Source organism: Mirounga leonina, unplaced genomic scaffold (genome assembly GCF_011800145.1).
Source record: "Mirounga leonina isolate KUSES-001 unplaced genomic scaffold, KU_Mleo_1.0 Mir_200, whole genome shotgun sequence".
Taxonomy (NCBI): Eukaryota; Metazoa; Chordata; class Mammalia; order Carnivora; family Phocidae; genus Mirounga; species Mirounga leonina.
In genome coordinates this window covers 21,613,274-21,735,169 of record NW_023270503.1, presented here as the reverse complement: position 1 = coordinate 21,735,169, position 121,896 = coordinate 21,613,274, and the positions used below count along the sequence as shown (strand labels likewise).

Here is a 121,896-nt window from a genome sequence, read left to right as displayed (position 1 = left end):
TAAGTCACTTTCCACGTCTCTATGACTTATTGGCCCGGCCGAGTTATGCCCCTTGGACACAGACCCTGCTCCGGCCCCCCCAGCCTCAGTACCTGGAGGGGCATCTCTCCGGCGCCGCCCACTGGCCACTCGAAGGAGTTGTCACTGTATCAGTGCCCCCCCCCCCCAAAAGTCCCTCCCTGAGGGGAGGCTCTGTCGTAATTCCCCAGGACAAGAGATTCCACCCAAAGAGCCAAAGGCAGGGCCTGGCGGGGTGGGCGGGGCGGGGCGTGGGGGGCGGTGTTCGAGGGGGGCGGAGGCGGCTGGGGCGCAGCTGGGTCCCGCCTGGGCAGGCTGCCGCACTCTCCTTCTTGGCCGCAGCGCCTCGGCCCCATGGACGCCCTGTGCAGCTCCAAGTTCTGGGTAAGGAGGTGTCCCGGGACCGAGGGCGCGCACGGGCAAGCCCCTGCGAGGGCCCTGGGGGCTGGGGGGGGGGGGCGGCGGTGCGACGCTGGGAGGACGTCTGGCCATAGCCACCCTGAGCCGGGATCCTGGGGTCCTCCGGGACCTGTCTTGCCCTCCCCGACGCAGAAAGAGCCTGGGAAAACGAGGCATGAATCAGAAAATGCTCCCACATGGACTAGGGCTCGGTTGTCCACTTTTACACCTGTCCCCTCCCTCTCTTCCGCATCCAGAGTGCCTGCCTGTTCAAGCACGCAGGTAGTTGGGGAAGCTGGCTCTGCTCTTCTTGGAAAGCAATCCTGCCACCCTCTTTTCTCTGGTGTTAAGAGCTGCTAGGAAGCAGGGAGTCCCTCTCCAACCCTCTCCTTTTTTTTTTTTTTTTTTTAATGGTATTTATTTATTTGAGAGACAGAGAGGGAGAGCAAGAGAGTGAGGGGCAGGAGAAGCAGACTCCCTGCTGAGCGGGGAGGCCCATGCAGGGCTCTATCCCCGGACCCTGGGAGGATGACCTGAGCCGAAAGCAGATGCCTAACTGACTGAGCCACCTGGGTGTCCCAACCCTCTTCTTTTATGGATGGGGAAAGGGAGGCCCAGAGAGAGGAAGGGACTTGCTCGAAGTCACTCAGTTAGAAGAAAACAGAGCTCAGAAAACAGTCTCAGATTCAAGGGGCTTGTCCATGGTCATGCAAATCAAAGGCCCAGCATAGGCTGGCCTCAAATCCAGGGCCTCTGATTGTTTTTTTAAGACGTTGTTTATTTAGGGTGCCTGGGTGGCTCAGTCGTTAAGCGTCTGCCTTCAGCTCAGGTCATGATCCCCGAGTCCTGGGATCGAGCCCCGCATCAGGCTCCCTGCTCAGCGGGAAGCCTGCTTCTCCCTCTCCCGCTCCCCCTGCTTGTGTTCCCTCTCTCACTGTCTCTCTCTCCGTCAAGTAAATAAATAAAATCGTTTAAAGAAAAGGTTTTGTTTATTTATTTGAGAGACAGAGAGAGAAAGAACACAAGCGGGGGGGTGGGGTGGTGAAGAGGCAGAGGGAGAGAGAGAAGCAGGCTCCCTGCTGAGCAAGGAGCCCGATGCTGGGCTGGATCCCAGGACGGTGGAATCATGATCCGAGCTGAAGGCAGAGGCTTAACCGACTAAGCCACCCAGGCTCTCCGAGGGCCTATGATTTTTCAATATCTAAATCTTTTTCTCATTTTAAGTATCTGTACCTATATGCCCAATGTTTGTGTGCCCAGTGTGTGTGATCCGCGGGTGTGTTCTGTGTGGGTATGCATGCGTGTGTGTGTGTACATAGTGTTCTCAGGCTGTTTGAAACTGGGGACCTATAAAATGGAGTACCTATAAAACAGTATCTTTGAGGATCTCTTTTTCCCCCTGGGTCGCTAATCAAAGGTGGTGCAACCATCTTGCCCATCCGCACAGAAACCCACATCCGTCATCCAGCTTGGACTGATCACTGATCGCCAAGTCCAGAGGTTGTGTCTCTGGCTCATGAGTCTACTTGTATCACAGCTCACTGGAGCCTGGCTGGCATGGCCATAGCAAGGTCACGATGTCTCAGATAGCCAGGCAGGGGTCATGCAAATCAAAGGGGCCAATAGGCCCAAGCCGCGAGTGCCAAAGGCGCTCTGTGCCGGGGTGGACAGCTAATTCCAAGAGCCTAGGACGGCCCAGAGACAGGCTTGGAGGAAGTGGAGGTGAGGAACTCCCGACCCCCTTCTTGTTCCTCGCGTAGCGATCCTTCGGCTCTACCTTTCCATGACATCGCAGAATCTAAGAGATTCCACAGAACTTGTGGGCTTGAAGCAGGAGTCCAGCCCCTTCCTGCAGAGCTGGGGAAGCCGAGAGCCAGGCAGGGATTGGACTCGTCAAGGTCACATAACAGTAAGCGGCCGAGTGCTAGACTGGGAAGCAGGACCCCTGAGATATGGTTCCAACTGGGCCATTGTCTGACGGTGCGTCCTCGGCTTTCTAGGCCCCTTGTGCCGAGACTCCTTGCTGTTCATGAGCTGTATGTACTTCCTCTGGGGACCTCGGGGTCCATGGGAGTCCGTTTATCCATTTTAGGTCCGAGGGATGAACCCACTGTGGCGGTTTCTGCTTGGATACCTCAAAGGACAGGGAAATCACTCCTCTTCCTCCTCCCAGTCTAAACACCTTCCATCTTCCACATGACCTTCTGGCTCCTGAAAGTCGTGCCAGGCTGCACCCAATCCAACGTGGTTGGAGTCAGGAGGTGGGGTGGGGAGGAGGCAGGGAAGTCCTGAGGCCCCGGAGCTCTGAGTGCCTCCATTCATGGTGGGCTAGTTTGCATCTCATTTGGACTGTATCTTATTCAGGTAGACTTGTCCCCGAATCTTTTATGTCAGGGGCCTGCGGGTGACCCGCCTTGTGGGAAATGGTTCAGGGCAGCCGGGCAGTCCCTGAGCCGGGAGTGAAGAGGTGAGGGTGGAGGGACTTGGCATGGCTCAGGCCTGTCGGGCCGCTTGTTTTCCGAGCCTTTTTTAGCTTACCCGCACAGCCTCAGTTACTCTACCTGTGAAATGGGAGAATAACCCATGTCCTAAGCACCTCCCAAGATTGCCGAGGAGATCACACGAGTAGGGAAGCGAAAACAATTTTGAGAACTACAAAACTTTCCGGGGGTGACTGACAGGTCCTGATATTCCTGGAAATGAGGGGAGCAAAAGAGAAATGAGGTTTGAAGTGGGAGTTCGGTCTGGGAAGCCTAGAAGAGAGGGCCTGACGGGGCCAGGGGCTCCTGTTTTAGCTCTTTGCTGGGATTTTGTGGCTAAATCCATCGGCCTCAGCCCCAGCTAAGTCAGAAGGCAGGAGATTCCAGGAGGTCCATGAGCCCCTGGACTTATGCACACATGCCCGGGAGCTCGCACACAGAATTCACTGGGTGAAGGATCTCTCTCTATTACTCTCTCACGTCTGCCACGTTGGGGTAGATCTCCAGCATCTCTGAGTGTGCCTTGGGAGTTTTGGAGGAAATAAATTCCAAATGAATGAACTCTAACCAAAGGGCCCAGGACTAATGAGGCCAAAGCAAAGATGCCTCTAGAATAAAGAAGTGGTAGTGTCCCTTTCTTTGCTGGCCCATTGCCTCCTACCTGGAGAATTACCTTCTGTGATGAGCAGTGGAAACAAGAGCGCACTCAAGTGGTAAAGAGAGTACAAGTGCCTCAGGAGGTCTCGACCTGCTTGCAAAATTAGCTTTGATCTGATGTCCCAGGAAGCTCTGGGGAAGCTGATGTGGACTCAGAAATCTGAAGGTCCTGACCATGAGAACGGCCCAAAAATGGCACTGAGTGCCTGAGAAGTAGTGAGCTCCTTAACACTGAGGGTATGCAAGCATAAGGTGAGTGACCCCTTGGTAGGGATGCTGGAGAGAAGATTCAAGCCAAGGAAGGAGTTGGCGTCCCACTCTGAAATTCTGTGACCGACTAGGACGAGGGAAGATGTGGCCAGGGGAAGATTCACGGGCTCCTTCTCTGAGATTTCCTGGCTCTCTCTACTTCAGACATGGAGTTTGCCTAGCAGCAGCTCTTGGTAGAAACCTGTGAGTCTGCCACTGGTTGGGCACCTGCCCTGTTCCCTTGGCTGTCTCCCACCTGAGGGAGAGGCAAAGCCCTCATCCTGCAGAGACTCAGCTCCCTGTGTCTCCTGCTCTGGTCCAGCTAGTCCCATCCTGTCACTCACTAGCTCTGTGACTTTCAGCAAATCGCTCACCCTCTCTGGGCTCCAGCTGAGCTCACGCAGGCTCCGGGGCCCCCTTCACGTCCAGTTTCACAATGCTGGTTCTGGGAGGCTGATCCTTAGGCTCAGGGCCTTGGCCATGATTAGAGCCCTCCAAACATTAGGGTATTAGAGTCTCCGGCTTCTTCTTGGGTCTTTGCCCAACCGAGTAGGTGATTACCAGAGCACAGGAGTAATGGACTCTGATTTCAATGTATTTTGACTCTCAAATGACGGTAGTGACTTGCAAAGCTGTGAGGTAGGCAGGTGGGTGGGAGGTGGGCACCCCTCAGCCTACTGAGCACCAGCATTTCCCCTTAAGAACCCAGTCCTCCCTGCCAGGTGAGGGCCTCTAGAATCCCCTCCCTCCATCTCAGCTGCGGGACAGCAAAGCTGGGGCTGGGCCACTTGGAGTCCCTGAGCTCCTGGCTCCTGTGGGAGGATCTGTGGTCCTTTGTGACCGTAGGCTGGCTTCTCCCCAGCCCTGCTAGTCCCCGACAGCCCCTGGACCTGGGTCTTGAGGGCCAGAGATTTAGGGAAGAAAGTGAGTCAGAAGTAGCATTTGGGAGGGAACTTTGCCACACTGTCTGCTGGTCCCCAGACTGACTGTGAGATGAATTTTGCCTACAGCGGCTTGAATGGCCTTAGAGCCCAGGGCTGGCCTCCCTAGGGAGAGAGGGCCCCACAGGGCCGGCCAGTGGACCCATACAGGAAACAGGATCAGAGTGCCTGGGTCTGGTCTCCCTGGTGGGGCTGTCCCGGGGCAGCGGGTGGAGCAGGACCCCTGAGAGGGGGTGGCACTTAGGTATGCCCCTGCTGGCTGGCTCGGCCTCTCCCTTGCCCCACCTGGAGCTGTTCCTGTTTCCAGGGCCAGGGCCAGGAGGTAGCACCGGTGGGGTGCTAAGAAGGGCCTAACCCTTAGATTGGATCTCTCTCCTTCTCACTGGGCGTTCAGCTTGCCAGGCCAGTGGCTCCCAGAACCGCAGTCGGTCTGAGACCCTGTGATGGCAGCCCCGCCCCCTCAGCTCGGTGAGAAGAACTGCAGCCAGGGGGTGATTTGGGAGGCGGGATGCACTAGCGGAAAGGAGATTTTTTAACGTTTCAGCGGATCTGGGTGCCTTTGGGACGTCATGTCGGAGCCCTATAGGGCGTAGGGGAAGTGCCCTAGAGCTGGGACGGGGACTCGGGAGCCAGGCTGCCCGAGTCCAAGCCCCGCGGCCAGCCGATGGGAACCGGGGCGGTCACTCCCCAGCCAGCTGTGGGCCTCAGCTGTTGTGAGCATGAGGTGATAATCCCCGGGCACAGGGGGCCACGGCCTCCCCCCCGCTCCGCGGCGGGCTTCACTCCCACCCCGAGGCCCTTGCAAAGCCTGTCGTTGAAGTCACAGTAGGGCAGTGAGCGAGAACTGGGGTCGGAGCAGGCCCTTGCCCCTTCTGCACCTCCGTTTCCGCGGAGATAAATGAACTTGTCAGTTGATCCCTTCCTCCCCCCTTCTCCCTCCTGCACAGGATTAAGGAAGTAATTACTCTTCCCACCACAGAGGCTGTCAACAAGCCTGGGGCCCCGAGAGGGAGGGGTGGGAGGGAAGTGGGGTGGTGCTGGAAGGTCCCTGACAGAGCTGTGACCCAGCTGGGGCCATCCTCCCACCCACCTGTCCCCTGCTTGGGTGTCCAGGGATTTCAGCTGCCCTGCCCACAGAGGGGCCCTCCCCTGTGCGGTCCATTCTGGGTGTCAGACCTCATCAGCCCCGTCTAGCTGTTGAATCGAATTATCGAGGAAGCTGTTGTCACCGTGGAAACTGTGGTCACAGCGGGGGAGGGCCTGCGGGGCCGTGCTCCCAGCCCAGCCCAGCCCAGCCCAGCCCAGCCAGCGCTCATCTTCCAGATGGGACTGGCTGAGTGGTAGTGGTTCGAGAGGGGTCGTCTGTCCCGCCCAGCAGGACCGCAGGGAGCATCATGGACTCCCCGCACCCTGTCCTTCGCACTTGACTTTGGGTGCCAAGAGCTGTGGCCTTGGTGTCAGGGAGAGAGCATGCTGTACTCCCGGGCACCCAGCGGCTGAAACTGAGCTTCAGAGGGCGCCCTTCCTTCCTTTGTCCGCTCACTCATTCTTGTGTTCACCGAAGGCGTCGGACAGTCACCTTCTCTGTGCCAAGCGCTGTTCCGGGCTGCGGGGAATACCCTGGTCCTCACGGACTGCGTGTTCCAGGGGGAGCAGACAGGAAAGCAATAGACACAATACATCACTCGATTCTATAGGATGCTGCAAGGGGATCAGGGCTACGGGGGAAACGGGACAGGCTCAGGGGGATGGGGCGCAGGAACGGTGTCGGGGCAGGGATGAGTTACAACCTTCATCAGGAATGTCAGGGCGGACCTCCCCGAGAAGGAGCACTCACAGGGGTTGAGGGCATGAGGCATACCCCCACCGGCCTCAGAAAGTCATGCCACTCACTTGCACATTCAGACAGCGATTCCCTGTCGTGGCCTTGAACTCGGGCTCCGTCCTGGCTACATACACAGTCCCTTGTCAGTCCCCACCCAGCCCATATCCGGGCGGCTCCTGTGTACCCAGCCTTGTGCTGGGGGCCGGACTGGCTGGGACCAGCAAGGAAAAGAACAGAGGGTGGGATGTGTTCACAGGTGCAGGTGACGGAGGTAGGGAGAAACCTAGGCTGGATGTCACGAGGCCTGGGTGTCTGTCCCAGCTGTCCACGGCCAGGTCCTTGGACCTGTCGCCAGAGCAGGTGAAGCCTGCTTTCTCTTTTGTGAGCCAGGCCCGAGACTGTTCCTCCTCTCTGCTTCTGGAAGTTGTTCGGAAACAACGATCAGATAATGACCATGTAAGTGCGGTAATAAAAGGCTGCTGGGACATAAGGCACCTTTATCATTCTCGGGTAACAGTCACTTACCTGGCTGCCAACGTCATGCAGAATAAAGCAAGGGAAAGTCCTGTCAGAGGCAGGGGCGCCCCCAGAAAGGCTTCCTGTAGGAGCGGAAGCTCAGGCTGGACCCAGCGAGGTGGGAAATGCACTCCAGGTCCGGAGACCTGACTGCCTGAGTTAGGGGGAGCCTGGGGCAGGCTATCTGGATAGTGACTGAGTATATAGGTTTAATGGGCTTGTTAAGTTTAAAACAGGGTGGGGGCTGCCCATGGGCCGCAGAATGGATACATCCATTGTCTGAACGGGCCACCATGCAGAGATGAGGAGGGAGAATCCCCACTCACACTCCACCCCAAGGATGACACCCACAAAGAAGCCAGCCATGAAAGATCCAAACTGTATCATTTCCTTTATAGGAAGACCCCAAATGCGCAAAATAGTCCACGTTGTTAGAAGCCAGGACAGCGTTCCCCTGCGGGGAGCAGTGGCTGGGAGGGAGCCCGAGGAGGGGGCAGCTAGCTGCCAGCAATGTCTTGTTTCTTTTTTTTTTTTTTAAAGATTTTGTTTATTTGACAGAGAGAGACACAGCGAGAGAGGGAACACAAGCAGGGGGAGTGGGAGAGGGAGAAGCAGGCTTCCCGCGGAGCAGGGAGCCCGATGCGGGGCTCGATCCCAGGACCCCGGGATCAGGACCCGAGCTGAAGGCAGACGCTTAACGACTGAGCCACCCAGGCGCCCCAATGTCTTGTTTCTTGATTTGGGTGCTGCTCATACAGTTGTGTTCAGTGTGTGAAAATCCATCGAAGCATATACTTAAAATGTGTGCACTTTTCTGTAATTTTATAATGAGTGTTCTGTAAGTTGAATAAGTGTTCTAAAGATTTATTTATTTGAGAGAGAGAGAGTGCGCCCGTGAGCTTGGGGAGGGGCAGAGGGAGAGGGAGAGAAGGGGGGAGAGAAGCAGACTCCTTGCTGAGCACGGAGCCCGAACGCCGGGCTCGATCTCCCGACCCTGAGATCATGACCTGAGCCACAATCGAGAGTCGGACCCTTAACCGACTGAGCCACCCAGGCGCCCCAAGAAGTGCTTTTTTTTTTTTTAAAGATTTTATTTATTTATTTGAGAGAGAGAGAATGAGAGACAGAGAGCATGAGAGGGAGGAGGGTCAGAGGGAGAAGCAGACTCCCTGCCGAGCAGGGAGCCCGATGCGGGACTCGATCCCGGGACTCCAGGATCATGACCTGAGCCGAAGGCAGTCGCTTAACCAACTGAGCCACCCAGGCTCCCAAGAAGTGCTTTTTAAAAGGGAAAAGGGCTAGATTGGATGTGTCTGCCTCCCCTCCCCCTGGGGTGCCTGACCAGGCCAAGGGGGGGCCCAGCTCTGTGACCCAGTACCCAGCCCTGGGCCAGCACTCCCGCTGCTCAGCAAGAGTTCATGGGTCCTTAGCTCACATTGCTTGAGGGACTCTGGAATGCTGGGCTCTAGAGTACAAGATGTATGTGAGATGAACTTTGCCTACAGCGGCTTGAATAGAATACTCCCAGGCAGCGCGTCCCTGCACCTCATGCTCTCCAAAGGCAGGGACCGGTCTGCCATGGGTGCACCTAGCCCCATGTCTGACTCATAGCATACTCTCAACAAAGCCTCATCGAGTGGAAAACTGATGCTCCAGAAAGGTGGGTCCTGCATTAGGGGCTGACTTCAGCAGGCGGGCGTACCAGATGGGAGACATGGCTCCTAAGCCTGACCCCCCCAACCCCTTCCCTGTAGTTATTGGGATTTTGACAGGTGGCAGAGAGAGAAAGCAGGTTGAGCAAAGGTGTGGGAGTGGGGCCCTCGGAGCAGATTTAGAGTGAGGTGAGCTGGCAGCAGGGGAAAGCGGCAGTGGGAAGAAAAGCCCATGGGGTGCTTGGACTTGGCTCCATGAGGAGCACGAAGCACTGCAGGTTCGTGGGCATGAAGCAAGGGCACAAAGCTGCCTTTCAGGAAGAGTCCTCTCTCGGCTACAGCAGGGGCATTAAGGGCAGAGGGCTGACCCAGATGGAATTCAGGAGTAGAAGGGGAGGGGTGCCTGGGTGGCTCAGTTGTTAAGCGTCTGCCTTCAGCTCAGGTCATGATCCCAGGGTCCTGGGATCGAGCCCCGCATCGAGCCCCGCATCGAGCCCCGCATTAAACCCCGCATCAAGCCCCGCATCAGGCTCCCTGCTCAGCGGGAAGCCTGCTTCTCCCTCTCCCACTCCCCCTGCTTGTGTTCCCTCTCTCGCTGTCTCTCTCTCTGTCAAATAAATAAATAAAATCTAAAAAAAATAATAAAAAGAGTACAAGGGGAGTCTGCTTCTCCCTCTCCCTCTCCCTCTGTGCTCTCCACCTCTCTCTCTCTCTCTCTCTCTCTCTCAAATAAATGAATAAAATCTTTAAAAAAAAAAAAAAAAGTAGAAGGGGAGCTGAGGTAGGGGAGGCAGGGAGTACAGACCGCTCCATGAATATTTTCTGAAGGTGGGAGAACTGAAGCACCTAGATAGTTCAGTAGTTCACATGGACAGATGATTCAAGGCCAGCTGGGGGCAGTTTATTGTACCTAAATTACATGTGGTTGGACTTTGTCTTCTAGGCTTTAGGGCACCACTGAAGGTTTAAGGGGAAGATACAAGACAATCCTTTTGTTCGTTCATTTATTCAACAAATACTTCATTTAACCTATTTAACCACGTTCTGTTCTGAGCACCTGCAATGTGCTTGGCATTGTTCTAAGTACTTAGGACACATCAATAAATGAAGCAAAGATTACATGTCAGCAGGAAGAGATGAGAGAAAACATCATAGGCCAGTAACTCATATCACATGTTAGAGGTGACAGGTGCTATCGAGAAAACAAAAAGCAGAGAAGATAAGGAGAGTCACTGATGTGTAGAAGGGACTGGATGGGTGGCTGGGGTGGGGAGGCAGAGGAGGGGGGTGGCAGGGGGTAGTGCAGGTGCAGAAGAGAGAGGAACAGCCCTGGGGTACTCCCATGCCAAGAGGGGGAATCAGCCAGGAGGAAGGGAAAGACTCCTTGTGTGGGCAGGGATCTGGGCTCCTAGGATGCAGAAGGGAAGGGACCAGGACCCCATGGAAATTGCTCAGGAAGAGGTGAGGGCCTGGGCTAGTATATGACAGTTGAGGGGCCAGGACAGGAGGGACTGGGGGGCGATGGTATCATCCCAACATTGCCCTCAAAGAAACCAAGGCCCAGAGAGGCAAAGGTTAAGCATGTTGCCCAACATCACACAAAACATGGACAGAGTCAAAAAAGTGTCAACTCTGAATATTTGTTTAACAAAAGCCTGTGGTGTTTCTACACCGGGAAGATGAAGACACTCAAATGGGAAGGAAAGGACAGGTGCGGCCTCATTATCAAACAATTAGTAAATCAAACAAAAATAGTAAGAACGAATTGCTTTAAACTTTGGAAACAGACGCCAGGACAAAGTTAACAAATGTGGACGTATTTACCCTTGGAAATTGAACTTGGGGTGGGGAGTGATGAGGCAGGGTACCGTTTTCTTTTTTATGGTTTGACTTTTAAGTTATGAAGGTATAACGTGGACAAAAATAAAAAATGGCGGGGCGCCTGGGTGGCTCAGTCGTTAAGTGTCTGCCTTCGGCTCAGGTCATGATCCCAGGGTCCTGGGATCGAGCCCCGCATCGGGCTCCCCTGCTCTGCGGGAAGCCTGCTTCTCCCTCTCCCACTCCCCCTGCTTGTGTTCCCTCTCTCGCTGTGTCTCTCTCTGTCAAATAAATAAATAAAATCTTTAAAAATAAATAAATAAATAAAATAAATAAATAAAATAAAATAAAAAATGGCGATGATTTAAATGGGCAGTTAGGAAGTAGGGAGTTTTATACTCTCCTGAGTTAACCGTTGTCCCGTGTGGATGAGATTGTGGGTGGTTTTTTTTTGTTGTTGTTGTTGTTACTTGCTTATATTTTCTGAGCTTTCTGGAAAGGACAGCTAATGCTTCGCGAGAGGGGAATAAAAGATCAGTTTGGGACGCCTGGGTGGCTCAGTTGGTTAAGCGTCTGCCTTCGGCTCAGGTCATGATCCCAGGGTCCTGGGATCGAGCCCCGCATCGGGCTCCCTGCTCCGTGGGAGGCCTGCTTCTCCCTCTCCCACTCCCCCTGCTTGTGTTCCCTCTCTCGCTATGTCTCTGTCAAATAAATAAATAAAAATCTTAAAAGAAAAAAAAAGATCAGTTCGTTTGTTGAAGACACAATCTCACTAAAACTCGTGTTTGAATGTATTCCCCCATCTCCTTCTGAAAGGCTTGGTAGGTGGAGTTATGTTCAAAGATGGGAGGGGGTCTTGTCCAGACTCAGTGGTTCCCCAGGACAGGAGACGACATTCAGTGCTCAAACCATGACAATGCCAAACGGGGATGGTTGGTTGGTCACCTGAGGCTTTGTGATTTACAAAGCTCTCTCTTTATCCCTTTGTTCCTTTGAGCTCCTTTTGCTCGGTGAGGTAGGTGGGGTGATAGACGGCCTTCCTGAATTTAAAGGAGAAGCAAAGAAAGCTCAGAGAGGCTCCCTATCCCTTCCCTGGGAGAGGCTTAGAGAAGTGGGCTCTCCAACCATATGCATCAGTTGATTACGTGGATAAAATAAAACACCGATTAAAACAAAAAAAGAGTGGAAATCTGGAATGACAGAAAGCGGAGCAGTGGTTGCCTGGGAGGGACGGGCTACAAAGGGGCACAAGGGAGCTGGTGGGATGGGGAAATATTCTGTATCTGTCCTGTGGCAGTGCCTACAAGCACCAAACCCCTCGGGTCGTGCACTTTACACGGGCGCAGTTTATTGTGCCTAAATTACACGTCCATCAGAGAGGGAGGGAAATGTGGAAACAGGGACGACCAGGGCCCATAGGCGAGTGCACACTCCAGCAGCACCTGCTCGTTTGCTCGCTGACAGTTCATCATCCTCACATGCCTTCTGACCGCCCCCCGCCCCCCCACCCCCCGGGAGCTAGGGGAGCACCTCTCGGCCCCACCACCTTCCTCGAGGGAGGGGCTCCATTCTGCAGGCGACTGCCACAGCACTGACCTGTCCTCTCTGTCCCCAGGACTCCAATCTGTCTGTGCACACCGACAACCCGGACCTCACTCCCTGCTTCCAGAACTCCCTGCTGGCCTGGGCGCCTTGCATCTACCTGTGGGCCGCCCTGCCCTGCCACCTGCTCCGCCTTCAGCACCACAACCGAGGCTACATCGTCCTCTCCCAACTCTCCAGGCTCAAGACGGTCAGGGGCTCAGGGATCTCCTGCGGGCGGGACTGACCTGGAAGGTTCTCCTTTTCACGGCCCCCCTCACCCCCACCCCGCCACAAAAACCACCGTCAGTGGCCGGACAGGATTTCCTAGCTCACCTGCCCTGCAGCTCAGGGCCATGGCACCCTGCCAACTGGGTCTACAGTCAAATGAGACAGTCTCTGCTTGCGGAAGTTCAAGAAAGTTCTCCGGCAACATTCTCCCCACCCTTGGGAAGCTTCTGGCGGGTGCCCAGCCTAGCTTCCGGGGCCAAACCCAGGGCAGGCCTGGTGGTTTCAGAATAAAAGGCCCTTCTCCGGCGGGAACTGTCCCTACTTTTGGAGATGGAGTCTCCAATATGTGCCCTGTTTGTAGGCCTTGGGCGTCCTGCTGTGGTGCGTCTCCTGGGCTGACCTCTTCTACTCCTTCCATGGCCTGGTCCACGGCTGGGCCCCTGCCCCCATCTTCTTTGTCACCCCCTTGGTGGTGGGGATCACCATGGTCAGTGTGGGGCCCAGGAAGTGGATGCGGGAGGGTGTCCAGTGGGCTGTGGGACTGTGATGGGGAGGGCTGGACACCGTAGCAGTGGGAAGAGGATGGGGCAACCGCAAAAACATCTGGCCATGAGGGGTGGGGAGGACAGAGGCAGGTCCAGATGTGGGTGCTCTGGCCCAGCCTTCCTTGCCTTCCCTACACAGCTGCTGGCCACCCTGCTAATCCAGTATGACCGGCTACGGGGGGTACAGTCCTCGGGGGTCCTCATCATCTTCTGGTTTCTGTGTGTGGTCTGTGCCATTGTCCCCTTCCGCTCCAAGATCCTTTCGGCCATGGCAAAGGTAAGGGGAGGGAGGGGAACCTGCCGGGGGCAACCCTGTCTGGAGGACGGCCTCTGGGCTCAAGGTCACTGCTGGGTCCCGGGCTGCCCCTCCCCTGCTCCCAGGACCTCCCCTTCTGTTTGGTCCTTTTTGCGTTGTCCCCTACTTGCTGCATCTCTTCTGGGAAACAGGCTGGGAACCTGGCAGTGAGGGCCTGTGTAATAGGGGGGGATGGGGCCAGACACAGCCCTTGTGGGATGTTCACGGGCGTGCAAAGGGCCATTCTCAGCTCCGACTGCCACCACCAAGTGCGGTGTCTGATGGGGTGTCCGCCAGCATCTGGGTAAGGAACACATGGGTGCAGACACACATGAATAGTTGCGTCCTACCTAAAAGTCCCCTTATCCTGCTCTCCCCTTTCTTCCCTTCCCCCTCAATTGTCTGGGCTTCGTCTTGACCTTTGCTGCGGTGATGGGGTGGGGTGGGGTGGGGTATTTCTCCATGTCAAGGGGAGGCAGTCAAATGTGAAAGTCAAAAGGGCAGGCTCAGGACGCTCCGCATACTGTCTGTGTGATCCTGGGCAAGGTGCTTAGCCTTTAGGAGGCTCATTTCCTCTCTTGTAAATGGGGTATCCTAAGATTTCCTACCTCATAGGGAGGGTTGGACCAGGTGATGGAGGTGGGGTGCTTAGCAAGTCCTCACTGAACAGTGGCCCCCTTGTGACCTTTCCCCATCTCTCAGAACCCTCTGGGTGGGAGACCCAGCTGCCGCCTGGGTGTCGCCCCCTACCCCAGAGACTCCGATGCCCCAGAGGACCCCTCGGGGCAGAACTGCAGGCCCAGAGCTCCCCACGCCTCTGATGTCCCTCCTCACTCTCCCCCCAGGGCAAGATCTCAGACCCCTTCCGCTTCACCACCTTCTACATCTACTTCGCCCTAGTGCTCTTTGCTCTCATCCTGTCCTGCTTCAGGGAGAAGCCACCATTTTTCTCCCCAAAGAATGTCAACCCTGTGAGTTTTCCATGGAGGCTGGGTGGTAGTGGGGTTCCACAGCCCACGCTTCAGCCCAGCCCTTACCAGCAGCCCCCATCCCTTCTAGTTCCTTCCACCCCCATGTCATCTGCACAGCTGGGGCTTGGGGCAGGAGGGAACAAGGGTTCCTCTTCCCTCTGCTCTGCTTGGAGAGGATTTTTTCCGTCCTACCCTCTCATCTTCTAGAATCCCTGTCCAGAACTCAGTGCTGGCTTCCTCTCCCGCCTGTCTTTCTGGTGGTTCACAAAGTGAGTTGGCTCTTCCTCCAGCCTGGGCCTGAGGGAGGGGGACATGGGAGGTAGAGAGGAAGGGGAGCAGGGCAGAAGTTGAGCCTGGCTTTTTCCCCTCCCCCAAACCCTGACCCCAGAGGGCCCTGCGGGCAGGCGAGGATGGGCACACCTGTCTGTTTGGGCTGGGGGCTGAGTGCAGAGGCTGGGCTGGCCCAGCTCCCATCCCAGGCTGTAGGCCAGCCCTGCATCTGTCACGTCACAGGAACAGGTCCAGGGGGCTAGAGGGGAGCTGGAATTAGTACCCAACTCTTTGGTCTGGGATGAGCTAGCAGCTTGTCATTTCCTTGGCCGCCCCTCTGAGTGGCTTGAGCAGGATAATTGTATCTGTGACCTGGGTGACAGCTCATTAGCCACACCGCACTGAGGAGGCACCTGGGTCTGGGACTCCATCCACCCGGTCTTGTCCTCTCCCGGGGCCCCAATCAGTGTGAATTTCATCACCAGGCCCCGAGGGTCAACGGGCTATCTGGGGAGGAGGGGGAGAAGGGGCCTAGGTAAGAACTTGACATGGGAGGCAGTGACCTCCCGCCTATTCCGTGGGGGAATAAAGGACACACAGCCCTTGGCCAGAGCACCTTAGGGAGACCCTCCTCTGGAGACCTTGGGGCTCTGGAGACCCTGGTCCCCAGCTCGAGGCTGCTAAGCTCTGCTCCTGTGTGGGGCTGCTGCCCGCCCCAGGATGGCCATCCTTGGCTACCGGAGCCCCCTGGAGGAGCAGGACCTCTGGTCCCTGAAGGAGGAGGACTGTTCGCAGAAGGTGGTGCACAGGCTGCTGGAGGCCTGGAAGAAGCTTCAGAAGCAGGACGTGGGGTGAGGTCCTCCCGGGGGTCCCCACATCCCCTCCCCACCCCACTACGCACACCCCAAGTCTCCTGCAGGGGAGGCTGCTAGCCCTGAGGTGATCACAGGGGTGGGGGTGGGGAGAAGAGCAGGTGCAGGGGGTCCCGAGGTGGGACACTCAGGCCCGAATGGGGCCAGGTCTCCCAGCTCTACTGACTCCAGAGAGCGGCTGACACTTTTATGGCCCTTAGTCTGTCCCAGGCGTGGCCCTAAATGTGTAGATGGACTCAATCTCTAACAGCCCTGCAGGGAGGCTCAGTTGTCTCCAGGTTACAGATGGGGACACGGAGGGATGAAGGTTGGACAATGCACCCAACGTCCCCTAGTGGCTGGTGGCAGAGCTGCCATCACACCCAGGTACCTGGGCCCACGGCTCGGACCGCTGCACTACCCTGCCCAGCCTGAAAGGTGGCTTCCAGAGACTTCCCTCGGAAGGGGAAGGGGCCAGGGGAAGAAGGTTGAGGCCAGTGTCTCCTCTCAATCCTGCCTCCTCCTGTTTGGAGCAGGGGCTGAAGGAGATGACCCTCTGGCTGAAGGGTCACCCCCCTGGCAGCTTTGCACTGAGGACAAGGAACCTGTCTGGCCAACTGCCCAACCCGAGAGCTGGCGCTCAGGGTCCTCCTTCCCTCCCCATTTCTGACCCCAGGACAGAACCCCCTCCCCTCCTACCCATAACCGGGGGGCCCAGGACTTCAGTGCTTGCTCAGCGCAGAGCCCCTAGTTGGCGCCTGGCTGGTGGAGGAGCCGGGGTCTTGGGCTCGGTCCTCAGTGTCTCGGCTTCCCTGGCTTGGAGCCTCGGAGAAGACACACAGACCCCCAGTCTGTAGGCTGCACCCCTTTGCTTCCTCTCCACACCATGCTTCCCCCCTCCCTGCTCGGCTCCCCAGTGACTAGGTCACTTTCCGTCCCCGCCCCTGTCTCCCTTGCGGCAGTAGGGAGAGGGCTGGGAATTGCTGGAGTTAGAGCCCTTGGGCTAGCTGTTAGGGCAGCCCGGGACAGGTCCTCAAGCACCTGAAAATAGAGTCTCTCGGGGGATTCATCTCTCTCCCAGTCCTGAGAGCCCTCCCCCTGCTCCTCGCCAGCCCCAGCTGGGGCTCGGCTCCTGGGGCATATGTGCCCGTTTCTACCCACGGCTCCTTCCTCCCTGAACCAGACGCAAGGCTGCAGCGGCATCTGGGAAGAGAGTGTCCGGTGAGGATGAGGTGCTGCTGGGGGGCCAGCCCAGGCCCCAGCAGCCGTCCTTCCTGTGGGCCGTGCTGGCCACCTGCTGTTCCAGCATCCTCATCAGCATATGCCTCAAGGTGATCCAGGATCTGCTCTCCTTCGTCAATCCACAGCTGCTCAGGTCTGACCACATGTGCTCTGGCTGCCACGCTCCCCTGGGTAGTGGGGGGGAGGTGGCTGGATGTCCCTGAGGACTGAGCCCAGAGGGACAACACGCAGTGAAATCCATCCTAGACCAGGACCGAAGGGCCTGTCCCCGCTCGCCGTGTGACCTTTGGCAAGTGACAATGTCCCTGCACCTCAGTTTCCCGATTCACATTAAAAAAAAAAAAAAAACTGTCTTTAAATCCCCCCAACGATCCTACGGAGAGGTGACCCTCTTCCCATTTTACAAGAGAGGAAGCAGGAAGCAGGAAGACTCAAAGCAAAACAAACACACGAGGAAGCAGAAACTCAGAGAGGCGAGCTGGCCCCAAGGCACGCAGCTGGTCAGGATGGATTGGAGTCCAGGGCTCTGAACTCCAGCTGCGGTGCTCTTTCCCGTTGATAGGCTCTGTCATCTGTCGTGTGGGTGGCTTGGACTGGGAGGAGCTCTCAAGTGAGGGGGTAAGAAGGAGAGCTGCCTGGCAGCTGAGCCCCCCAACGCCTTGTCCCTCCATTCATGCATGTCTGCATTCTCATTCAAAAAACACTTACTGAGCCCCCAGTGAACCGAAACGGAGCCAGACACGAGGGATACAGAGATAAATAAGACAGGGTCTTACGGTCTTGCAGGAGAAACCGACGTGTAAATGCATTAGAGTGGAGTGCAGGCAGAGGTGTAGTCAGGTGCCTGGCAATCCCCAGGAGGGACAGGGAAGCCAGCCTGGGAAGGAGCAGGAGCAGGGTCGTCCCTGCTAGCCGGGGAGGTCGTCAAGTTTGGAAGGACAGGTAGGTGTTAGTTGACTAGGTGAGGAAGGAGGGGAGAGTTCAGCCCATGCAAAATCACCAAGGCTTCAGCCGGCATGACTCAAGAACTCCAGGTATTTCTGAATTCTGGAGCAAAGGGTGACCAGAGGGAGGGGGAGAGAGGGAGAGCTAAGGAAATCCTTGAAAGATTTGAAGCAGGCAGGGGCATCTGGTTTGAATTTCAGAAGGATCTCCCTGCCAGTCCTGCAGGGGTTGGGGAGGGCGTTAATGGATGGAAGGGGGCTGATCAGGTCAGAGGAGAGTCCAGGCCAGGAATGAGATAGGACTCAGGCGCTGCTGGGAAATCGGTGTGTGCCAGGGTGAGGGAGGGGTCAGGCGCCACCTGGGTTCTGACCTGCATAACTGGAGGGTGACGGATCTCTTTCACTGAGATGATGAATGCAGTGGAAGGAAGGGGCTGGGCACCGGGCAAGGTGGTGAGTTGAGACTTGGCTACTGTTGGGGCCGAGGTGCCGGAGGCCCCCAAGGGGACATTTCCAGCTAGCTGGACACCATGTTTTCAGAGCCATCAGGTAGAAGCGCAGGGTCCCATATCTGTGGCTGGGCTCTCCCAGAGGGCTCATGTAGGGGCCCCAGCCAGAGCCCTAGGAAATTGTGATAGGCAAGGGGTGAGCAGAAGGCTGGCTTGGAAGGGCCAGAGCTGGGGAAAGAATGGATCGTGGAGCAAGCACAGAGAATTCTTCTGGGATGAGGCAGTTCTCCAGTGCAGCAAGCTGACGGGTAAAACAGAGCCTGAGGAAGGCAACATGGAGTTTTGTTAGTGAGCGCCAAGACTGGAGGCTGAGACAGAGGGGAAGGGCCTAGAGCAGGGGGTCTGCCTTGGAGAGCAGGGGCCATGGAGATCTAGAAACTTCCTGTAAAGAAAATGTATTCATTTTCTGTGGCTGCCGTAACAAATCGCCACAAACTGGGGGGCTTAAAACCACAGAAATTTATTCTCTCATAATTCTGGAGGCAGGAAGTCTGAAATCAAGTTGTTGGCGGGTTGGCTCCTTCTAGAGGTTCTGAATGAGAATCTATACCAGGCCTCCTAGTTCCTGGTGGTTGCTGACAATCCTTGGCATTCCTAGGCTTGTAGACACATCGCTCCAATCTCTGCCTCCAACATTCTTCCCGGTGTGTGTGTGTGTGTGTGTGTGTGCGCGTGCATGTGCACACTTACATCTGTGTCTCTGTGTGCAAATCCCTTTCTTCTCTCATAAAGACACCAGTCACTGGATTAGAGCTCACCCTATTCCAGTATGACCTCATTTTAACTTGATTACATCTGCAAAGACCCTGTCTTCGAGTAAGGTCACATTCACACGTGCCGAAGGTTAGCACTTAGCACTTGAACATTTTTTGGGGAGACGCAGTCAACACACAGCAGGAGGAGAGGCCTGGCTGCAACTGTGGGGGTAGCTCCATGGGGTCGAGGGGAGGTTTGTCCCAGCACGGAAGAGACTTGGTCATGCCAATAGGTGAAGGTAGAGAGCCGCCAGCAGAGATGGCTAGATCAGTGATCAGAAGAAAGGGGAGCAATGATGGAGCGTGTTCCTGAGCAGGTGGATGGGGGTCAAGGCTCAGCAGGACAGGACCGGGCTTGGAAAGCCAGAGGGACACCTGTTCTCCTGAGGCAGAGGAGAAAGAGAGCAAGGGCTTGGAGGGAAGACTGTGGTTGGCAGGGAGTTCTCACTGGGTGGCTCAGTGGCAAGACGTAAGTGGGCAGCTACCGAGCAGGGTGGGGAGTGGGGGCAATGGGAAGGTAAGAGAACAGAGGTGAAGGGAGCTGGGGACAAGAGGTGGGTTAGGACCCTGGGGAAGGTCGCTGGGCGGCCCTGGGGGCCACTGATGTTGGACAGGGTGGATTTTGGATTTGAGGCGGGGAGAGTCTGTGGGGTCATGTGGTAGGCTCTAGGGCTCTCAGTGGCCAAGGAGAAGATGCAGGAAAGTCTAATCTGTGGACATGCGGCATTTCTTCCCACCGTGTGGTCCAAGAGGCAAGAAAGGCAGGCAGGTAGGCTGGCAGTGAGAGCGATGGAGGGGCGGGCAGTGGGGCCACGGCGGGTAGGGAGAGAGGGCAGGACAGAGGGAGGAAAGTTGGAGGGTCATGGTCTTGAGGCAGTACTGGGCTGAGTCTGGCTGTGGGGGGGGGGGGGGGGGTGGGGGGGGGGGGCAGCAGCCCCCGCCTGGAAGGTTTCGGAGGCAGGCCAGAGTGGAGGCTGAGGGAGGTCGTAGAGGGAGCAGCCTGGGGGGGCCTCCCCACCCTCATACCTCTCTCCCTTCCTTGCAGCATCCTGATCAGGTTTATCTCCAACCCCACGGCCCCCACCTGGTGGGGCTTCCTGGTGGCTGGGCTGATATTTGTGTGCTCCATGATGCAGACTGTGATCTTACAGCAGTATTTCCACCTCATCTTTGTGATGGCGTTGAAACTTCGGATGGCGATCATAGGTGTCATCTATAGGAAGGTCAGCTGGAACAGGGCAGAGGGGGGCTCTAGAGGCCAGCTCGGGGGGAGCGTTGGAGAGGCTCGCGGGTCCAGTGCATCACCCTGCTGTCCACCTGCAGGCTCTGGTTATCACCAATTCAGCCAAGCGGGAGTCGTCTGTGGGAGAAATTGTCAACCTCATGTCTGTGGACGCCCAGCGCTTCATGGACCTCGCTCCCTTCCTCCACCTGCTGTGGTCCGCACCCCTGCAGATCATCCTGGCCATCTACTTCCTCTGGCAGGTGACTCTAGAGCTCTGGCCTCTGCCCCCTTCCTCTGACTTTGACCCTGCTGAGAAAGGACAAGAGAGGGCAAATCTGGGGTCAACCGAGGGCTGCGTAATGGACACAAGAGCTTCCCTAGATATTTGGGTCAGGGACAGGACTGCGAGGATGCCAACGTCTGCAATGGAGTCTTTCCAGCCTCTGTGGTTAGCCTTCTCGGATGCCAGGGGAGGAAAGAGGGACTTGGAGGCAGGGTGGGTGCGAGTCTGGCTGTCATTGTCGGTAGGTCTGTATTGGCCTTCCTGTGTGTCTGGACACCCTTCTATGTTTGCCCATTTGTCCCTGTCTGTTGTCATTATCTGATGGCTGGCAGCTTCTGCCCGTGTTCTCAGCATTTGGGCTTTCTCTGTACGCCTGCTTTTCGCTATCCGTTTGGCTGACTACCATCTTTTGCTTCCTTCCCAACTCCGTGTTTCTGATCAATAGGCTTCTGTCTGTCTGTGGGATTCTGTGCACATACTTTAGCTACCTGTCTTATCAACCCACCCATGCCTCCTCAGAACCTGGGTCCCTCCATCTTGGCTGGGGTGGCTCTCATGGTCTTGCTGATCCCACTCAATGGAGCTGTGGCCATGAAGATGCGTGCTTTCCAGGTAAGGGCTCTCATGGGTTTGCTGATCCTGCCTGGAGCACCTGGTCGCCTGCCTTGGGGGGGTGGGGGGTGGGAGGCCGTTCACTAACCTCGGGCCCCTCAGTTGCCTTGCTTACTGAGTAAGGATGGCTGTAAGCTGTTTCCACAAGCTTTAGCTCACTCTATCCTCACAACACCCCTGAGAGGGTTTTAGCAACATTCTCACTTTGCAGCTGAGCCAACCAAAGCCCAAAGAGATGAGGACAGTCCAGAGTCAGGCCCAGTGGGGGCTCAAACCTGGGGCTTCTGGTCTAATGAGAGCCTCCTTCCACCACACTGTGCCCCGTGTGAAGAGCCAGTCATCCAGTCCTTTATTTGCAAATATTTATCGGAGTCTTCAGTAGCTTCCCACTGTGTGTAGAATAAACGACAAACTCCCTGTGATCATCCACCAGGCCCCTGCTCTCCCGCCAGCCCTCACCCCCTGGAGTATGGCCAAGTGGCAGCCACTCTGGCTTTCTTTCTTTTCTCCAAAGCACCAAGCTATGTGTATCTCTGGGCCACCCCACACACTGTTCCCTGGAACGCACCTCATCCCTTCCTTGGTGGCTCACTCCTCCCCTTCCTTCCCCAGCATAATCTCTGATTTCCCAGTCCCCACCCCATTACTTTCTCACAGAATCCTGTTGTTTCCCTTCAGAATATGCGTGGCTCACTTGGTTAAGCATCTGACTCTTGATTTCAGCTCAGGTCATGGTCTCAGGGTCGTGGGATGGAGCCCTGCATCATTGGGCTCCTTGCTCACTCAGCAGGGAGTCTGCTAAAGATTCTCTCTCTCCCTCTTCCTCTGTCCTTCCCCCCCCCCCCAGCACTCTCTCTCTCTCTCTCTCTCTCTCAAATAAATAAATCTTAAAAAAAAAAAAAGAGGGGTGCCTGGGTGGCTCAGTTGGTTAAGCGACTGCCTTCGGCTCAGGTCATGATCCTGGAGTCCCGGGATGGAGTCCCGCATCGGGCTCCCTGCTCAGCAAGGAGTCTGCTTCTCCCTCTGACCCTCCCTCCTCTCATGCTCTCTATCTCATTCTCCCTCAAATAAATAAATAAAATCTTTAAAAAAAAAAGAAAAAGACTACACACATGGATTTATTAAGCATTTATTCAGATAGCTGCTTCCTATCTGCCTCCCCGCTCAGACTGTCAGCTTCATGATGGCTGGGGCCTCGCTTGAGTTCTTCATCATTATGTGCTGCCTGTCTAATAGTGGCCGGGCACATAGTAGGCATTCACTAAATCGGGTTGAATGAGTCATCAGTTTGGTGTGCTGTGCCCTGGGCGAGGGTCTGGGGAAACAGAGACAAGTAAGGGATCTGCACCCTCAGCAGGCTCCCGGTCTCATGGTGGAGTCAGGCATGCACAGGAATCTCCACGGGAACGATAGGAAAGAACAACATGGCTTAAGTTGCAGAGGATGCAACCTGGGAGGGTCGGGGATGGAGGCACGGAGGTTGGAGCTGGCCTCCGTGCGCAGAGGAGAAGGGGCACCCGGGGCTGAGGGGCAGCACGGGCCCTGCAGGAGGAGGGGGGAGGCACGGGGAGCCTTCTGAATGGCTGCAGTGCATTGTGAGTGCATGGAAGCGGGGAGCCCCTGTGGGTAGAGGTCCGGGAAGGGGAGCAGGGCAGCCCACTGCCACTCTTTCCACAGGTAGAGCAAATGAAGTTCAAGGACTCGCGCATCAAGCTGATGAGCGAGATCCTGGCTGGCATCAAGGTGCTAAAGTTGTATGCCTGGGAGCCCAGTTTCTTGGAGAAGGTGGAGGGCATCCGGGAGGATGAGCTCCAGCTGCTGCGCAAGTCTGCCTACCTCCAAGCCATCTCCACCTTCACCTGGGTCTGCACCCCCTTCCTGGTGAGGCTCTCCACCTTGGGGCTGGTCTTCGGCCTCCCACCTGGCCAGTCCAGCCCTCTGGGCCCAACAGACTCCATTCTGACACCCACTCTCCACCCCCTTCCCAGGTGACCCTGACCACCCTTGGGGTGTATGTGTCTGTGGACCAAAACAACGTGCTAGATGCTGAGAAGGCCTTTGTGTCCATGTCCCTGTTCAATATTTTAAAGATTCCCCTCAACATGCTGCCCCAGTTAATCAGCAACCTGATCCAGGTAAGCTGGGTAGGGCTGGGCGTTCTGCTGGAGTTCTGGCAGGTCGTTGGGGTCAGGGGATAATCAAGGAGGGTTCCCGGAATTGAGGGGGTAGGTATTTGGCATGAGGCCATTAGAATCAGAGGTCATTTGGAGTCAGAGGGGGACAGGTGAGGTCTCCAGAAACCTGAGCTATGAAGACAACCTCCTCTTACCAACCTAGACCCTAACTTTGGCAGTGGGAACCAGAGAAGACTCAGTCATGGGAGGGGCCCCAGCACCCCCTCTGGGCCCTTAGGATGCCCTGCCTCTCCCAGGAAGTCAGGGAGGGGTGGGGGAGGCTGTAGGAAGTGGGGAGAGGCGGGGAGGAGCACAGCTTCCAGGGCTGACTCACTCTTCTGCAGACTAGTGTGTCTCTGAAACGGATCCAGCATTTCCTGAGCCAAGATGAACTTGACCCCCAGTGTGTGGAAAGAAAGACCATCACCCCAGGTCCAGATACCCTCTACCTGGGCTGCCCTTGCCCCGGCCCCTGCTCTAGAAAATCTTCTGTTCTAAGCTTCTGACTTGTCTCTTGTAACTGCCTTTTCTTCCTCCTCTTTTCCCACCAGCGCCACCTTCTCCCTCTTCCGGGCTCTTCCTGCAGTCCACTTCCTCCCTCCCCCAGGCCTCCCCCGCTTTTCTTCCTTTCCTAGGGCTCCCTGCCTCTGCCCCAGGGCTTCCTGCCCCTCCTCCACCCCAAGCTTCCCTGCCTTCTCCCTTGGGCCCCTCCCCCCAGGGCCCCTCCCCACCTTGCCCTGCACCCCCTGACCCTGACCCTGTACACCTTGATCCTCCCAGGCCATGCTGTCACCATACACAATGGCACCTTCACCTGGGCCCAGGACCTGCCCCCGACCCTGCACAGGTACCAGCTCTTCCTGTCCCTTCTCAGCTGCCTGAAGTGGGCCGAAGTTCAGATCAGTAGCAGAACCAGTTCCCCCCACACACACACCCGCAGCCCCCATCTTTGGCCTGGAAAGCAGGGAGAGCCTCCGCTTGTCAGGGTAGTGTCTGAAAGGGAGGAGGGCTTGGCTCTCTAGGTGGAAGGTCGGGGGACCAAAATCCCGATCCCCACCTCTGACTGGGCTCCTGGCCTCCTTGCCCTCAGCCTAGACATCCAGGTGCCAAAAGGGTCACTGGTGGCCGTGGTGGGGCCCGTGGGCTGTGGGAAGTCCTCCCTGGTGTCTGCCCTGCTGGGAGAGATGGAGAAACTGGAAGGCACGGTGTGTGTGAAGGTGAGAGAGGGCAGAACTCCAGGGAAGGGCTGCTCGGCCAGACCCTGGGTGGACCCGGAGGTAACTTCTCCTCTGGCCAGGGCTCTGTGGCCTACGTGCCCCAGCAGGCATGGATCCAGAACTGCACACTTCAGGAAAACGTACTGTTCGGCCGAGCCCTGGACCCCAGGCGGTACCAACGGGCTCTGGAAGCCTGTGCCTTGCTAGCCGACCTGGAGATGCTCCCTGGCGGGGACCAGACAGAGATTGGAGAGAAGGTACAGGGTCCCCTCCCATCCTCTAGGGGGTCAGCACATGCAGCTGCCCACCTTGGCCCAGCTCAGGTCTATAGATGCGCCCCTTCCTTCCTTCCTTCCTTCCTTCCTCCCTCCCTCCCTCCCTCCCTTCCCACATTCATGTGAATCACTCAGCTCTGCGCTCAGCACTGGGCAAATGGATCTATGACTGGGGGAGGCCGACTTATGAACAGGTAGGGGGTGTAGAATGCCCTGGGGGCCAGCTGGAAGCCTGTGCAAGGGGACAAGGAGGGCGATGAAGGCGGAGCTGCATAAGGAAAGGCATCACTTTTCAGCTGAATCTTAACCGCTGAGGAAGAAGAGCTCATCATTCATTCATTATCAGATTTTATTACATGCCTACTATATGCCAGACAATCTTATAAACAGCAGCGAATACACCAGACTAAACTCTCTGCCTTCATATCGCTTACATTCTAGTGGGGGGAAGAGATGGTAAACAAGATAAATATGTGACATATATAGTAGATTAGATAAATGTTAAGGGGAAAGAATGAAACAGGAAAGTAGAGGAATATGTGCAGGGCTGTGTTGTTAAGGTGCCTTGGGAAAGCCTCACTGAGAATCGGAGACCTGAACAAAGTGAGGAAGTGGTCCATATCTGGGGCCATTTGAGGCAGCGAGAGCAGTAAGTGCAAAGGCCCTGAGGCAGGCATGTGTTGAAGCAGTCAGGACCAGCAAGGAGGCCAGTGTGGCCAGAGTGGAGTGAGCAGGGGTGAGGAGGAGTCGATGAGGCCAGTGAGGTGTTCAGGCAGCCAGGTCGTACATTACCTTACAGGCTTTTACCAACAGCAATGGAAAGACTTTGAAGGCGTGAGCCAAGGAACAATGAGTGGACTGGCATTCTGGTGCAATTTGGTGTAACTGGAGGTCAGGAAGAGGTGGGTACAGGACAAGGCAGAGCCTTACAGACCTTGGTTAAGGTTTTGCCTTTGCCCTGAGAACCATGGGGCATCAGTGAAAGTTTTTGTTTTTAAATTAATTTATTTTTAATTGTTGCCAAACACAGATGCCATAAAATTTACCATCTTAACCATTTGTAATTGTACAGGTCAGTAGTGTTAAGTGTATTCACAGTGTTGTGTAATCAATCTCCAGAACTCTTTTCATCCTGCAAAACTGAAACCTTGTACCCATTAATCAACTCCCCATCCCCCCCGATCCCCCTAAGGGCCCCTGGTAACTGCCATTCTCTTTTCTGTCCCTAGGAGGTTGACCTACTCCAGGTACTTCATATAAATGGCATCAGACAGTATCTGGGTTATTTTGTGACTGGCTTATTTCAGTTAGTATCATATCCTCAAGGTTCATCCCTGTTCTAGCATGTGTCAGAATCTCTTTCCTTTTTAAGGTTGAATAATATTTTATTATGTGTATAGATCACATTTTGTTTATCCACTCACCTGTCAGTGGACACTTGGGTTGCTTCCAACATGTTAGCTATTGTGGATAGTACTGCTATGAACATGGGTGTGCAAATATCTCTTGGAGACTCTACTTTCATTTCTTTTGAGCATATACCCAGAAATGGAATTGCTAAATCCCATGGTAATTCTATTTTTTGGAGGGGGGAGGGAGATGCCATGCTGTTTTCCATAATGGCTGCACCATTTTAAATTCCCACCGACAGTGCACAAGGCTTCCACCGTCTACATATCCTCGCCAACACAGTTCTTTTCTTGGGGGAGGGGTTTGGTTTTGGGTTTTGATAGCAACCATTCTAATGGGTGTGAGGTGATATTTCATTGAGGGTTTGGTTTGCATTTCCCTAACGAGGAATGATCCTGAGCGTCTTTTCTTGGGTTTGTTGGCTATTTGTGTATTTTCTTTGGAGAAATATCTATTCAAGTCCTTTGCTCATTTTTAATCCAGTTGTTTTTGTTTTTTGTTGTTGACTTGTAGGAGGTCCTTATATATACTGGATATTAACCCCTTATTCAGGTATACGAGTTGCAAATATTTTCTCCTATTCTGAAGGTTGCCTTTTCACTCTGTTGACAGTGTCCTTTTGACGCACAAAAGTTTTCAAATTTGGGGCACCTGGCTGGCTCAGTTGGAAGAGCGTGTGACTCTTGATCTCAGGGTTGTGAGTTCGAGCCCCATATCGGGTGTAGAGATTACCTAAAAATAAAATCTTTTAAAACAGAAAGCTTTCAATGTTGACGTGATCCAGTATATCTTTTTTTACTTTTGTTGCCTGTCCATTTAAGGTCATATCGAAAAAAATCATTGCCAAATCCAATGAAAACTTTTCCCGTGTGTTTTCTTCTAAGAGTTTTATAGTTTTAGCTCTTTGGGTTTTTTTTTTTATACTAATGACTTTGGGGCATATTCCCTCAAAACAGGCATTGTCTAACGTAACTATAGTCAAATAATCAAAATCAGGAAACTTAACATCGATACACTATTATTATTTAATTCGCTGTTTGTATTCACATGTCATCGTTTGTTCCAGTAAATGTCTTTTTTCGCTCTTTTCTTTCCTGGGCGAGGATCCAATCCAGGATGCTGAGTTGCAGTTACTTGTCACATTTCTTTATTCTCTGTCAATCTGGATAATTCTTTACGCTTTGTCTTTCAGGACCTTGACACTTTTGAAGAATACAGGCCAGCTATTTTGTAGAATATCTCTCGATTTGAACACAGTTTAGTGCTGAGCACATAGTAGGCACTCAGGACTGGTTGGTTGAATGCAGACATGCTCACGTGCCTCGGTCACTACAGCTGCACGTCCACCCCCTGCTTTTTCCCAGCAGCTCCGCTCCCATCCCGCACTTGCTACCCCACCCCACCCTACCCCAGGCTCAGTTGCTCGGGGTAACTGAAAAAGCTGGGCCCTGTTCCAGAGGGAATAAGGAAAGCTGCAGGTAGGAAAGCAGGCTACACCTCTGGGGTCTGCTTTCTAGGCCCAGCCCTGCTGCTAGGTGCCTTAGTTTCCCCATCATGGGTTTAAGGAGAGATCTTACCTCTCTTCTGGCTCCTGAACAATCTCAGAGTCGATTTTGGGGACTGGTGCTCGGTTTCCATTCTTGCTTCTGCCCTGAATAGTTCAGGACCTTGGACAAAGCCATGAACATCTTGGGCTTGAATCTCTTCACCTAGAAAGTGGGGCTGACGATACCTCCCTGAAAGGACTGACATGAGGATCAAATGGGATCAGTGTTATGAAAATCATCTGCAAACTGGATGGGCGATGGGAGATTAAAAGGTCTATTAAGGATTCCCTGGGGATTTCCAGGCTTTCAGAGCATAAAGGCAGCAGGTAGGGAAACCAGTTGGGAAGGGTAGTGGAGCAAAGGGAGCAGAATGTCCTCACCTGCCCTGGGTGGACTCCTGAGAGCCACCACCTCTTCCTCTGTGGCCTCAGAGCTTCACAGGGACAAGACCAGGCATATCAAATGAGAATTTTGAGGTCTGCTTTGTTGAATGACAGTGACAGGGCCCTTGTCCCCTTGTGCTGGTCTGACTCCCTTCTACCCAATACGCACCTCCCACCTCTCTCCTCCATCCAGGGCATTAACCTGTCTGGGGGCCAGCGACAGCGGGTCAGTCTGGCCCGAGCTGTTTACAGTGAAGCTGACGTTTTCTTGCTGGATGACCCACTGTCAGCTGTGGACTCTCATGTGGCCAAGCATATCTTTGACCGAGTCATCGGGCCAGAAGGTGTGCTGGCAGGCAAGGTGAGGCCTCCAGGAAGTTGGGGGGAGGGGGCTAAGGTGAGATCTAGGACCCTAGGAGAGAACGGGTGGGAGGCCAAGGGGTTTGGAGGAGACCTGGAGGAGTAGGAGGCCTGAGAAACAGGAATAATGGTTGGGTGGCAGGGGGGACCTACCCCAGCGGCAGTGAGCATGGGGTGAGTCACTGATGTGCTTGTCCACGCTTCTTGGCATATGGGCACCTCACACTCACTCCATGGCCCTGTACCCATGCCAGGGGTATGTGCCAAGGATGGTGGAAATGGTAGCCTGTTGTCTTCTCCCCAGACACGGGTGTTGGTGACACACAGCATCAGCTTCCTGCCCCAGATGGACTTCATCATAGTGCTGGCTGATGGGCAGGTGTCTGAGGTGGGCGCCTACCCAGCCCTGTTGCAGCACAGTGACTCCTTTGCCAACTTCCTCTGCAACTATGGTCGCGACGAGGACAAGGAGAGCCTGAAGGAGGACAACAGGACCGGTATCCGCCATCGCTGACCCTCCACATCCCCGTGCCCTCCCAGAATCTCCCCTGTCTTGGGGGGTCTCTGAGTGTCTCTGGATGGGCCCAGTGTCATATAAGGGAGGTTCCAAGGAACTCGTCGTCCAGTGCTGCTCCCTCCTCTTCCCTAACTGTGGGAACTTATCGGCAGCTCAGGCCTCAGGGCCCCACTCTTCCCGTGTGTCCAAAGGGCATAAGGGCCCAGGCCCAGTCTGTACGGCAAGACTGTTTCACAGCTAAGTCATTTGGTAAATATGCCAGTGCTTGGAAAGGTCATTTTGTCATCAACAAAGACTGACTGAGTAATTACTATGTCCTAGCACTGCTCTCGGCACTGAGAGATGGCAGTGAACAAATGGAAAATTCCCTGTCCTCAGGGGGCGTTTTGAAGTCTCTGGGCCCCTAAGATCCCCCTTGTTGTCCAGTCCTGGCTCCCCAAACCCAAACTCTGGCTCACAGACCTTTTCCTGAGTTCTCTGGCCTACTGTTGCATACACGGCTGTCGTGTGTTGGACATGTACCAAGTGCTGCGCTCCTTGCTAAGCACTTGACACACATTCTTTCCTTTAATCCTCGCAATGACAATGACACCATGAAGTGGGTACTATTATTATCCCCATTTTACATGCCCGCCTAAAGTCATGCAGTGAGGAAGTGGCATTTGAGCTCAGCCAGTGTACCTCCAGAGCCCAAGCTCCTGACCCTTATATTTGAGACCTTCTCCATAGTCCCTGATGGGAAGTTTTTCTCCTTGTCTAACCTAAGTCTTTCTTGCTGCCCCCTTTTATTCCCCCAGCACAAAACTGGTCATTTATTTTTGTTCTTGTTCTTGCTGTTCTTTCATGCCTCTCATGTTGTCTCCTGCGTGTCCATTGGGGCGTCTTCCCTGGTGTGGGGACTGGGGAACACCAGCAGCTTGCAGCGCGAGCTAGCCTACCGCTTTTCCTTTCTCCCGTCCTGCTGCAGCCTTGGAGGACACAGAGGATGAGGTGCTGCTGACTGAAGACACGCTGAGCAATCACACAGACCTGATGGATAACGAGCCAGTCATGTATGAGGTCCAGAAGCAGTTTAGGAGGTGAGCTCCTGAGAGCTCTCAGCACCCTCCCTAAGCCCCGCCAGGTGGGGGCATGGGGGGGCGATCTCCCTGCCGTTCACAGCCTGGGCCTCCAGCTACAGCCTGAACCCCCTGGGGCTCTGTCCTGTGGGTTTGTTGGAGACTACCTCGCTGGGCCTGACCAGCTGCCTCCGCAGACAGCTCAGCGTCATGTCCTCGGAAGGCGAGGGCCAGGACCGGCCTGTGTTCCGGAGACACCTGAGTTCAGCAGAGAAGGTAGTGCAGGCGGCAGAGGCGAAGGCGAGGGGGGCACTGATCCAGAAGGAGAAGGCAGAGATGGGCACTGTGAGTAGGATGGACAAGGAAGGCTGGAGAGGGTGGGCAGGCCCCCCAGCATTTCCCAGGGCTCACGGGAGTCCTCTGTCCTTGACCGCCATGGCATGCAGGTGAAGCTGAGTGTGTTCTGGGATTATGCCAAGGCCATGGGGCTCTATACCACAGTGGCCATCTGTGTCCTATACCCGAGTCAAACCGCGGCTGCCATTGGGGCCAACGTGTGGCTCAGTGCCTGGACCAATGATGCTATGGCAGACAGCCGACAGAATAACACCTCCATGAGGCTGGGTGTCTACGCTGCCTTGGGAATTCTGCAAGGTGAGCGGCAGAGCTAGCTGGAAGGTAATTTCCTCACATCTGGGCCACTGGATCCCCCAAACCATGCCCTTGCCTCTGAGTTTTCCTCCATCATCACAACCATTGCCCTGCCCCAGTGCCTCCCTAAGCCACCCTAGGAGTCCACCTGCCTCTGGGCATCTTGAGCTCATCCCAGCGGCGCTCTGTCTCTGAACCTGCTGGCCACCGCGGCCATCCCCTATCTCCTAACCTGTCCGCCCTGAGCCCTGCATGCCCCCCCCCCGGGGCCCCAGTGAATGAACACCCCTCTGCCTCCTCCAACAGGGCTCCTGGTGATGCTGGCAGCCATCACGCTGACGGTGGGCAGTGTCCACGCTGCACGCTTGCTTCACCAGGCGCTGCTGCACAACAAGATGCACTCGCCACAGTCCTTCTTCGACACGACGCCCTCAGGCCGTATCCTCAACCGCTTCTCCAAAGACGTCTACGTCATCGATGAGGTTCTGGCCCCCACTATCCTCATGCTGATGAATTCTTTCTACAGCTCCCTCGCCACCCTCGTGGTCATCGTGGCCAGCACGCCGCTCTTCACTGTGGTCGCCCTGCCCCTGGCGGTCTTCTGTGTCTTGATGCAGGTCGGCAGGCAGCGAGTGGGCGTGGCTCTCCTGTGGGCGGGGTTCTGGTGTGGGCGGTGCTCTCTGTCGGTGAGGCGCTGGTGTGGGCGTGGCTCTCGTGCGGGCCGGGTGCTGGCGTGGGCGTGGCTCGCTGTAGGCGAGGTGCTTGTGTGGGCGGGGCTCCCGTGTGGGCGGGGCTCTCCTGTGAACAGTCGACCTGGGTTGGGACTTAGGGAGGTCAGACAGCAGTTCGCCGCTGGATTTGGTTAGGGACAGTAGTCAGTTACTTCACGTCTTTGAAACTCATTTTCCTCACCTGTAAAATAGAATCATAGAACCTACTTGGTAGGTTGTTGCTAGGATAAAATGAAATCCTTGTAAATTGTGGCTGACCCTGGAACTCCTTCTTGCTGCCTATTTTTTTTAAATTTTATCTATTTATTTATTTGGCAGAGAGATAGAGAGAGCCAGAGAGCACAAGCAGGGGGAGCGGCAGAGGGAGAGGGAGAAGCAGACGCCCCACCGAGCAGGGAGCCTGATGCGGGGCTCGATTCCAGGACCCTGGGATCATGACCTGAGCTGAAGACAGACGCTTAATCGATTGAGCCACCCAGGCACCCCTTGCTGCCTATTTTTAAATAAAATATTAACAGTGCGAGACACTATCCTTCCCTTCCTTTGTACATATCTAAACATATATGTGCACACATGTTTTTAACATAGATGACTTGGTAACATTCAGATACAGCTAATGGTAAAAGGTATTTGTGTTGCTGAGCCCCTGTCCTGCCATGAGTTTAATCAGTTGCTGAAGGTAATCCACAAGGTGGCTGGAAGCTCAGGTCATCTGGGCTGTGCTCTGTGCAGGGACAGGGGACTCTCAGATACCCATCCTGTAAGGCCCCGGCCATCTTGGGGCCCATGGGCTAGAGGATGGAAGCTGGAGGCAGAACTGTGTTTTTGTGGCGCTGAAGTTTAGAAAACTGGGGGTGAGGTGGGGGAGAGGCTCTTTAAGAACAAAAATACAAAATTACCTTATTTTTGCAAATTTTGTGGTATTCTGACTGTATAAGAACACTGCTGGGGCACCTCAGAGGAGAAATGCATAGTCACTGAATTAAGAGGCCTAGCAAAGTGAGTACTGTAATCCAGACCCCTCCAGGGGGTGAGGGGATCAGGAGCTGAGAGGGAATCCGGAAAGGCTTCATGGAGGAAGTGTCCTGGAAGACCCAGCAGAGCCGACCAGGGGGAAAGGGTGGGATGAGTTCATGGAGCCACATCAGGTAGAGAAAGGAAGCAGAGTCTTATGGGGGAGTGGGGCTGGCTGGGAGGAGGCCCGGATGGGTTCAAAGGGAATGCAGGACTGAGTTAGGGGTCCCACGGTGCTCACCTCAAGCTCTTTCTCCATCCTCTGCCAGCGCTTCTATGTGGCGACATCTCGGCAACTGAAGAGGCTAGAATCCGTCAGCCGCTCGCCCATTTACTCCCACTTTTCGGAGACGGTGACTGGCTCCAGCGTCATTCGGGCCTACGGCCGCAGCCAGGACTTCAAGGCCATCAATGATGCTAAGGTGGACACCAACCAGAGGAGTTGTTACGCCTACCTTGCCTCCAACAGGTCAGAAGCCTCCTCCCTCACCCCCTGCCCCTCCGGGAGTTCCCACCAGGATCTCTGCAGGAGAGACCCTGAAGTTCGGGGTCCCACTTCCTCCCTCCCCCTATACAGGGAATTGCCTCCTTCCTGCACCTGCCCCACCTCTTCCTTGTCTTGTCCCCACAGGTGGCTGGGGGTCCAAATGGAGTTCGTGGGCAACTGTGTTGTGTTCTTTGCTGCACTCTTTGCTGTGATTGGCAGAAACAGCCTGAGTCCGGGGCTGGTGGGCCTTTCTGTGTCCTACGCCCTGCAGGTACACAGGGGTCTGGGCCCCCAGGACAGGGCCGCAACTGGGGCAGAGACACACAGGTGTCACAAGCCTCTCCTGAGCGTTTGCTCTGCCCAGTATGGGGACCAGCCACAGGTTCTGCTTACCAGGACTGTGAGCTCATAGTCGAGCACAGAGAAGACAGTCTCACCAACAGGGGATTGTAATGCAGGGTGAACAGGTCTTTGTGGAGGAAGGACCAAAATGTGGTAAGAACCCAGAGGAGAGTCTCTACCTTGGGTTTTGGTGTTGGAGAAATTATCTTGGCGCTTGGCCCCCCAAAAACAGAACTTGTCCTGCCTGTGTGCAGCATATAGAAGGTCAACTCTGACAGGGGCCCTGGGACAGGGAAGTGTAGGGCTGGAATACACCTCATTTCACAGGCCTGCAGAGAAAGTACACAGAGAAAGTGATTGGAGCCTGGGCTGGAGGGCAGGCCGGTCACCCTGATAATCAGCCTGTGTTGTCAAAGGCTTAAATAACTACACATGGCATTTTTGTGACTCAGATTGCATTTTCAGTGCCACAGAGGGCTCAAGCCTTGAATGCTTTGGTAAACAAAGGACAATCTAGCCAAAGGAGTCTTCTCAAACTTTCCTGTGCTACTGAATCAACTGGAGATCTTGTGAAAATGTGGTTTCTGATACAGCAGGGCTAGGATGGGGCTCAGTTCTGCATGTCTATTAGGACCCCTTGGTACACAGTGTGGTCCAGGGATGGGTTGCATCACCATCACCTGGAAGCTTGTTAAAAATGCAGAATCTCGGGCACCTGGGTGGCTCAGATGGTTGAGCGTCTGCCTTCGGCTCCCATCATGGTCCTGGGGTCCTGGGATCGAGCCCCGAGTCGGGCTCCCTGCTTGGTGCAGAGCCTGCTTCTCCCTCTCCCTCTACCACTCCCCCAGCTTGTGCTCTCTGGCTCTGTCTATCTCTCTGTCAAATAAATAAATAAAATCTTAAAAAGAATAAAAATAAAAATAAAAATGCAGAATCTCAGGGACGCCTGAGTGGCTCAGTCGGTTAAGCATCTGAGGCTCCTTGCTAGCGGGGAGCCTGCTTCTCCCTCTGCCTGCCACTCCGCCTGCTTAAGCTCGCTGTCTCTCGCTCTCTGACAAATAAAATCTTTAAAAAAAAAAATGCAGAATCTCAAGTCCCACCACAGACCCACTAAATCAGAAACCACATTTTAACAAGATTCCCTAAGAAATCTTAGATAATATATTAAAATTTGAGAGATACGGGGGCCAGGTGACCCGGGGTCAAGTCTGCAAGGTCACTGCTTGAGATGCAGGTGTGATTTGAGGCCCAGGTGGCACACCTATGGGCTTGCGGGGGGCCCTCCTGCTTGGTAGAGGCAAGGAGCCTCCTCAGGGAGTCAGAACTCCTCCCACAGCTGTTGTGGGGGGAGGGGAGATCACCGTATCCACGACCTAATCCCTTTGGCCAGATAACATTGACTCTGAATTGGATGGTCCGAATGATGTCAGACTTGGAGTCTAACATTGTGGCTGTGGAGAGAGTCAAGGAGTACTCCAAGACGGAGACCGAGGTGGGTACTGGGATGAGCCTGGGGCAGGGTGATTCTGGAAGAGCTGGGGAAGGGTGCTTGGTGACCCATCATCCCTGCATTCCATGGCCAGCTCTTCATTTGGGGGGCTTTTCATTCATTCATTCATTCATTCATTCATCCACTCATGGCCTTATTGAGCGTCAGCCAGAGGTCTTTGCCACCAGGTATAGAGGGTCCAGAGTTGAGCAAGGCAGGTTCTGTCCTCAAGCAGATTCTGATGTCGTGGGTGAGGTAAGACAAGGGCTCTGCACTAGAAGACAAGAGCTCTGGGGTGATGCCCCCAGAGAAGGCAGACAGGGGAGAATCATTCAGCTGGGGTGATCAGCTGGAGAGTGAGAATTCCAGCCAGAGATCAGCCTGGTTGAAGAAGCAGGGGTGGGGTAGTGTGCCCTTTGTTGGGGAAAGGGAGTGTCCCTTATGGGGAGGGGGGTGCAGACTTTTGTCCACTTACTTCTTCCCATAGTCACACCCCAGAGCTCTTCAAGCCCAGAAGCTGCAACAGCTCTGAGATCTCAAGTCAAGCTTTTAGACCACCCTTCCCAGCCCTCCCAGCTCACATGCCCCAAACCCTCTGCCTTCCCAGAACTCTGTCCTCGTTGGGACCCCCAGTGGCGTGACCTACCTTTGCCCCTCTGTCCACTAGCGCATCTAGCCTGGATTTCATGCCCCACTGGTGCCAGTCCTACTGCCTCCCTTGCCCTGCCCCCTCTCAGCGGTCCTCACCTACAAAACCCCTCCCCGGTCAAGCCCCTCTGTCTGCCTTTTACATGCTAGCACTCGGCAGCTAAGACATTGCTGGAGAAGACTCACTAATTTTACTTCACGGTTATGACCACACACCACTGCTGCGTATTCCCATTTTGCTTCCCCAAGAAGCATGTGTTCCCACTTCCAGAAAGATCTGTTTTGAACCTTCTTTCCTCCAACCCCCCATCTCCTCCCCTTGGCTCAGCCATGGACCTTGCATGACTTGCCAGTGAGAAAACAGGGTATGAGATATAAACTCCCTCAAACTTCCTGCCTCCAGGCTTTCCATTGTGCTTGTGGCCCGTTCACCTTCTTCCTTCCTCTTTTAGCAGGAAGTGTCCCTCCTCCGATCAAAATCTACCCCTTCAGACTTCACCTCCCTAATTACACCCTCCCGCTCCTACAGCCAGCTCCCTGTGTTGGATGATTGCCATCCACCGGCAAACATAAGCTCTCGCAGCTTCCATTCTAGACACACAAACCAACCTCTCCTCCCCCTATGTTTCTCTGCTCTCCTTTGTCATGGAGCTTGTTTTAGAACCCACATGCTCTCCCCACTTCCCTATCACCCTTTATCACATCTGCCTCCCACAGTCTGGTTTCTGGCCCTGTCACTCCTCTGATGACCTGCCCAGTTCCAAACCCAGGGGACACATTTCTGTTCTCATCTAATTCAGCCTCTCAGTGACATTCAGACAGAATGACCCCTGCCTTCTTCTTGGAAGGCCCTCCCTCCTGGCTTCTGTGACCTGGGCTCTCCCTCTGTCAGTCTACATTGAGTCCCTGGCCTCCCTGTTCCTCCCAGTCTGGCCCCCCCTTTCCCTCCCCCTGCCTTCCCCGGGCATCTCCTATCACCCCCCTCACCCCCACTGTCTGGATCTTCAAATTCTCCCTCTTCGCATCTAGCATTCCCATTTCCCCCGTCCATACACCTGATCCTGTCTCCATAGCCTGAGAAGTTCTGCCCCCAATCCTGCTACCCGTTCTTTTGACACCTCCTCGAGAGAATGGTCTATACTGGCTGCTTTGCTTTTTGACCAGTGGCAGTCTGGCTTCCCCTGTCTCAAAGCAGGGCCGGCTTCACGCAACCCGCATGGTCACATAGGCCCCCACACTTAGAAGGGCCTTACGTTTGGTGTAATGTTCTGCTGTCACCACTTGGACCTTCTTCATAATTATTGAACAAGAGATCCCACATTTCCATTTTGCACCAGGCCTCCCAAATGGTGGCTGGTCCTGTCTCAAAGCCACCATCATCTTATGCCCTTATTTTAAGAACCTCCTCACTACCTTCCGTTTTCCATCACCCCCGCTCCCTTCTCATAGCAGCCGGGAGGGATCCTTTAAAAACACATCAAATCACGTCATTGCTCTGATGGCTCTGCATCTTAGAGTAAAAAAACCATAGTCCTTAAAATGGCCTGCAAAGCCCTTCATGATGGGGCTACCCATTATCTGTCTCCTACCTCTCCCCTTTGTCATCGTGCTCCAAACACACCTGCGCAGGCATTTCCAGTTTCTGTTCCCTCTGCCTGGCATGCCTGTCCCCTGGATATTTACTTGGCTTGTTGCCTCACCTCTTTCGGGTCTTTATTTAAAGATCGCCTCCTCCAGGAAGCTTTCCCTGACCACCCTGTACTTCTACAACACCACGCATTTCTCAGCACTCATCACTTTCTTAGATTACATAGATTTGCTTATTTGTTGATGGTATGCACCCCCACCCCCGCCATACTAAATGTAAGCCTCACAGGGAGGCAAAGACTTTGTCTTGTTCACCACTGTGATCCCAGTACCTGTCACAGAGCAGCCACTCAATGAACGGTGAAAGAGGGGGCTAGGGCAGGCAGGGAAGGGCAGCTCAGGCTCTGAGGAGAGAGTGGGAGAGGGCAGGATGGGAAGGTTTCGGAGCTCTGTAGGGAATAAAGGCAGAGAGATAAAGGATTCATTGAACCACAGGGTTGGGCCACAGGGGACACCAGGGGCTCTCCCCCAGGGCCCCTGATGGGTGAGGATGGAGGGGGCCTCAGGAGAGAGGCAGACTGAAAAGTGGGAGAGGGCCAGGCTGGAGAAGAGGAGCCACCCTGATGCAGGTCCACCTTCCCCTCCCGGCCAGGCCCCTTGGGTGGTGGAGGGCAGCCGCCCCCCGGCGGGCTGGCCCCTGCAGGGCGAGGTGGAGTTCCGGAACTACTCCGCGCGCTACCGGCCGGGCCTGGAGCTGGTGCTGAGGGGGCTGAGTGTGCACGTGCGCGGGGGCGAGAAGGTGCGTGTGGGCCGGGGGTGCGCATGGGCGTGGCCAGCAGCTGCGGGCGAGCAGGTGCAAGCCCTGGCGCTGCCCCGGCCGGCTCCTCCCCACCCCCGCACGGCCCCCCTTCCTCCCTCCAGGTGGGGATCGTGGGCCGCACGGGGGCCGGCAAATCGTCCATGACCCTCTGCCTGTTCCGCATCCTGGAGGCGGCGGAGGGTGAAATCCGCATCGACGGCGTCAATGTGGCAGACATCGGCCTCCACGACCTGCGTTCCCAGCTGACCATCATCCCGCAGGTACGAGCCCGACATGGACTGGCCATGCTGACCAACCCTGCTGTGTAGCTTGGGGTCCAGGCCTGGGACCCCTGATCACAGCAGGCACAGAGCCACAGAGCGGCCACCTGTCATGGATCCGAAAGAGTCCGACGTGTCCTGGCCCAATCAGCCTCTGCGCTCCGACCTCCAGGGCCACCACTTGAGACCAGGATCTCGGGACCCTTCAAGCACCCCACCCTCTGACAGGCTCTGCCCTGGTCTCCCTGTTCCACAGCTCGGAATTACATATCACTCTTTCTGGCTCCTCTGGAGTTTTTTTGTTTTTTGTTTTTTGTTTTCCTGCTGACTGGACACTTTGGAGTCTGATTAGCAGCTCCACTTTCTGCTTTGGTGGAGGACTTCGAGATTGGCAAAGCTGAGGTTTATCACTTCCCCACAGGCATGTATCTGGCGGTGGCCTCCCTCCTGGAGGGCCGGGGACAGAATGGGAGTGCAGCCCCCTAATCCCCTGCTTTTTCCCTGGCCCTGGGGCCCATGGCTCCTCTTGAGGCCTGAGCTGCCCTCCTCTGAGGCCTTGTCATGTCCCCAGGACCCCATCCTGTTCTCTGCGTCGCTGCGTATGAACCTGGACCCCTTTGGGCGTTACTCGGAGGAAGATCTATGGCGGGCCTTGGAGTTATCCCACCTGCACACCTTCGTGAGCTCACAGCCGGCAGGCCTGGACTTCCAGTGCTCTGAGGGAGGGGAGAATCTCAGGTAACCACTAGGATTGGGTGGGTCAGGAACAGCACCCTGAGGAGCTAGAGGATCTAGCATCAGATGACACAGAGTCCGGGCCAGCCCCCTCTGGCCCTCCCCACTCCCATCCCAGCCTGGGTGTGCTTAGGGAGCGTCGATTTGTATTGAACGTATACTGTGTGCTGGGCGTGGTGCACCATTTCACTGACTCCTCACACAAGCCCCAGACGCGGTGATGGCCCCACTTGGCAGATGAAGAAACTGAGGCAGAGCCAAAGTCACCTAGCTGGGGGAAGGCATGCCTGGGATTTGAGTCAGGTCCGGGAGCTTCCAAAGCCCTATTTAGTCCTGTCCTGTGAGGTTGTCAGTGCTGTGCTTGGCCTGGGGTTGTGGAGGGGGCCGGGGAGGGGTCTGTACTGTGCCTGTGGATCAGGTAAGAGGAAATCTATGGTGCGTTAGGGACATCGTAGATACTTCCCAAAATGGCTCTGCAATCTCATCTGTAGCTTAGGAGTGAGCAAAGTAAGCTCTCCAAGGCCTTCTTTGCTTTCTTACAGCCCCAGTGTTATATCCCCAGCCGCTGCGCTGTTCAACAGGGAGGGCCAGAAGTCACTTCTTACTAAGTCCAAAGGCTTGAGTTTCCCCTACCTGTGTTAGCTGTGTGACTTGGGGCAAGTTGCTTGACCTCTCTGTTCTACCTCCTCCTTCACTTTAAAATGGGGACAATAACAGTCCCATACCTCTTTGCACCATGCTGCCCATTAAAAATGTAACGTGAGCCACATATATGTAATTAAAGTTTTTTCCAGTAGCCACATTAAAAAAAGAAAAAGAAACAGGTGAAATAAATTTGAATAGTGTATTTTATTTATCCCTATATATCTAAAATATTATCGTTTCTACAAGTAATTGATATAAAAATTATTAGGGATATTTTGCGGTATTTTTCGTACTAAGTTTGAGCTCCCATGTGTATTTCCACATCTCCGGTACCTCCCAATTTAGACTAGCTGTATTTCAAGTGTTCAATAGCCACGTGGCCAGTGGCTATTGTTTGGACAGAACAGTCTTTAGGTCATTGTGATGAAATAGAAAGCACTTAGCCTGGACACACTCCTGTGATATTTAGCTATTCTTATTCTTATTTGTATTATTCTGCTCAGTCCACACCCATGGACTTTCTCCAGACCTCAGAAACAAAAACAAAACCTTTACATTTGCTCAGCACTTAATAGTGTTCAAAGCACTTTGGCATCCACTATCTTGTTTAATCTTTGCTGTGGTCCTGTGGGCCAGAAACGAAGCTCCAAAGTATAAAATTATTGTCCAAAGTCACTCAGCTAGCAAAGGGAGGGGCAGGGGCTCAGGGGAGCAGGAGGTTTTGCCCCAAACCCTTCCTCGCTGTATCACAGCCTGGGGTGGGACACCACTGCCCCCCACCCCACCCCCGCCCAAGGCAGTCCTGGGAGACTGAGTATGCCCTTCAGCTGGATTTCACTTACACAGCCATGTTGGGGTGGCTGGTAGACAAGCACAAGCTTCCAGACCCTGCGCTCCATAGCTGGTTTTGCTCCATTTTCTTATCCCTGCTTGCTATCTGCACCTCTCCTAGAGCATTTCCTCCATCCCCATAGACGCCAGGCTCTGATCCGGGTCAGCTCCCCTCCTCCCTCACTGAGCTTGTAGCCACTTTAATAAGCATAACCTGCATCCTGTGCCAGTCCTACCATAAATCAGCCCTGAGTTCTAGCTGGAGGCTCACTCTGCTGCCAAAACCTTCATTAGCTGCGGGAATGGGCCAGGGAAAGAGCCTGGCCTTCACTTGGGCTGTGGTGACTCACCCCTTTGGGAAAGGCTGAGGTATTTGTCCTTGGGTGTGGGGGTACAACAGCCTCTGTGGTTGGGAACACAGCCTTGCTTTGTTCACTGGCTCTGGCTTCCAAGGCAAGAGGTTGAAGGTATGCGGCCCAACCTCTCCTCCACCTCCCCAGTGACCAGACACAGGAGTCCCCATGACCTCCCTTGCCCTGCCCCTTCCTGTTCCCACAACAGAGCCCTGGCCTCCATTCCCCCATGGGGCTGGGAGATGCCTGTCTGAATTGTGTGATATTAAACTCAGCAAGATGGCATAACGCACGCACATATCCAGGAAGCGCCATTTAAGTGTGTTCTTTCTAGAGTGTAAATGACTGATGGAGTAAAGCAGAGAAACATCATGGAACTAGCTGAGGAGCCGAGGACAGGGGAAAAGGCACAGAAAGAGGAGGCTGAGGATGCCAGAGACAGACTGGATTTCACAGTGTTGTTGAGCACTGCCTCTACCCCAGGCCCCTCATCATCCCTGTGGGGTCCAGACCTCGATGACTCCGTGTTCTGGGAGGACTGGGCTGAGGCAGAAATGGGAGCGGTTAGACAGAAAGCCAGTCCTGGGTCACTGGGAAGGAATAGAGACGGAAGCAGTTCAGGGATCGAGGCCTGGGCGGGGTGGGGGCAGGTGGGGGTGCCGTGCTTGAGATGCCTGCCTTCCCCGTTCTCAGCGTGGGCCAGCGCCAGCTCGTGTGCCTGGCCCGAGCCCTGCTCCGCAAGAGCCGAATCCTGGTTTTAGACGAGGCCACGGCAGCCATTGACCTGGAGACTGACAACTTCATCCAGGCCATCATCCGCACCGAGTTTGAGAGCTGCACGGTGCTGACCATCGCCCACCGGCTCAACACCATCATGGACTACACCAGGTGGGGCACCAGAACCCAGCCAGGGGGAACCTGGTGGGGTCATCTAGGCCACTGGGAAGGCAGATTAAGGTGATCTGGACACAGGAGAGCTCGTGGGATTGTCTAGGGCCCGGGGAGGGGAAGGCCTTCCCAAGTTAAGGGAGTCATCTGCACTCGGGGGGCCCAGCGACGTTTTCTGAGACAGGGGACACTTTCAGGTTACCAGTGTGCAGGGAAGGGGCACACTGGGGCTCCCTAGGCATTGTGAATTGTGCCCAGGCCACCTCCCTCCAAACTTCTGTGAATGCTATGAGGTGGAGCTGGGTCCTTCGTGAACACGCTCGCTCCCGGAGCCCCGAGTTTAGAGCCAGCCCTTCGTACCTTGCTCCTGCAGTCTGAGCTGGGCGTACAGATGAGGAAGCCGCTGAGAGAAGTACGTGATGCTCCGGTCCCTGCCGTGGGGGGCTGGGCCCTGACGGCACGGTGAGGAGCAGACGCTCTGTGGTGAGAGAGCAGAGGGCTGAGCCCCAGCCCCTGCAACCGCTGGCGGCCATGTGACCTTGGACAGTGGGCCAAACCTCTCTCTTGGGATTGTTGTAAGGAGTCCATGAAATGAAGTGTTTCAAGTGCAGGTGGGCCTGGGAAGTGTTTCCTCCCCAGCCCCTTTCTGTAACCCTCCCTGGCACCAGGATTAGGGAAGGGGCCTTGCCCTCGAGATCTTACGCCTTCCCTGGGGAGGCAGCCACTCAGCCAAAAGGAAAACCTGGGACCTATTCCCTCATTGTGTCCAGTGTTAAGGTGCGGTGCTGGAGGACAGGGTGAGGGGCTGGGGGGTCAGAAGCCTCATGGAAGTGACCCGGCACTGGCCTAAAAGACTGGCCCCCTTGGAGACGTAGGAGCTCACAGGGATGAGGGGGAGGAAGCTGCAGCCAATCTCTGTTGAAGGAGTGTGGGGGGAGCTCATCAACAGGCCTTCATTCACAACATAAACACCCACAGCAGGGGGACGTGGGGAGGACGCACGCCATGGACAGACGGGGCAATGGGGCAGACCTTGGCCCTGTCTCAGAAGCGACCCCACACGGCCCCCAGGGGCTTGAGAACCAAGCTGAGAATGCCTGATGCCACCATCTGTCTGTTCCATCTCTCCCCCACTCCCATCCAGCACCCCACTGAGAGAAGAGCGGTTGGATAGGAGGTGCTAGGCCCTGGGTCCAGATAAGGGACAGGATGGGCTGAGAGGATCTGTTCCCAGGCCTAACTGAAAATGGTATTCCCAGCAGCCTTGAGGGTAGAAGGCTCAAACCAGCCTTGGAGGTTGAGAGTTCATTCATTCTAGTGGGACCAGTGGAAATGAATCAGATAATCATGTATTGAACATGTAATTAGAGCCTGGAGGGAGGAAGCAGGGGTCCATGTGTGTAGACTGGAGGAAGCCAATCCACACAGGGCAGCCAGGACACTATCTCCCCTAAGAAGAAAAGTACCAGCCAGGCCCTAAAGGATGAGTAAGAGTTGGGGAGTGGGTGAGGAGATGGGGTACGTAAACACATTTTAGGCAAAGGATGCAACACATGCAAAGGCCCTGAGGTAGGAGGGCATAAGGGGCTAGAGTGCACAGGGTGAAGGGGGCAGTAGAACCAAGATGAGGAGGAGAGAGGGACAGGCCCCACTATGTTGCACTTCGAGGACCGTGGTAAAGCAGTCCGTCCTTACCCTAAGAACAGCGAGAAACCACTGAAAGGAGAAGGGGCAGTCTCCCGGGCTCCAGTTCGGGCAGTGGCTAGGCAGAGATGTGCACAGACACACTCCTCCCCAGGACATGTTTCCAGGAGCCCTGTAGGTAAAGAAACAGAGTACGGCCATGTGCTCCCATCGAGGGGCATCTCCCCAGGGCTCAGCAGAGCCCTTTCCGTTCCTGCCTCCCCCTGGAAGCCAGGCTGCTGACCCCGTCCCAGGTGCACCCTGTGCTTCATCGGCAAGGGATTCGAATCCCAGGCCCAGGCCTGACTGTGTGTGTGTGTGTGTGTGTGTGTGTAGATCCACCCATCAGCAGCAACCAGACTTGCAGCGAAAGTCCCAGATTCCAGCGTCAGGCCTCAGCGTAGCCTGGTTTCCTGCCGTGTGCCTTTGTGGGTTGGCACAAAGCAGATGGAAGCGCACAGGGCCCAGCACACAGGCCTGTGGCTCCCTGGGCACGGTCCTGCGACCCCGGCGAGGGAAGGGCTCATTAGGGAAGGTTCTCGGGGCCCCGACTAGCAGAGATAAATAGCAGCCTTGTGTTTGATCCCAGAAACCGCCTCATCTGCCAGGAGAGCAAAGGGAACGGCTAAAATAGGCAGCCTTGTAAGCACGCACGCACGTGTGGCTTAGCAGCTGGGTTGGGTGGGTCGCCTGAAGCAGGAGGCTTGGTATGTCACCGCAGGACCTGAGTGGTCCCCGGAAGGGGAGGGGTGGACTCGAAGGCCAGGTCGAGGCTGATGGAGGCCTGACCACTTCTTCTCTTCGGCTAGGGTCCTCGTCCTGGATAAAGGGACGGTAGCTGAATTTGATTCTCCGGCCAACCTCATTGCAGCCAGGGGCATCTTCTACGGGATGGCCAGAGACGCCGGACTCGCCTAGAATAGATTCCTGGGACTTCCTCCTGGCCCTTCCTGGTTTTCATCGGGAAAGAAAAAGATACCACGTACGTCTGCAGGATGGACTTGATGGCAGACACCGGGGGTGTTTGTTGGGCGTTATGCCCTGCTTTAGATGAGGAAGCAGGCCTGAGAGGTGACTGACGTGTCTGAGGTCACAGCTGGTTTAAGGCAGAGCCCAGACTGGTGCCCGGGTCTCCTCTGATTCCCAACCTAGTGTTATTTCCACACTGTGCTGTTTTCAATCATCTCATGGAATGACCTTTCTACTCTATGATTTTTCATATTTTCTACTCTGAAGTATTTTTTTTTAAAGTAAAGCTTTTTCCTCCTGGAACAGCAGACTGCCAGGTCAGGCCGTCCTCAGGAACGGAGTCCTGTACTCTGGGGTGCTGGCCTGAATCCATTAAAAACGGGGCACTGACGAAATAAAGCTACATGGTCAACAATATGTATGCCCCGACATAGCCTTTCTCTGCCTGTTCACAAGGTTTGGGGGTTAGGACCTTTGGGGGAGGCAAGGGGAGAGGTGGAGGTAGGCTTTATACATATCCACATGGCTGGAATTATCTGAAAACTTCAGACTCGAGAGCTTTTGGCTAGAAATGTCGTCTTCGCAGCCAAAATTCACTGGGTAATTGCCAGGAGTTCCTGCTCTGCTGTGCAGATACTGTAAAAAGGAGAGAAGTAAAGCCCCTGAAATTTGACCCGACGCCTCCTGGGAAGGCTGCCGTGAACACCTTCAAGTTTATGTCATCCCTCAGACCTCTAAGCCTGTTCCTCTAGGGGCTGAGACAGGCATGGTGCTTCATTTCCTTGCCCCTTTAGAATGTTCCAGACAGGTCCCCATAACCAGCGAGGCCTCTGAGCCATTCCTCTTCCTCCGTCTGGCCAGAGCTGTAAGTGGGAGCAAAGAGCAGCCCGGGGGCCGCACCCCCTCCCCCGCCAGTCCCGGGCTGGTAAGCACATCTTGAGGGGATAAATTAAATTTGGTCCCAAGCAAGCCAACAGAGTGTTCATTTTCTACAGGTCAGAGTCCATCTGGCATAAGGCCTTCTATTTGGAATGGCTCTCTTCTTTGTTACCTTACGGAGTTTTTTGGCCTCTGACTCTCTCACTCCCTTGACCTTTCTGCTCTGTCTGATGGGACTGGTTGGAGGCGATGGTGTGTCTTTCTTCCCTCAATGGTCTGCAGTAGGTGCGGAGACGGCTCCTTTGATCTGGTTCTGCTCTACGAATCGGTCGGCCTGTGTTGCGGGGCCATTTGTTAAAGGTTAATCACATTTTTTTTTGGCAGCCTGTTTTTGCCCAGGATGTTTATGAGTATATGCAAGAAGACTTCCACCCTTGTGATAAAGCGAGTAGGAAGGCACAAATGCCCAAATTATTCTGCCTCTCCTTGGTGCTAAGAAAAGGTCTCTACTGTGCTCCCTGATTTATTAGGCCATTTTGGCATGACGTCTGCTTTGTGAGGCTCCGGCCGCCCTAAACTAACAGGAACGCAGATTCACTCAGCAGCGTGCTCGGCTAAAGATCTGACGGTGTAAGGCTGTATTTCCTCTCCTGCCTTGGGAGTTTGCTCCTGAGCTCACTGAGGCCCGGACAGGTGCTGACAGCCCAAAGGAGAGGCTCAGCTGTGTAAAGTAAATAGGATAATCAAAAGCTGCCGTTAAGAGAGGATGACCTCCATCTAGCTGGCTCAGCGACTCCAAGGAGATGAAGCTCACTGCTGTGAACCGGGAGGTAAGGCACTGCACAAAGTATCTGTCTCCAGGTGCCACTGACAGGCATGGACAGCAGCTGCAGGAGAGAGGTGGCTCAGGTCAGGGGGACACTCCCTGCTATTTTTCCTCCGGAGCATTGTGTCCCTGGGACTGTCCAGGAGCTTGAACCCCCTGGGGTTAGAAGTGCCGTGCTGCTTAGGAGGCCAAAACGAAAGAAGATGGGCTCAGTCCATTAATATTTGATTTTAATAATACTTGTTATGTCTGAACAGTCGGCAATGCACAAAGAAAAAAGTCTTCAGTGAATGTTTACATTACAGTGTGAACACATGCTTTGAATATGCAGTGGAGGAGGGGTGAATTCACAGTTAACAAAGCTAAAAAAAAAGTCCTTGTTACAAATTACACAAAGCATATAAAAATATTTCTCTGAATGCATAGATTAAGACTTTAAACTCACCTACCATCAACTGTGCAGGCTCATCCCACCGCCAGACGCAGGACTCAGTTGACTACAGAAGACTTGAGAAAGGAGAAGAGAAGCCCACGGAGGACTCAGCCCTCCCCTGAGATGCCCAGCCCCTCCCTCGCCCGCGTCTCTGTCTCCAACCTCCGTCTCTAACTTCCGTCTCTAAGCCGGGGGGGGGGGGGAGGAATGCCCTGGAGCGACTCCTCCATAGGCCACCTCCGGGCTAGGGACCTCCACTGCCTCTGAGTCTCTATTGATCTAGATGGCTAGAAGAGTTTTTACCCCAGTGATTTAGACAAAAATTAATACTGGACTTATTTCCTCCGGGATACAACTAGCCTTCGTGTTATCAGTAAATTGTAACTTTTCCCAAAGGGAAGGAAAAAAGGTTAGTAGGTCTAGGTAAACTAGCTTCTGATTGGTTGAAACACAAGGGAGGTTTCCTTTCAAGCACTTCAGAGAAGGGATAATAAGTAACCTTTACTCAGTGATGCAAACACTGTACAAGGGTGAGTAAGTCACCATCTGTAACTGGTGGGATACGGTTAAGTCACCGGACGGAGTGACTCCACGAAGCTGGCCTTGAAAACACCTCAACCTCAGCTCAGCACCGCGCAGCAGCAGAAGGCCATGGGCTCAGCACAACGTTCTCCTCCACTGACAGCTTCTGCGTGTTCTCGCTCAGTCATCGCAGTGTTCCAGTAAAATTAACACAGTTAGGAAGTTCAGTTTCTTTGGAAACTATAGGCACTATGGGGAAAAGCTTCTTAAGACAGCAGGGACGCTCTTCAACAGCCAGCTTCGAACCCCTGCCCTCCTGTTTGTCTAAGTGTGCTCGTTCTTATTTCTAAAGTTACGCTGTTTGTCTCAACAAGACAGTGGCTCTTTGAACATTAATGACACGGAAGGAAAGGAAAAGAATTCTTGAATGCGCTCTTTAAAAACATCCGTATGCCATGCTCAAGAGTTTAATCAGGTATCTTCCAGAACAAAGCCTGGGAAACTCACAACTGGCTTTGTTAAGTGGACTGGTGGTGGTAGTCGGGGAGCCCTAAGATCAAACAATTTGTTTATACAAAAAGCAACAGATTTCAGAGTTGTGTAAAAATCCTAATAATTTCAAAATAACCTTTATCTTTGATACAAAAATAAAGATGCTAACTCCTTTAGCTCAGTTTCCCACAATAACCTTTAAAATAGCAACAGATTCGGTTTCAAAAATTGCTTTTCATTTCTAGTGGGAAATAAAAGTGGAGAACACAGGCCGGCAATGTTTGTGCTCTTCTCAGACGGTGCAATTAAACATGGAGAGGACAGGCAGGAATCGCTTCGGAGATTTAAAAGGGTGGGAAGAAAAAAAAAAAAAAAAGCGTTGCTCTTTTGGAAGGCATCAGAGAGCCCTCTAGTGGCCACAGAGTTAATGCAGCGATGACTGTCCAGGCAATGGCGGACTAGAGACAGAGAAGCAGGCTTGGGTGCTCGCTCACAAAGGAGAAAGGGGGGAGGAGGGGCAGCTCTTTTGGTTAACAGCATACTTACAACTAGGTAACTGTATTCTTAAATACTTTGAACCTGAGTAACATTTATAAATATGGTATGTGAAACCTCACAGCCACTATTCACACTAAAACTCTTTTGCCCAGTACCTGTGCTTTCCCCAGTTTCCTCGGTCACCAGCTCCTGCTTCAGGAGAGGCGGGGGGGCGGGAGCGGGCGACACCAAGAGAGCATGTCCGCCCTGCAGGTGCACGGCAGGAGTGGCTGCACACGGGCTCCGCGCTCTCCACGTCTGCTTGGACAGCTCACTGACACGGGGCGCACAAAACAGGGCGTTCAGAACGGCCAGCTTCTGCCTCTCCAGGCCACTTCTCAGCTGTTCACAGCTTCAAGCAATAGGTTTATTGTGCACCAAGAGGCTTGGAAGAGTGGCACCGCTGCTGGGGAGGGGGGGTCAGGGGCTTCCTACCTTGGCAGAACGATGTTAGTGTACCCTACACAGTGGCGCCCAAGGCATTCCGATCCACGGCTTGTCCTTGGCCCAGAGGGGATGTGCACTGTCACAATACTCAGCAATAAAAGTCCCTGCTGCATTAGTAAGTCAGTTTGGAAGCTCTCCTGTTGTAGCAAGGTCTTTCAGTCAGTGTGGATGCAGCATTTCTGAACAGAAAATTGTTCTCACTTATCATTAGAACCAGTTCCAGCTCCTGGAAGTCTTGGAGTCGAGCAACGTCTTTGTCCTAAAACAAAATAGGGTGAACACGTTGAGAGGAGTCACTTGTCTCTGTATGTTTGGTGTGTTGTGTCAATACCAGTATCTCAGCTCATTTTAAAGCGAGGAAGAAAAAGAAGGAGGAGGAGGAGGAAGTGGGGGAGAGTGGGAGAAGGGGGGGAGGAGAAGAAGAGGAGGAAGAAGAAGAAGAGGAAGAGGGGAGGAGGAGGAGAAGAGGAAGAAGAAGAAGAGGAGGAGGAGGAGGATTGGGAAGAGGAGGAGGAGAAGAGGAGGAGGAAAATCCCGGTGGCAGGCTGTCAGAGTGACAGTGCAGGACAGTCCCCCGGGGCGTGAGCTGGGTTGGCAAAGAGGCGGAAGGAAGCCCTTAACAGCTGCTGCTCCAGGATGAGCACCCCCTGAAGCAAGAGGCCATTCAGATCCATTTTCCCCAGGTGCCCTGAGAAGCCATGGATTCTGGGAGGACCACACACGTATCCATATAGAATTGCCCTATCGTTTAACCTGGCTCTTAACACAGGCCATATCTGACAGTGCACTGAAGTGATCCTTACATATCACTACACAAACAACCAAAAATAGGTACATGTGAATGGTAATTCAGAACATTCTCGCTGGTATCCTACAACTTTCAAAAATGTCATGTCCCTGTAGACGCAGTAGAGGGAAGAAAGCTCAATGACAATGTCTGGAAAACCACCCTTTGCTCCTTTTCTAGTCTCTTTTCGGTTCCCTACTATGATTCATACAGCCAAGGAGGAAGCTGGGTATTTTCCAAATGCAAAAAGCCACCAACCACTCATGCTTAACCGACCTTTCTTACCTTTCTTACCAGAGTATTGGGTAACTTTCTGATCTTCTCCACTTGATCTGGATTCACACCCAGCTCACAGCAACTCACTCTGAGCAATTCTTGATAGGTGAGCTCCTGTCGGTCCAGTTCAATTTCAATGAAATCATTTTCTCGAAGAGATGGGTTCTGAATCCTCACCTTGAGTACCAGCTCTAGAAATAAAGAGGGAGAAACATTAATGGATGGGGCCTGCACCGCCAGCCAATGTAATTTAAGATCTTTTCCAGAAGATGGGTCTACATAATCATGCCCTGTGCCGAAGGACTGCACGACAACCCCCCCCACCCCCCGCCACTGCCGCCCCTGAGAAAACCCAGCCCTGTCAGCAGGGTTAGCTCAGCGCCATTTCTGGCTCTGCTGACGCTTTCCTGCACTGTCTTCCCTACATCAAAGACTGGGGTTCACAAAGTAAAAGGGAGGTGTGTCAGGGGGAGACAACCATCCAGTGTGCAGAAGGACGATTTACTCCTGCTGCTGGAGCTGAGGAGGTAAAGGTGTATGAGCGGGTTTGGGTATCAAACCACATATCAGCAGGGCAGGGGAAGAGAGATGAAAGGAAGGCACAGGCAAGGTATGGGATAGGAGTGACTCCAAAAGGACTTCATAACTGTGAATCTATGAATCTAAAGGTATCTGTGAATGATGAATTTCCTTGTAATAAACACAGTAAGACAGCAGAAAGAGAAGCTACTAATAAAAAAAGACAGTCTAACTGTGATCTGAATGCAGTATACCTCAGCACGGGAGGAATCTGGGCTTTGGGAGTAAATAAGCACTATTATTCAAGGGTCTGGGATCTAAGCTGTCTGCCCCTAAATTCTGAGCCTGGCTGCCAAGATGGCCCACGCCAAGCACCTACGTGGGTTTGGGGGTTCTTGCTTTGCTCCTTACATATGAATCCCTCATGGCACCCCTAGGCCAAGGTTATCAGCACCTAAATATATTTCTTTCCTGGCTCTGTCCCCCATGCAGACCTAGAAGACATGACACAGCTGGAGTCTTAAGTGTACGCAGCGTCCACAGCCCTGTGTCTGACCACCACTCTCTGCCAGAAAGAACCAGAACTTGGAGAAACGGCTGCCTCCGGGGCTGGGGCCGGGAACATTACACTGGGAGCCTGGACCTTCCTGCAGCACCAGAAAGTAAGGACACACTCCAAGAATGATGGGACATGTCCAAGTGACACGAGAACTGGCTTGAAGGGGCTCCTTCTGGACTGGTGTAATTTGAACATCAAGATGATGACAGTAATGAATTATAACCTGAGGGAAAGAATCTACGAATTAATACTAATATAAAGTATGGAGGAGAAGGGAAGGTCCTTCTTTACAGCAGAACAGCAACTAGTATGTAGAGAAAGATGGGGGATCACATTCTACACAATACCTGGCCTGAACTCTTCAAAAGTATTGAGGTCCAAAATGATAGAGAAAGGCTGAGGAACCTTCCGGGTGAAAGGAAAACGAACAATAGGATAACCAAACGCAACGGGTGACCCCGGGCGGAGGGGGCAGGGGGGCAGGGGGGCAGGGGGGAAGGAGCTCACAGAGCTGCAGAGGGCACCATGGAGGTAATTGACAACATCTAAATGTGGCCTGGAATAGAGAATGGTATTATAGCAAGGTTCCATTTCCTAAACGTGATCACTGGACTGTGGTTATGTAAGAGACCATCCTTGTTCTTGGAAAATACACACTTAACTATTTCAAAAGGGCAGAAGGTAAACAATTTGTGAATCTGAGTAAAGACAGCTCCTTATACTAGTCTGGCAAAATTTCCGTAAGTCTGTGATTAGAGTCTCAATACACACATAAAGCCCACGTGCCCACCCTACTTCTCTCCGCCCCCCCATCGCACCCCTCCACCCCCCCACAACCAGGAAGTGCATCACTTGACCCCTGGACACAGGCTGCCCTGCAGTGGCAGCTGCTTCCCACCGCAGGCTTACCTTGCATATTAAATGGAAATGCCCCCGTGAAGAAGAACGGCTGGAATGCTGGCGTCGGTCCTGCATATGTCCCATTTTGAGGCTCCAGAGACACTGGTGGCTTGGCCGGGACAGAAGAGAGCAGTGAGCGGCTCTGACTCACTGGCGGCTGACAGACAGGACCCGGTTTTGTGCTTTCCGGTGTTCGGAGGATGGCAGAGGGGGCAGACACGTCCCGGTTCTGAACCAGTGCCAAAGAGGTGTGGTCCCGTGGAAAGACCCCGGCCAGAGGAGGCTCCCCTGTGGGGAGCAAGGGAGGAGAGCCATCCACAGGGGGCGATGCTGGAGGTGTGGAGGGGCCCCCGTTCCGTAGCTGGCCTGGATCCTCTGCCGCAGGGGTGTAGATGAAAGGGAAGGCTGGGTTGGCCAAATAGTTGGGAATAAAGGGCAGTTCTGACTCCTTCTTCAGCTGGGGGAGGCTGTCGGCACCATCATCTTCTTCCACTTACAAAGAAGAAAACGAGTAACACTTACACAGCCCTTTAAAAATCACCAGGAAGAGAGTGTCTTGTGAAAGCCAGTGTCCTTTGGTAAGTGACATATTTTGTTCAGTGTTTACTGCCTCTTCCAATCAGAAGAGCAAAGAGCGTTCCATTAGGTTTATGATCACCATTTTTTTCACCTTAAATTTTACAGATTAAAAAAATAAAACCTGGGGGCGCCTAGGTGGCTCAGGTGGTTAAGCGTCTGCCTTCAGCTCAGGTCATGATCCCAGGGTCCTGGGATCGAGCCCCATGTCTGGCTCCTGGCTCAGCGGGGAGCCTGCTTCTCCCTCTCCCTCTGCCTCTCTCCTACTCATGCTCTCTCTCTCTCTATCTCTTTGTCTCAAATGAATAAATAAAATCTTAAAAAAAATAATAAAAATAAATAATAAATTTTAAAAAATGAAACCTGATAATGCCGACTTGTCTGGAAACCACATGGAATTACTATCTTGGCACAGTAATATTACCTTTGCTTTTAAAAACAGATCTGTGGTTTGACTGGCATCAAGAATGTGGCCAATAACACCACAAGTCTCAAATTAGTTTGACAAAATCAAAGGTTGCCCCCAAACACAGACTCACCTCCCATGATCTTCCTGATTTCTCTCCTTGATGTCAATTGCACTGGCATTTCTCCTTTTGTCGTAAGAATCTCTTTGTCAGCTCCTGATTGTAATAAGTAAGAGACCACCTGACCATGATTGCGCTTACATGCCCAGTGTAAACAGGTCCTGTCCCAAGAAAAGGAAAAAAGAGTGAGTTAAAAGAGGAGAGGTGGTTTGGGATTTCAAATTCCACGTGCTAATCAAGAAATATATGCAAGCCCATTAAGAGTTCAGCTAGATTGGGCACCTGGGTGGCTCAGTCGTTAAGCATCTGCCTTCGGCTCGGGTCATGATCCTGGGGTCCTGGGATCGAGCCCCGTATTGGGCTCCCTGCTCAGTGAGAAGCTTGCTTCTCCCTCTCCCACTCCCCCTGCTTGTGTTCCCTCTCTCTGTGTGTCTCTGTCAAATAAATAAAATCTTTAAAAAAAAAAAAAGAGTTCAACCTAGAACCAGGAAGCCAGGCTGGCAACCTCAACTTTCCTTTTCAGAAAGCAGGCGATCAAAATGTTTAGTATGCTTGAAATTTATTTCTCAATTTCATTCTGGGCCCTTGGGAAAAACCAGTTTATTCTAGGGGCTTTCATTTCAATGTCTTCCACGAAGCTGGCTGGCTGGCTAACTCTAATGGTACTGCTGAGTGGTCTTCCATCAGTAATGCTCATTAGATTGTCCCAGTCTCTTTAAAATGTTTTTATAGTGTCACATTCCTTTTTAGGGACAATGGCAACTTGCTTCATATGCACTAAATGACACATGAAAATTAAATATTATCAGGCTAATAATCATCTACAGCTCACTCTGCTGCTAAAATTACTATTGCTATAGATATTCCCAGCTAAATCTCAGCTGCTCCCTCTTTTCCTTTTCCTTTTCTTTCCTTCACACACACACGCGTGCGCGCGCACACACACACACACACACAAGGTTTTGAATTTCCATTTTTTAAAAAGTTGGCTTCTCTAGTTCTCTCCATAAGGCTCATCTGCTTAAACGTACGGCGCTGCACAGACTTTAATCCCTAAGGCACTTTAAAAATGTACACCAACGATCAAAATTTTCAAGAACAAACTCTTCTAACATATTAGACTCATTTAAGTAAAACTAATTATTTACCATTGTACACAAAGGAAAGGATTATGCATACTCTGAAGGGCTATTATTTTAACACTGCATAGAAATATAATGAGCATGCTGGTTAAAAACTCCATCTTAACAGAAATGAAAGGATTCAGAATTACTAAATTCATCCCCAGTTGCCAAAGCTGAATATTAAAGAAGGAAAATATTTTTTCCTCTCTGTTCTGAAATGTCCTCAATCACCAATTCTCTAACAGAGGTAAATATCTTCAGAGCTTATAGCCAAATACAATACGGTAAGGAACAGAACAATATGTTCAGTAGTGAGGAAGTGTACCTATCCAGAAAGTTCCTTTGGTTCAAGGGAGACATCAATTTGCCCTGGCCTCCTAAATATTTCTGACTTACCGAAAGCGAGCTTGGCTGGCTGGCTGGGAGCCACTCCACTGATATTTCAGAGTGATATCCTGCACTATTATTCATTAGAATTAGATGATTATCTGGGTACTTTTAAGATATTCTCTATGAAGAAAAGATTGTCAATTTGGGAGAAATAAGGGAAGAGGCTCAATCTTGGCTCCTGAAATATAAGCTCATGAAGATAAGGAAGTGTCTGGGGCGCCCGGGTGGCTCAGTTGGTTAAGCGACTGCCTTCGGCTCAGGTCATGATCCTGGAGTCCCTGGATCGAGTCCCTGGATCGAGTCCCGCATCGGGCTCCCTGCTCGGCAGGGAGTCTGCTTCGTCCTCTGACCCTATCCCCTCTCATGTGTTCTCTCTCTCTCATTCTCTCTCTCTCAAATAAATAAATAAAATCTTTTTAAAAAAAAAGATAAGGAAGTGTCTGCTTGGACATACAGGTACTTAATCACCGAACAAATGAACCAAGAACAAGGTGGACATTGCTCGGAGTGGAAGGATCCAATACATCCTTGATTGTGGGCAAACTGCAGCTCAGAGTGTGTGTGTGTGTGTGTGTAGCACAGGCTTGAAAAGTGAATAATTACAATGATAAGCGAGCATTCAAAAATGAATGGAGCATGATGAGAAAAATATGTTCCCTTTTGCAAATAAAGTACTCACTTGCTGGTAGTAAATCACTTGTTCATGACAAGCTTGAGACTGAAGAAGCTAATTTACTGCCAGTGGGTCTGAGACACTCTGGGAAAACCAACTAGCTAAAGCATCACCATATAAAGTGGGGTTAAGTCAACATGGCATGATCCCCACAACCCCGTGCCGTGAGTGATAATCATTTACAGCCCAGACCTGTGTGGCTCTGGACAGCCATAACTCAGCCAGGGAGTATTTTCAACTTCTTCCAAGCCATTATACTTGTTCCTTAAAGCCAAGAGGTATGCACACACTTGAATTACAATTGATGTGGGAACTCTATCTCTGAACTTCAACTCTTTAGGCTTTAAATTTGCAGTCAGAATATCTGGTTAGTCCGGGGAGGAATTTCAGACCAGAAGCACTGGCCATCATTCAAGAGTGCTGAAACTGTGGTTCTTGAGCAACTACAAATTGGAAGCAGTAATCTTTCTGCTCTTCTATGCTAGAGACTATGTTTTTTGAGGGTAACATTTATATCCATTACCCAACACACTGCTTAATAAGAAGAAAACAATAGTTAACACAGACAATGCTTTTTACATGGGGGGACACTGTTCTTTTTTTTTTTTTCTTATGTTAATCCCCATACATTACATCATTAGTTTTAGATGAAGTGTTCCATGATTCATTGTTTGTGCATAACACCCAGTGCTCCATGCAGAATGTGCCCTCCTCAATACCCACCACCAGGCTAACCCATCCTCCCACCCCCCTCCCCTCCAGAACCCTGTTTGCTTTTCAGAGTCCGTCTCTCATGGTTCGTCTACCCCTCCGATTTGGGGGGACACTGTTCTAAAGGCTTCACATATATTAACTCATTTGATCTCTGAACAACCCATGAGTTAAGTGCTGTTATCAACATTCCCCCCATTTTCCAGAAGAGGAAATAGAGGCAGTCAGCAAATAAATGAGCCAAACAGTACCCTAGGTGGTAGTGAAGCGCTACAGGGATGATAAAACAAGGGAAGGGACTAGGGAGTGCCAGAGGCAGGGGAGGAGCAAGGTGCCATTTTAAATCGAGGGCCGAGGGGAGGCTCACCGAGGTGGCATCTACGCTAATACCTGAAGGAGGTGAGGGAGCAAAAGCACAAATTACTTAATCTTGCTGGCCTCAGTTTCCTCATCTGTAAAATGGAGAGAGGAACATCAATGTTCTGGAGTAGACTTAGAGGGAAGAAAAAACACAAAGGCCTTGCATCAGGGCCATGCCTGGTGTTTCAGGAAAAGCCAGCAGGCCAGGGGAGCAGAATGAGGGGAGCAAGGGGGCAAATCCAGAGATGAGGCATAGAGGTAAGGAGAGAGGACAGTGCAGACAGGAAGTAGAAACTCTACGACCACAGGCTTTTACTCAGAGTGGGATGGTGGCCATTAGTGTTCTGAGCAGAGTGAAACGATCCGACTTACGACTTACGTTTTACGTCAGGATCCCTTTGGCTGCTGCGCCGAGAAAAGACTGCAGGGTATTAAGGGTGGAACCAAGGAGACGAGTTGGGGGGCTGCAGCAAGAATCCGGGCAACAGGATGATGGTGGCTGGGTACCAGAGGTGTAGAGGTAAAGCTAGTGAGAAGTGGTCTGATTCTGACCACAGCTGTAGGTAAAGCCAGCAGAATTAGCCGACTGGCGGGATGTGGAATATGAGGGAAAGACAGGAGGCAAGGAGGGCACCAAGAGTTCTGGCCTGAGCACCTCAGACGCCAAGCTGAGTAGGACTCAGAGGAGCAGGCCTGGGGGATGGGGGAGATCAGGAATGCAACCTTGAACCTCCAACATGAGGTGCCTAATAGACAGCCTCCCTGACTGATGAGCACCCTCTTCAGGTTGCTTCAGATTCAACTACTATAGACCGAGCCTACTTTGGGGCAGGCATCGTAGTTAGGAAAGTAGGGTCTGGAGTCAGATGCTGGCTTCCTTTCTAGTAAATTCTATGACCTTGGGGGAAATTACTTAATCTTGCTGGGCCTCAGTTTCCTCATCTGTAAAACGGAGAGAGGAACATCGATGTTCTGGAGTAGTTGTGAATGAGATAATGAGGCAAAGCTCTTAGAGCCTTGTTTATGTCACGAACTCGGTAAATGTTAGCGATTCATACTATGCTTCATATCCTTCAGTGGTCACAACACTCTTTTCAAACAACTGGAAAATGAAGTGACTCAGGCAAGGTGGTATTAGCTAAAGCAGGAAGGGGGAAGAACCTGCGGGAAAGACCAGGCTCCTTCTTCTACACAACACTGCCTCCCACTGCCAAAACAGTGAGTCACAGTTTGTGAACCACAGAGCAACGCTCAGAGCAAGTACACACAGAACAGGAAGCTTGTTTGCAAACACTTATAAAGGAAAAACAAAACAGAAAGGCAGTAGCTACTGTTTCCTGGCCTTCTGGACAGCTATCCAGGCTGTTTTCTTTAGGAGGTAGATTAACTTCGTGAGGGGGTCAGAAAACCATTGGGGTTGTGGTCCCAGCTATCATATTAATAGCTGTGTGACCTAGGGTTAGTCTCTGTGGTTGGACCCATCCATCTCCAATGTCCCTCTCAGTTCCAAAATGTATGATTCCATTTTAAAAAATAAAATCTTTCCGGGTGCCTGGGTGGCTCAGTCGTTAAGCGTCTGCCTTCGACTCAGGTCATGATCCCAGGGTCCTGGGATCCAGCCCCACATCGGGCCCCCGGCTCGGCGGGAAGCCTGCTTCTCCCTCTCCCACTCCCCCTGCTTGTGTTCCCTCTCTCGCTGTATCTCTCTCTGTCAAATAAACAAAATCTTTAAAAAAATTAAAAAAATAAATAAAATCTTTCCAAGCTCACTTTAAGTCTAAGCTAGCAAAACAGGCGGGTTAAGCATTCCTTGGATCAAATAAAAATTTAAGTGTGAAGAGGACAGAATAACACCACATTCGGGAACTTGACACTAAAGATTTGACCAGCAAATGCTAAAATGAGACTCCCTATTTAATTGGGAAGGGCTCAGTCTGCAGGCAGGCATCTAGAGTCTTGATTCAAATTCTGTATTTAAGATTGTAATGAAAAATATAGCAAAAACACTCATGGGATAAACGAGTGAGTCTTCCCTCAACAGGCAGCCGTAGGCAGCAGCAAGTCACTGGGGCAGTGAGACCACAGAGAGAATAGTGATGCAAGTGATTTTTTTTCCCCCCGGTCTTGGGAAATTGCTAATTTATAAGATTCGTATTTGCTCGGTTGCTTATGCTTTTTGCTCTGCACAGGTGTGTTCTCCAGAAGCTCCTAGGGCAAAATAATTCAACACTCGAACTGGGGTGAGCTCCATACGGGCTTGCGTGATCAATTCGTAGCCGCCAGGGCTCCGGCCCCAGCGAGCCAGGGGGGGGGGGTGCGGGGCTCGCGGGGCGGGAGGGGGGCCAGGGCTCGGGTGGGCGCTGCCCCGGGAGGACCACGTGGGCGGGGATCCGGGCAGGCCGCGCTCCCGACTGCACGGCGCAGGGAGGGGGGGCCGGACTGGCCTGGCGAGCGCCCGGCCTCCGAGGCCCCGGCGCCGGGCCACGCCCCGGCGGGCGTCCGCGGGCAGCGCCGGGCCTCGGTCGCGGGCGCCCGCCCCGCGCCCCGGGCCCCGGCCGGCTGCTCTGACCTAGGCCTCCCCCGCTCCGCACTTACCAGCCGTTGACCTCATTTTGGGAGTTCACATCCACCCCGCTCTCCACCAGTTTCTGCACCTCCCGAATGTCCCCCAAGGCCGCGGCCTCCCGCAGCCTCTCCTGCTGCTCCTTCTGCTCTAGGAGAGCGCTCATCTTGCCCTCGGGCCCAGGCCCCCGCCCGCCCTGCCCCGGGCCCGTCAGCGCCGCCGCCGCCGCGGCCCGCTCCCCGCCATGGGGAAGGCGCGCGGCTCGCCCGCCCTGCTCGCGCCCGGCCCGGGGCTGCTGCTCCCGCCCGCCGCCGCCCGCCGCTCCCCGGCTGCGCCCGGCCGCAGGCCCCCGCCCCCGCCCCGGCCGCGCCTCCCGCGGGCCGACTCCGGGGGACCCTATTCGGAGTGACAACCCTGACCCAGATATTTTCCGTTCCTACCCTCGCCCGGGCGCCCGGCTGGCTGTTTATGTAACTGCCGCACGACGTGATCCGCCGTGATTCATGGACTATTTTTAGACCTCCCCGCCCGGCCGCTTCAGGGGAGGAGGACAGACACATGGAAAGAGAAGGAAGCATCGCTGAGAGCCAGAAAAGCCTGATCCTCTGGCGCAGGCTGTTTACCAGGCATCAAAAATAATTGGTGTTTCTTCACCCCCCCCCCAAGTCTGTTCCGCTCTTTTGCCTTATCTGAGCCAACGCTTGCCCAGCAGGATGGGGGGAACGGGCTGAAAACGATCCTACGATTATATGCCCATAATTGCACGGGCAGATTGCACTGTTGTGTCTTCTCTTGACAGTGCTTGGGACCATCCGGTTCGCATATTGATTTCAATCGCTGTTGTTTTACATCTCATTTTAATATTTTTTTTTTTAAGATTTTATTTATTTATTTGAGAGAGAGAGAGAGCACAAGAGAGGGGAGCGGGAGAGGGAGAAGCAGACTCCTTGCCGAGCAGGGAGCCCGATGCGGGACTCGATCCGGGGACTCCAGGATCATGACCTGAGCCAAAGGCAGTTGCTCAACCAACTGAGCCACCCAGGCGCCCTACATCTCATTTTAGACAGAGATTTCTTCTAACTTGGCTTTCAGGGAAAATATTTATATTGTGCCTGGAGTCTCTAAACTGTAATTTATTACTGCTTATAAATTATGATTAATTACTCTTCATGAAGGCCATGCGAGGAGAAAAGAGCAAAGAAGAACACCACAGAGGCTGTGGCGTTATCCTGGCCCTAATGCCAGGATCTCTGGGGAGAGCTATGGTGTGTATGTGCACAGCATTTTGCCTGACTCCTGCCTGGTCAATCTAACCAGGCTCAGAGCCTGGGTTGGCACTGGTTTGCTACCCAGTGGGAGAAAAACAGAATACTTTTTGCTGAGCCCAGGTGTCTCCGAGAGATCTTCCAGAGTGGCACAGGATGGAACCTTGCAGATGGGGTCAGGAGGATTAAGGAAATAACCCTGGGGTGGAAAGGAGGAAGGCCTGAACAAAGAGAGGAGATGAAATACGAAGGGACAAATGTAGGCATGGGGTTTTCATTCCCCTCTCAGGGCTTGCCCAGAGTCTGCACAGCAAGCATTTTTCTTGCTACTGTTTAAGAAAACCCATGTCTGTTTGTTTATTATGACACAGTAATTCACACAGTACTCAGTGCACACCAGGTGGTGCTGAGTATAAACTGAGCACTTCAATTGACCCCAAGGCAAATTGGAACTCAGCTTGAGCTTACATTTTTATGTGTCCCCGATTTAAATTTTAATTCTCAGATCCAGCATGATACTCCATCCGAAGCTGACATGGGTTCTTTAACATAATTTGAGTGACATGGGAGTAGGTCTCTTTTAAAAAAAGGCAGTTTTAGGGGCGCGTGGGTGGCCCAGTTGGTTAAGCATCTGCCTTCTGCTCAGGTCATGATCCCAGTGTTCTGGGATCAGCCCCGTATCAGGCTCCCTGCTCAGCAGGGAGTCTGCTTCTCCTTTTCCCTCTGCCACTCTTCCTGCTCATTCTCTCTCTCACTCTCTCCCTCAAATAAGTAAATAAAATCTTTTTAAAAAAAATAAAAATAAATAAAAAAGCATTTTAAAAAAATTGGTAGTGTCTGTGAATCCTTCCTGAAAAGGATTATAGCATGTGCCCTGCAATAACTCTTAAATCAGTGGATATTATTATCTTCTTAAACTCAACCTCTGCTCATCTTTGACTCCAATCTTCTCCTTGTTATCCTCACATTAAAAAGAAAGAAAGAAAGAAAAGAAAAGAAAAGAAAAAAGAAAAAAAACTTTCTCCGCAAACAAAACCTCTAACCCTGGCCATAACTGAATGCGACCTAAACGGCTATTCTTTTACCTCTATTTGTTTATACTTTGTTTTGTCTCTAACTCACTGGGTGTATTAACGTGCATTGTTTGCCAGGCACTATTCTAATCACTGAAGGTGTTGCTGCAAAAGAACACAGTCTGGCGGGGAGAGAAGACAAACAATAGAATGTGCTAAGTATTACAATAGAAGCAGTAGGGCACATGGCACAGTTTGTGAGCATGAAGATTAAAAGCAGACTGCATGGATTTGCATCCCAGCTTTTGCCACTCATATAATCTTAAATGAGTTACTTAACCTTTCTGTGCCTCAAATTCTCAAATTCCGCCTCTGCAAAATGGAGGTTAATAATAATAATAGCACCTACTTTGCAGGATTGTTCTACCGATTGGATGAATGTGTAAAGTCTGGACATTGGAAAGGCTCAGGAGATCCTAGGTATGTGATGGCAAAGTCGAGTCAATAAAGAGCCCCTGAGGGCGCCTGGGTGGCTCAGTTGGTTAAGCGACTGATTTCAGCTCAGGTCATGATCCCGGAGTCCAAGGATCAAGTCCCGCATCGGGCTCCCTGTTCACCAGGCAGTCTGCTTCTCCCTCTGACCCTCCCCCTCTCTCATGCTCGCTCTTCCTCTCGCTCTCAAATAAATAAATAAAATCTTAAAAAAAAAAAAAAAAGGAAGAGCCCCTGATAGAATGGGAAGGCAGCGGTGGTCAGGAAAGGAAAACACCCAGGTTTCTGGCTGGGGAGATAATGGTGCCATTTACTGGGATTTGAGTTGAAGAAGGAAGAAAAGATTTCAGGAATGGTGATGAATTGACTTTTGAATCTGCTGAGTTGAGACTTCTGAAGATCTTTAATTACTGTTTCTACCAACATTTATTCATTGCCAGGCACTACCCTAAGTGCTATACCTGGATTATCTCATTTAATTCTCACGACAACCCCATAAGGTAGAACCATCATTACTATCTGAGGCACAGAGAGGTAAGTAACTTGCCCAACACCATACAGCTTAATTAGTGATAGAGCAAGGCTTTGAACTCAAGCAGTTTTACTCCAGAGCCCGTTCTTTCTTTTCTGATTTTCATGTAAGTAGAGATGCCCATAAAGAGTTGTGTCTATGGGTGTGGCATTTAGAAAGGAGTTCTGGGCTGGTGATTGGGATTTGGTAGTCGTCAGTAAAAGGTGCTAGCTGACGTCATGGGAATAGCAGGGATAGCCCCGACAGAGTGTGTTGAGTGCTGAGAGAAGACGGCCAAATATAGAACCCTAAAGTACACCCAACGTTTTAATGATAGACAGAAGAGAAATCCACAAATGAGATTGAAGAGAAGCAGCTGGAATAGTAGGAGGAAAAGCAAAGGAATGGGAAAATTTGGAGAAAAAAGAATGACCCCCAGGGTCAAATGCTGCAGAAAGGGCAAGAAAGGACTGAAAAGTGTGGAATGGATTTAGCCACAGGTGGTGGTGCTGGTGACCTTGGAGAAGGAAGTTGCAGTGGACCCATAGGGATGGCAGCCAGGCTGTCATGGGGTTAGGAGTGAATAGAAACTACCTCCTACATATTATATACTGTGTGGGAATCTGGGAATACAGGGATGAATAAGAAATGGCATATGACCGAAAAGAACTTTCATTTTATTGATTGATTGATTGATTGATTGATTTTTAAAGAATTTATTTATTGAGAGAGAGCACACATGAGAGAGAGAGCGCAAGAGAGAGAACAAGAGCGGTGGTGGGGTGGGGAGGGTGCAGAGGGAAAGGGAGAAGCAGACTCTCCGCTGAGCAAGGAGCCGGACACAGGGCTTGATCCCAGGACCCAGGGATCATGACCTGAGCCGAAGGCAGATGCTCAATCAACTGAGCCACCCAGGCGCCCCCAAGAACTTTCATTTTAAAGGGAAAGATTCATATTTGCAATATTGTGTGACCACTCCCAAAATATGCAAGTTTGTTTAAGGTAAAATCGTGGCACAGAAAGAGGGTGATCAGTTGTGTGTGGCAGGTGGACAGTAAGGGTCCGGGTTGGCTTCATAGAGCTGGTGATGCTTGGGCTGTGAGCTGAGAAAGATGGGGGTGGTAGTTGCTGGTTCTTGCTGAAGAGCATCCCATGCCTGGAGTAGCGGAACATAGTGTAATGTGGTGGGAAACGGGCTTAGAGGGTGTGGGGGACCAGTAGCAGATGAAGTTAGGCAGGTCAGATCACAGGTGACCTTGTGGTTTTTCAATTTTAGGGTGGAGGTGATGGGGAGCCATTGAGGGTGTCAAACAGGAAAGAGACATGACCAGATTTACATTTATCAAGATGACTGAGGCAGCATGGAGATGGAGGACGGGGCCACGCTGGAAACTTGGAAGCAGTTAGGAGATCCATAATAACTATGGTTTCTTTTCTGTATTAGCTCGGTAGAGCTGCCATAACGAAATACCACAGATTGGGTGGTTTAAACAACAGAAATTTATTTTCTTATAGTTCTGGAAGTGAAAAGTCCAAGATCAAGGTATCATCAGGTTTGATTTCTCCTGAGGCCTCTCTCTTTGGCTTGCAGATGGCCGTCTTCCCTCTGTGTGTGTGCCTCCCTACTGTGTGTCCAAATCTCCTTTGTTATAAGGACACCAGTTAAATCAGATTGTCCACCCCTCCATCCCCCAACAGCCTCATTCCAACTTAATCACCACTTTTTTTTTTTTCAAGATCAAGATCTGAGCTGAGATCAAGAGTTGGATGCTTAACCAACTGAGCCCCCCAGGTGATTAATCACCTCTTTAAAGGCCCTATCTCCAAATATAGGCACATTCTGAGATACTGGGGATTAGAATTTCAACATATGAATTTGACGGGGGAGGGGACACAATTCAGTCCATTAATACTTTCCATTAGTGACATGTATGGAATGGGGTCTGGAGACCGCTGGCTGATAAGATTAAGTCGCTTCCCTTCTCATCATTAGGAAACAACCAATTCATATAATCCGTAGAAGTTAACGGTAAACTGGACATTGTGATGTTAATAAAGACTACTTTTATTTCTGAGTCTCTGATGTCCAGCAGAGTCTGAAACAGATGATACTGGTGCTTGTTGCATTAATGGAGGAGAGATGAATGAATCCATTATCTGTACTTGTAATGCACATGGAATTTTGTCTGCCCTTAGAGTCTAGGGAAAGGACAGTTGTAGCGTAAGACTTACTGAGGGTGTGACCGGGTAAGATCCAAAGGCATTTAGTATTTTCATTTCAAGTTATTGTTCCTTTTTTTTTTTTGTCTTCTGTTGATCAGGAGCTCCCTGGGAAAAGGGTCTCCTACAACTGCTTTAGCATTCCCAGCCACTAATCCAGTTCTTGGCACAGAGCACAGATCCTGGCATGGGGCATGTATACCCGTTAAGTTTGTGGAATGAATGAGGGAATTAGATTTAAAAGTTTTAGTGAGTAGAAGCTGTAACTTTGCATTCAGGCTTTATAAGAACTCTTTGCGGTTCAAGATAGATAAGTTTTCTCCCTTTTTGGTGATAGTGGCACTGGTGAACCTTCAAAAAATGCTTCATTGAGGGCGCCTGGGTGGCTCAGTTGGTTAAGCGACTGCCTTCGGCTCAGGTCATGATCCTGGAGTCCCTGGATCGAGTCCTGCATCGGGCTCCCTGCTCGGCGGGGAATCTGCTTCTCCCTCTGACCCTCTCCCCTCTCATGTGCTCTCTCTCTCTCATTCTCTCTGTCCCAAATAAATAAATAAAATCTTAAAAAAAAAATGCTTCATTGAGCAAAGAGTAGTCATCAGCTGAGAACTCTTTCATCTCACGGCTACATCTACAAACTGATGTCTTTTTTTCTTTCTTGTTTCAGTAGAGAAAGGTCCTTTCTTGTGGCAAAGGCCAATAGCTACAAATATGCCCTGAAGCCTATACTACCATTACCATCTTCTCCTCCTTCTTCTTTCTTGTTTCCTTTTTAAAAAAGTAATAAAGCTTGGGGCACCTGGATGGCTCAGTCGGTTAAGTGTCTGCCTTCGGCTCAGCTCATGATCTCGGGGTCCTGGGATCGAGCCCCAAGTCGGGTTCCCTGCTCCTCCAGGAATCTGCTTCTCCTTCTCCCTCTGCCCCTTCCCCTGATCGCCTGCTCTTACTCTCTCCCTCTCTCTCAAATAAATCTTAATAACAATAATAATAAAGTTTGACTACCTACCCTACGTTCTCCTACAAACGGACCTTGAGAGCTTGTTTGGAGGTTCTAGCGGGGGAACACAGCTACTCGTATAACCTTGACCGAAGCAAGGTCCTCCTCTATCAGGGAAGGTCGTCCTCTTTGACCAAGTGCATAACTTGGGGGGCGGGGGGAGGGATGCACATGGAGTGGTGAGGGTGAGGGGAGTAGGGGACACTCGCTTAGCCAGCCCGATCAACTCAATCAACCCTGGCGATCAATGGGGTGACAGATGTTACAGCCAGAGCACCCTCACATCCTTCTTCTTTAAATTTGAAGATCTAATCAGCTTTTTTTTTTTTTTAAGATTTTATTTATTTATTTGACAGAGAAAGACACAGCGAGAGAGGGAACACAAACGGGGAGTGGGAGAGGGAGAAGCAGACTCCCTGCCGAGCAGGGAGCCGGATGCAGGACTCGATCCAGGGACTCCAGGATCATGACCTGAGCCGAAGGCAGTCGCTTAACCAACTGAGCCACCCAGGCGCCCCCTAATCAGCTTTATTAAATGATTCATGAATTGGGCAGCATCCCATCTAGCAGACAGAGAGGATCTACTACCTCCTTTTTTTTTTTTAACGATTTTATTTATTTGACAGAATTGAACACAAGCAGGGGGCAGTGGGAGAGGGAGAAGCAGGCTTCCCGAGCAGGGAGCCTGGTGCGGGACTTGATCCCAGGACCCTGGGATCATGACCTGAGCCGAAGGCAGACGCTTAACGATTGAGCCACCCAGGTGCCCCATCTACTATCACCTTCTTAAGAACTTACAACTTTTGGGGCCCCTGCCTCAGTTGGCAAAGCATGTGACTCTTGATCTCAGGGTTGCGAGTTCAAGCCCCACACTGGGTGTAGAGATTATTTAAATAAAAATAAAACTTAAAAAAAAAAAAGAACTTACAACTTTTATCTTCCACCTCTTCCTCGGACGTTAAACATATCCTAATTTCCCATTTTAAAAAAGCCTCCCTTGACCCATACCTCCTTTTCTCCCTTATCATGGTAATAGCTAATGATTAATGGAACTTAAAATGTGTTGGGTCTGTTCTATATGTCTTGCATTGTACCAATCCATTTAACCTTCATAATAACATCCTGTGTGTAGGGGACTGTGAAAAAAACCAAAATTCAACTAGTAAATTTAAAGATCTGATTGGCTGTATGACAAGAATTCATGAATGGGGCAGCATCCCATCCAGCAAGTAGACAGGAGCTCTGAGGAGCTGTGCAAAATGGAAGGATTTTATAGGTAGAAGGCCCTTGGGACAAGGAAGGTAAGCGTGGATTGTTTCAGGCAAGGTTACCTTCCCACAGGGGAAGACAGGGGTCTTACCACGCAGATGACCTCACTAGAGCTGATCAGGAAATTCCAGATTTATTGGTTTAAATTCTACTCCTGGGCCAGGCTAAAACTGCAATTAGGTTACATATTAAGTCTTAGGTTAATTTATCAACAGTGACTCCAATTTGGGGCCTATTATTTCTTTTTAACCGGACCGTTATCATAAATCCCATTTTTCGGATGGGGAAAAGAAGGCACAGAGTGGCAGAGCCGGGATTACCAAACCAGGTTGATCTGGCTTTAGAGTCCATACCCTTAACTGTGATGGAGAACTTTACCACAATTTATAGTGATAGATTTCATTTCTTTAGTGACTGTCGCCCTCAATAATCCTCAGGGTCTGGGGGAGCAAAGACTTAGCTTCAAACTTCAAGGGCTTACCAGGCACACGGTAAATACTCAGTTGAATAGATGAATAATTTTAAGAAATTCGACTAATTCGACTAATTAAAAAAAAACCTCCTCACTCTGCCTGACCTTGTAGAAACCGTGTTATCTCTCCCTGCTTGACTTCCCACCCAGTGAATCAGGGGAACTGGGGTGGGAGGACCGGCGGGTAGAAAAGGAGGCGAGCGCAAACGACTAAGAACAGCGGGTCGGAACACGGAATTGCGAGTGCAGATCTTCAGCTTCCTCCGCTGGAAGATGGTACCGACTGCACCGCGTGGTGCGAACGGTTACACTACCCCCTTCTTCATTTCGGAGCGGAGTCCAAGCTTCAACACGAAGGCTCCCAGTGAAAGAGCTCGGGGAAGACCGGCGCCTGGAGAGGAACCCGCGCAGCGTTCCGGAACCGCGTGGCCCTCGGTTCAGCCAAGCGCGAGTAGGGCGGGGCCACCCGGCCCGGGCGGAATCCGAGCCCAGCCTCGGCAGGCCCCGCCCCCGGGCCGGCGGAAGCGGGCTCGTCCTCACCTCCCAGACCTGGGCGTGTCCCCTCGGGCGCACGCGCGCGCACGGCATGATGGGAAGGCGCCCGCGCGGCGGCCATTTTGTCTTGTCGGCTCCTTTAGAGGAGGCTTTTCGGCCTGCTAGTGGGCCGAAGGGGTTGGCGACTGTGTCGCCGGCGTCTTCTTTGGCGGGTGCCAGGGCTGGGGGGAGCAGCCGCCCGAGAAAAGCACCATGATTTCGGCCGCGCAATTGTTGGATGAGTTAATGGGCCGGGACCGAAACCTCGCCCCGGACGAGAAGCGCAGCAACGTGCGGTGGGACCACGAGAGCGTAAGTCCCGCGGGCCTTGGGTCTGTGCCCGGGTGCCGTGGGGGAGGGGAGCGGCGCGGGCTGGGGCCCGTCCGGCCCGCGCCGCGATTTGGGGCGCGGACCGCGCCCGGGTCGAGGGTCTGGTTCTGTGGCGGGAGGGAGGAGCCCGCCCGGGTCCGGGGATGAGGGATGATTTGTTTTTGTTGTTGTTCTAGTATCGAGTAAGTCTGAGAGGGCCTTTGGCCGAATTGAAAAGCACCTTAGTAAGGCAGGGAAACGCGGGAAAGGATTTTATTACATCTAGAGGCTTTGGAGTTTTCACCTCATTATGAGATGGGGAAAAAGGCAAATTCTTCCGTTATTTGGGTTGAGCGTCGTATTTAGACTGAAATTTCTGGCCAGGGTTAGTGGTAAAAATTGTGGCACTGTATTACCTCAAGAATGGTTCAGTTTCGACGCTTGTATGAGGAAATAAAATTTTAAGAGGTCTTAACTTGGTAGGATTTCCCGTGATGATTTACAGATACTGTTTGATAGCAGTACGTTTTAGTGAGCCCTTCATGTAGATGGTTGTCAGGGTTTTTTTCTTTCCCAAAAGACTTATTTGATAAGAGTACAGGTATCTTGATGAGCACTGAGAAGCGTATAGAATTGTTGAATCATTGTACACCTGAAACTAATAAAACACTGTTGATTATACTTGAATACAACAAAACTCATTTGGTTCTTTTTACCTTATGAGTAAGGGTAAATACAACCCCAGTTTCACAGATGAGACTTGAGAGGCTACCCAAGGTCTCTTTGGCAAGTTAAGTGGCGAAACTAAACCTAATCTTCGTAGTCTTGTTCACTTTCCACAATCCTATCAAACTGACTCTGCAGATACTAATGTATTTCAAGTGTTTTGAACATGCAGCGTTGTTAGGGCTTAACCTGAAGAACAGATGTAGATTTTAATTTTACTTAGCTTGCAGTTATAACCAAACAACATGATAATTTAAAAGCAGTTACTAATCAAAATAGGTATAGTTGAACAAATACGCTTTCTAAAAAAGTTAGTTGTGCTTTTTTTTTTTAATGTAGGCTTTGGTCAGAGTAAAATTTCTCTTTTGCAGTGCAGGAAAATAAGCAGGTGCTAGATGAGTCCTTTCTGTATCTTAACAAGTGGAAAGCTGTATTGTGCTAGTGCTTGATTCCAAAGTAGTATGAAGGGTTATGGTGGAACTTATTGTGTGGGGTCAAATTCACATGTTTGTCATTGACCTCAAGAGAGGGGAAGCTTTTTGAAAGCCTTGTCTCTCTCTCCCTTCTCTTCTCTTCTAGACTTTGGGGTTTTTTCCCTGCTTGTTAAATAGGAAGTTGAGTAACTTTGTTGCTTGTTTTGACCCTCTTTCTAGGCATTTGTCCTAGTGAAGTCAGTTTTTCTTTTACTACTTAAGAATCTTTCCATCTTGCCTTGCAAAAAAACACAAAAAACATTGCGATTTAGTTGATGTGCAAATAGGACATTTTGGACATAATGTATTTGGGGCTAAAGAGAAAATTGCTTTGGATTGCCTGCTTATCAACTGGAGCAGTCTAAAGTCTATGCCTCCTTGTTTTTGAACACGTGTTGTGAAGAAACTTTGTTTTCCTGGTGGTAGTATATTGCCACATTGCTTTTTATACCATGGGTTTATAGTTAGCAGTGGGCTCTGGGAATTGCGACTTAGGTTTTATGTCATCTCAGCTATAATCTTTCACTTACAGTGTTTCTCATTGATTTAAACTCTCGGTGCTTGTCACCGGGATTCTTTATGCCTTTAATGACAGATTGCACTTCATTCTCAATCCAGGGATTTGGAAAAGTCAATTACTGGTATTTCAGATTCATATGGGGGGGGGGGGGAGGTTCGTGTTGACCTGGAACAAAGCACATGGCCTCTTCTAAATAAGACTGAATTACTCTGGGGTAAAATAAAGCTGTGGAAGCTCACGGCATCACTTCCGGGTTCTTTGCATATTCTTATGCTGTTGGTTGTTAGTGGTAAAATCCTGGAAAAAATGGACAGCCCCGGCATGTACTCTTAGGGTTTCAGGATCACTGCAACCTGATATTTCAAAATATTTTTACATTCCTATTCTATCTGGAAAATTTTCTTTGCTACCTTTGCACTAGATGGGAAAAGCTATTTCAGCTGGGTGGGGTCCTTTTGTTTCACAATTGAAATGGAAACCTTAATGGTAAAGGTAGTTCTTGGATGTCTGTATTTGACAGACCTGTGGAATTTGTTTAAAATGCAGATTTCTGTACTTCCCCTGAAGAAATTCTGATCTGTAGGTCTGAGGCAAAGCCCCGGAAATCTGGGTTTTCTTTAAATGGCCTCTTACAAATCGTAAAGCTTGTGAACTATAGCTTCCTGACCCACCTGATTAGTCTTGGGTTTTTAATTGTGAACTAGTAGCACTTCAAGCTCCTTTTTAAGTGAAGGAGATGTAAATTATCGACCTTTCCTTTGTTTGTAATGGTGTATGTGTAACCACTATCCCCGTTGAATCTTGGAAAGTGCTTTACTGAGGTTTTACAGCATTTCCAACTTCTTTGTAGATTGCTATCTCAATCTGAGAGAAAGTAGTTTTCAGCTAAAGTCAAATTAGTTTTAATACCATTCCAAGCATTCATTCATATATCCTACCTCCTCGCTTATTAATATTTTACATTTCCTTGAGGTTAGTATTTTTGCATTAGTTTGTTTGCTCTGTTAATTCTAAACAACTACCAGTAACGAGGAAAGTATATGATTTGCAACAGCCTAGCATGAGCACCTTTCAGTTAGTGTGCACAAGGGAAGATTTCAGTCTTTGCTAGAGACGGCATGAATAGCTTTCTAATTATCTGAAAAGATTGTAGGGGATCTGCCCTCCCCATTGATTAATTATTTAAGAGAAGGGGGAAGGGCGGGGGGGGGGAGAGAAAGTCTTAAGCAGGTTCCAGAACTTCCAGCATGGAGCACAACACAGAGCTCCATCTCAGAACCCTAAGATCATGGCCTGAGCTAAAATCAAGAGTCGGATACTTAACCGACTGAGCCACCCAGCTGCCCCTATTTTTAAAATTTTTTGTAGGGGATTTTAAGCTTTGGTCTAGAGTTTTCATTATTTTTTGTATACTGTAACAGGAACTTTATAGTTCAAATTGAGGTTTTTACATTGTAGATTCAACCCAGAAGTGAAATTATTTAACTGTTGGCCTAACTCTGATTCTAATAATATCCAAAATGGGATTTCTTTGATCATTTATCAAGTTCAGGTATGCCCCTTGTTCAGTGAAGGTTTAATAATTTATGAAGGGAATTGAACTAAATGTTCTTTTCTAAAATCTTCAGAACGTTAACAAATATTTTCATTGACACTGAAAGCTGTTTGGAAAAGAAAAGTTAAAACTCTGTCCACATTTTTACTTGTGAACTTTGGAAACAAAAATTAGTACTTACAGTGCATGATATCGAAGTATTTTTCTGGATAGTTTTAGTTCAGAGTCACCAAAATGTTCTTTCTGTCAGAAATGTAGGCATTTCCGGTCCTACTCTATAGTATGTGCTAAATGTTGGGCTTCTCCAAATTGGCAGCAGTCTATGTGTTGTATGTGCACATAACTGCTGTTTGCTTCTTCCCAAAACATATACAGAAGTGGAGTGAATTCTCTACCTAAGAGGTAATGCAACATTACCAACACATTGCCAGTATTACTGTTTCTATGTTCCCTGTCCTTTCCTTTATTTTGAAGCAATTCTGTTATTTAAGCTTTAAAGACATCATTATATATCTTTAAAATATAAGGACTTCAAGAAGGCATAACCACAATATTACCATCACATTGAAAATACTGAGGTATTTCTTTAGTATTTGTTTGATTGCTTTAGGAAAAATGTGTATCATTAGAGTTGATTTCACAAAGGGAGAAAGTTTTAGTAATAGTGCTTCATTGTTTTATGAAATATGCTTAATTTTCTCATCATTCTCTCTTTTTTTAAGATTTATTTATTTATTTGGGGGGGAGGGAGAGAGAGTCTTAATCAGACTTCGTGCTGAGCCTGTCGCGGGGCTCCATCTCACGACCCTGAGATCACCACCTGAGTGGGAGCCAAGAGTCGGCTGCTTAACGGACTACACCATCCAGGTGCCCCAATTTTCTCATCATTTCTTAGTTGTAACTTGGGGAAATTTCCTGTATTCATTTATTCAACAAAAATGTAGCACTGTAATAGTGTGGATATGGCACTTGGCCTGAGAGAACCATCAGTCTGGTGGCAGATGTAAAGGAGTAAACGTGTTTTTGTAACACAATTTGGTACGTGCCACAGCAGAACATGTATAGGGTCTAGAAAAGCACACATGAAAGGGGCATCTAATAACCTAGACTGGGGTACTTGGGAAAGGCCTCTTAAAGTGGCCCTTAAATACTGGGACCTGAAGGATTAGTAGGAATTGGCCTGAGGGAATGGGAGAGAAGACATGTTACTAGGGGCTGGAGAAAATCTTAGGCCTGAAAAATTGTGAATAGTGTTACAGCTGGAGCCCTTGTTGGTTTTTGTTGGGGAAGGGGACATGTGGATAGGTGGGCAGGAATCTGGTTTTGAATGGTTTTTATAAGCCTTGTTAAAAGTTGGGACTAGGGACGCCTGGGTGGCTCAGTCCATTAAGCACCTGCTTTTGGCTCAGGTCATGATCCCAGAGTCCTGGTATCAAATCCCAGGTCGGGCTCCTTGCTCAGCGGGAGGCCTGCTTCTCCCTCTGCCTGCCACTCCCCCTGCTTGTGCTCTCTCGCTCTCTCACTCTCTCGCTCTGACAAATAAAATCTTAAAAAAAAGAAAAGAAAAAGTTGGGACTAAAATTACATTGGGAAACAATTGAAGGCTTCTAAGCAGATCGAATAGCAGATTGACTGTTGACAACATGATGAATTTTAAATGCCAGTATTTAGATGACTAGAAATTGAATAAATACATTCTTTTTATGATTTATTTATAAACCGGAACATGTTATCTCGTGGAACCAAAAATGTATCCAAGGTTGTTAGTAACTTAGAATACCAAAGAAACTCATAGTTGTCTGTAAAGACGTTTATATGTCCATTAATGATTTGAAGGCTTTACTATCTGTAAATAATAACTAGCTGGCCTGACTGTTGGGGTGAGAAACAACTAGGAATTCAACTGACTTAGGAAAAGCAGTTTAACAAAAATAATGCAGACGGCTTTGAAAATATTTGATTAGCTTAAGAGAGAATTCTCTTAACTGTTTGATTCAAGTGGGTGTAGAAAGACAAAAATCAGTAAAGTATTCTTAATGTACTTTTGTGATCAGAAGTGGTCTAATTCGATGACCAGAATTGATTGTGCCTTGAAGGAGTGAATAGTGAATGTTAAAAAAAATAGGACTGTTTTTGTTAAGGTGGAAGTCTAAGCATATTTTGAGTTAGATACTTGCTTAAGTCTCCCAGCATGTGTGTTGTCTTTGCATTAAATATGTTCTTTCCTTTAAAGATTGATTCCATTAATATATTGGGAATTGATTTTACTATTTTATGTTTTCCCTCTGAGTTTACCACCATTGAAATTATTATTATTTTTTTACCAAAGGAGACATGCTTGCTGTAAAAAATTAAAATTTAACTTAGAAATAAACAATGAAAGTCTGTCCTTGCCTCCCCTCCCCATTGCCAAATCCCTCTAGAAAACTTAAAAATTGGTATGTTTCTGAGCCTTTTTCCTAATACCTTACAGATACACATATATAAGTAGAAGTTATAGATAGCTTAATGTAATATTACATAATGTGTAAATATATATTTAACAACTTTTCATTTCTGTTGTGGCATCTTTCCTTGGGTACATGTAAATCTACCTTAGTTGGGGTGCCTGGCTGGCTCAGTTGGTAGAGCATGTGACTCTTGAACTTGGGTTGTGAGTTCGAGCCCCACGTTGGGTGTAGAGATTACTTTAAAATAAAAAAAATATAGGGGTGCCTGGGTAGCTCAGTCAGTTAAGCATCTGCCTTCAACTCAGGTCATGATCCCAGGGTCCTGGAATCAAGCCCCACATCAGGCTCCCTGCTCAGTGGGGAGTCTGCTTCTCCCTCTGCCCCTGTCCCTGCTTGTGCTCTCTCGCTTGCTGGCTCTCAAATAAATCTTAAAAAATTTTTTTTAAATAAAAAATCTTTAAAAAAAAAATAAAGGGGCGTCTGGGTGGCTCAGTTAAGCATCTCCCTTCTGTGTGGGTCATGATCCCGGGGTCCTGCTCCATGTCGAGCTCCCTGCTCAGCAGGGAGCCTGCTTCTCTCTCCTCCTTTGCCCCTCCCCCCCCACTTGTGCCCTCACACTGTCTCAAATGAATCTTTTAAAAAATAAAAGATAATTGGGGCGCCTGGGTGGCTCAGTCATTAAGCGTCTGCCTTCGGCTCAGGTCATGATCCCAGGGTCCGGGGATCGAGCTCCGCATCGGGCTCCCTGCTCTGCGGGAAGCCTGCTTCTCCCTCTCCCACTACCCCTGCTTGTGTTCTCTGTCTCTGTCTGTCAAATAAATAAATAAAATCTTAAAAAAAAAATAAAAGATTATCTTAATTTTTTAACTTTTTGTTCTTTAGTGGGTATATAGATTATATCTAATTTTTCCCCCATTACCAGCCAAGCTGCAGCGAACATTCTAGTACACAAAGCTGGGTCACTTGTAGGATGGGTTCCTGGAAGGATAATGGCTAAGGTGAATGCACGTTTTACATTTTGACGATGCTGCCAAATTGTCTCACAGCCCTCTAATATTGTTTGGAGTGTCATTTTCGCAGCATTATATCACAGGTCAGATAATTGTTTTAATTTTTGACAATTTGACTTTGTTTAATATGATAGAAATTTGCAATTAAAATTTTTGAGTCAGATTTCCAAGATTGTGTTTCTGCTTTGTCTTCACTGGTGGTGACTTCAATAAAGGATGCTATTGAGATTGAACTCTTCTGGTCAGTAGTGTTGCCTTAGTTTTATCAAGAGGATAAATCACAAGAATTCTGGCCACCCTACTGTCTTGGTACCTACCCCTCCCACCTTTGGTTGTCAGACTGTTAGTATTTTTAGTTAAAGATCCTTAGTTCCTGGGGAGGGTTAAAGAAGCAGTCTAAGTAGCTTGAGTTTAATGGGTAGAGTAACATTTTGATATGCCATTGTGTTACAGTGTATCTTAAGGAGAGTTGAAGAGTGAAAAGAACATATAGAACCAGATTAAGAAAGGGGGTTCTAATCTGGATTCTGTAAATAATTAGATACCTTTAGGGCGCCTGGGTGGCTCAGTTGGTTAAGCGACTGCCTTCGGCCCAGGTCATGATCCTGGAGTCCCAGGATCGAGTCCTGCATCGGGCTCCCTGCTTGGCAGGGAGCCTGCTTCTTCCTCTGACCCTCCCCCCTCTCATGTGCGCTCTCTCTCTCATTCTGTCTCAAATAAATAAATAAAATCTTTAAAAAATAATAATAATAATTAGATACCTTTAGAGCAGGTCACGTGGTTGCTCTCCCTTGTCTCACATGGGATGATTGGACTGAATTGTAAGAAGCACCTGGTTAGCCCACTGGCAGGCATGTCTTACTTGGTATACATAGTGCCTAAAACCATTTAAAAAAATAACTTGAGTAGTATTGTAAAAATCAGACAAATTTGCCCCTCCCAATGTAACAAACATATAATTTAAGTGTTAAAATCTCACTGTGGGGGCGCCTGGGTGGCTCAGTCATTAAGCGTCTGCCTTCTACCTTCCGCTCAGGTCATGCTCCCAGGGTCCTGGGATTGAACCCCATATCTGGCTCCCTGCTTGGCGGGAAGCCTGCTTCTCCCCCTCCAACTCCCCCTGCTTGTGTTCCCTCTCTCGCTGTGTCTCTATCTGTCAAATAAAGAAATAAAATCTTAAAAAAATAAATAAATAAAATCTCACTGTGAAATATTGTCTCCTTTTTTTATATGCGGAAACCAAGGCAGAGTTCAAGTCTGTAGTTCACAGTGGGTGTCAGCCAAGATTCAAATTCTGTACTGTGTTGTCTCTCCAAGCATACCTGTTTACACTAGCCCATTTCATACTGTTAGGTCTTTTTCACATGTTTTCCTTATGCCTAGAATGTTTTGCAGGCTTTCTACTTCTGAATTTAAGAACCAGTTCAAGCTTCATCACCTGTGATGACCTGACATTCCTGACTAAAATCACTTCTGTATCTAGTGTTGCATGTATATTCTAGTACACTCTATTTTTTGACTGTCTTATATTAGACTGTGATCTTGAGGAGTGGGTCTTACTCAGTCTTGGATTTCCTGCGCTGTTTTAGCACAGTGTTAAGTGATTGTTGAAGTGCCATTTTCTACCTTTTAAAATTAAAATGTCATTTAAAATTAAATGCCACTTTATTTTTTAAGGTTCTTTTAAAAACTCAAGTAATCTATACCCAGTGTGGGGCTCAAATTCACCACCCCAAGGTCAAGAAAGAGTTGCAGACTCCACTGACTGAGCCAGCCAGGTGCCCCTAAGTGCCACTCTGTTTTTATTTATTGATTTATTTAAAATATTTTTTATTTGAGAGAGAGAACGGGCAGAGGGAGAGGGAGAAGCAGGCTCCCTGCTGAGTAGGGGGCCTGACGCGGGGCTCCATCCCAGGACCCTGAGATCATGAGCTGAGCCTAAGGCAGATGTTTAACCGAGTGAGCCACCCAGGCACCCCCTAAGTGCCACTTTATATTAAAATCTCTTACAGTACATACTAGATTTGAGAGTGTGTTCATTTTATTTTTAATTGAAAATACTGTTTTGAAATTGTATTTTATTTAAAAACTGACATAGTACATTTAAAGTTTTGACCACTTAGAATCTGTTTGTGTATTTATTTTTTTTTAACGTGGGACTTGAACTCATGGTTCTGAGATATGGAGTCCCATGCTTCACCAACTGAGTCAGCCAGGTGCCCCAAGAATCTGCTGTTTTTTAGAAAGTCTAATTTATATGAATAAGGCTTAGGTTTTAGAGTAAAACTACACAGCTGTGGAAAATCACACGTATTTTAGTTTTGTTTTTTTTTTTATCTTAATATAATAAATTGAGAGTCACTGTTCAAAATTTATTTGGTATTTTAGTTGGTATGACACTTAGTTGGTTGCATTGTCTTTTTACATTATATGGCCATGTACACTACATTATGACATACATGGTACACAAAGTAAGATCCTTTAGAACAGTTATGCACAATACACGCAATACTGAATTTATACATTGGATCCCAGGACATGACTGACTGGAAAAGATGGACTAGGCATGTCGGGTGTTGGGGGAAGGAACCCGAGGTGACAGAACACACAGTAAACACACATCCAGTGTGAAGAGCAGCCGCAGCTCTGGCCGTGGTGCCTCTGAGACGGTGGGGCTAACTTACGTTAACCCATTTAGGGCTACAAAGACAGGTATCATCAGCATCAGGATACAGCTGCAGGGTTTGGTGAACCATTGCTGTTTGGAACTTTAGGAAACTGATGTTTTTTCTTAGGCCATTTTAATATTACTTGAGTAACAGATCAGATAATAAGGACAATATACACAATCTCCAACTAAAATCCTGCTGTAGTCTAGACAGTGAAGTGGTACATTAGAAAACTTTAAAACTGAAGCTCCTTTTGGATCCCCCAAAGTGTATCTGCACTCTTCTTCAAACGGGCCTCCTCCTCAGGAGTCAGAGTCACCTTCACAACATCTGAAATTCCATTCTGTCCCAAGATGCAAGGGACACTAAGGAAGACATCATCTTTAATTCCATAGAGACCCTTAATCATGGTGGAAATTGGATGCAGCCGCCTAAGATTCTTCATTATACTTTCGGCCAGATCTGCCACAGACAGTCCAATGGCCCAGGAAGTGTAGCCTTTCAGTTTGATCACCTCATAGGCACTGTCAACCACCTGTTTGTGAACCTCTTTCCACTGTTCCTTATCTCCATCAGTGCCTAAGTCAGGGTGCAGATTCTTCAGAGAGACACCAGCAACGTTCACGCCACTCCATACAGGCACACTGGAGTCTCCATGCTCCCCAAGGATCCACCCGTGACAGCTTAATGAGTGAACTCCCAGTCTTTCCCCCATTAGGTAACGGAACCGGGCTGAATCCAGATTGCAACCACTTCCAATAACACGGTTTTTGGGAAAGCCACTTATCTTCCAAGCCACATAGGTCAAGATATCCACTGGATTGGAAACGACAAGCAACTTGCAGTTTGGGCTGTATTTTACGATATTAGGAATGATGAACTTAAAGATGTTCACGTTACGCTGGACCAAATTAAGACGGCTTTCTCCCTCTTGCTGACGTGCCCCAGCTGTGATAATAACCAGCTTGGAGTTTGCAGTCACATTATAATCTTTGCCAGAGACAATTTTTGGTGTTCTAAGGAAAAGGCTGCCGTGCTGGAGATCCATCATCTCTCCCTTCAGTTTGTCTTCTATGACATCAACAAGAGCAAGTTCATCTGCCAAGTCCTTCATTAAGATACTGATGGCACAAGCCATGCCAACAGCACCAACCCCGACAACTGTAATCTTATTCTGGGGGGTATGTTCTTCCTTAAGAAGATTCTGAATCAGCTGATCTTTGAGAGTTGCCATTTTGGACTTAGAACCAAAAGGAATCGGGAGTGCACGTCGGGCGGGCAGGCGTCAGCGGCGCGCGAGGTTGGATCCGGACTTGGCGGCAGCGGCTCCGACACTTCACAAGTATTTTAGTTTTAAAAAACAACAAATATCAGTTTATGACAAACCTTGAGGCTAGTAGTAATCACCAGTTTTACAGAAAGCCACACGATATATGGTAAAGCCCAAACTCAGATTTGGGTCAGTTTGATTTCAGTGAAAAATATTATTAAAACTAAGATTCAATAAGTACTATATTGATATTTCATTACCAAAAAGAATTATATGATTTCCTTCCTAGAGAAAGTTTGTATTGGCTTATGTTTTAGAGTCAGGAGAGGGACCATGGAGATGTTTATTCCTTTTGTTCTTTTAAAGTTTTTTTGTTTTTGTTTTTGTTTTATAAGTAACCTCTACAGCCAATGTGGGACTCAAACTCACAACCGAGATCAGGAGTCACATGTTCTACTGACAGAGCCAGCCAGGCACCCCTGTTTTGTTTTAATGATGAGCCTATTTTGAGGATCATAGAGATTGACCCAGTATAAACAAAGGAACAGTAGTCTTATGAGGTATTTTTTGTTTTATTTTTTTAAGGTTTTATTTATTTATTTGACCGAGAGAGGGAACACAAGCAGGGGGAGTGGGAGAGGGAGAAGCAGGCAGGGAGCCTGATGCGGGGCTCCATCGCTCCATCCCAGGACTCTGGGATCATGACCTGAGCTGTAGGCAGACGCTTAACGACTGAGCCACCCAGGCACCCCAGTCTTATGTTTTATTAGTTAAGATGATAAATAGAAATTGTATTAAAAAGAATAAAATCAAAGTAAGATGCACAATAGTAAAGTTTCATACTATGAGCGCTACGTACTAAATTTAGTTTTAAATTATATAACTGTACAATTTTTAGATGTAAATGCTGCCAATAACTATTACTAAGCTATTATATGTAATTATTACAGTTATTGGAAATTTGTTAAATAAATTTTGAGCCCTGGGAGCCAGGGTTAATGGTCTGAAAGATAAATGGCATACTCTTTGTCTCTCTCCTCCTTCCCTCAAAAGATTCCTAATTATTTTTAGTTGAGTGTTGGCATTGGTATTTTATTGTAATACACACTTACTGTGGATGCCAAGTGTAACAAATCAGACTTTTTGATAATTAGAGAAGTATATAGCATTTTAAAATCACATGAGCACTGAAAATTTGGAAATAATTTGAAAAAACACTGTGAGCATATAGGAGTTTTCTTAATAATTTATTTGTAAGAAGAATGTTTAAATTGCAAAGAATAATTTTAAAAATCCAGTATTTAGAAGTACTTCTAAAGAAAATGATACAGGGGCACCTGGGTGCCTCAGTCGTTAAGCGTCTGCCTTCGGCTCAGGTCATGATCCCAGGATCCTGGGATCGAGCCCCGCATCGGGCTCCCTGTTCCGCGGGAAGCCTGCTTCTCCCTCTCCCACTCCCCCTGCTTGTGTTCCCTCTCTCGCTGTGTCTCTCTCTGTCAAAATAAATAAATAAAATCTTAAAAAAAAAAAAAGAAAGAAAGAAAATGATACAGATACTCTGTATAACAGATTAATATTGATATAAAACTAAATCTTTTAAATATAATTTTTGAATCTTAATTGTTCTTTATGACCTTAATTCTTCTGGACAATGTTTATGGAACTATATTACTTCAAGTGTGAAACAGTTGATCTTTGGGGTACCTGGCTGGCTCAGTTGGTAAGAGTATGTGACTCTTGATCTAAGGGTTGTGAGTTTGAGCTCCACAATGGGTGTAGAGATTATTTGTAATCTTTACTCCCAATGTGGGGCTCAGATTCACAGCCTCAAGATTAAGGGTTGCATGCTCTGCCAAGCCATCCAGGTGCCCCGTAGGTACTGCTTTTTATAAGTTGAGGGATGCCTGGGTGGCTTAGTTGATTGTCTGCTTTCGGCTCAGGTCATGATCCCAGGGTCCTGGGATCAACCCAAGAGTCCCGCCAGCCCTTGCTCAGCGGGGAGCCTGCTTCTCCCTCTGCCTGCTCTGCCTGCTTGTGCTCTCTCTCACTGATTCCCCTACTTGTGCTCTCTCTCACTCTCTCTGACAAATAAGTAAAATCTTTTTTTTTTTTAAAGATTTTATTTATTTGAGAGAGAGAATGAGAGAGAGCACATGAGAGGGGGGAGGGTCAGAGGGAGAAGCAGACTCCCTGCCGAGCAGGGAGCCTGATGTGGGACTTGATCCTGGGACTCCAGGATCATGACCTGAGCCGAAGGCAGTCGCTTAACCAACTGAGCCACCCAGGCGCCCAATAAATAAAATCTTAAAAGAAAAAACTTTTAAGGAAGAAAATAACTGATTGCAGATTTAACATCCAGTCCTAAGTATAAGAGTTCAATCTTAAATTTAACATGTTTTCTTCTCATATGTCTTAGTTTTACATTGATTATACAATAACAAGGAAGTAAGAAAGATACTTTGGAATATTGCTTAACAGGTTTTGGTTTGCAGTGTATAAAGTATCAGCTAGAGCAGTCTTGAAATATATCTGAAGGAGTTACAGAAGTACTGATGGAGAGAATGAAAAGTTTGTTTCGTATTGTCTTTGTTCATACCATAGGAGCCCATCAGCAGTTGCTCAGTAAAGTGCTGGTGTATGTGAAAATATCCAGTACATTTAGAGTTAAAGGATTTCTTAAAGGAAGCTACCAATCCAGATTGCTTTAAATGAATGTTATTTGTAATTTAGACAGTGATTCCCAAATCCTAATCTGTAAATTGGTTCTGGTCTTTTTAACAAAGTTAGAACGATAATAACAGTTTTAAGTTTTTTGTTTTTATTTTAATAAAATTAAAATTTGTTCTTCTAGAAATCTTTCCCATATTGTTGCTATGTGGGGAGAGCGGTGATTAAAAGTAGGTAGTAGGAAGTACTGGTAATTCTCTCCTGCACATTTTTTACTGAAATCTGGGAGTTGGAAAGTCACTACTGTAATTAATGTGGGTTTAACAAATAAAATTGTTCTCATTTGGTTGAAAGATGAAGGTTAAGAAATGAGAAAATAGTAATTTGGCACTCTTTTCCAGTACAGTTTTAAAGCTGAACAATTTTTAAAAGTACCTTTGTTTTTCTTCCCTAGGTTTGTAAATATTATCTCTGTGGTTTTTGTCCTGCGGAATTGTTCACAAACACTCGTTCTGATCTTGGTAAGTGAATTTTCTGTGTAGCTTTTGTCAAATTATGATTTAAAATAAAAACTGGTACTTTATAAATTCCAAAAAGTTTTCTCTTAAAGTTTGTTGATAAGATAATTTCTTTCCTGGCTTAGATTTTTGAACATATTAATAAATGCCAGTCTAGTTAAACATGGTGGCTTAAGTGAACATACATGCCTATTTCCACTCCCTCCCAAAACCCTCCACTAAAATGAAAATTTAAAAACAAAAAAAGGTATAAACAGAAGAGACGATAACAATTATAGATACCAACAAATTTTTGGAAGATGACAAGTGGATGGAAGAGTAGCAGCAAACTCAACAGAGCAGAGAAACCTGTACCCTAAAAGCCTGCAGAAGGGGATACTAAAAAGAAGTTTTGATCAGCAGAACCCTGGACAGGCTCAGCATTTGGAGGCGTCAGGTACCATAGAAGGCAGAGTTGAGTCATGGGGCTGAAAATGAAAGATTAGTCTAGTTAAGGGTCTCTCAGCCGTGACATTTGATATTTTGAGCTGGATAATTTTGTTTTAGGGGGGCTGTCCTGTGCATTGTAGGATGTTTAGTAGCGTTCTTGGCCTCTACCCACTGGATGCCAGTAGCACCCCTCAACTGTGACAACCAGAAACGTCTCCAACTAAAAAGGCATTGCCACATGTCCCTGGAGGGACTCTTAAAACCTGTGCATCTGGTGATTCTCCATCTCCCACCCCTGCATCCCAGGAGACAGTAGGGGGTTCTTTTCTGGAGAAATTGGACCTACGAGACTGTAGTTCCATCTGAACCACAGAATGCAAAAAAAAATCGAGTGACTTTTCTTCTCTCAAGGATGGTACATAATTAGTATCATTCTAGAAACATAAAAGAGAAGTTAATTATTTAAGCACGATGCTTGCCCTAGAGCCTTAGAAGCACATTAGGGCTGGACGAATCTAGATACTGGGATTCCAGACACAGCATAGGGCAGTAATGAGTAAAAATGAGACTTATTAAGAGAGTTAAGTCTATATTCTTAATAGTGGGGTTTTCCCATTCCCTTCCTCTGCCCTGTTCCTAGAAGGATACAGCCAGATGTTTTTCCCCAGGCAGAAGAGAAGAGGATTCTTTAGAGAAAGTGAACAGTTCCAGAGAAGTGATCTACAGGTACTGACCCTTGGGGAATCTCCTAAAAGAATTTTGCTGCCTGATTTTCCTGTGGTAAAGCCCATTCGTTGACAAACCCTGCCTGTGCATACCAACTTCCAGTTAGATTTTGGAAGTGTTTTGCCAGCCAAGGAATACCAGTTAGACACGTGAAGAAAACCTTCAACATGCTAGATTAACCAAAACCAGCAGGGCGGGGGGCGGGGGGGAGTTTAGTGGAATTAGAGATAATGGTGAAAGCAGAAGAAAAGATATTTTGTTGTTGTTTTAAGTAGTAAGCTTTATACCCAGTGGGGGGACTCTCAACCCTGAGATCAGGAGTTGCATGTTCTATCGACTGAATCATCCAAGTGCCCTAAAATACTAAAAGTCTTAACTAAATTTAGTATCCTCGGAGAAATAAGAGAGGATATCAGGAATAGGATACTATATAAAAAGGGAACTTTTGAAAAACCAAAAAAGAGCTCTTGGAAATTAGGACTGAAAAAATCTGAAATAAAATCAGTGTTAAGGTTTGAGAATAAAATCAAGGAAATTTGCTGGAATGTTGGGTGATCGGACAGAAAAGATTAATAAAATTTGAAAAAATGATATCATTCTAGAGAAAGCAGAAGGGAGGAAATTAAAGATTTTGCAATACTGAAGGGCGGTAGTCTATAGATTGAATGCGTCCTTCAAATGCTCAGCACACTGGATGAGAAAAGATCCATTCAAAGGCACACCACTGAAATTTCAGAATGGTGGGAGTGGGGCAGGGGCACACAGGATTATGAATCAGAATGGCCTCAGATTTGTCAGTAACAACACCAGAAGCTTGAAGACTTTGGAGAAACACCCTCAGGATTCTGAGTGAAAAAATATTTTTCCTAGGTTAGCTATATAGCCAAACTTTAAAGTATGAGAGTGAAAAAAGACATTTTCAGACATGCAAGATCTCAACAAATTTATCTCCACGATTCTTTTCTCTGGAAACTCCAACACATGGGTATAAAACCAAGGAGAAAAACAAGAGATCCAGTAAACTGCATCCAATCCAGACCAGAAAAGGAACCTCTCAGGATGACAACTCTTATTAGTGAGCTTAGAAAATAAGCAGCCCAGATTGAAGCAGAACAGAAGGCTCAGGGGCAAAACTGAAGCTGATTATCTGATAGATTTGGAATCTTGAGAGAATTTCTGTAGCTGACTTAAAGTGTTTGAGAAGAGTTCAGAAATACAGAAATCTAAACAAATGAATTCCAACAGAAATGTGAAGTATATCCTAAGTCGTCATAATGCCCCTTTTGTTTGGCTCAGCAGGTAACAGTACTTGCATAGTCAAAATATAAAGTGTTTATTTAACTTAAAATTCTTTTGATCTAAAATTTTGATGTCTAAGATAACTAAGAAAAAGCAAAATAGCTTAGAAATATGGAAATGAATTCCAGAAGGCATAGGTGACATGGTTGAAATCGGTTGCCTTCTGGAGGTAGGAAGGAGTAGGTCTTGAGCATTCTTACACTATTTGGCTTCATTTGCAGATCCCCCAAATTAGTAAAAGATGAGTGGTAGACCAGTGGTTCACCTTCATCACGGTTTTCTTGGGTGGCACTGGGTACAATTTCTGTTTTCCTCCAACTCCCTCTTCTTTTTTCGTCTCTTTTCTTACCATATAGTTGCTCTCCATTATACTGATCTTGAAGATTAAGGAGAACAATTTTCATGTGTTTACTTGGGCACATTACTTTGTAATTCATTAGGCTCAATTGTGGTGTGTACAGACTATTCTGTGATAAAATGGGTTTTGTTTTCCTTTTTTTAAACTACTTTTAGTTTTGGCGAGAGAAAAGGTGGTTAACGTCATTAATAATTTATACATTCATATTTCTCATCTTTTTTTTTTTTCAGGTCCATGTGAAAAAATTCATGATGAAAACCTTCGAAAACAGTAAGTTACCTTTATCAGTCATTTCCTCCTGCTCGGTCATTCTTTGGTTTAAAGGGGACAAAGATTGAAGAAGTAATTAGAATTAGTATAAAATGAATGTCTTGTTGGGGTTCTATTCATTAGGTGGGATGGTAGAAAGTCATAGCTTCAAAAATGATACAATCAGCCACCATATGAGTGTGTATTATATGCGTAAATACTATTGAATCCTAAGCTTTTTTTCTATATCATTTTGTTTTTTAACAGTCCTGATTTTATAAATGAGACTTATCCTGGGGCCAGGGTCACAGATCCAGTATTGTGATAGAGCTGGTGTTAAAGCACCTGGCTTTGCCCTATTGTAAAGTCCATGCTCTTGGGCGCCTGGTTGACTCTCTTAACCAAACATAATGTTAAGTACTTGTCTTCCCTTTACCAGGATGAGAGACTAGAAATTGACTTCTTTTTTTTTATTTTTTTATTTTTTTTTATTTATTCATGAAAGTCAGAGAGAGGGAGAGAAGCAGGCTCCCCGCCTAGCAGGGAGTCCGATGCGGGACTCGATCCCAGGACCCTGGGATCATGACCTGAGCCGAAGGCAGACGCTTAACCATCTGAACCACCCAGGCGCCCCGAAATTGACTTCTTACATACCCAGTTTACTCTTCAGAGTAAATGCAACAATCTATAAGATTAGTTAAGATAGACTATGTGAGTTGTAATGGATAAAGATTTGGAAAGTGATGCTTATTAATTTTTATTCTTAACCAGGTATGAAAAGAGTTCTCGTTTTATGAAGGTTGGCTATGAGAGAGATTTTCTGCGATACCTACAGAGCTTACTTGCAGAAGTAGAACGTAGAATTAGACGAGGCCATGCTCGTTTGGCATTATCTCAAAACCAGCAGTCCTCTGGGGTGAGTATGAAATTAATTTGTAGTCTTTGTAAAGTGTGTCCTTGTTCTCTGGAGACCCAGAGACCTCCCTAGTATTGAAATTTGTGGTCAAGTTCATTGTGTTCTTTTAGAATGACATAAACTTAAAAGGCATTCATTTTTTTCAGTCTTCATTAGTAATACTCATTTTGCTACTCATTAAGATTTTTTTCCTAGTTATCAGTAACTGACAAAATATGTAATTAGGTAGCAAGAATTGAAGGTAATTGAGTTACTATCCTTCTAACTCAGCATTTTAACTATTAAATACAAATATATATGATATGTGAGTGCTTGAATATTTGTTTTTTACTTACTGATAACACATTTTATTATCTCTTCAATAGGCAGCTGGCCCAACAGGCAAAAATGAAGAAAAAATTCAGGTTCTAACAGATAAAATTGATGTACTCCTACAGCAGGTAAGAATTGTGTACATTAATAACGAAATATTTGGAATAGACACTTAACCAAAGAAGATAAAAGGTGGCAAATACATATATGTAAAGGTGCTCAAAGTCATTAATCATTAGGGAAATACAAATTAAAACCACAATGAGGTATTTATTGTACATCTGTCAGAATGGCTAAAATTAAAAAGACCATACCAAGTATTAATGAAGATGTGGGAAAACGAACTATCCTACACTGCTGGTGGGATATAAAATTATAACCACTTCGGAAAATCGTAGGTTTCTTAAAAAGTTAAAGATGCACCATGAGTCATTCCAGTCCTAGATATTGATCGAAGAGAAACAAAAGCATATGTTTACAGAGTTGTATTACCAATATTCATAGCAGCTTTGTTCGTAATTGGCAAAAATCCCTAAACTGGAACTAGCTCAGATGTCTCTCAGTAGGTGAACGGATAAATGCTGTGATGTATCCATGCAGTAGAGTACTGCTCGGTAATAAAACAAATCAGCTGCATTTAACACTGTGGGTGAATCTTAAGATAATTAGGCTGAGTGAAAGAAGCCAGATTAAAAAAGGAAATAAGTACATAAGTCCATTAATATACAATTCTAGAAAATGTAAACTGATCTATAGTGACAGCAGATCAGTGGTTGTTCGGGGAGGAGGTACTACAAAGGAAATTTGGGGTGATGGATGTGTTCGTTATCTAGGTGAAGGTGTTAGTTTCATGGTTGTCAAAACTTTCAGATTGTGCACCTTAAAAATATGCAATGAAATATACTTTATTAATGCTGTAAAAAAATCAAAAGGGTAAATTTAACCCAAAGAGGCTTCAATAAATGAAACCAAACAAAAGACCCAAAACAACCATGAAATGATAATGAAGCTTAGGGAAGAACAGAAGAATACTTGGATAGTTTGGTTAGAAAGGAGTCTTCACTGCTTTGCTGTTTTGTTTTGTTTTGTTTTGTTTTTTAATCCCCCTTAGATTGAAGAATTAGGATCTGAAGGAAAAGTAGAAGAAGCCCAGGGGATGATGAAATTAGTTGAACAGTTAAAAGAAGAGAGAGAATTGCTTAGGTCCACAACCTCGGTGAGTAGCAACCTCATTTTGACTTATCCAGGCTGTTCACTGTGAATTACTAGGACCTATTCCTATTTGAGAATCTTAATAAACAGTTTCCTAATGTCCTAAATCAAGAGTCTGCAAACTGTATCTTAAAGGGTACACAGTAAATACTTAAGGTTTGCAGGCCACAAGGTCCCTGGCAGCTACCAAGCTCTGTCTTTATATTATGAAAGCAGCTTTGGATAATGCATAAACAAATGGATGTGGCTGTGTTCCAATAAAACTTTATTTACAAAAAACAAGCTTCTGGCTGCTGCATGTCAGCCCATGCCTTAGATCATGACTATTCATTGGGGCCTGGGTTTTACTTACCTTTTTTTTTTTTTTTAAAGATTTACTTACTATTTATTTATTTATTTAATTTTATTTATTTGAGATGGGGAGGGAGCAGAGGGAGAGGGAGAAGCAGACTCCTGTTGAGCAGGGAGCTCAATGTGGGACTCAATTCCAGGACCCTGGGATCATGACCTGAGCCGAAGGCAGACGCTTAACTGAGCCACCCAGGTGCCCATAGATTTATTTATTTTTAGAGAGAGAACATGCGTGCAAGTGGGGAAAGAGGGAGAGAAGCAGACTCCCCAGTGAGTGGGTAGCCCGATGCAGGGCTTAATCCTATGACCCTGAGATCATCTAAATCAAAAGTTGGACATGACTGACTGAGCCACCCAGGCACCCCCTTAACTTTCTTGTTATGATAAAGTACCCCATATATACTTACCTTAGCTCAAAATTGGTATACTCTTTACTTTTTTGTATTAATTGGAGAATGTGATATACATGTTTTGGATATTGATGGTAGAATATAATTGGCCATTGGTTCCCAAATACTGAATAAGATATGTACAGATTATGCTCCGTAAGGTAGTTCCCTAAGCATTTTAGGGTTAAAAAAATTTTTTTTTAAGTATGCTCTATGCCCATTGTAGGCTTGAACTCACAACCTGAGATCAAGAGTCACATGCTCTACTGACTTTGCTAGCCAGGCACCTCTTGAAAAATATTTTTAATATGGAGGCCCCACCTTTAGCCTGTTGAAACTAAGAAATGAATTCAGACTAGAATATGTAGCTTTCTGAAGGTAGTTAACATTTTTCAAGGTAATGTGGACAATTCATTGGTTATAGTTGAGTGATGGGGTCTCATCACTTCCTTGTGATATGAGAATTTGGTTGCTGTTGCCTTGCTTCCCTACTTTAAAAGTTGACCAGTTGCTGTTCAATATTAGGGCTTTGGAGAAATTTACAAAATTCGAAAACTATTCTAGATTGTAAGTACTTTTTTTGGATTTTGTTTCTTCTCTCTTCCTCAAATATTCTTATAATAACTGATTTATCATTTCAGACAATTGAAAGTTTTGCTGCCCAAGAAAAACAAATGGAAGTTTGTGAAGTGTGTGGAGCCTTTTTGATAGTAGGAGATGCCCAGTCCCGGGTAGATGACCATTTGATGGGAAAGCAGCACATGGGCTATGCCAAAATTAAAGCTACTGTAGAAGAGTTAAAAGTAAGCTTCTTTCAAGCATGTACTTTAGCCACAGCTAATACTCTATTTTAGTATGGCTAAAAATTGATCACATTTAGCTTCTTGTTGATAGTTTGTGTGTGTTATTTGAAACTATAATAATCCCTATAAAATTTTTCTATTCATCAATTATCAAAGGGCTTTATTTTCTTCGCTCTTCTGTGCCAGGAATTTGGGAGAAAGACTATCCCTGAGGACTTAGTCAAGAAACAGTACCTTGCATGCAGACATGGTGTTGGAATTTCTACATTTTTCTTTTAGGGCATCAAATTCTATATGTTGATCTACACATGCTTTATATTAGGTTTGTTTGATAGTGTCTTTAAGGGTACAGTTCTATAAAAATCAAACTTGATTTCTTTTAGGAAAAGTTAAGAAAAAGAACTGAAGAACCTGATCGTGATGAGCGTTTAAAAAAGGAGAAGCAAGAACGGGAAGAAAGAGAAAAAGAACGGGAGAGAGAAAGAGAAGAAAGAGAAAGGAAAAGACGGAGAGAAGAGGAAGAAAGAGAGAAAGAAAGGGCTAGAGACAGAGAAAGAAGAAAGAGAAGTCGTTCACGAAGTCGGCATTCAAGCCGAACCTCAGACCGAAGATGCAGCAGGTCTCGGGACCACAAAAGATCACGAAGTAGAGAAAGGAGGCGAAGCAGGTATATAGCATGAGAGAGCGTGCAGTATGCAGTAGCAATTGCTAGTGTTATTTCCTTGGTCCTTGGGAAGCTCTTAAGTATCATCAAGCACTAGGATGGATTATGAGAGTAGAATCAGTGAGCCAGTCCATCTTAAAGGCAGCTTCTTTGCTATTTCCCACCAGTCTAAGGAGGTTTGAGACACTCTTTCTAGGAAGTCCATGTTACCAGATGGTCTCTTTAAGTGCATCTCTTCTCATTGATTCTAAGAAGACATTTAAATTATAAGTTATTTTGGTAAAATTACCTACTTTTGCTTTGGATGACATCACGCGGAACGTAAGAATGTGTTTCATAACTAATTCTTTAAAAATACAAAATACGATAACAGTTTTCCTGTTTTAGAGTTTGGATTGAAGAGGAGTCTTTTTTTTAATATTTTTTTTATTTTGATAGAGACACAGTGAGAGAGGGAACACAAGCAGGGGGAATGGGAGAGAGAGAAGCAGGCTTCTTGCTGAGCAGGGAGCCCGATGTGGGGCTCGATCCCAGAACCCTGGGATCAGGCCCTGAGCCGAAGGTAGACGCCTAACGACTGAGCCACCCAGGTGCCCCGAAGAGGAGTCTTAAAGAGCATGATGATAGGGGCACCTGGTTGGCTCAGTCCGTTAAGTGTCCGAATCTTGATTTCAGCTCAGGTCATGATCTCAGGGTCATGAGATCGAACCCCGCATTTGGTTCTTTGCTGGGCATGGAGCCTGCTTAAACCCCCACCCCCACCCCCCATCCCGTGTGTGTTCGCTCATCCTTTCTCTCTCTCTCAAAAAAAAAGTCATGTTGATGACTCTCTTAGCACTATTTGAAAAATTAAAGTTAGATTTTCCATAATTTCCAGTTCTTAAGATTTCTACTGTAGATATGTATTAGTGGATTCTACTTATTTGCCTTTTGTATCTTGTTAATTGTTGAACAGTGTATAATTCTTGCAAGTTTTTTTCTCATTGTAATGTCAGCTGAAGTTGCATTCCTTTTGTTTTCAATTGTGAAGAAGTAGAGATCGACGAAGAAGCAGAAGCCATGATAGATCAGAAAGAAAGCATAGATCTCGTAGTCGGGATCGAAGAAGATCAAAAAGCCGGGATCGAAAGTCCTATAAGCACAGGAGCAAAAGTCGGGACAGAGAACAAGATAGAAAATCCAAGGAGAAAGGTTAGTTTATGTGAGAATTCAATTCATTAATAGGAGACTATTTCACACTCTTTTCTCCCCACTCACATTTCTTTGGACATAGGCAGAGTCCCAGTTCAATCTCTATTCTTATTTACTTACTGCGAATACCATTCAGTAGGAGACCACCAGTATTTTCCCCTTTCTTCCTCTGATTTGTGAGAATAACAGTTGACCTGGTGTTTTCTTAGAACATGTTAAAACCACATCCTTCAGTTATTCACCTAAAGGTTTATCGTCTCGATTCTTCCAAGTATTGCATTACCTTTCAGGGTTATTAGAATTAGTAGAATTTATTAGCTTGTTTATTGGCAATACTTTTTTTTATCTGCTGCGTGTACCATAGTATGTCTTGCAGAGTAAGTGTGCTGTGTTGCATTGGTCCTCGTGTGCAGCCTTCATTTACCTGTGTAATTAACGTCCAAGTTTGTGGAAGTTGAATACCTTACCTATGTTTTAACCATGTTTTCTATTGAAACAACATGCTCTTTCCTTTGTACTTTTCCCGTTGGTTTTTGGTGGCATTCCAGTGGCTGGAATGCACTATTACTGCACTGTTAATGGACTTTTTCATTTTGTCTTTGGCATGTTTTCACCTGGATGTTCTCATCTTTTAGCTTAGTCTTTACTGAAAGATAATTCTTTTAAATCATCAGGGTCTCCTTTCTGTATTTTCTTTAGTTTCTTCAGGCATCTTTCATTTTGTATTGACTGGGCCATTCTGCTTTGCATGGTTTTTAGGAATGAGAGCAAGGGCCAATTTCTAATTTTCTTGGCTCTGCTTGTTACATCTGTTCTGCCTGTCTGTGTCCATGTTTGATTACCCAACATATGTGCTGCTGTGTTTGAGTTTATTAAACTGGACTTTTATATGACACTCATTTCTTATTTTCTTTTTTGGAACTATTTTGTGGTGTTTGTTTTTTGTGGGTTTTTTGGGGGCCAGACTCGGGTTTTGTTAGACTGATTTAGAGAACTAGCACCGCAAACAATGGCATACTTTCTGGTCTTAGGCTTTCATTTTTCCTCAAATAGGTGTACCTTGTCTTTTAAAAAAATACTTAAGATATATTGGGTTTTTTCGTACAACATGGAGCAAATGTTAAAAAGTAGGAAACAAGGACAGTTTTTTAAATTTACTGTCACGAGCTTTAAGTTCAGAAATTACTTCTGTGATTCAACCGGCAGTTGTTACGAAGGATTGTTGCCTGATTTTACATTAGTTTTAAAATTTCACCCAACCTTTTTTGCAAGACTTTTTGTGTAGTGTCTCTTTCGGGGGACAAGTCCAATCTCAAGAGCCAGATAATGGATGTCAGAGATCAAATTAGTCACTTCTCTTTGAGAATTAAAGCTCTTTGCTGTATCATACTTCGTGTCACTTAAAATAGTTGGATTGGTTCTTGGGACAAAAGCTAGCTAGCCTTCATAACTGTCTCGGATCAACAATGAGCAATGGCCTGACTAAAAACAGGACATGTTTGTGTAATTTCTGGGTAGAGCAAAAAGATGTCCTGAATTGCTTAGCTATAAAAAATCCTAATTGTGATAATGACACACAGAATTTAATAAAACTTTTGCTTAAGTAAATAAGCTGCATTGTGTTTGGATTATGGACAAATAGGATTTTCCTGGTGAGGGATGGAGGAAGGAGAGAAGATTTGATTCGGAGAAAGCTCTGCATCAGGTCCACCTTGAAAGATTGGGAATGCATTACAGATTTGTTTTAAACTTGGGGATCTCTTCTAGAAGTGATACGATTTATTGGCTTTTGAAAATGCCATGTAGCCATTCAGGCACTCCTAGGTAATAGATGACTGAAGGCCTGAACTCTGAGCAGGAATAGCATTTAATGGCCCGAGTTAAGCGGAGTTCACTACTCCACGTGCTGCAGTGGAAACACTTCAGTTCCACAATGGAAACTGGTTTCTTCCACAGACTATAGTTCTTAACACCAACCGATTTAGGGTTCTCTCTTCGTCAAGAGAGTTTCCTTTTTTAATCCGTAGCCCTGAAATCCACCACATTTTGTGGATGTCCTTAGGACTATTAAGATCTACCATATCTACATAGGGCAGAAGATAAGATTATTGGACTGACTACTAGTCCTCTACGGGGCAACAAGACGACTCTCCTTCATTGAAGCTACCTGTGCACCGGAGAAGCCCATAAGGCACAAAGGGAGGACTTTCCCACAAGGTCAGTTAGAGCACACTGTACTGGCACAGTTCTCATAAGTCGACGGACAGACATGGAGCAGGTCCTGCAGTCAGCTACTCGGACGTTGCTTCGTGTGCATTTTGCAAGTCTTACGGACTGAATATGCTCACGTACGGTCGATCTGCAGTTGTCCCATTCTTTGAGTGCCGCTGCCACCGCCGTATTTTGTTTTCATTACCATCCCTCTCCCAGTTACTTGCTGTTGTGTCTTAACAACTTTGTCCAGAATCTGTAGAGGGTTGTGCTTCTCTTAAAACGTCTGTCTTATGAACTACTCTGCTAGACCAGCTATTCTTAACATAGTTTTACGGGGGAAAATAATTTTTCCACAAAGCTTGTAGTTTGCATTAACATTTTCTGTAGAAATCTTTTGTTAGGCAATACTTGGAATTAAAAAAGTTGGAATATACTTGACCCATGTACCACTTTCTGCCCCTAGTCTGAGGTTTACCATTCCAAGGAAAACAGTAGGAGAAAAAGTTGAGATTTACTTTTTCCATTCTTAATTCGCAGTTGAGTTGAATTTTAATTTTCTCGTTTTGGAAAAACAACTCTGAGATGGCATATATATTACTTTTCTTAGCAAAGCACCAAAGTTCAGTACTTGGATTGAGATCTGAGATCTGCTTTCTTTCATTGGGCTTGTTCCTCTTAGGTATTCAAATATGTACACATGTAAGTAATCTTTCGCATTAAAAAAAACCTGTAGTTGGAGAAACCTGCCTATTAAGTGTTCGGCTTTTTTCACCCTTTGCAGTTACTGTTTTTACTTTTTACCTTCATAATATACTTCACGTGAACGCAGTTTTTGTGTACTATCTTCGTAGCTTTCCCATTGTTTTTGGATGTTCCTTACCCCAAATGAAACTTACTTAAATCTTAGATCCTGCGGTGATTTGGAGTGGCCCGTACTTAGTAGCTTCTCACCAGTTGGAAAGAATATGCCTACTGTTTTCACCTTTTGCTTTCTCGTAATTCCTTGTACGGTCCTCTCCCTCCCTCATAAATTATAAATTTTATCCCTCTAATAGATTCATCAAACTGTGTTACTTGCAGTCTGTGGGAAATAATTGTCTTTTCATCTCTCAATTGTTTCACTTTTCAAAATGTCATGTATGTATTGTATTTTACTTTAAAATCCACGATCAATGTCTTCTTTTATGGCAGAAAAGAGGGGATCTGATGATAAAAAAAGTAGTGTGAAGTCCAGTAGTCGAGAAAAACAGAGTGAAGACACAAACACTGAATCAAAGGAAAGTGATACTAAGAATGAGGTCAATGGGACCAGTGAAGACATTAAATCTGAAGGTGACACTCAGTCCAATTAAAACTGATCTGATAAGACCTCAGATCAGACAGAGGTAAGTGTATTGTTTCTCACTTTGATTAGGGCTTTTTGTTACTGTTTGACAGTGCAGCGTAAGTATGCACAGATGAAGATGGAGCTAAGCCGAGTAAGAAGACATACAAAAGCATCTTCTGAAGGAAAAGACAGTGTAGTCCTGCAAAACATTTTGAGGTACATTGTTTTGTCTCAGCTCTTTTGTAGCAGACTCGTGCCCCCATTAGTGTGCCTCTTTGGAAATTATTGCCCACGTTTGTAATATAGTCGCCATTGAAAGTTAATTATCCTTTTTTTAGGGATTTTGCTGTCATTTCTTTTTTTTTTCTTTTTTTTAATAAAAAGGTTGAACTGTTTTTTTTTTTTTTTTCTTTTTGGTATTAAGTCCATCTTGTGTTGGTACATTGGCAGAGACATATGCTTTAAAAACTTAAATATTTCTGAGGCACATGTTGGACTACTTTGTTTTAATTAAACTGCTAGTATTTATTTGTCAAGGATGTTTCTAGTTTTTTGCTTTATTGCCTTGCATTCTAATGCAGTTTGTTCTGTAACTCGAGAGCCAGTAGCATTGGATTGATGGAAGTGTAGGGTTTATGAATTATTGCAGCTGACTACCATACCTCACACAGCGTTGGTGTTGTGAGCGGCCCATGAAAAGCCAAATTAAAAATCAAGGATTCAGTCAAACTAAGCAGGTACTCATGCCAGGTACTCCTTTCTCTACCCACATCCATGTTTGAATGCTATTGCCTGTGATCTTTACGCTTAACTGTTGTGTATCTTTTTTGTTCTTTACAAGAAGCACAGGGGTTTTTTGTGTATTGCGTGAAAACTTACAAATCAAATGTTAACAGAATGGAATTTTTTTTCAACTGTATGTAGGGATGCAGTGGTGCCCAGAATTAGATATCTTTAAAGAATTTTAAATACAATAAACACTTCATATTATTCGCCTTGTTACATTCAATGCAATTCTCAAGTCTTTAAGAGGTATGTGTTTAATATTTCCTACGGTGTAGGAGCATTTGCAGTCAGCCATAGGTGCGTAGGCGTAGTCCCTGGCTGATAATGTTTAAAGCAGCAGTGAGTAGCAAGGACAGACACTTTCAGTCTCTGAAACACAAAGAACTGATGAATCGGATAGAATGAATCTGGGTTTTTAAAGAACTATTAAAAGTTAGGTTTTATAAGAGTTCTTAAAACCTATAAACTGTTCATTCTTTGGGCTAGTGGCTTGGGATAAAATAAATAAATGAAAGGGACTACCAATTAGTTGGTTTGTCAATGTCTTTCTTCTTCTAGGACAGCAATCTAGTGTTCCGTGTGTGAGCCATTCACACATAGGCAAGCATACACAGGCACAAGGCTTTAAGTCCACATTGATGCCTTGAGAATTAAGAAGAATACAAACATTCCATATACATATATTAATTAGCAGTTAGTGACTGGGCCAACACTTAGTCATAAAAATTTGCCTTTTACATGTTGTCTAATTATCATTTTTCCCCAAATTTTGCATTGTAGGACTACTGTTCGAAGATTTTTGGAAGAAAACTGAAAAACGGCATAAAGTGAAGATCGACATTAAAATGAGGTGAAAGAAAACTATAGTGGCATAGAAAAAGTATAAAGCTCAGTTAGTTGTTTTTTGTTTTTTGTTTTTTGTTTTTTATTAAAAATTAATTCAGGACTGATGTGACCATACCAGATTTCAGAACATGTGTTGATAGTATATATATATGCCACTGAAAACTTAGGTCCTGTATCATATTTTTTTTTCTTTTAAGACTTTTTAAGAAATATTACCTAAACATGTGGCTTGCTCAGTGTTTAATTGCAAGTTTTCATTCTTGGACTTTGAAAACAGGATTAAACGTTAGTATTTGTGTGAATCAGACTAAGTGGGATTCCATTTTTACAACTCTGCTATACCTAGCCTTTGGATTTAGAAGTGAAAATAAAGTATCTCTGACTTTCTGTTACAAATTTGATTGTCTCTGTCATTGAAAAGTTTTAGTATTAATCTTTTTCTAATAAAGTTATTGACTCTGAACTAGTCCCTTGTTTTAAATATGAGGTGCACTGTTACTAGAGGTGTTGGTGTACAGTTTTATCTGATTGTTCTGTTTAAGACTAATTTTTATAGAATTTTCGCAGTTTAAATGTTTTAAATAACGGTGCTTCAATTTTGGGCGGTTATGAATAAATTTGAATTCTGCTTTTAATAGCAAAGGTGTACAGTGAACTAGAATATATTTTTACATCCCTGAGAGATTCCTTTAGTAGTAGAAAATTCAAAATATCCTTCTGATGAACACTATCCTCCTCTAGCAATGAAATAATGATGTAGAAGAGCATTTAGGAATTTAACTAGCTTTTGTTGGTCTTTGTTTTAAATCCTGTATCAAGATTTCTTTTAACCTGGTCTTGTCAGATTACAGATGTATTCATTTCTGTGTGTGGGGTGTGTAATACACATAATAAGGATTTATTTTAAAAACTGATGCTTAAGCAGGTAATTTTTTTTCCACATACAGCTAATTTGGCAGCATGTTTCTATCTTATAGCCAGCTTTAGTGGCTGTGTAAAAGTATTATCTCCAGTTACATGTATCGTAGCAGTTCTTTGTGAATTATAGTTTTCAAATCTTGCTGTCCATTTATAGGTAGTGAAACCAGGTCATCGGGTTAAATGACTTACATAAGGTCACATGGTTCCATGTTGATAGAGAGCTAGCCTGTGGAACCTGGGTCTCTGCCTCTTGGTCCAGTGCTTCACTATTATGCCACTGTATTCATTCTAATGGACATGGTAACTGTCACAGAATTTACTAAAACACCCTCCACCGAGCTTTGGAAAGTAATGAAAACTACCACCTCAGAGGTGCTCTGTGTGAGATCATGCTAGGAGCACAGAGCACTCCTGGCTTACCAGCTGATCCTGGAGATTGCAGCAGGAGGTGAATGGGTTATCTCTGACTTTGTCAGGATTAAGTTGAGATGCGAAACAATCCAACACAAAGCCTAGTATGGCTTTGTGTAGTTTGACAAGATTGTGGTTGTAAGAGTAAAAGGACTTAAAGTGCTAGTTTACCATATTCTATTATTCAGTATCAAGAAGAACAGAAAACAATTTGCTAAAGTATTAAGGACTAAATTGTTAAGGAATTAAAATGCCAGATTTGTTCTGCCTCATCTAGAATCAGTAGCTAACTTATTTCGGTGAGGTACAGTACATGAGTTCAGGAAAAGTCGTCATCTTCAAGATTGTGCAGACACCTCGATGGGTTGATCATGATTAAAGTTCTGTAGGATTTGAGGGAGAGGTCTGGCCTCTTAGGGTGGCCATGACTAAGGTCTGGTTTTAGTTGGAGATCAAGTTGGGTTGCCCTGAACACCCCAAATTTAATCAGGTTCAAGAGGAAATGATTCTTACCAAATTCATAAGAACCCAATATAGAGGCAATGTGCTAATTGAATTTACTATGAGAAATACACATTTCTGCCTTGAGGGCCAAACAGTTGTCAGAGGGTCAATGTGTATTTTCTCTGTGAAAAGCCTTTTAGGGGCGCCAGATTTTATTACTCAGAAGATTACTTGGTAAGATTGGAATGGGATCAGAGCAATCAGGTTTTTTTAACTTTTTATTTTGGAAAACTTAAGACCTACATAAATGTAGAACAACAGTATAATTAGCCTCTATTAAAACTCACCACTAGTAAGATTCAGTGGCCAGTCTTAATATGTGTATGTGCATGTGTGTATGTATCCCCTGCCTATCATTTTCAAGCAAGTCTCAGACATACCATTTAATCTGTAAATATTTCAGCATGTATTTCTAAAAGTTAAAAAATTAAACAAGTTCATTAATGAAAATAAATGGGATGAACTTTTATTTGGCTAGAGTCCTCAACTGTAGTGTTGGTCTGGTAGCTTACTTTCCATTGTATGTCTCAAGGGGACCAGGTAATGAGTCTGCTGCTCTGGCATCCTCCCTTCTGCCTGGCATCACCTCCTGTTTTGTTAATACATTTTTCCTTCAAACAGATCACAGTATATTTACAGTTGACCCTGAAACAATGAGGGAGGTTAGGGGTGTCAGCCACCCCCCACCAACCCCCATTGAGCCAAATCCACCTATACTTGACTTCCCCAAAACTAATAGCCTACTGTTGACCACAAGCCTTACCTATAACATAGTCAATATGTATTTTGCATATGTATTACACACGCATGCTTACAATAGAGTAAGCTAGAGAAAAAGTTTTAAGAAAATCATAAGAGAGAACATATTTATAGTACTCGCTGTAGAAAATCCCTGTATAAGTGGACCCATGCAGTTCAAATTCATGTTCAAGGGTCAGCTGTATTTTTCAGTTTGAATTAAAACCCATTTCTTGCCTTCTCGAGGTTATAATAAACTAGTCCTATTTCAGCTTCGATATTTATCTTCTCTCCTTACACATGACACCTGCAGGCAGTCTGTCTGGTTTCTTCAATATATAGTTAGTGTCACAGAGGACAAACCACCCTATTTCCAAGGTCTGAGAAAACTGACTACATACAGGTTGTTAGCCACCTTCTGATTAAAGTTTCTAGAGATGTTACAACGGAACAATGTAGGGTGGGAGTTTAGAGCTTGCATCCATTCTGTGCTTTTAAAAATGCATTTTAGATGGGCTGTGTGAATATTTTTAAGCATTCTAAAGTGCATGAAACAAAAGGAAAACACTTGAGAATTCATTGTGTATATTTTCTGTGGGATGGGACTTCGTTCAGGGCCTGTTTTCACATGTGAGTTCAGACTGATTTTTAGTTGTTTATGAAAGAACCACAGGTGACTACTTTTAAAGAATTTTATGTTATAATTGTAATGCTTGTACATGGTTCAAAAAACAACAGTAGAAGTGTTAAGTGATCTCTTTCTCCCTTTTCCTGTCCCTCTGTTCTTCCTCTCCAGGAGCTACTGTTAACAGTTATTCCTTCTGGAGGGAGGTGGGTGGTGGGGGATGTAAGCATATATGTATAGACGGTTTTTTATATATGAAGTACACCATATGTTTTGAATCTTGCTGTTTTCACTCCGTATATTTAGAAACATTTGAGATCTAGGAGACCACCCTTTTAAGTTTTAACATGTAGTTTTTTAAAAATACATTTCAAGTAAACCAAAGCAGAGAAGTCAATGTGTTTTTCATTGTTATCAGATTTTTAAATTTCCTACTTTGAAAATGCAGTTTGAGAGTCATAGTTGATCTGTTTCTTCTCCTCAGCCCTCCCAAGTAGCTCAGTTGTCAGCAGATTTAAGAATGTTTAGGAACAGCGGCTTTGGGAAGTAGTTTGGCGTAAGTGGCCATGCCCTAACTTCTCAGTGTGGCTATTGCACTCCTAGATACATACCCTAGAGAAACTCTTACACACGTGTGTCAGGACGTGGATGTGGAAGTGTCATAACAGCATTGTTTGTAATAGGAAGAAAAGGAAAACAAAAAACTGGAAAGACCCCGCCTGTCCTTCAGCAGTCCACTGGAGAGATTCCGTGGCCTAATCCTACGGTGGAATTGCACAGAAGTTAGACTGAGCTACAGCTACATGTGTGAACACAGATGGATCTTGGTGGTTGGAAAAGCAAGTTGCAGAAGAATACATCCACTATGGTTCCATTTCTGTGAAGGTCAAAATCAAGCTGTTAAATCTATGGTAAATGGAAGAAAAGCAAGGAAATGATTAACATGAAATTCAGTGTTACCTCCTGCATCGGAGGGACGGACGGAGGGAGAGGAGACGGTGGAGGGCAAGGAACAGTCTTCGGAGGAACTGCTGCCGATGCTTTGTTGCTAAAGCTGGGTGGGCGGTTTCTTTTTTAAACTGTATGTTTATGTGCTTTTGTATGTATGGTATTTCTTAATAAAATTTAAATTAAAAAATGGGAAAAGGTCTTGGTGTAGGTAGTGACTAACATATATAAGCATACTGTTATTTAATGAAATTTACTTTCTTGTAGTGACAGGTGTAAAAGGTATGGTTTCCTGAGCACCAAATTTAGGGCCTTAATTGTAGTTATTTAGAAGCAGGGCCTAAGTGGATGTTTTCTTTGTGATCGCTTATTTTTATCTTTACGTACTTTCATTTGGGATTTGGGTGTCAGCCAGGGAGCTGCTGCTGCTGTTCTCTACGTGTCTTGCAAATTCACGCCCTTCCAGAAAGGGAACTGCTGGGTGAGAAGAGCAGTACTCCTGGCTGGCGGTCAGCACGTGCTTCTTCCCCTGTTCAAACTAGATTGTCAAATCAGAGGGACTGTTCCATTTTGGCCTGTAATACTTTTATGAGGGGCACCATGAAGCGTTAGATGTTCACTCTTTAAAAGGGCAGTGACTGGAAGTAGAAATGTATCTGCAGTTGCATAAAATTCACCTGTATCCGCAGTGCTGGTGTGCCAGGTGCTGTTGTGATAACCTCGGATAGATCAGTGAGCAAAGTAGGAACAACTTCTAGTGGAGTCTGTCAGGCCTGTGAGCTGTACAGGAAGAATTTCTGTTCTGAGGGATGGGGGCGCTGCTGTGTTACCAGTCCCCTCCTTGTAAATGAACGTTAGGTTGTGAACGACTAAGAATTCTCCAGATCATTCCATCTTTTTGTTTTAACCTACTACATGTGTTCTGGAACCTTTCAGGATAAGCATCCTAGTACCTGATTCGTTTCAACCACTTAAAAATCTTCAAATGGCATTAAGTTGGCGTAAAAGTCAGTGGAATTGTACCTTCCTCAGAAACTAGTTTCCACAATCTCTGCATGAAGTGTAAATTACAATGAAAATTACTCTTGAAGCTTCAGTTTTCATTAATCTTAAGCCTTAAGACCATTCACGTTATAGGAAGTAAGTTTTTACAATTTTTTCGTGCAAACTGTATTGGAATGGATATTGAATTTGCCCCAACGGTCTCATGATAAATTGCTGCCCTTGTTGAATTACTGTAATTAATCATGAGGCCACACTGTAGATTCTGTTATTATCATAGTGTAAGCTTTCCTCCCAACATTTTTTTCAAATTTATTCTACCATATTCACCAAAAAATCCCACCTAAAACCTCACTTCCCCCACAAAGGGTGATTTGGGGCCATTAACAGCCAATCCTGAGCTCCTGCCCAAATTTTCCTTATTCAAAACAAAATTGAGAATACCTCAGGGAACTGGCCCTTGGGGATTGGTCGCCTGTCATCTCCCCAGTCCTGTGGCACTGGAACGGCGCTACATGGAATTGGCTTGCAATAGGGGCTGTGCTGGCTCTTTAGACCTGTGATGTGGATGCTGAGCTTAGAATTTCAAGCAGAGGTGCTCCCACCCAAAGAGGTCCATGGCTACTAAGCAGGTTCAAGTCTCATGTACTCATCCCATTTTTTTTTTTAATTTAAAGATTTTATTTATATATTGGAGAGCGCTCACCAGCAGCTGGTGGCGGCAGTGGGGGGAGGGGTGGTGTGGTGGGTGGGGGCAGGGAGCTGAGGGGGAGGCACTAGCAGACGCAAGCCTTCATTTTGACTCTGAGATGACCTGAGCCGAAACCAAGAGTCGGATGCTCAATCAACTGAGCCACCCAGGCACCCTTCACATTTTTTTTTTTAAGATTTTATTTATTTGAGAGAGAGAGAATGAGACAGCATGAGAGGGAGGAGGGTCAGAGGGAGAAGCAGACTCCCTGCCGAGCAGGGACCCCGATGCGGGACTCGATCCCGGGACTCCAGGATCGACTGAGCCGAAGGCAGTCGCTTAACCAACTGAGCCACCCAGGCGCCCCCACCCTTCACATTTTTATGAGTGAAATGATACATCAAAGCTGAGATAGAATTTGCAGAGGCGTCATGGTGGCCCATTATGTGCTGGGGGAGACAAGACACTGCTTGGCAGAAGGAGCTCTGATGTTCTATAGCTCAGTTCCATGAATTTGAGTCCGGGAGTAATGGCTGGGAAGAGAAGTGACAGTGTGTGGGGTAAATTGGGTAAATGAGGTCAACCTACCGAGTGCTTCCGAAGTACTAGTTCTTAACTAGAAGTTTGGGTGAGTTGACCCAGAAGAATTCTAGGTAGTGTGATGGGAGGAGGCTAGCTTTGAGCTAGTTGTTGGTAAGGGTGCCGACTTAGTTTTTTTCATCTGATTAGCAGAGATGAGTGCTGTGGGCTGTGCCTTTGCTGTTGACAAGTAGTGTTAAAAATGGCCTCAAAGGTAACTCAAGTCATATCAAGGCATGCCAGTTTATAGGCAAGTTTAAAAGGGTAAATAGGAAATGATGGTGTGACGTGTTTTTATTTTTTTGAAGATCTTATTTTATTTTTTTGAAGATTTTATTTGACAGAGACAGCGAGAGAGGAAACACAAGCAGGGGGAGTGGGAGAGGGAGAAGAGGCTTCCCGCGGAGCAGGGAGCCCGACGCGGGGCTCGATCCCAGGACTCCGGGATCATGACCTGAGCCGAAGGCAGACGCTTAACGACTGAGCCACCCGGGCAACCCCATGAAGATTTTATTTTAGAGCATGAGGGGAGGGGCAGAGGGAGAAGAGAATCTTAAGCAGACTCCACGCTAAGCGGGGAGCCCGATGCAGGGCTCAATCCCAGGACCCTAACATCATGACCTGAGCTGAAACCAAGAGTTGGATGCTTAACTGACTGCACCACCCAGGTGCCCCTGTACAATTTTTAAAAATAGCTCTTCGTCAAAGCACTTTGAAATTTCTCCCTGCCCAGAGAAGTTTGAGATGAGGGAACAATTTTCCAAAGTACACACATGAAGTTAGCAAACCAGTACATGCATTCCGACGTGGTTATTTACAAAACAATGATCCCGGTGTTTCATTTCTGGGGTTTTCTAATAGGTCAGTTTAGCAGCATTGCTGTTGTAGCAGGGCTTCTCTGTCAGGGATGGTGTGTATTCTACCAATTCAGAGCTTCCGTTTTTCATTAGGATGAGTTCTATTTCCTGAAAGTCCCGTAGTCTTAGAATGTCTTTGTCCTTAATATGTAAAGGAAATTACAGGGTGGTTTATAGATAGCATGTGAAATTATTAAGATTAAAAAGTCTTAATGGCCAGCATCTTGGGTTCTTGCCTAAACTCAGGATATTTCTCTATTGGTTTCTCTGTCGTGGTAAACTAAGGTAGCAGTTGAGAAGCTTTTTTCTTTTTTTGGTCTCTGTTGTAGGTCCCTAAGGGGACGACTATAGTCCCAAACTGATACTGCTGAAGAAAGGGCTCTTTTTTTTTTTTTAAGTAATAATTATAGCGCTCATTTATTAAGAAATTATCATGTACCAGTAACTGTATATACATTATTTCAAATCCAGAAAAGGGCATTAAAAAAACCTAGAAAATACGATCATCCTGCCAGTCCTTTACAAAGAATATACTATTAGCCTTGACACCAATGAGAATTGTTAAAGGCATTTTGAAAGCTTTTAAAAAATAATAATAATGCCCAAAGAAATGAGATTTGTCTCCTGAAATTAGAGAGCTGTATTTTGAATCTGGAAAATCTATAAAAATGCAAAACAATTTCGTTTCATGAGATTACAAAGGCTGAACTGTTGTAAGCAAGTAAAGGTGGGTTAGTCTTTTCATTCCCAGAGACCATGCCACCTATTGTTAACCCAGGTTTGCAGAGGTGGAAGGGGCCATATGCATTGAACTGAGACTTCCATTTGGGCATTAGTGTGATTCAGACCATTTTAAAGGGTTTATGAATTTAGGTGTGCAAATCGGTAAAAGCACCAGATTGAAAATTACCTAGCTACCATGCTGTCCTGCAGCCCGACTTTCCCAGTGTCTCAAATTTGTTTTCGCATTAGAAATGCAAAAGCTAAGTGATTAGCTTCACAGAGCATTAATTTTGCCCACTTAGAACCCCGCTGCATTTAGACACTTTGCAAACCCCACCTTTCTGAGCAGTGTGTTTGGTAGTTTTCTGATCATCTTCACTCGCTCTGGTTCAATCCCCAGTTCACAGCAACTGACTTTTAGTAGATTCTGATAACTCAGCTCTCCTCTGTTCAGTTCAACTTCAATGAAGTCATTTTCTCTGGGACTCTGAATTCTGACTTTAAGCACCAGCTCTAGATCACCTGCAAATTCATTTGTAAAAGCAAATACTGGATTTAAAGCCTTTCAATTGACATCATCCATTCTCACAGCACAGGGCATCTCAAGAACCGCATGATAGGTAGACATGTGGTTTTTATTGGTGTATGGGCTTTTCTTGGGGTACTCTGGGATGTACGCCCCATTATACTCACCAAAAAGCTTGCGGTTAGAAGCCGGACTAGGATTGAAAAAATTAGTATTTAAATGTATCACCCTTGAGCAGTACATGGTGTTTGAACTTGTTTATTTGAAAAGCTTCAAGGAACTGTTGAGCTCTGGGGCTCCGTATCCTTGAGAAGCTGGTGTGTAGACGTGCAGGTGATTCTGTGTGATTCCTACTGCACCCCTCCCTGGGACTTTAAGGTGACAGGTAGGCCCTGAGAAACAGCATAATTGTACCATCCTTTGCGGGGGGGACAGTGGTATTAAGTGAGTTCTTCCCACTCACTGTCCTAAGGAGGAGGGGTATGGACTGAAGGTAGAAGAACCTGAGTGGTGTGTTTGGCTTTGCCACACGGCTACGGGGCTGAGTCCTCACCTACACAGGTGTCCTCAGGTTTGGCATCCCCTGGGTCAACTGGCAACTGTGTATTGGAGCCTTGTTTATATTCACCTGGTAAAGAATTGGAATGAGAAAGTGTAGGGGCACCTGGGTGGCTCAGTCGGTTAAGCATCTGCCTTTGGCTCAGGTCATGATCCCAGGGTCCTGGGATCAAGTCCCGCGTTGGGCTCCCTGCTCAGCTGGGAGTCTGCTTCTCCCTCTCCCTCTGCCTCCGCCCCACGGGTCGCTCTCTCTTTCTCTCTCAAATCTTAAAAGAAAAAGAGCATTGAGAAATGGCAGGCAGCACTTCGGCGTTTGGCTCTCTGCCAGATCTGCCAGTTAAACAGGGAAAATAATGCCCCCTCTTCACTTCCTGCTCCCTAGTTCCGCCTCCTCCTCAAAGGAAAAGCCAAGTCACGAAAAGGGCAGTAATTATGTTCAAACTCAAAGAGCCATTTTCCTTCATCACGGCCCAAATCATGAAAAGGAGCCGAAACGCTATTTTTAAGTGGTCTGTAATCTGGCGAAGAAATATTTATAATCTGTGTGCTTAACTCAAGTTTCTACTTAAATATTTTGGGCACTGTGCTTCGTGTCCCCAGTTCTCTAGCAGAGTCCCTTTATAAGGCATTTTCTCCACCAGAGGGAAGTGAAAGGAGAGTGAGCATTAGAGTGCTTTCCGGGGGCCAGGCCTTTCCCAGTCTCACAGGATCCGCCCTGCTCCCTGAGACCCTGCTCTGCACCAGGCTAAGCCCTGGCGACAGGATTCAAGCTGCCACCGCAAAAACCCAGAGTGGTTTCTGTCCTAGAACTGGCAAACTAGAGGAGAGAGATCCTGATCAAGTAGCCTCAAGTAAATGTGAAGTTACAATCGTGGGGCTGGCGAGGGCCAGAGACAACAATAGCATGAAAGCATGGAAAGGGGTCAAAGAAGGGCGCCCTGAAGGCTGGGCATTTGAGCTGACATCTGAAGGATGAGTAGGCTTAACTAGATCCAGAGGGAAAAGAGGCAGATGAGCTTCCCAGGGCTAGAAACAGCAAAGGAACCTGTGTGTGGATGGAGTGGAGGTTTTGAGGAAGGAAAGGCAATCCAACATGGCTGCAGGGCAGGGAGCATGGAGGGCCTTAATTGTAGTTCTTTAAATGAGATACACTCATTTCATAAAAATACATAAAACGCAATATCTAAGACAGGAAAAAAATGTAAAATATTTCCTTTTTATATATTGGTTGTATGTTGAAATGATAATCTTGATATATTGAGTGAAGTAAATATATTAAAATTATTTTCACCTTTTTTTTTTAAAGATTTTATTTATTTATTTGACAGAGAGAGAGAGACAGCGAGAGAGGGAACACAAGCAGGGAGAGTGGGAGAGGGAGAAGCAGGCCTCCTGCTGAGCAGGGAGCCCGATGTGGGGCTCGATCCCAGGACCCTGGGATCACGACCTGAGCCGAAGGCAGACGCTCAACGACTGAGCCACCCAGGTGCCCTTCACCTCTTTTTTTTTTTTTTAAAGATTTTATTTATTTGACAGAGCACAAGCAGACAGAGAGAGAGGGAGAAGCAGGTTCCCTGCTGAGCAAGGAGCCTGATGTGGGACTCGATCCCAGGACCCTGGGATCATGACCTGGGCCGAAGGCAGCCGCTTAACCGACTGAGCCACCCAGGCATCCCTTCACCTGTCTTTTTTAAATGTGGCTACAAGGAAATTTTTAAATATGTAGTTTACATTATTACTTTTTTTTCCATTGTATTTTTATTGGAAAGCACTGGCCCAGGTGAAAGGTTTTGGTTTTTATTCTAGAACAACACCAAGCCATTAGACAGTTCTCAGCCCAAGGCTGTCATAATCAGACTTGCATTCTGGGGGAAAACAAACAAACAAACCTCACTCTCCTCAAAAAAAAAAAAAAAAAAAAAAAAATCCTATAGGGTGTTGACATTCCCATTTTCAGACAAGAAAATTGAGGCTGAAAGATGAAGTAACTTGCTTGAACTTGCTCCATGAGTAAATGGCAGGACTGGGATGTGACCAGAGCCAGGTACATCAGTGGAGCCCGGAGCAAAAGGAAGGTGTGCAAAACAGCTTTCCCCAAAGCTGCACCCCTAACCCAGGGCAGAAGGGCGACCCCCCAGGTATCACAGCCTCCCAGCTGCACCCATCTGTACCTGGATTGGGGTGGGGGAGGGCTTCCTGCCTCTTCCCTGCCTATCACCCTCGGAACATGCCCTGCCTTGCCTGCCTCAACTCCAACTCTTGAGTCCCTGCCAGGGGCAGAAGGGGACAGGGGAACTCTGGTGGGGAAAGGGCGGTGGGCTGGGAGTGGGGGCGCGCAGACACGGGGTCAAGGCTCCCAGCTCCCAACCCCCCAGCACACGCTCCATCGGCCCGGCTGACTTCACTTACAAAATAGACTTCAAGATAAAATTATTTAAAATGGGGCGCCTGGGTGGCTCAGTGGGTTAAGCATCTGCCTTCTGCTCAGGTCATGAGCCCAGAGTCATGGGGATCAAGTCCCACATTGTGCTTCCTGCTCAGCAGGGAATCAGCTTCTCCCTCTCCCCCTGCTCCTCCCCCCTGCTCGTGCCCTCTCTCTCATAAATAAAATATTTTATTATTTTTTAAATATTTTCTTTATTTATTTGACAGAGACACAGCGAGAGAGGGAACACAAGCAGGGGGAGTGGGAGAGGGAGAAGCAGGCTTCCCGCTGAGCAGGGAGCCCCGATCCCAGGACCCTGGGACCATGACCTGAGCCGAAGAGAGACGCTTAATGACTGAGCCACCCAGGTGCCCCATAAATAAATCTTAAAAAAAAATTATTTAAAATGTGAAGCCAGCGACCACAGAGCATTTAACCCCATGTGTGGGACCCTTTCTGAATGAAGGGCTCTGCACAGCTGCTGTGATCACAGGCCCAAGAAGCCAGGCTTGCTTCTGGCTCAGAAAGTACTCTCGCCACACTGCGCAGTCCCTCCCCAGCCCCTCCCAAGGCAGCGGGACCTGCAGTCCCGACTTTGCCCTGTGCTCTGGGCCACGGAGTGAGCCCCTGTCCCCGGAAGCCCCTCAGAGCCCCCGGTACCCAACCTGAAATGATGCCTTCCGCACCCCCCCACCACTCACCGCACGCAGACAGAGCAGGGGACCCTCCCGCAGCCTGGCCTACCGCCTGCGGCGGGTAAGAGCATTTTCCTCTGCTGAACCCGGCGGATTAAGATCCTCTGAGTGCTGACCGGGTCTCGAGAGGTCAGAAAGCACGCCCTTTGAAGTCAGGCAGATTTGGGGTTGAAGTTTTCCTCTACCGCTGTAGCAGTGACTCCTCAGACAAGTTACTTAACCTCTCTGCGCTTCAGTTTTCTGATGTGGGAAATGGGATTAATAATCTCTACCTCGCAAGTCTGTAAGAAGCAAAGCAGTGAGCGCCTGAACCGCGGGCTGCTCCTGTTGATCACAGCTGCGGATTCTTGCTCCCCTACGGGACACTCGGTGCTCGCTCTGCTCCTGACCGCCGGTGGCCCAGCCGGGGAGGGCCCCTGGCCCCACCGGTGGCAGCATCCCCCCCCCAACACCTTCCTCAGGCCCTGCCCAAATCCTTGAGAACCACGTGGGAAACAGGTCTTCCAGACTCACCTGCCGGCTTCTCCCTCATGTCCTGTTGGGGTTCGGCCATGGGTCAGCTCTGTTGTCCGTCAGATCGGTACCCCTCTCGCATGGATGCACAAGCTCCCAACTACATAGGAAACACCTCCGGAAGCTCCGTGCACCTGGGTGCTGTGGAACAGCAATGTGGTCGGACTGCCACTGGCCCGGTGAGATGAGGCCGGGGGTGCCTATTGTATAGATGGGCAGAGTAAGACTCCCAGGGGGGCTGCAGGGTGTGCAGTGGATGATGCAAGGGAAGTTCGCCCAAGGCTCCTTCCTCCCTTCTCAGGCTGGGTCCAGCAGGTGACACCAGCCGCTAATAGGGCTTACCCAAGGGAACGCGCCCCCAGGAGGCTCAGCCACTGGCACCCAGCTAGACCTTTCCTCGGAAAAGGTTAGCAGCTCCTATATCAGGGAGAGGAAAAGCCAAACACTTAGGTTCTTGGGTCGAACAGGCTCTCCGTCCTCCCCAGTTCTCTCTCCCTTTTCTCCTAACCCCTTCCTCAGCAGCTGCGAGTGCCAAGGAGGCAGGAAGACCCCAGCCCATACCTGGGAGACTCTGCCTTGGCCACGATCCCAGATCCCTTGATTTCAAACCTAAGAATGCAGATGGCGGGAGGGGGCTGGAACAGGAGGTTTGGTGAAGAGTGCGTAAGGGGTGCTGAGGATAGGAGCCCACAGGTCCGGGGATGGCTCTCACATTTCATTTAACCCTCCAGTGACAGAACACAGGACAGATGGACAGGGCATCAGAAAGTGGAGGGGGCCAAGGAGGTCACAGCTCGCAGGTTCTCAAAGTTAACTGTGCATTGGAATCACCTGGAAAGCCCTAAAAACCGTGGGTGCCTGGGTCCCACATACTTGGTTTGGGGCGCCATCTGGGCCCTGGAATTTTGGAAAGGTCCCCATCTGATCTGAATGTGTGACCCAAGCTGAGAACCACTGATTTGATCAAACTGCATCAGGGGCAGAGCAGGGAACGGAGCGGAGACCCAAGGAAGGCAAATGCTCACCGATGGGCGTCTGGGTTGGCGGCCGCAGGCCTGGGGCCGGCTCTGGGGCCCCTGGTCGCCAGCCTGACGCTGCCTCCCCGGCGTGCGGCAGTGCCCTTCCTGCCAGGAATGGAGGAAGGTGGGCCTCCAGCAGAGGAGGAAGCGGTGGGACCCACCTGGCCTCAGCTCCTGAGAAGGAAATGCCCTTTGGCCAGTGGGGCCCCCAGGGTGTGGTCAGCCATAAAAAGAGCCAACCTGGCACCTCCTCACCTGAATGCGTGGGGCCTAGAGATGCAGCGGGCCGAGATGAAAAGGCTTGGGCAGAGGGCTGCGGCCGTTTCCACTCACTCACTGCTCTGCCCATTCATTCACTCACTCCCCATTCACGGGTTCATTCATTCGTGGAGTCCCTCAACGATACTCAAGTTTTCTTCTCATTTGGAGGTCTCTCTCCCTCTTTTTTTTCCTTTTAATTAATTTATTTTTAAAGATTTTACTTTTTTAAGTTATCTCTGCATCCAATGTGGGGCTCAAATCTACAACTTTGAGACTGAGAGTCCCACGCTCTACTGACTGAGCCAGCCAGCGCCCCCCTCTTATTTTTTAACTTTTTTCAAGCAAAGTACTACATGCTCTCATTTATTTTATTTTAAAGATTTTATTTTTATTTGTCGGATAGAAACAGAGAGCGCACAAGCAGGGGGAGGGGCAGAGGGAGAAGCAGACTCCCTGCCGAGCAAGGAGCCCAATGCGGGGCTCAATCCCAGGACCTCCGAATCATGACCTGAGCCGAAGGCAGACACTTAACGACTGAGCCACCCAGGCGCCCCTACATGCTCCAGTTTAAACTGTCTAACGGTGCTCAAAATCAGGGCCTGTTAGCTAGGAAGAAGGCAACGTGCTCGGTGTGGAGGCAGCCACACAGGCCTTGGCGGGGGTCTTTTTCATTCATTAGGCTGGGCACCTAGTGGGCCCTTTTTTTATGTATTAGCTTTTTTATGTGGAAGGGTAGCTTTTTAGTTTTACACGCTTTCAAACTGACATAAAAGTTGCGAGAAAGAATTTATATGCTTTGCCAATGGTTCACATTTTGCCACATTTGCTTTAATATTCTAAATAGTATAGACATGGGGCGCTTGGGTAGCTCAGTTGTTAAGCGTCTGCCTTCGGCTCAGGTCATGATCCCAGGGTCCTGGGATCGAGCCCCGCATCGGGCTCCCTGCTCAGCGGGAAGCCTGCTTCTCCCTCTCCCACTCCCCCTGCTTGTTTTCCTGCTCTCGCTATCTCTCTCTCTGTCAAATAAATAAATAAAATCTTTAAAAAAATAATAAATAGTATAGACATATATATGTGTATATATAATATACACACATATACACACACACACACATTTTTCCCCCTCAACCATTTGAGAGTAAGTTGTAGACCTCCTGTTCCTTTATCCCTAAAGACTTCAGGCTGTATTTTCTAATATCAAGAATATTCTCTTCCATATCAAGATACAAGCATTTCTGGGTGGGGCGCCTGGGTGGCTCAGTCGGTTAAGCATCTGACTCTTGGTTTCGGCTTAGGTCGTGATCTCAGGGTCATGAGATCAAGCCCCACGTTGGGCTTCGCGCTTAGTGGGGAGTTTGCTTGAGAGTCTCCCGCACCCTCTGCCCCTACTCCCTGCTCTCCCTCTCTCTCTTTAAAATAAAATAAATAAGGGCGCTTGGGTGGCTCAGTTGGTTAAGCAACTGCCTTCGGCTCAGGTCATGATCCTGGAGTCCCAGGATCGAGTTCCGCATCAGGCTCCCTGCTGAGCAGGGAGCCTGCTTCTCCCTCTGACCCTCCCCCCCTCTCATGTGCTCTCTCTCTCTCATTCTCTCTCTCAAATAAATAAATAAAATCTTAAAAAAATAAAATAAAATAAATAAAATATTAAAAAAAAACCATGGACATGGTTCTAAGTTAGAATTATGCAGAAATTTATATTCATAGAAGTGTCATCCAACATTTCTGCCCCTTCCATTTTGCTCTCATCTATTTCCTGTAGGAAACTAATCTCCTTAGTTTCTGAGCTATCCTTTCTAAGTTTCTTTTTGCAGAATTAACCAGATGGATGTCTATTTTCTTACTATTTCTATTTCTTTTTCTTTTTTAATTTTTTTTTTAGGATTTCATTTATTTATTTGACACAGAGAGAGACAGCGAGAGAGGGAACACAGCAGGGGGAGTGGGAGAGGGAGAAGCAGGCCTCCCGCAGAGCAGGGAGCCCGATGTGGGGCTCGATCCCAGGACCCTGGGATCATGACCTGAGCCGAAGGCAGACGCTTAACAACTGAGCCACCCAGGCGCCCACTCTATTTCTTTTTCTTACAGAAAAGGTAGCACATACATTCTTTTCTACTTTGCTTTTTATTCACTAAACAATCCATCTGGAAAGTATCTTATTTATCTGTTTATTTTTAAAGATTTCATTCTCAAGTAATCTCTACACCGAACATGGGGCTCAAACTCATGACCCCAAGATCAGGAGTCACGTGCTTTTCCGACTGAGCTGGCCCAGCGCCCCTGGAAATCATTTTATATCAGTTCGTAGAGATCCCCCTCTCCCTGGGTGGGCATTCGATAGTCCTAGTCCACGAATTGCCTTCATACAGGGATTCAGCGTATTTCCAATATTTTGTAATTACCACCAATGCCGTAATTAGTAATCTGCCTATGTGTGTTTTATTGGTGAAGGTGTATATTCTGGGTAGATCCCTAGAAGTAGGATTGGTGGGTCAAAAAGTAAATGCATACGTAGTTTTGTTAGGCACGACCACATTTTCCTCCATGAATACTTAACCCTTTCGCATTCCCACCAGCACTTTACAAGCACTTGCTTCCCCATGGCCTCCCAAACAGAGGGCTGTCAAGCTTTGCTATTTCTGCCAATCAGACAGGAAGAGATGAATGTTGGAATGTAGGTTTTATGATTATTGAGGTGAGGCCAAGAGATGAGGAGACAGAGTTACTGAGAGCTCCCAAGAGGAAGGTGAGTAGCAGGGCGTGCTGCATGGGACCGCACGGAGGAGCAGCAGGGTCAGGAGGCAGAGACAGAGCCTTTATTGCATGGCAAGCCTGGCTAAGCAGGTTAGGGACTGCCCATCTCCCTGGGCTCTGGGGTGGAGGGAGGGGCGGCCTAATTGTCTGCTCCCCAGCCTGGGGTTGATTAGGGCAGGTGGAGAGGGGCCCCGAGTGTGGGAGCTTGACACCCTGCCAGGTCTGCATTCTTCGGTTGTCTGGGCTTTATATTGTTCACTAGGCTTTTCTCACCGTTGGGGAAGTCTTCACAGGTCTCTCGCTTGAGGAGGAGAGAGCAGGGGCGGCGGCTGTCTTTGTTGGGACTTTTTCAAGGACGTTCGTAGAGGGACCGATCTCGGAAGGTAGAGATAGCGTCTCTCTCCAAAGCAAAGGGCGGGTTTCTTTACTGCGCAGTATAATAAAGATAATGACTCCTTGGGGACAAAGGTCAGGCGGGCCTGCTGACCGCTCTAAAAGATTCTGGTTCCTTGAGGTTGGGGATCCTCCTTTGCAAGCTGTTTTATTATTATTATTATTTTAATTATTTGTGTATATTACTTGGAAAAAAAGAAGAAACACTTTTAATGGCAGAGGAAGGTATCAAGGTAGAAGCTCCTCATGGAGCTTCTCCCCCCGGCCCGCCACACCTGTGTGCCATGGAGAAAAGACAGTGGGGGGCTCCTGGGAACCCCAGAAGACCCAGGGCTATTGTGCCTCCAGTGGACCCGAACAGACCCGAGGCTGCCAGGGAGCGGGAGGCTGAAACCAAGCCCACCAATCCAGGGCCCCGAGGTCGGTGGCTCACTCCAGGACACGCCTGCTCCTGGGGGATAAGACTGCGGCCCCCACTAAGTAGTACTTGGCCCTTAGTAGGCCCTCATAAGTATCCGTCAAATCAATGAGGAAAAATCCATGCTGGCTTCTAGGATTGGAGACCCAGCTAAAAATTCATTTTGGCTCTCTAAAAAAGGTGTGGGCGCTGGGAAGGGAGGGCTGAGGAGGGGGAGGGAGGAGGAGTTATTGTTACTTGTGAGGGGGGGCCATAGATGACTAACTTCTCTCTGAGCCTCAGTTTCTTCATTTATGCAATGGACGTTAATCATGATTCCCTCTGTTGTAGGGACAATTCAAGGATAGAATATGCACAAATACCTTCCATATCTGTTGTTGTCTATTGTCACCGCTGGCTGGAGTCCTAGTGGCCCTAAGCCAATTCCTATGAAGGCCTTGGGTACCTGCCAGGCGGCAGGAGGGCACAGGGACCGGTTTGTTTGTCCAGGGACCGGTTTGTTTCCAAAGACCTTTTACCTGCAGGCCCCACCTCCCCTCAGCTGTTTTGTTTTGTCTTCTTCTTGAGGAGAAGGGGCACGATTGTGGCCATATAGGTTTTTCCTTTGGTCTTGGAATCAGCAAGAAGGCTCAAAAGATGCTGACTTTGTGTGGGACAGACATGCGGGCTGTTTAACTACCTTGTGGTGCTTGAACCCCAAGGGTGGGTGGAAGAGCAGAGTCCCCGGAGTGGTTGCAGGACATGGGGATTTGAATTTAGGATGCAGGGAACAAGGACCTGTCCAAGAGCTTAGCTCGTTGGGGTGGCAGGATTGTCGATCACAAAGCCATCACAGGACAACATTTAAGCGGGTCAGAAGAGAACTCTAGGCCCTCTGCAGGCTTCTCCCCATGGTGTGGCACCCATTGCATTTCTCTTGGGTGGTGGGTGTCTCCCTCACCCCAGGAGGTTCGGATAGGCAGCCGGAAAAGCTGGGGGTGAGCGTCCCCACACCTGCCCAGCCCACCTGCTGCTCTGAATTGTGGGACTCTCCCTGCCCGACTCCTGTCCTCCCCTCGGCGTCTGTGTGTATTCTGGTTGCTATGGTATTTGTTGGTTTTTTTGACAAAGTAATAGAACGCTCTTGGTTTAAAAAAAAAAAAAAAGTCAAAACCTCAAAAGCCTGGAAAGAAAATTCAGTCCTCCCGGCACCTCCCAGGAACCCTGGGTTCGAACAAAGACATTTCCCCTGCCTTATTCCCTCATGCGTGCCCAGGCCATAGGACAGACAGGTGCCTGGGACCCCCCAGTGCCCAATGTTTGCTGAGTGAATGACAGAACTGTGAATGAATGAGCAGTTTGTGATGAATTTTCCAATATTTTTTCTATGTGCATACTTGCATAAATATACTTAGAAAAAATATGGGATCATGATATAAGTGTGGTTCTGAACTTTAAAAAACAATTGAACACAATTCCTTGTGGGTATTTCTCTCTGTTACTTTATACCGGGCTTTCTCAACTTCGGCACTATGGACATTCAGAGTCAGATCAGTCCTTGTTGGAGGCAGTCCCGTGCTCCGCAGGACGAGCAGCATCCCTGGTTTCCGCCCGCCAGATGCAGATTCAACACCTTCTACCATATGATAATAATAAAGGCTTCCAGGTGTTATCAGATGTCTCCTGGGGGGCAAAATTGCCTCCGCTGGAGAACAACAGATGTAGAGACCTACTTCTTTTCTTGGCTGTGTCTCAGAGTATTCCAGAGTGTGGTTGCGCAATTTTTTAGCTCATTTGTCAACAATGTTGAGTTGTTGTCAGTCCCTTGCAAGAGGCCCACCTGAACACTTGTGTGTTTCTGCAGGAAACTTTTCAGAAGTGGGATTGCTGAACTGAAGCCAGGGCACGCCTGCCCTAAACCGTGCCCTTGCCAGACGAGGTACCAGAGCTGGAGAAGGCCTCACTCCGTGCTGGGCAGCAGTGAGAATTCAGCTTTCCAGTCTTTGCCAGTCTGATGCTGTTTGTCATTTCGGTCTCTTGTAGAATCGTATTGATCGTTCCTTCCAGGAAAATGTTAAATAACAGCAGTGATCACGAGGAGCCCCCTTTTGGCTCTGACGTTAGCGGTGTCCTTGGAAAAACTGTTATCCCGCAGATATGTATGTGCATGTTTTACATATAAACTAATTTCTCAAGCGCTCTGCAATGGGGTGTTAATGTTCTCTTCAAACAAGGTTGTTTACGAGAGAGCATTAACGTTTCTAAGCAGTTGGAGGATTTTGTTTCTACTCTGTTTATTCTTCATGTATTCAGTTGTGGTGATAAACAATGGGGCTTGTCTGTACTCTTTCTTTTGGAGTCGATTGAGATTTCCTTTGCAGCCCAAGTCAATCTTTGTAAATGTTTATAAATATTACGTTACCTCTGGAACCTAAGTGATGCCAGAGTGACCACCGTCCCCCTCCCCCACCCCGCTCCCGCACTGCCCAGGCTTTTGAATGATACCTGGAACATGATCGATGCTCAATATAAATTTGTTGAATAAAGGACTGGATGAGGGGGGCAGCTCAGTCAGAAGAGTGGGCGACTCTTGATCTCGGAGTTGTGAGTTCGAGCCTCACGTTGGGTGTAGAGATGACTAAAAAATAAAGAAAGTTAAAAAAAAGGAGTGGATGGGTGGTCCTTGTAAAGTTATTCATTGTTTGCAACATGTTTGCAACATATAACTTCTGAGAAGCATGTTCTCTTGTTTTTCAAATATCTGATATATTAAGTGTTGAGAGGCGTTTCCATTTGTCGATTTTCCCATACATTTGCTACAGTTCTTCTTTGTATATGTTTTTTAGTAACAGCTTTATTAAAATATAATTCACATACTGTAAAATTTACCCACTTAAAAGTGTACGATTCAGGTTTTGTTTTTTGTTTTGCATATTCCCAAGGTTGTGCAACCATCACCATAGTCTTATTTCAGAACATGTTCATCCTACAAAAAGACACCCGGGACCCTTTAGCAGTCGCTTCTCGCTCTCCCAGCCCCTGGTGACCACTAATCTACTTTTTATCTCTATGGTTGCCCCTATTCTGGACATTTCTTTTAAATGAAGTCATGCGCTATGTGGCCTTTTGTGCCTGGGTTCCTTCCCTTAGCGTAATATTTTCAGAGTTCATCCATATTATAGAAGGTATCAGCACCTCATTCCTTTTTATTGCTGAATAATTTTGCATTGGGCGGAGATGACACATTTTATTCATCAGTTGGTGGATGTTTGGGTTGTTTCCACTTTTTGGCTATTATGGAAGGCAGCCAAGCTCACGACTATACCACCAGGGCCTGTTAGGTCTCAGCTATTATGGATAGTGCTGCTGTGAATATTCCTGTGCAAGATTTTGTGTGGACATGGTTATTTTATTTTAATTTTCAAGAAAGGTTTTATTTATTCATTTATTTAGAGAGTGCGTGCGTGCATGCGCAAACAGGGCTGGGGGAGGGGAAGAGGGTTAGAGAGAGAGAGAGAGAGAATCCAAGGAGGCTTAACTGATGAAGCCACTGAGGCGACCCCCCCAACAAAAATCTTTTTTTTAATTAAAAACAAAACAAAACAAAACATGGGCACCTGGGGTGGCTCAGTCTGTTGAGCACCGACTCTTGATTTTGGCTTGGGTCATGATCTCAGGGTCGTGAGATAGAGCCCTGTGCTGGGCATGGAGCCCGCTTGGGATCCTCTCTCTCCCTGTCCCTCTCTTCCATCTGTGCATTCATGTGTGGGCGCTCTGTCTCAGAAAAAAATATACATATTCTTTAAATCTCTCTTGAGTGTATACACAGCAGTGGAATTGCCCAGTCATAAGATCACTATATGTTTAACATTTTGAGGAACTGCCAGCTTGTTCTCCATGCGGCCCCTCCATCTTACGGTGCTCCTAACAATGTAAAAGGCTTCCGATTTATCCACATCCTCGATCATACCTGTTCATACCTGTCTTTTTAATCTGAGCCATCCTAGTGGGTGTGAAGTGGTCGTCTTCTTTGTGATTTTGCTTTTCCCTAATGACTAATGACCTTGAGCATCGTTTCCCATTCTTGGCCATTGTGTATCTTCTTTGGAGAAATGGCTCTTCAAATCCTTTGCCCGTTTTTAAATTGGGTTGTCCTTTCATGGTTGAGTCGTAAGAGATTTTTGTACGCATCATGAATACAAGTCCCTTAGCAGGTATATGATTTGCAAATATTTTCTCCCATCCTGTGGGTTGCCTTTCACTATCTTGATGGGCATACGTTTTTATGTTATGTTATTTGGTGCACAGGGCGTCCTCTGGGGTCTTGTCCCCCTCAGCATTATCCCTTGTAATTCTTTCTGAGTTGAATTCAACTTTGATCTTCCGGTCATGATCTCGGTTTTCTTTTGGTTCGCACCTGCGTGTGTATCTAAGCATATGGTCAGCGCTCAGTGAAGGTGGCTTTCCTGCCTCCTGTCTGTCGTCAGAGAACGCCCCTCCCCAGACCGGGCCCCCCCCTGGAGTAGCCACGATGTCCAGACCCCACACAGCAACCAACATGTGGCCTGTCTCAGTGCCTCCTCCCAGCCTCCCCCTACTCCTGCACGGGGCCCCGGGCGCGGTCGGAGCCACCGAACTGCTGTTCTCGTCACGTCCACCAGGGGCCGCCCCGCTCCTGCCTGAGTCCCTCCCAAGAACTTGCACTTTACCTCGTCCCTCCCAGGCCTCCCATCTCCCAGCAACACCTCTGGCTTTAAAGCCCCAGAGCAGTTTTCCAGGTTCCCCGAGGAGCCCACTTTCACAGCTGCCGCGATGAAAACCGTCCTGTGGGAGATCAGCCCGACGCATCCTGGCTCTTTCATTCAAGACCCGTGTGCCAACAGTTTTCTCACCTGTAGAATGGGAATGCTCTCCCACCTCGCTCAGAAGTAACATGGACAGCGCTTAGCATGGGTGTTGGGCACACAGTAAGGGCTTAATAAAAGCAAGGCTTTATGTCAAGGCTTCAAAGCTCATCGAATGTCTCCACAGCTCTCCTTGAATAGGCCACGGGAAGATCTATCCACCCTTTGTTCTCTTGGGCAGTGACTGTGGTGGGGTTCCTCGGGTGTGGGGGGGAACTTTGCAGTCAGATGTGTGGACATTTTTATTTTCCATAACTGACTTTTTTTTTAAAAAAGATTTTATTTATTTATCTGAGAGAAAGAGAGAGAACACGCACGAGCAGGGCGAGGGGCAGAGGAAGAGAGAATCTCCAGCAGAGACACCCCACTCAGGGTGGAGCCCCGGGCCAGGCTCGATCCCAGGACCCTGAGATCACGGCCTGAGCCAAGAGTGGGTGATTTAATCGACTGCGTCCCCCCCAGGCGCCCCCCGTGGAAACATTTTCTTAAAGAATTCTGGATTTCCTCAAGTTTCCCTTTCTCCCCAGGGTTCCAACTCGTGCTGTCAGTAGGAGAGGTCACTCCGCCGGCCTCTGTCACGATGGGCTTCGGCCCCGTTGGCCCGTATTAGCTGCTCTCTGTCCATGCTTGTGTTCACCCCTGTTGGTGCCCACACCTGCCAGCCTTCACCGGGGCCTGTGCTCCATCCCACCTCCTTTGTCATTGTATCCTGCAGACTCCCGGCCTCTTCTGGCCCCAGAACCTTCTCTCAGCCACTTCTGTGGGGAACAGGGGAGGGGGCTGCCTCAGGCCCTCTCTGCCCAGGCAAGCCACGCTACCACGTCTGCTTTACTTGTAGATACATGTTGGCCATTCGGAGAGGGTGGCACCTCCACGCCCTCACCCAGGCAGCGGGCCCCTCTCCTGCCTGACTTCTGCCTGCCCCCCACTCCGGCCTAGAGAGTGGGATGGAGTGGGGGTGGGGAGAAAACGCTCTTGCAGGGTTACTACTGTCCTGAGGCAAGGACCTTGGCTTCGAAGCTCAAGGTTCAAGACCTAGCTGCTTTTGCTTCTCTCTGTCTGCTGGAACAGCCCTGCCCTGGAGACATCCTTGCTGCGTTGGCAGCAGGGCATGGTGGGATGATGTACCAGGAAAGAGGTCTGACTGATATTTCCAAATATCAGCCTGCCACACCTCTGCCCCTGTGTTCTGGTACTCTGAGTACTGTACAGACTGACTCACGGCCTGGAGCCCTCCAGGGGAGTCTTGTGCTCCTGGCAATGGGTAGGGTGGAGTCGAGGGTGATGGTGGAGGTTTTCGGAGGGTTGGTGCTCAGCCCCTTTTGGAAGGGTGGACGAGTCAGAGTTCCTGCTTGCAACAACAGAAAACAGCTCGAGTTAATGACGGCCTGAAAGGAATTTTCTGGAAAGATGATGGGTGGCCCATAGAATCACAGGGTAGGCTGGAGAGCCCAGCTCATCATTTGGGCAGGAACGCAGAAGGCTGGGAGGCAGAAGCACAGGAAGGACTAATGAGAATGACAGCCACCCCCTGCCCCTTGGTGCCCTGACAACAGAGGAGTGACATCTCAATGGTCCCAGCTTCTCCGTGACCCTCAGTCGGTGACAAAGTCCTGGGTGGGATGAGCCCGGGTTGAGTGCCCACGCTCTCTCTGCAGTGATCTGGGAGAGGGAGTCTGGCCCCACTGGGCTTCTGTAGGGGAACCCCTCCTCCTGCCCTTCTAGGGATTCATGCCCCTCCCATGGGTATTTGGATGCTAAGCAACCAAAAACAACAAATGTCATACTTCCCCAAATGTGCATTTGCCAAGAGGCAGTTTCAAACCTGCCTCATCTAGGCAGTCTGATACCTGGAGTGCTGCTTGTTTATGCCACTCAGAGAGCTTGCCAACTATGGTTAAATCATGTAAACAGACTACGTGCTTCTGATAATTCTTACACCAGGCTTCTTTCTAGGGCTAGCCGAATAACTAACGTTTATTGAACAAAGGCCCGAGCACCGAGCTCAGTGCTTTATGTCAACGATATCATTGGGTCTTGCCCTCAAAGTTGCTGCCATGTTTTCAAGGAGGAAACTGAGGCTGAATGGTTCAGTAGCTTTTCCAAATTCACACCGGTTTCAATGGGAAGAGCAGAGACTTGAATCCAGGCAGCCTGTCTTTGGAGCTTGGCTAGGAAGGGGCCTTGCTCTCTGTGGTCCAGTGGAGACAGACATCAAACCAGTAAGCACAGGGTTATGTGTGTTATTACAACGAGCACCGGAAAGGGAAAGAGCAGGGTGGAAGGAGAAAGAGTAACAGGGTAGACAATCTATAAAGAGGGGTGAATGAGGGTCCCAAGAAAGTCTCTGTGAAGTGCTTTTAAGCAGTGACCCCTGATGGGATTTAGCCAGACAAAGACCAAGGGGAAAGATGCAACAGTAAGTGCCAAGGTCCTGAGGCAGGGGAGAACTGAACGTGTTTGCAGAAGGAAAAAAGGCCAGTGCAGCTGGAAGGGAGAGAGTGGAGAACCTCTGGGCGGGACCTCAGAGCTGTTCAGGCAGGGTCTCTGGGCTGTCTTCAGCTCAGAACTCCTGCCGCATCTCATGGACTCATCCCCACCTTCAGTCCCTCTGCAAATCCTCCAAGCTCAAAGCTTCCAGCATAGCTGAAATCCAGCGTCTTCTCCCCACCTCCACGGTGGCCACCCTGGTCTCAGCGTGACATCCCTGGCCCCCTGCTTTCCCTGCTCTGCATCACCTTGAATCTGCCTCCCAGCAGCACTAAAGCAATCGGGTCAGATCCATAAGTCAGATCACAGCGCCTCAGCTTCTCAATTCACCCAGAGGAATAGTCTGCGTCTTCCAAGAGTCCCTTACAAAGCCCTCCGTGGTCTGACCCCTGTGACCTCCCGGCAGCTCTCTCCCTCCTCACTGGGCTGCAGCCACGCCAGCCCTTTGCTCTCTCAGACACCCAGGGCGAGCTCCTGCCTTGGGGACCTTTGCACTGGCTCTTCCCTCGGCCCAGAATGTTCTACTCCACACACCCATGGGCCTCTCATATCCTGCAGGCTTGCCCAGGTATGCCCTCCCAGCTCAGCAGGGGGCACGAGCAGAAGGAAATGCGGGGCTCTCTGCTCCTGTCTTGTCTGCTGGCTGAGCCCGAGTCCGAGGGGGTGGGCACTGGGAGCACAGATGGCCCACGGTGAGGAGGCAAGGAGGGACGACAGGTGCGGGTGTGGGCTCTCGTGCACTTGACCCGAACTCCGAATCCCACTCCTCCCTCTGGTGCAGAGGGACTTCAAGGATCTGTCCTTCAGTCACTGTTTTGTTCTCACCTAACAACTGTCTATTGGGCATTTGCAGCTGGGGACACAGCAACACACAAAGTTCCTGCGTTTAGGGAGCTTATTGCTTTAGAGGTTACGACACACAGTAAATGGAGAAACAAAGTCCGGGAGGCGCTGTGAAGAACCGGGAAGCAGGGTTGGGCACTGTTGTAGACAGAGCATCCAGAGAAGCCCTTGCTAATGAGATGTTTGCGCTGGGACTTAATGAAATGAGAGGGTGAGCTGCAGGGATGTGTGGGGCAGAGGGTTCCAAGCCGGGGCAATAGCAGGAGCAAAGGCGTGGGGGCAGCATGTGCGTGATGTGTTTGGCGTGCTGGTGGAGCAGCCAGAAGCCCGGGCAGCTGAGCAGAGCCTATGAAGCAGGGAGGAAGGAAGATTATGGAGACAACTAGGGCTGGCCCCGGGGGCTTTGTAGGTCTGGCCAGCACACGCCTTCCAGGTGCGAAGGGGGCAGGCAGAGGGCGGCCAGCAGGAGTGAGGCCATCGAAATGACCCTCTCCGAAGGCCACTCCGTCAGGGAAGTGGGGAGCCCTGTGGGAGGTTGTTGCGGTTGTCAAGGGGAGTTGGTGGTGGTGATGGGCGCCATGGGGGGTGGTTGGTGTCAGGATATACCTGGAAGACAGACCCAATGGGATCGCACTGGCGGAAAGGGAGGCAAGAGTAAAGAAGGACCGACATTGTGCTAAACAGGTGGGTAAATGGGGTCGCCGTTGCTTGGATGGGAGCCGGGAGAGGGGCTCAGTCTTGGATATGAAAATTCCCTGAGAGCAAAGGGTCTTTGGAAATGCGGAGTGACAGAGAGGGGGAGGTGTGGAGGCTGGGGGAGCCCCACCTTCCATAGGGGAAGCAAGAGGCCATCAGAGTGTCACTAGCCACCACACCCATCCATCCATCCAGCCATCCAACCATCCAACCATCCATCCATCCATCCACTCACTCACTCACTCACTCACTCATCAGCAAAAATTTATTGAGCACCAAGGAGAAACCAGACACTTTCCTGGATGCTGGGGAAACAGCGGAAAAGAGAGACAATGTTATCATTCTGGTTTGGTATCTTGCTTTCCAGTGGGGA

General features: G+C 48.3%; 5 protein-coding genes across 13 annotated transcripts; 2 read left to right on the top strand and 3 right to left on the bottom strand.

Moving 5' to 3' along the window:
• Nucleotides 1–327: 327 nt before the first annotated feature.
• Nucleotides 328–44,591, top strand: ABCC3 (ATP binding cassette subfamily C member 3). The gene is made up of 31 exons (XM_035026843.1): nucleotides 328–402; nucleotides 12,171–12,347; nucleotides 12,729–12,854; nucleotides 13,052–13,189; nucleotides 14,053–14,178; nucleotides 14,386–14,447; nucleotides 15,168–15,299; nucleotides 16,483–16,674; nucleotides 19,795–19,972; nucleotides 20,073–20,234; nucleotides 20,777–20,869; nucleotides 22,547–22,750; nucleotides 22,858–23,004; nucleotides 23,388–23,475; nucleotides 23,824–23,890; nucleotides 24,134–24,260; nucleotides 24,341–24,517; nucleotides 28,069–28,236; nucleotides 28,540–28,732; nucleotides 29,720–29,831; nucleotides 30,008–30,155; nucleotides 30,257–30,464; nucleotides 30,768–31,078; nucleotides 32,476–32,675; nucleotides 32,838–32,964; nucleotides 34,426–34,527; nucleotides 37,412–37,558; nucleotides 37,681–37,839; nucleotides 38,411–38,577; nucleotides 41,097–41,291; nucleotides 43,784–44,591. The coding sequence occupies exons 1-31, from the start codon at nucleotides 373–375 to the stop codon at nucleotides 43,890–43,892; spliced, it is 4,572 nt and encodes a 1,523-aa protein (XP_034882734.1). The 5' UTR covers nucleotides 328–372; the 3' UTR covers nucleotides 43,893–44,591.
• A 1,266-nt stretch (nucleotides 44,592–45,857) lies between these two features.
• Nucleotides 45,858–58,247, bottom strand: ANKRD40 (ankyrin repeat domain 40). 2 transcript variants are annotated; one of them, XM_035026844.1, is made up of 5 exons: nucleotides 58,077–58,247; nucleotides 52,236–52,384; nucleotides 51,130–51,612; nucleotides 49,152–49,333; nucleotides 45,858–48,338 (listed from the first exon to the last, which is right to left on the bottom strand). In XM_035026844.1, the coding sequence occupies exons 1-5, from the start codon at nucleotides 58,208–58,210 to the stop codon at nucleotides 48,192–48,194; spliced, it is 1,095 nt and encodes a 364-aa protein (XP_034882735.1). In that variant the 5' UTR covers nucleotides 58,211–58,247; the 3' UTR covers nucleotides 45,858–48,191. The 2 variants fall into 2 exon arrangements, with proteins under 2 accessions (XP_034882735.1, XP_034882736.1); XM_035026845.1 differs by having other exon boundaries at nucleotides 49,161–49,333; nucleotides 58,077–58,230.
• An 8,629-nt stretch (nucleotides 58,248–66,876) lies between these two features.
• On the top strand, nucleotides 66,877–95,516 carry LUC7L3 (LUC7 like 3 pre-mRNA splicing factor). 7 transcript variants are annotated; one of them, XM_035026836.1, is made up of 12 exons: nucleotides 66,877–67,126; nucleotides 80,918–80,984; nucleotides 84,024–84,063; nucleotides 84,814–84,958; nucleotides 85,324–85,398; nucleotides 86,382–86,486; nucleotides 87,864–88,025; nucleotides 88,409–88,692; nucleotides 89,720–89,880; nucleotides 93,286–93,426; nucleotides 93,532–93,637; nucleotides 94,988–95,516. In XM_035026836.1, the coding sequence occupies exons 1-12, from the start codon at nucleotides 67,028–67,030 to the stop codon at nucleotides 95,019–95,021; spliced, it is 1,419 nt and encodes a 472-aa protein (XP_034882727.1). In that variant the 5' UTR covers nucleotides 66,877–67,027; the 3' UTR covers nucleotides 95,022–95,516. The 7 variants fall into 7 exon arrangements, 6 of the variants coding, with proteins under 6 accessions (XP_034882727.1, XP_034882726.1, XP_034882730.1 ...); XR_004683197.1 differs by lacking the exons at nucleotides 93,532–93,637; nucleotides 94,988–95,516 and adding an exon at nucleotides 91,972–92,097 and having other exon boundaries at nucleotides 93,286–93,371; XM_035026835.1 differs by having other exon boundaries at nucleotides 93,532–95,516.
• LOC118024752 (L-lactate dehydrogenase A chain-like) lies at nucleotides 76,216–77,857 on the bottom strand. 2 transcript variants are annotated; one of them, XM_035026842.1, is made up of 2 exons: nucleotides 77,074–77,857; nucleotides 76,441–76,804 (listed from the first exon to the last, which is right to left on the bottom strand). In XM_035026842.1, exons 1-2 carry the CDS (start codon nucleotides 77,758–77,760, stop codon nucleotides 76,649–76,651), a joined length of 843 nt encoding a protein of 280 aa, XP_034882733.1. In that variant the 5' UTR covers nucleotides 77,761–77,857; the 3' UTR covers nucleotides 76,441–76,648. The 2 variants fall into 2 exon arrangements, with proteins under 2 accessions (XP_034882732.1, XP_034882733.1); XM_035026841.1 differs by having other exon boundaries at nucleotides 76,216–77,857.
• A 6,810-nt stretch (nucleotides 95,517–102,326) lies between the features above and the next one.
• ANKRD40CL (ANKRD40 C-terminal like) lies at nucleotides 102,327–107,809 on the bottom strand. The gene is made up of 3 exons (XM_035026834.1): nucleotides 107,770–107,809; nucleotides 103,390–103,550; nucleotides 102,327–102,470 (listed from the first exon to the last, which is right to left on the bottom strand). Exons 1-3 carry the CDS (start codon nucleotides 107,807–107,809, stop codon nucleotides 102,327–102,329), a joined length of 345 nt encoding a protein of 114 aa, XP_034882725.1.
• Between the last annotated feature and the right edge of the window lie 14,087 nt (nucleotides 107,810–121,896).

Excerpts from the sequence above, each read along its gene's own strand:
- LOC118024752 (XM_035026841.1), bottom strand. The coding sequence starts at position 77,760 with ATGGCAACTCTCAAAGATCAGCTGATTCAGAATCTTCTTAAGGAAGAA.
- ANKRD40CL (XM_035026834.1), bottom strand. The coding sequence starts at position 107,809 with ATGGCCGAACCCCAACAGGACATGAGGGAGAAGCCGGCAG. Across the intron at positions 103,551-107,769 it reads CATGAGGGAGAAGCCGGCAG|TCAGAATTCAGAGTCCCAGA; the intron begins GTGAGTCTGGAA and ends TGGTGCTTAAAG. Across the intron at positions 102,471-103,389 it reads CAAACACACTGCTCAGAAAG|GACAAAGACATTCTAAGACT; the intron begins GTGGGGTTTGCA and ends TTACATATTAAG.
- LUC7L3 (XM_035026835.1), top strand. The coding sequence starts at position 67,028 with ATGATTTCGGCCGCGCAATTGTTGGATGAGTTAATGGGCCGGGACCGA. Across the intron at positions 86,487-87,863 it reads TGCTTAGGTCCACAACCTCG|ACAATTGAAAGTTTTGCTGC; the intron begins GTGAGTAGCAAC and ends TTATCATTTCAG. Across the intron at positions 89,881-93,285 it reads TAGAAAATCCAAGGAGAAAG|AAAAGAGGGGATCTGATGAT; the intron begins GTTAGTTTATGT and ends CTTTTATGGCAG.
- ANKRD40 (XM_035026844.1), bottom strand. The coding sequence starts at position 58,210 with ATGAGCGCTCTCCTAGAGCAGAAGGAGCAGCAGGAGAGGCTGCGGGAG. Across the intron at positions 51,613-52,235 it reads AATCAGGAAGATCATGGGAG|TGGAAGAAGATGATGGTGCC; the intron begins GTGAGTCTGTGT and ends CTTCTTTGTAAG. Across the intron at positions 49,334-51,129 it reads ATTTCCATTTAATATGCAAG|AGCTGGTACTCAAGGTGAGG; the intron begins GTAAGCCTGCGG and ends CTTTATTTCTAG.
- ABCC3 (XM_035026843.1), top strand. The coding sequence starts at position 373 with ATGGACGCCCTGTGCAGCTCCAAGTTCTGG. Across the intron at positions 12,348-12,728 it reads AACTCTCCAGGCTCAAGACG|GCCTTGGGCGTCCTGCTGTG; the intron begins GTCAGGGGCTCA and ends CCCTGTTTGTAG. Across the intron at positions 16,675-19,794 it reads GTCAATCCACAGCTGCTCAG|CATCCTGATCAGGTTTATCT; the intron begins GTCTGACCACAT and ends CCTTCCTTGCAG.